The sequence below is a fragment of the Sycon ciliatum genome, chromosome 10 (assembly GCF_964019385.1).
Source record: "Sycon ciliatum chromosome 10, ocSycCili1.1, whole genome shotgun sequence".
In the NCBI taxonomy this organism is placed as follows: domain Eukaryota; kingdom Metazoa; phylum Porifera; class Calcarea; order Leucosolenida; family Sycettidae; genus Sycon; species Sycon ciliatum.
The window spans coordinates 24,985,990-25,111,898 of NC_088652.1; the positions used below are offsets into that span (position 1 = coordinate 24,985,990).

Here is a 125,909-nt window from a genome sequence, read left to right on the forward strand (position 1 = left end):
CTTCAAGAGAATGGACTTGGCATCACTTCGTATGGATATATCTTGCGCCAACCTCTGTGAACTTCGTGGGTCCTGCGATGACATGTGGCAACAGTGGCTGACTAAGGTTGTGCCCATTCTTGATGCACATGCTCCATTGCGCCACGCGTCTTCCCGACCAAGACAGCATTCACCATGGGTCAATGAACATTTGTTCCTGTTGATACGACGACGTAACCACGCTCATCGGAAATGGCTGCAATCTAAGTGCCAGACTGATTACGATGCGTTTAAAGAAGCCAGGCGTATCGTGACTCGTATGAACCGTGAATTGAAGACGAATTTTTTTCAGTCTAAGTTCACCAGTGTTCAAGGTAATCCCAGGAAAACGTGGAAGGTTTTGAACGAGTTATCCGGAAGACAACGTGTTCAATCCGTTCCACAATGCTCTGCAAGCAACATTGGGTGTGTATTTGCTGATGTTGTCAGTGATCAACAACGAGCACCTGAACTGTGTCTTCCACAGGGCCCAGTGGGACCTAAAGGTTTTACATCCTTCAGTTCGGTGTCAATAGGTTGTGTGCGTAAACTGTTGGGTTCCTTGGACACCAGCAAAGCGACAGGCAGTGATGGAATACCCGCATTTCTTCTGAAGTCCTGCGCTGATTTGCTAGCTCCCTCCTTAACATTGATATTTAATGCATCTCTTGCTGTTGGTTCTGTGCCGGACGGCATGAAGTTAGCACATGTCACGCCGGTATTCAAGGCTGGAAATCCTCAAGATCCGGGAAATTATCGCCCTGTGTCTCTCCTGCCAATTGTGTCGAAGCTGTTAGAACGAATTGTCCATAGACAACTATCCTCATTTCTGGACAAGGAGAATTTGTACCCTCCCTGTCAGTTTGGCTTTAGACGTCAACATTCAACGGAAGACGCTCTAGTTTTCGTCACGGACACGTTTGTTCGCGCTCGCGATGCCGGACAAATTACTGGTGCTGTGCTCGTGGATATGTCCAAAGCATTTGACAAGGTCAGGCACCAAGTGCTCATTAATGATTTGTTTGAGCTTGGCATATCTGGTTCAGCATTAGTTTGGTTTGCCGACTATTTGTCCAATCGTCGCCAAATAGTGCACATTGCTGAGAACTATAGCCCTCCTTTCCCCTGCATGTGTGGCGTTCCCCAGGGCTCTGTTCTTGGTCCGCTGCTTTTGTACTCTATGTTCGTTCGATCCAGTCCATTGTCTCCGAGTTTTGTGTGAAAGTTATTCAATTTGCTGACGATATTCTATTGTATGTTTGCGGTACGCAGAAGAATGCGCTTAGCAACTCCCTGTCTGCAGCTGTCTCAGCCATTAGTACCTGGCTGTCAAACCGCAATTTAATTCTAAATGCTCGGAAGACACAAGTGCTCTTCCTGTCTACGCCACATATTACTGACCACCAATTTGCAGTCTACTGCCATGGAGTGCAGCTCAAGCAAGTGACATGTGCAAAGTACCTTGGAATACATTTGGACCAGGATCTTTCTTGGAGCACTCAAGTTGATTCTATGGTCTCCAAACTAGCCAGTAAAATTGGTATTCTGTTCCGAAATCGACACAATATTCCGCTGACTTGCCGAGAAACCTTCGTAAAGTGCCTAGTGTTGCCAGATTTTCTATATGCATCAAATTGTTTTTCTGCTGGCCTTTCCTTAACCCAGTTAGGTAGGCTTGAACGAATGCTAAAGCGAGCTTTGCGTTCAGTGTACGATACTGGTTTTTGTAGCCCATCAAGCCCTTTATTTGCGAGACTTGGTCTAGATCGTTTGGCAACCATGTATTGCAAGAAATTACTGTATCTGACGTGGCGCTGTTTGGAAGGCCGCTGTAGTGTCACATTAAGTCAAATGTTCGAGCGTTTAAATAATGGTCTTGCAACGCGCAGCCTTGTATCACGCACTCTTAAGTTGCCCATGCTCAGAACTGCCTTTGCCCGTCATGGCGCTTCCTTCCAATGTGCTAAGCTGTGGAATGATTTGCACCCTCTAGCTCGCTGTGTGGATAACTCCGCCCGTTTTAAGAAACTGTTACCCCAATGCCTTGCTTTTTCACGCTAGTAATTATGACTTTCAGCTATGCAAAATGCGAACATGATCACCTATCCAATACCGGTAGTCTATTATTATATTAATTATTCATATCTTTTTGCATCTTTCCCTCGAGTGGGTCTATTGTTATTAGGCAATTGTCTGTTATAGTCACCACTATAAATAAAAATCCAATCCAATCCAATCCAATCCCGTCTAACATCTCATGAATGTGTACAGCCAGAAAAGAAAACTTTCAAATGTAAAGTGTGCGATAAAACCTTCAGTACGCGATCTCATCTTGTTAGTCATGGACGAGTTCACTCAGGAGAGAAACCCTTTATGTGTAAGTACTGCGCTAAATCATTCAGTGAGAAATCAAGCTGTACTGTTCATGAACGCATCCATACCGGGAAGAAGCCGTTTAGGTGTGATAATTGTGACCAAGGTTTTTGCGACAGTTCCAACCTTATACGTGATAAACGCACACACACTGAAGAGAAGCAATTCAAGTGTACCGAATGTAAAAAGGCATTTAGACGATCATCACATCTCGCCGATCACCAACGCGCCCATACCGGAGAGATCTAGCTTTCGCACAACGCTTATCACGAATCATCGTTGTACTAATTAACACATTGCAACACAGACTGCTATGAAGGACCAATATGGATAAATAACACTTAGGCACACACACCCATACCTACGCTCGATCCCTCGCTCAACTAAATGCGAGAATCTCATCAGTAAATGCCGTTTCCCTCACCGTCCTAATCATTGGTGGTCACGTCCAGTGTTGTCGTCACGCTGAGTCTCCTACTTCGTCTTTTTTTCCCTAAATTCTTTCTCTGTGACCTTTAATGACAGACTCGACAGGTTGATTATGAATTGGCCTCCGCACTGGAAGGATTCATAGCCTTATTTATTCATACAGAAATCTTATTGGAATAGCGCTCCACCAGATTCCGGTGTTGCTTGGTGTCGCACTCCGATACGACCTGAAAAAAAGGGGTGTAATCCAATGTGCACAATGTCATTCGTATCCTGGAACTCGTCTGGCTATACTCTCTTCTCAGCCGATCATGCTCTATCCTACACTTGGCGATCTCATCACAGACAAAGGCCTTCTGCACTCGTACCGACTGGCGTACATTCACGCGTCTAACTCTGTACTTTATACCCCTTGGTTACCCCTTGGTGCATCACCACTTTAAAAATAAATCCCCAGAACCTGGTTCATAAATTTTGGAGACATTATGGATGACGATGGTGAAGAATAACTTGAGATGTGATTTTTTCCCTGTTGCTCAAAGAACTTCACTTCTTCTATGTGCACAGCATAACAGTGCAAGGTTTCGAAACACCTCACCCATATTATTTTATCTAGCGTCAACATAACTCGATTTACTGGTTTATGAGCCACTATCGCACTTGGCACTATGTACACATCCACAGTATATTCAGTTCTAAATTCATATCTAACATGAAACTGTCCAAAGTTGCACTATCCCTAGTCTGGTGTTGAAGTGTCATACTGAAGTGCATATCAAATCTGGTGTGATCCCAAAGCAGGTGTGAAGGTGAAGGGAAAAATGTAGCGAGTGAACCTGTGGTGTATGTGTGCGTGTGTGTGAGAGAGAAAGAGAGTTCGTTTTTGTACCTGTGTGCATGTGCGCGTGATTATCAAAGTTAATAGTAGAGTGCGGAATGTAGAGTCGTGGAAATGAATATCGACTGCTATGATGTGACGTGATGAGTGAGCACCGAGTTTGCATACGTATATATTCGTTAAAAACTGGATAAAACTAATTTTAAAGCTATTGTCTTCAAGTAAGGAGAGTTCGTTTTGGCATTTGGATATTTGATATTGGCAGATACTTTGCCGTTTTAGGAAGGAAAACCAATCAGGTTGCACGAATTGCATAAGAACTTCAGTAAGTGAATCATGGCTGATTTAAACTGGACATCCAAGGGGAGTGTAGCCTCTGACACATTCTCACCATTGCCACCTTTGGTGATATGGACCAGCAAAAGGTCAGTTGTGTGTCCTCCACCGCAGAATCCACCATCTTATTCTACGCCCTGGTCCTCCCTCGTTATAACGAGTCCGGTTAGTTCATAAACCCCGTTAGTAAATAGAAATCTGAAATCCCCTGCCGAAACGTGGTGTATACAGCTGTTTACAGGTCCGGTTACAACATAATCCGTTAGTACATAAAATCCGTTTTAACGACCCTTTGCCCAGGTCCCTGGAGTGCCAAACCCTCAGTATAAGATAATATTGACCATGCAGGACCAAGGCCAAAACACGTAGGATAAAGCAGAAAGAGAAAACGTATTATGTCTATGTATTCGTGAATATGGACGATCCTTTGCAATGTTTGCATCCAAGGAAGAGTTATATTGGAGATTTTCAATTATCTTATAACGAGTTGAAGCATCGATAATTTATGTTGTATCGAGGGTAGCCCGGGTAAGTACGAAGTAGTGCCTATTTTACCTTTAGCTGCAAGTCCTGCTACAAGATAAGTCTCGTTATAAGATAACTTTTTCGATGGCCCAGAGATTATCTACTAACGAGGGAGGACCTGTACAGCATTTCACAACGCATACGCCGTAGGTGGAAATCAAGTAGCGACATCTGAAGCCTCCTTTGCCCATTCTGCAAATCAGTATACCTCATTCAGTCCTTGGAACATACCATCAGTTACCACCCATTTACAGCTAGATCATCCACCGCTGAACCTAACAGACCGCGTCAGGGACTGTCGCCCAGAGTGCCAGAGGAAGAAAGATACAAACCCTACTGGGCTTCCAGCAACAGCTGTCGAAAATACATGCTCGATTCTCATGACATCGGCAAAGGACATTGACCATAGATCGCAAAACAGCGGTAACCAAGCTGTTAACTATCCTATCTCAGTTTCAGATCATTACAGAGGACACGGGCAAGAAGATTATGACTCGGAATGTGGCGAAGACTCCAACACGTGTCCCGAATTTGACCTTCACAGTATTGGACATGTTTTAGTATCCCCCCTAGGGCCAAGCGTATCTGAGGATGACAAACATCACAGTAGTCAAACGCTTCACAATCAGCATACCTCCGAGACGTGTTCTGAGAAAGATAGTCAACTCCTAGATGACTTTCCTCCCCATCATTCGTCTCAACAATCAGCATACCTCCGAGACGTGTTCTGAGAAAGATAGTCAACTCCTAGATGACTTTCCTCCCCATCATTCGTCTCCACAATCAGCATACCTCCGAGACGTGTTCTGAGAAAGATAGTCAACTCCTAGATGACTTTCCTCCCCATCATTCGTCTCCACAATCAGCATACCTCCGAGACGTGTTCTGAGAAAGATAGTCAACTCCTAGATGACTTTCCTCCACAATCATTCGTCGCTAAGTAGGGAAACTGGGGTGTCATTTGATCGCCAGCATGATGCGTGTGATCGTGCCAATTCACATTCTGGAGAAGAGCTTCATAAATGTAAGCAATGCGATAAATCATTTTCTACTCAATCCCGTCTAACATCTCTTGAACGTATACACACAGAGGAGAAACCGTTCAGGTGTGAAGTGTGCGATAAAACCTTCAATAGGAGATATCATCTGGTCTCTCATGGACAAATTTACTCAGGAGAGAAACGCGTTACGTGCAAGTACTGCCCTAAATCATTCAGGATGAAATCCCACCTCACTGTTCATGAACGTATCCATAACGAGGAGAAGCCGTTTAAGTGTGATCATTGTGACCAAGGCTTTTCCCATATTTCCAACCTTAGAGTTCATAAACGTACACATACTGGAGAGAAGCCATTTAAGTGTAACCTATGTGGCAAGTCATACAGACAAAAGGTGCAACTCACAGATCATCAACGCATCCACACTGGCGAGAAACCATTCAAGTGTAAAATTTGTGGAAAGTCTTTCTCTCAGAAATCCAATTTAACAGTACATGAAATGTTGCATTCCTGAAAGAAACTGATCAACAAGTGTGACTAGTCTTACACTGAAAAAAAACACATATAAAACCATGGTAACACTAACCCCACACAAAAGCTTCTTTGCAACGTTTTGGAAATGTTCATTTTATAATCGTTTTGAAATGAAATTAGCCCCATCTTAACTCCATGCAAAAGTCATTGCTTATATGATGACTTCTACAGTTGTAGCATCACAAACATTATCGTTATCATTATCATTGTTTTAAAGTTGATATATTGTCCAATGTCTAACTCTGTTATTCAATGCACTTCTTACACGTATTTCCATAGCTACCACGCCTGAAAACAGCTCATTTGCGCTGAACATGCGGCTCATTTTTGATAAAATCAGTAGCTTTTCGCTCATCTTTATTGTACTGCACATGTATCTGGTATGGATCCTTTCCCTCGAAGAGACGCCTTGCTGTTTTGAAATTCGCACATTATGCTAAATATGTGATGTACTTTGCTCCTGTACGTGCTTTTGCCGCATTTGTGTCGTTATAGTCCCTGTTGAAACTCATAAAGTCTTCTTGAAATTATGATCTCAATGTTCATTTGCTTGTGGGAATGTGCAAACAACAGAACGTGACACTTACTACCAAGAATCGAAAATGTGACAATTGTTTATGCCCAGCGATGCTCTACCACTAAGCACTCTACCGCTAGTGGTGGTCTAAGCAGCGACCGTTCAACATTTTCCTTTGTCTCCTGCGAAGCCACCAAGCTGGTGGGATGCAAGGAACGTACATGACGTTTAATGCCTTAATTTTGATTTTTGTTCACAGTATGAAACTCAAGATGTTCAGTTCCCTTAAATCATTCTTTATAATAATTATAGTTCCACCAAAATTTTCAAAAGTTGTAACGTGACGAGGTAGCAAGAAATTCCTATCATTGCATAGAACTGTGTATTTTGCTTTACGAGAAACCAAGAACCTCGAACACAGAATACTGAATTAAAGAGATGGCTGCATTTACAACGGTGCTGGTGAAACAGCAGCATCTCTGCCGACATGAGGTCTGGCATTGCACCATAGATGACAGAACATTATTATACTGTTTGGTTTTTCACCCTTAAGATGGCCCATGCCCGAAAATTCGGTGCATTCCATTTATATCTAGTATTATTTATATTCTTTGGACATGATTTTTCGCTCCCTGTCGGAGCTCATCAGTAGAGGATGATAATGATGATAATGGAGGAATGATCATTCTTATACACCAGAAATGGCGCAAGTGCGCGCTTTCCACATATATCAATGGCATATGCAAGCTGCTAAAATGGTAAAGTGTGAGAACAGCGATAAATAATCATAGTACGCGCTCATTGGTGGAGAAACACACCACACAGGCGACGAAAATCTTACGCGGAATACTGATGCCAAAGGAAAGTATAATGTATGTTGTTTATTATTATGATGTTGCAATGTCCATGTATGCAGGCCAGGCGAGACTCACCGCCGAGATCCCCTAACGCGACAGGCTCGGTTGCCCTTCAGGATCCACACCGACCTGTCCGCCCGTCAACAGGATCGACAGCGGGAGGCCCCACAGCGCGTACTATGATTATTTATCGCTGTTCTCACACTTTACCATTTTAGCAGCTTGCATATGCCATTGATATATGTGGAAAGCGCGCACTTGCGCCATTTCTGGTGTATAAGAATGATCATTCCTCCATTATCATCATTATCACCCTCTACTGATGAGCTCCGACAGGGAGCGAAACAGCTGTCTAGAGGCGTGGAGCAATAATTATTATCTCTCAACGGAAGTGTCCTTGCTGGTGTCTGTATGGTTCGGCTGAAGAGCGCGTGGTTGTGATGAGTTGGGAATGCAATGAATTGAAAATATGGCCGAAAGCTCTGTCGCAATATTTAATTCTGAAGTTTTAATGCGCCGTTAGTGGCAGAGCAGAGTGGACACGAAGAGTCGGTGAAGAAAGAAGGAGAGATGACAAGACGAGTCGGTGAAGAAGGAAGGAGAAAAGCAAGACACATCTGCAATATCTTTGTTTGATCAAAATGAGCTGAGCTGCTGATACGAAGCGTCGACCAAGCATCCCTGACTGGAGTGAATGCCCCAGCTGGCCTCTAGTTTGTCAGTGGTTGCCGATGGACGTGTTAGTATCACACTCACGACTACAAGTTTCCTGGTGTGCATCGACATCGGCATCAGTGGGGCCTCCCGCTGTCGATCCTGTTGACGGGCGGACAGGTCGGTGTGAATCCTGAAGGGCAACCGAGCCTGTCGCGTTAGGGGATCTCGGCGGTGAGTCTCGCCTGGCCTGCATACATGGACATTGCAACATCATAATAATAAACAACATACATATACTTTCCTTTGGCATCAGTATTCCGCGTAAGATTTTCGTCGCCTGTGTGGTGTGTTTCTCCACCAATGAGCGCGTACTATGATTATTTATCGCTGTTCTCACACTTTACCATTTTAGCAGCTTGCATATGCCATTGATATAATTATGTGGAAAGCTCGCACTTGCGCCATTTCTGGTGTATAAGAATGATCATTCCTCCATTATCATCATTATCATCCTCTACTGATGAGCTCCGACAGGGAGCGAAACAGCTGTCTAGAGGCGTGGAGCAATAATTATTATCTCTCAACGGAAGTGTCCTTGCTGGTGTCTGTATGGTTCGGCTGAAGAGCGCGTGGTTGTGATGAGTTGGGAATGCAATGAATTGAAAATATGGCCGAAAGCTCTGTCGCAATATTTAGTTCTTTGGACATGAAGTGAAATTATGCAGCGAAGAGACCGTAGTTGGAGAGTTTGAGATGAGTTACCCTGTAATACCTCGGACTACTTATATCATATGACAATCCGCGGTTTAAATTAAGCATCTATTCATATTTGATAACCGCAATCAATAAAACTAGCTGAACCGACATTTGTGTACTTTATTCATGCAATGTAAAAACGGTGGAGACGATGTATAATAAAACAATGAAAATATGAAGAAATGGTGTAGGGAAAATAATATGGATTCAAACAAGTTTTCGTACAACACTCATCAGGAATCGTCGTTGTACTAAAGGACACTGAAACAAAAATTGAACTATTATAGAAAATCTAAGTTAGAGAAATAACACTAAGAGCAACAACAGTGAAATTTACAAGTGTGAATTTTAACAATCAAAGCGAGAAATGAACAAAGGAGAAAAGAAGGAAAGACAACGTGATAACACATAACAGCAGTACATTACACCTAGAACATTAACGGCCAAGCTTGGCCGCACTAAACACGACACGTTACTTGAACAATTTCAACCCAATTATACTATCTTTCTGTACACACAAATTAGGCTTGTACAGACGCTGATAGATAGCTTCCCACACTTTTAACTGTAGTTCATAACCATGACGACCACGGCACAATACAGTGAACGAAGAGTCGGAATATGAATTGCAACAATCAGGACTAGCTAGCAGATGATTGTCCACTGAAGACTTGCTACCACGAAACCTACGCACAACACTAACACTCTCACCGGCATTCCCACCATCACTCCCATCACTGCTCTCCGACTCACTGCTCCCTCCGCCGTCCGTTCCATCCTCCGCTTCCTCTGTACTCTCTGTCTCGTCCATCCCGCCTGACCGGGTCCATTGCACTCAACTGGGCCGTCACCCTGCTATCACGTCCCTCCTTTCGCCCTTGTCCGCTGAGTGCGTAGCTTCTGTTGTAGTTGGCTGTTGATCGTCTTGGTCTTTCAATTATGGGCTTGGATGGTGGATTAGTTGTGGTTGCTGTAGATTGCGTTGTTGGTGTTGGTGTGGGAGCTACTGATATGCAAGGTGGGTCTTTTTGAGTCGGCATTTGTAGTGTTAATGCAGCTGTCAGTGTTGCTCTCGGTCTCCCACTGGCAAGCTCCACCGCCGCAAGAGCCGATGGCGGAGGATCAGGAGGAGGCAGTGGGACCGGGACCGCAAGCGACACCGCCTCAGCCAAAGCCGCCGTGGGCACTGACGAGGGAACCACCGACGGCCGGAGCAAAGGCGGCCACACAAGCCGACCCGGCTTCAGTACAACGACGATTCCTGATGAGTGTTGTACGAAAACTTGTTTGAATCCATATTTTTCCCTACACCATTTCTTCATATTTTCATCGTTTTATTGCACATCGTCTCCACCATTTTTACATTGCATGAATAAAGTACACAAATGTCGGTTCAGCTAGTTTTATTGATTGCGGTTATCAAATTATTGTCTCCTCGCCGTGTGTTTAAATATTCATATTTGAATCTTCCTTTTGTAGGAGTCTCTCAACGAATTGTCTGAGTTTGCATCACCTCTTGTCAAGTGTTGCAGAGTCAGTATGAAGGTAATTTCTCAGCTTGGGTGATCACATACTAAGCGTTAATGTGAAGTTAAATATTGAATTTGAGACCGGGTCAATTTGTTTGTGCGTGTGTGTATGTTTGAGGGGTGAGTGATTGTGTGTGTGTGTGTGTGTATGTTTGTGTTTTCTCCCGTGAACTCATAATGTGAAAAGATCATAATATATCAGTTAAATGTAAGGGTCTAGAATAGAATGATATCAATTTAAAGACGTGGAAAATAGCAAAGTGTTCATGTACTTATTCGAGAAACACTGCTTCGGAGGGGAGTGTTGACGCTCTCCCACCACTTCCATCTTTAGTGATATGGACAAGCGGAAAGTCAACTGCGTGCGCTCCACCTTTAAATATACGAAATTATGGTACGACTTATACAGCTTGTCACCACGCATGCGCCGGTAGTGGGAATCAAGAAGCGACCTCAGAAGCCTCCTTTGCCTATGATGCACTTCAGGAGACTTTATTCAGCCTTTGCAATATACTATCAGTTATGCACATGTTTCTACCAGATCTTCCAATGCTGGACATAAAAGAACCTCAACCCGATTTCCAGAGGAAAAAAGATACAAACTGAGATTTCAGCAACAACTGTCTTATATCCATGCTCGAATGCCATGACATGGGCAATGGAAATTGAACAAAGATAGCAAGCCAGCGGTAACCAAACTGCGAACTATCCAATCTCAGTTTCAGATCACTTCACAGGACACGGACACGTTGAGTATGACTCGGAAGAAGACAATTACTCACGCACGTCTTCCGAAGTAGACCTGCAAAATATCGGACATGTTCCAGTATCTCCCCTAGCGCCTAGCGTATTTGGGGAGGCCAAACATCATGATCATCAAACGCTCAAGAAACAGCTTAATTTAACTCCGAAGCGTTTTCTAATGAAGACAATCAACTTCTAGCTGACTTCCCTCAAGACCATACGTCTCTCGGCAAGGAAACCGGGGTGTTACTTGATAGCCAGCATCATATGCTTGGTCGTGGACATTCACAATCTGTAGAAGAGCCTCGTAAATGTAAGCATTGCGATAAATCATTTTCTACTCAATCCCGTGTAACATCTCTTGAACGTGCACACCCAGTAGAGAAACCTTTCAAATGTAAAATGTGTGATAAAACCTTCAGTATGCGACATCTTCTTGTCCGCCATGAACGAGTTCACTCAGGGGAGAATCCCTTTACATGCAAAACTGCTCTCGAACATTCAGTCAAAATACCCCACTGTTTATGAACGCATCCATACCAGGGATATGCCGTTTAGGTGTGATCATTGTGACCAAGGATTTTACCAAGGTTCCACCCTTAGACGGCATAAACGTACACATACTGGAGAAAAGCCATTCAAGTTTCAACGATGCGACAAGTCATACAGACAATCAGGGCATCTTATAGATCACCAACGCGTCCACACTGGAGAAAGACCATACAAGTGTATAAGAATGTGGCAAGGCATTCCTACGACTGTGGAATTTCACAGTTCATGAATGCATTCATACTGGCGAGAAGCCATATTCAGGTAGAGAGTGCGGAAAGTCTTTCACTACGAAAACCAGCCTAACAGTTCATGAACGCATCCATTCCTGCGGAAAACTGAACAAGTGCTAGCGACGGGTCATTTAATTGAAACCAAATCGCTTGGAAGACCACACGAATACCAACACAGTAAAACAGATACGGCTTGTTTTCATGATTATGGAAAATGGTATCATTACAGGCCCGTACTGATCCGCAAATAGCGTTATTGCAGTTTACAGCTCTCACCCATATCTTTGCAAAAGTAACCGCATGTATGCTCACCATGTTCGACATCCAAAACACTATAATTCTTTTGTATTCCAGTTGATATCCACTGTTGCATTCCTTGTTTTCTATTCCATTCCTACACAGCAGGAACATGTTTCCATATTTACCATGCATTAAAAACTCCATTCGGCTGAACGTGCCTTTATGGTTCATTTTTCATCAATCTGTACTGATTTTGGTCGGCTATTCTAATTCCTTTTCTTGGACGAGGCGCTGTGCTGTTCTGAAGTTTGCACACAAAGCTAAATGTAATGTCTATATTTACCCTTGGTCCCATGTGTAATAATTGTTGTATAGTAACATTTAGTCCTTCTCAAAACTTGTCAAATATTTTACGTCCTAACATCTCACGGTTCAAAAGTTTGATGAAAATGTAAATCACAGTGAAACGAGTTATGAAGCAAATATCCGCGACTGTAACAAGATAATAAACGGTCAATAAGTGTGTTAACAGGGCACACAACTGGCATGTTACTGAGACATTAAACCACCTGAGACCTAGTTCTCACACATTTCTAGTGCGCAAACCTACAGCCTTCCAGCTTGGTAGGTTCAAGGGTATGTGATTGTGATTGTGTTATTTCTTCTATTATTTTTAACTCGAATACTGAGCCAGTAATAAATGTACAAAAGAGTTAGCTTTGTGCCCTATTATCGCACTTTATGACGGTTTATCATCTAGTTACAGTCGTGGATAGTTGCTGCGTACCTCGTTCTCATGTGTTTTCTTCTACTTTCATTATATTTTTACAGTAGATTATGACCAACAATTTCCTTTCTGAAAAGAAGCAAGACAAAATGTTACGCGTTATGGGTAACTGTCCACCAACGTAAGCAGATCTTATACAGTCAGTGAGTGCGACATAATGGCACAAAACTGACAAAGAAGTACTGAGACTTTCGGCGACCTGACACCAATCTCCAACACTTCTCCAAGGCGCAAACCAACAACCTTCCAACTTGCAAGGCTCAGGTTCGGAAAGGTCCAAGAGGTGAAGGAAAGCGCAACGAAGAAGATCACGAGTTACGCATCCCGGCAACAAAGAATGCCGAAAGTTGTTGGTTTGCGCCTTGGAGAAGTGTTGGAGTTAGGTGTCAGGTCGCCGAATGTCTCAGTACTCCTCGTCAGTTTTGTGCCGTTTTGTCGCACTCGCTGACTGGATAAGATCTGGTTACGTAAGTCGTTGGTGGACGGTTAGTCATAACTCGTAACATTTTGTCTTTCTTCTTTTCATAATAATTTAATAGGCTCACCGTCGGAGTTAAATTTCCTTTCTGATGACACATTTTGATGAACTTGAAAGAAGATTTTGTGTCAACCAATGATCTACAACTAAGCTATGGCCTATTGGTCATCAAAGCAGCTACCGCGGAACACGTTCTTTAGACTTCAAAACACTCACTTCTTGTGATTTCACACAGTCTTGCGATACGCAGTACCCCTGTAAATCCCACACGCTAGTCTTTAGCACTATGTAGTACGCGGGAAGACTCCCGACACAAAAGAAATCATATATTCGAGGAAAAGATGTAAAAGGGGAAGGGTCAGAAAAAAAACGTCGACTGTCATCACGAGGACTCTTATTCCCGGCGATGATTGATATCTCAGTATGTAAAGGATATCTTTCTCTACTGAATGAAACCGGTGCGAGGTAGAGAGGCTTTCTTCTAGAATCGCAGCAGGATGCACTGTGTGCGAGCTGAATATGCTACGCCTCTGGAGTATGCTAAATACATACATATTTTTATACCTGCAATACCGGGACAAACTCAGATCGTCGATACTCTGGGTTTCTTTATCTAGCATGAATTTCCTAAGCAATACTGTGAAATCATAAGGTAGGCATAAATGTGCATTTTAACTACCATGTGCCAAGGAACGAGACTTGTTCCATTGCTCTTTCCTCAGGTAATTAGAACCTTTAAGTCACAAGCAAGGCAGGATATGACACGATACATTTCCATGAGGAGCTGATCATCCATTCCATATGATTATGATTATCTCGTTCCCTGAACAAATACTGTTGATGACTACATTTGAAGTCATAAAGCTGTGTCTGTGCTGACGCTAAAGAAATTCACTGCAATTTACATCAAAGAAAGGTCAAAGAGAATCTCCTCTGCAGTCCTGCAATTCGATCATTTCAGGCACAGCGTGTTTGTGTTAGTGTGTGTCCGTGTATCTGAGTGTGTCTTTAAGTGGGTGTCGGGTTGTGTGGATGGGTGTGTGTTACTGTGTATGTATGTGGTTCGGTGTGGGCGCTCATGATGTGAACAGATCATAATGTGTCCGCTAAATGTAAGGGCTAAGAAATAGATATCAACTAAAAGACGTGACAAATTAGCAGATTGTTTATGTACATATTCGGGAAACATAGGTGCTACGGATCACAATACTTACCTCCTAGGACAAGTTGTTCCTGCTCTTTGGATTATTGGTATTGAAGTCGGATACTTTGACCTGCGTGGCATTAGAATTGCGTTTGGAAGGATTGTATATAAGTAAGTGAATCATGGATGATCTTGACTGGACTTTGGACGGGAGTGTCGACTCTAATGCACTCCCACCACTTCCACCCTTAGTGATATGGACCAGCAGAAGGTCAACTGTGTGTCCTCCACCGCAGAACACACCAACTTCTGGTACACCTTATTCAGCTCATCACCACGTATATGCCGTTGGTGAGAATGAAATATCGACCTCAGATGCCTCCTTTGCCTATTATGCAATTCAGCATACCTCATTCAGTCATTGGAACATACCATCAGTTACCACCAATTTACCGCTAGTTCATCCACCGGCGGACCTAACAGACCGCGTCAGGGACTGTCGAACAGAGTGTCGAAGGAAGGAAGGTACAAACCCTACTGAGCTTTAAGCAACAGTTTTCGATAATCCATGTTCGATTCCCATCACATCGGCAATGGAAATTGAAACAAGATCGCGAGACAGCGATAACCAAACTGTCAACTATCCAATCTCAGTTTCAGATCACTTCACAGGACACAGGCACGTAGAGTATGACTCGGAAGAAGACAATTACTCAAGCACGTTTTCCGAAGTAGATCTTCAAAATATCGGACATGTTCCAGTATCTCACCGACTGCCTAGCGTATCTGAATATGGCAAACATTATGATCATTACAAGCTTAAGAAACAGCATACATCGGCGACGCATTCCGCTGAAGACACTCAACTTCTAGCTGACTTTCCTCAAGATCATACGTCGCTCAGCCAGGAAACCAGGGTGTCACTTGATCGTCAGCATATAATGCGTGACCGTGCAAATTCACAGACTAGAGAACAGCCGCATAGTTGTAAGTACTGCAAAAAATCATTTCCTACTCAATCTCGTCTAACATCTCATGAATGTGTACAGCCAGAAAAGAAAACTTTCAAATGTAAAGTGTGCGATAAAACCTTCAGTAGGCGATATCATCTTGTTCGTCATGGACGAGTTCACTCAGGAGAGAAACCCTTTATGTGTAAGTACTGCGCTAAATCATTCAGTGAGAAATCAAGCTGTACTGTTCATGAACGCATCCATACCGGGAAGAAGCCGTTTGGGTGTGATCATTGTGGCCAAGGTTTTTGCGACAGTTCCAACCTTATACGTCATAAACGCACACACACTGAAGAGAAGCAATTAAAGTGTACCGAATGTAAAAAGGCATTTAGACGATCATCACATCTCGCCGATCATCAACGCGCCCATACCGGAGAGAAGCCATTCAAGTGTAAAGTATGTGGAAAGTCTTTCCGTTGGAAAACCAATTTAGCAGTACATGAAAGAATCTATCTCTGATAGAAACTGATCAAGGATTGTCACAAGTCTTTTTATGAAAAGAAACACTTAGAAGACCATGCAAACACTAACACAATCAAACAACACACTTCATTTTAAAATAATGGAAGATGTAGGTCCGTTTTGAAATGCAAGTAACCCAATCTGAACTCCATGCAAAATTCACTTCTTACACGCTGACTTCTACATTTGTGGCATCACAAACATTTTCATTATCACGGTTGCACAGGGCACAATTTCTAACCATATTACTCAATGCACTTCTTACGCGTATTTCCATATGCAATGTTCTTAAAAAAACTCAGTTTCGCTGAACATGCGGCTCATTTTTGATAAAATCAGTATCTTTTCGTGCATTTCTATTCTTTTGCACGCATGCCGGGTATAGATTCTTTCCCTAGAATGAGACGCTGTGCTGTTTTGAAGCTCGCACCTGTTGCTGAATATGTGTTGTACTTTTTTTCCTGTATGTAGCTTCAGTGCCCTTGGCATCGTATTATAGTCCTTTTCTAGTCCCTATACAAACTCTTAAAATGTGGAACTCGGATGGTCAGCCAATATAGTTATATTGAAGAAAGGAAAAGGACCAAATGTTACGAGTTATGACAAACTGTCCACCAACGTAACCAGATCTTATACAGTCAGCGAGTGCCACAAAATGGCACAAAATGGAGCTTTCCGAACCTGAGCCTTCAAAGTTGGAAGTTTGTTGGTTTGCGCCTTGGAAATGTGTTTGAACTAGGCGTCAGGTCGCCGAATGTCTCAGTACTTCTTGTCAGTTTTGTGCAATTTTGTCGCACCCGCTGACTGTATAAGATCTGGTTACGTTGGTGGACAGTTTGTTATAACTCGCAACATTTTGTCCTTTTCCTTTCTTCATCTTAAAATGTTCTAAAAAATACCTCAATAATAATTTGCTTGAGGGAAAAAATGACTTCCTGGCAGGACTCGAACCTGTGACGATCGCGTATGCCCAGCAAGCACTCTACCACTTGTGATCATCCAAGCGGCGACCGTTCAACGTTTTCCTCACACTTATAATCTCTCGCGTCCTGTGAATTCACACAAGCTGGTGGTATTCTAGGAACGTACATGACGTTTAGTGTTTTAATTGCATTTTTTTTCGCTACTGCAAAACCCATGGTTTTCAGTTGCCTGGTGTTATTCGCTATCATTTAGCTCCACCAAAATTGAGGAGGTATGAATAGCTAAACAGTTTCCTCTGAGACAAAAAATGCAATAATATTCATAAAAAGGACACACTTCAGGCTCATTTCAAACATCTTGAAAGTTTTTGTCTTCACAAGTATACTTTCAAGCCTTCTTGTCAGGTGAAATACAGGCAAAGGAAAAGGAACAGGAACAGTGGATTAAATACAGTAAGATCAAGATGTTGGTAATGAGCCTGAAGCGTGTCCTTTTTATGAGTATTATCGTATGAATAGCTCCCTATCATTGTTGAGAACTGTGCAGTGTGCAATAGATTATGTAACATATACGTCGCAATACCTATAATTATCATTACGAGAGACGATATAAATCATGCCTCTATTAATAGCAGACATTTTGTGGGTAGATTCTAACAGCAAGATGTCTCAGCTCACATCTACTCTTGTCAGGTTTGGCAGTGCCAGCTTTAGGGTGATGTATCAGCTTGGGTGATGTCAAATCAAGTTTTAAGGCGAAGAGAGCTCTGGAAATAGAGATCATGTGTGTGTGGGGGGGGGGGGAGGGGTTGTGTGGGTGAATGTGTGTGTGTGATAGTTTGTGTGTGGTAGGGGGTATGTGTGTGTTTCCGCGCGTGAGCGAATGGTGCGAAAAGATCATAATGTGTCAGCTAAATATAAGGGCCTAGAAATATATATAATGTTAAAGACTTGACCATTAAATTTAGCCGAATGTTCATGTAATTATTCCGGAAACACAGCTGCTGCTGATTACAATACTTACTTCCTAGGATGAGTTGTTCCAGTTTTTTTGGATTATTGGTATTGACGTCGGATACTTTTCCTTGCATGCCAGGTGAAGTGCCCTTGTACGGATTGTTGAATTAAGTGAATGATGGATTATCGGGACTGGATATTGGAGGGGAGTGTTGACTCTGATGCACTCTCACCGCTTCCACCCTTAGTGATATGGACCAGCAGAAGGACAACTGCTTGTCTTCCACCGTCCAGTATACCATATTATGGGACGACTTATCCAGCTCTTCAGCACGTAAATCCCGTTAGTACTAACCAAGTAGTGACCTAAGAAGGCTCCATTGCATATGTTGCGCTTCAGAATACCTCATTCAGCCCTTGCACTACACAAACACCTACCTGCAGTGTGCTTCAAGATTCTCCTTGGGTGGAAAGTGCAGAAGACAATTTCAGGCACCCTCGACCAGAGTTCCAAAGGAACAAAGATACGTGGACCAACGAGTCTCAGTCAGTTTCACTGGCTACATCACCATGCTGTGGGTAAGACCGCTTGAAATGTGCTTGGATCCATACAAAAAATGGATCCAAGTGGATCCAGTTTTTGAATTTTTGAAATTGTTGCTATGCTGTGACGTAGCACTTTCAAGCCCTATGGCATCAACGTCACTGCCTGTGTCTGGTGTCCAGGACAGTTGGGATGGCTGATCCTCTGTTTGCAGCATGGTCGAAACAGGTACTGTGCGACGGTCCACGCGAGACGCACGCTGTAGCTTCAGCTGTCCAAGCTTGGCAGCAGAGCTAGTCTTCGGCTGTTTCTGGCGCTTGCACATTCGCTGAAAATGCCCAATGCCATGACAGGGGTTGCACTTCTTGCCCTTGGCAGGACATACAGATTTCGTGTGCTCAGAGCGACCACAATTCGGACAAGTGGACTTGGTCGCACTTGATGTCTCACTTGGCTTAGAGTCAGCTGGCTTGTGACGTTTCTGCTTCTTATACGCCGACTGCTTGGCAGCACTTGACTGGAGGCCAGGACTGGGCATGTGTGCCTTGGTGTGGTATGCTGCTTCCTCCGTCCGACAGAGGGTGACAGCCTGGTCGAGCGTGAGACCATGAGTTGCGAGCAACTTGTGTCCCGTCTCATCGTTCCGCACACCAATTACGATGCGGTCACGCAGAGATTCCTCCTTGAGGGTACGGCCGAGGCCTTTGCACTGCGCACAGCAGCGAGCATCACACGTTCCACATAGGTTGTGTGACAAGAAGTCGCATGCACTTTGTAGTTCACACAGGGCTGTGTAAAACGCATCAAATGATTCTCCAGCTTGCTGGACACGCTGGTAAAACTCTATGCGGTCCAACAGTGGATTACGTTGCCGTCTGATATACGCCTGAATGCGCTCCAGCATCAGGTCGACGTCAGCTGAAGCTGGTATGCAAATAATATCCTCTCGGATAAAACGTCGCAGCTCCTCATCGAAACACTGACGGAGTGTTGCCACTCTGGCCTCACGAGCCTGGCTGGCCAAATGCTGGCTAACACTAAAATCTCTCCAGCTTTCAATGAAGGAGTGAAAATCAGCCAGCGTCGCAGACGACAATAAGTGTGGGCAGGAAACACTGTTCACTGGCCGTGGTGCTGAGGTCTGCGAGGTGGACTGAGCTGGTGCTGAGGGCTGCGGAGTGAACTGAGGCTGCGATGGTGATAGCGACCTGCTCTGAACATTCTTGAACAGATCTTGCATCGCCTTATCACGAGCCTCAGCTGCACGCATCTGCTGCTCCATAAATTTCATCAGGACACCCATTTGAGATTCCTGCTGTCACTCGGTCGCGGAGGACAGGTCAAATCCGGTATCGTCCTGTGATTGTTCCATTACGATTAGTCACTCTCGTCCATGAGTACGAACAAATACACTACTAAAATAATTCAACTGAGACAGAGTTTCGATCGCGGAAACTACTACTTCATACGGAAAAAACAACTGGGCCCGTGCAAACACTACATGGTGCGGACACAAGGCACGGACACAGGAAAGAACAAGTTCACTGCGCCATAATACGTTACTATTTATTCGTGAAGACTTGGGAACGGAAACAAAACATGTCATGAGAAAGAACAACAGGAAAAAGAAGCACACTCAACTAATCCGTGTGTGTGCGTGCATGCAGTACAACTATGACGTAATGAATATAGATACACATCAGACATAGCAGACCAGTCCAGAGACACTCGACGTGAGTGCCAAAGGAAGGACTATTATAGAAACCCCACTGTGTTTTCAGCAACAGCTGTCGAAAATCCAATCTCAAATGCCAATACCTCAACAGTAGACATTGATCAAGGATCGCAAGAAAGCGGTAACCCAACTGTGAACTATCCTATCTCAGTTTCAAATCACTGCACAGGTCACGGGAACGTAGCGTGTGGCTCGGAAGAAGACGATTGCTCAAGCACGTCTTCCGATGTGGACCTTCACAATATCAGACACGTTCCAGTGTCTCATAGAGGGCAAAGCGTATCTGAGGATGCCAAACATGACGATCGTCCAACTCTCAATAAACAGTATACCCCCGAGTCGGGTTATGAGGAAGATGGTCAACGTCTACCTGACTTTCCTCAGTATCATACTTCGCTCAGCAAGGAAACCGGAGTGTCATTTGATCGCACGCATGATACGTGTGATCATGCACATTCACATTCTGGAGAAGAGCTGCATAAATGTAAGCATTGCGATCAATCATTTTCTACTCTATCCCGTCTAACATCCCATGAACGTATTCACCCAGAAGAAAAACCTTTCAAGTGTGAAGTTTGCGATAAAACCTTCAATAGGCAATATGATCTTGTCCGTCATGGACGTGTTCACTCACGTAAAACCCCATTTACATGCAAGGACCGCGCTAAATCTTTTAGTAAGAAATTCAAACTTACTGTTCATGAACGTATCCATAACGGGGAGAAGCCGTTTAAGTGTGATCATCGTGACAATAGTTTTTGCGACAGTTCCAGCCTTAGACGTTATAAACGTACACATACTGGAGAGACGCCATTCAAGTGTAACGAATGTAAAAAGGCATTTATACAATCATCACATCTCGCAGATCATCAACGCGTCCATACTGGAGAGCAACCATTCATGTGTAAAATATGTGGAAAGTCTTTCTCTTTTGAAATCCAGTTTAGCAAGACATGAAAGAATACACCACTGAGAGAAAACGATACGCAATTGTGACAAGTCTTTCAATGAAAAAAACACTTGGAAGGCTATGCAAATACTAGCACCATTTAACCAAATGCTTCTTTCCAAGGTTATGGAAATTTTTCATTATAGAATCGTTTTGAAATGGAAGTAGCTCAAACTGAACTCCATGCAAAGGTCACTGCTTACATGCTGACTTCTACATTTGTAGCACCACAAATTTTATCACTATAATTTTTCTAGAGTTGATATATTGTACAGTTACTAGCCATGTTACTCAAGGCACTTCTTGCCCGTATTTCCATATCTGCCATTCATAAAAAAAACTCAGATGTGCTGAACATGCGCCTCATTTTTGGTAAAATCAGTAAATGTTCGCGCATCTTCATTATTCTGCACGCATGCCGAGTATAGATTCTTTCCCTCGCAGAGACGCTGTGCTGTTTTGTAATTCGCACATGACGCTAAATATATGATGTACTTTTTTCCTGTATGTGCCTTCGGTCCCATTTGTATCGTTATGTAGGCCCGCTATAGTCCCTGATAAAACTCTTACAATTTTCTAAAAAAAATATAATCTCAATGTTTACATGCTTGGGGGAATGTGCAAACAAAAGAAAGTGACACTCTCTACCAAGAAACGAACATGTGACAAGTGATTATGCCCAGCGATGCTCTACCACTGAGCGCTCTACCACTAGTGGTCGTCCAAGCAGCGACCGTTCAACATTTCCCTTTGCCTCCTGCGAATCCAGCCACCTGGTGGGATGAAAGGAACGTACATGACGTTTAATGTCTTAATTTTGGTTTTTCTACACCGCGCGAAACTCAAGATGCTCAGTTTCCTTATATTATTCTTTATCATTAAGCTCAACCGAAATTATTTAAAAAGGTTTAACGTGACGAGGTAGCAAGTGCACCCTATCACTAGCTATCAGTTCATAGAACTGGGTATTTTGTTTTAGGAGAAACCAAGAACCTTGAGAACAGAATACTGCATTATAGAGGTGACTGCAGTTACAACTGTGGTGGTGAGACTGCAGCAACTCCACCAACATGAGGTCTCGTATTGCACAATAGATGACAGAACATAATACCTTGCACTACTTATATCATATCACGATAGGCGATATAAATTGTTGAGAGAGCATGTCTGAGAATACCAAAGTATGTGTGCATGTGGATCTCTCCGATTTCGGTGAAAAGTTGCAGGTATGTTCCCTTTAGGGTGAAGGTCAATTTTGCAAAGCCCTTCTAAAAAAAATTTCCTGAAGGGAACCTTGAAACTTGCATACCCCTCAAAAATGGCCGAAATATCACACTATTTATGGGTCTACAAACGAGTCACGCCACAGCGTATACGAACAAGCTACGAACAAAACTCCATCAAGCCAACATTGCCTCACCTTAGAAGAGTCCCTGGAGCAGTACTTCTTAGCTACGCCAGGATCATAGAAGACCAGGACCATCACCCCCTGACGCCACAAATGACCGTCTTGAAAATTGGCAGTTTATAAGCGCTGGCAAAACAGCCAGCCACGTCCTCGATTGGCCAGAACTATACACCGCCAGATAGTGGAACACCTCTTCTAGCGCCGAGGACATGCCCCTCCCCCCCCCCCCCCATCTTCCTTTTGGGGTTTTCTCGAAATAAACCTTTTTGAATTTTTCCACTCGACCATGCTGACATACGGCCAAAGTCATACCTACGCAGGAAAGCTCGCCTCTCCGCGACGTCTTCTCAGCAATTTCTACTCCAACACTACTCCCAAGGCCGCAGAACAAACTGTAATGTTGACTCTGACAAGGAAAAGCAGCGGTGAGCACGTGTCACTACAAACGACAAGCTTCTCCTTGGCAAGTTCTTGCGCCACCAGTAATTTTTTGTGCGACTGTTGATGCAAAAGTGACTGACGTCCTCAGCGCAGTTTTTGAATTTTATTGCAAGATGCACGGTGAGATCGCGTGGTCTGGAGCGTAGGATCAGGTAATGCTAAATATGTGAAGTACTTTGTTCCTTTATGTACTATTGTGCCCTTGGTATCGTCGTAAAGTCCAATTCTAGTCCATTTCAAAGTGCTTTTAAAATGTTATACAAAAAACCAATAAAGATTTATCAACATTCATTTAGGGAAATGTGTGTTGCTCCCTACATTCAAGTCGGCAGGTAAACAGCGAGCTCCAAAGCAGGGAGCAACACACATTTCCCCAAATATCGTCGAAGTCGCGCTAACCCCTTCTTCACAATATTCATGTGCTTGAAGAAAATGTGCGAATGGTATAATATATAACTTTCACTAACAGGATTCGAACATTTGACGTTCGCTTATGCCCAGCGATGCCCTACCACTAAACACTCTACCACGTGTGGTCGTCCAAGCAGGACCTGTTGAACAGTTTCCACAGATTTAGACACTCTCGCTTCCTCTGAATCCACACAAGCTTGTGCGATTCAATCAACGTTCATGACGTTTAGTGATTGAATTGTGGTTTTTGCACATAGTGCGAAACTCATGATGTTCATTTCGCTTATACTTGTAAAACATTTAACTCCACCCACATTAAACGTGACGAGGTAGCAAGAGCATCCTATCAGTGCATAGAACTGAGCGTTGCGCAATCAATTATATAACATACCTGGCACTACCTATATCATAATTATCACATTTATAAACCATCCATATATTCATAGCAGACATTTTGTTGTTAGATACACCTCTTGTCACATGTTGCAGAGTCAGCATGAAGGACAAGTCTCAGCTTGGGTGATCCTGAATCAAGCGTCTAGGTGATAATATGGAAATATAGATGACGTGTGTGTGTGGTTATTTGTGTGTTCTTGTGTGTGTTTTGGCGTGTGGTTGTTTGTGTGAGTGTGTTTGTGTGGTTTCCGCGCGTGAGCTCATGACGCGAACAAATCGTTTAAGATGTGACACTTAATGTAAGGGCCTAGAAAAAGATATCAACTTAAAGACGTGAAAAATTAGCAGAGTGTTCATGTACATATTCGGGAAACACAGCTACTACTGTTTACAATACTTGCCTCCTAGGAAAAACTGTTCCTGCTCTTTGGATTACTGGTATTGAAGTCGGACACTTTGCCCTGCATGTCAGTAGAGTTGCGCTTGGAAAGATTGATAGTTAAAGTAAGAGAATCATGGATGATCGTGACTGGACTTCGGAGGGCAGTGTCGACTCTGATGGACACTCACCACTTCCACCCTTAGTTATATGGACCAGCAGAAAGTCAACTGCGTGTCCTCCACCGCCCAATATACCATATCATGGTACAACTTATCCAGCTCTTCCGCACGCATATCCCGATAGTGCTAATCACGTAGTGACCTCGGCAGCCTCCTTCGCATATGGTGCACTCAGCCCTTGGAATACACAAACATCTACCTCCAATGTGCTTCAAGATTACCTTTGGGTGGAAATTGCAGCAGACAACTTCAGGCACCCGCGACCAGAGTTCCAAAGGAACAAAGATACCCGCGCTAATGAGGCTTCAAAAGCAGCTGTCGAGAACCCATGCTCTGATCCCATGACATCAGCAATGGACATTGACCATAGATCACAAGGCAACAGCCACAGAATTGTTAACTATCCAGTTCCGTTTTCAGACCACTACACAGGCCACGGGCATGTGGATTATGCCTCGGAAGATGGCAATTATGCAAACAATCCGACCGAAGTGGACCTTCACAATATCGGACATGTTGCAGTATCTCCCATAGCGGTTAGCACATCTGAGGATGCCAAACATCATGATCGTCAAATGCTCAATTTACAGCATACTTCGGAGTCGTGTTCTGATGAAGATAGTCGACTTCTAGCAGACTTTCCTCAAGACCACACGTCTCTCAGCAAGAAAACCGGGATGTCACTTGATCGCCAGCATGACATGGGTGATCGTGCACATTCACAATCTGAAGAAGAGCCTCATAAATGTAAGCATTGCGATAAATCATTTTCTATTCTATCCCGTCTAACATCTCATGAATGTGTACATCCTGAAATGAAACTTTTCAAATGTAAAGTATGTGATAAAACCTTCAATAGGCGATTTCATCTGGTCTCTCATGGACGAATTCATTCAGGAGAGAAGCCCTTTACGTGCAAGTACTGCCCTAAATCATTCAGCAGGAAATACAACCTTACAGTTCATGAACGTATCCATAACGAGGAGAAGCCCTTTAAGTGTGATCATTGTGACCAAGGCTTTTCTGACAGTTCCAACCTTCGAGTTCATAAACGTACACATACTGGAGAGAAGCCATTTAAGTGTAACCTTTGTGACAAGTCATACAGACAATTTTCGCATCTCATAGATCACCAACGCATGCACACTGGAGAGAGACCTTACAAATGTAAAGAATGTGGTAAGGCATTCCGGGGAATATCGAATCTCACAAAACATCAACGCATCCATACAGGAGAGAAACAATTTTCGTGTAGGGAATGTGGAAAGTCTTTCACAACGAAATCTAACCTAACATGTCATGAAAGACTCCATCCCTGATAGAAATTGATCAAGTACCTGCGACGCGTTTTTCAATACTAAAACCACATAGAAGACCATACGAATGACAAGGCAGTAAATAAGGACACGGCTTCTTTTCATGATAATGGAAAATACTATCATTACAGGTCCGCCTTGATTCGCAATTAGCTTCAATGCCGATAACAGCTCAATCTCATATCCATGCAAAATTCAATGCTTACACGCTAACTTCGACATAATTATGAACATCCAAAGCATTATCATTTTCATTGTATTCCAGTTGATATTCACTTTTATATTGCCTGCTTTCCATTTCAGTTCCCACACAGCAGGAACATGTTTGCATATTTACCAAATACTCAACTGCGCTGAACATTCCTGTACTGTTGTTTTTTTGCTAACTCGGTCCTTTTTTATGTCAGATACCCTACTAAAGGAGAGCACACATGCCGGGTATGGATTATTTCGCCGGAATAGGCGCTAAGCTGAACCTTATTTCTATAATGTACCCTTGGTCCTCTGTCATAATTATGGTGTAGTAACGTTTTAGTCAAAACTCGTCAAATTTTTTAACCCTTTAAGAGCCACAGGAAATTTTCAAAAATCTGCATTTTTTCATGTTCCTCGGATCATAGCTTCAGTTCTACTCACTCAATCCTCACAATCTAGGGCTTCCTGGAAAGGTATTCGCGAGAGGAAGAGAATGAGGTCGATCATGATAGCCAGCACACCGTCTATCCAGCGCTAGATCGCAGCGACAGTACGAAAAATGCCCCAAATGCGTCCAATTGCGTCCCGCTCCAGATATTTCATTCTACTCGATCGTGGAGTTCCAATTTTTTTGCTGTGTACCCTTGATAATATCAACAGTGAAACCCGTGCAAATTCGAGTAAACCAGCGTGACGAAAAGTCTCAAAAATCTCAATACTAAAGTTGCACTGCGCGCTTTTGAAATTGCCGCGATCGCGGCTCAACTTACGAGTGATTTATCTCGGGAACCGTTGCTCGCAGCGCTTCGCGGATTATTTCTCCCGACAGGTGAGAGTTTTCTCTTCGCCCTGGATATTTCGATCGATGGATTTGAGCGAGATTAGACTGAGTTACGATCTTTTGAAGTTTTGCATTTGAATGCGTCGTTTACGACGCATTTAAGTATGGGGCGGCTCTTAAAGGGTTAAGTTCTAACATCTCAATGTTTATTTCTTTTCATGAACTTGGAAATCATATTGAAACGAGTTATGAGGCAACTATCTACGACTGTAACATCATAATAAACAGTCACAAAGAGCGATAACACTGCACAAAATGACATGTAAATGAGACATTCACCGACCTGAGACTTAGCTCTCACACACCTCCAGTGAAAAAGCCAACAGCTTTCCAGCTTGGAAAGTTCAAGACCATGTGATTGTGATAAGGTGATTTCTTTTTATGTTAACTCGGATAGTGAGCCAGTAATAAATGTAAAAAAGAGTCAGTTGTGTGAAGCAATGCTCTACCGCTAAGCTATGGCCTAGTAGTCATCAAAGCAGCTACAGCTCAACACTTTCTTTTGACTTCGAAACACTCACTTACTGTGATTTCACACAGGTTCGCTGTACGCAGTCCACTTGTAATGCACCCACTCTAGTCTCTAGCTCTATGTAGTACGCGGGGAGACCCAACACACGAAAAATTTATGTATTCGCGGAAAAGATGACGGGGAAGGGTCTGAAGAAAACGTCGACTGTCATAAAGAGGACTCTTATCGCCGGCGATGCTCTATTTGATATCTCAGTATGTAAAGCATATCTTTATCCACTGCCTGAGACCCTTGTGAGGTTGAGGATCTTACAGCAGGTGGCACTGCCTGCGAGCTGAATATGAAAAATATAAACACAAAGGCACACAATGAAAACCTTGGCAAATTAATACTGTTGTGACTCAGAGTTTCATGGCTGAACAAATCATCAGACAAGAAGTATCAATTTGCCAAGGTTTCAATTGTGTGCCTTTGGGTACACCGCACTGCCTGAATCAGGCATTGAGCACTCTTGCAGAACCAAAGCATACTGCCTCTGTGAAAAATATATACATATTTTTATGGCTACAATAGCGGGACAAACCTAGATCGTCAAAACTTTGGGTTTCTTTCTCTAGCATGAATTTCATAAGCAATACTGTGAAATCATAAGGTGGGCAAAATGGGCCTTATAAGGCCCACGTGCCAAGGAACGAGACTTGTTTGTTTTCCCTTTTCTCAAATAATTAGAACTCTTTAGTCACAAGAAAGACTGGACATGAAATGATACATTTCCATGAGGACCTGATCATCCGTTCATATGATTGGGGTTATCTTATTCCCTTGACAAACACAGTTAGCTCCATCACTTACACAAACAAGTCAACAAAAAGGCATCTATGGATTGAGGAGTGCTGGTTTCGAAACAACTGGTTTGAAGCTCAAAGTAGAGCTGGTGCTAGCTCAGAGCAGAGCTGCAGCTAGCTCAAAGTAGAGCTGCGGTTAGCTCAAAGTAGAGCTGCTGTTAGCTCAAAGTAGAGCTGCGGGCAGCTCAAAGTAGAGCTGCTGTTAGCTCAAAGTAGAGCTGCGATTAGCTCAAAGTAGAGCTGCTGTTAGCTCAAAATAGAGCTGCTGTTAGCTCAAGGTAGAGCTGTTGTTAGCTCAAAGTAGAGCTACTGGTAGCTCAAAGTAGAGCTGCGGTTAGCTCAAAGTAGAGCTGCGGTTAGCTCAAAGTAGAGCTGCTGTTAGCTTAAAGTAGAGCTGCGGTTATCTCAACGTAGAGCTGCTGTTAGCTCAAAGTAGAGCTCAACGGCGAGTTGCAATGCTAAATGGATGTAAAATTGCACAAGGCAGAGCCGCAGCAAATAGCTAGATAACACCAGTTGTGAAAGTGGACCCGATTAGTGAGTACGATAATTATAATGATGGTGTGAATAAGTTGGATAGGGAGGGATGGTGGGAAAAGAAACACTGCTGAAGCAGGATCCGTTGTCTGGAAGAGCACAAGAGGGCAAGCTATATTTGTTTTCTTTTCAGCAAAATGGGCTGGTGCCATTTGTGATTATGCAGCAAAACAAAGCGCATGACGTCAGTCTTGAATGCAGTACAAAGCAATGCAGTACAATGTGTGCGCTAGTTCGGATTGTTGCTAACAAGTACTCGTTCCGCTAGTACACCATTATCGCCTATATTTGGAGTCATAATGCTGCGTCTGTGCTGAAGATAAAGAAATTCAGCTATCTTCCCTGCAAAGTACTTCGAAGTACGGTAAAATAGAATCTCCTCTGCAGTCCTCAACTTCGATCATTTGAGTCACAGTGTGTGTGTGTGTGTGTGTGTGTGTGTGTGTGTGTGTGTGTGTGTGTGTGTGTGTGAGTGCGTGTATCTGGGTGGGTGTTTGTGTGGGTGGGTGTCTAGGTGTGTCTGTGTGTGTTCAGGTGAGTATGTGGGTGTTTCCGCGCGTGAGCTCATGATGTGAAAAAAATCATAATGTGTCAGTTAAATGTAAGGGCTTAGAAATAGATATCAACTTCAAGACATGACAAATTAGCACAGTGTTCGTGTACTTATTCGGGAAACACAGCTGCTACTGATTACAATACTTAACTACTAGGACAAGTTGTTCCTTGTCTTTGGATAATTGGTATTGAAGTCGGTAGAATTGCGGTAGAATTGCGCTTGGAAGGATTGTTCAAGTCATTGAATCATGAATGATCGGGACGGGACTTCGGAGGGGAGTGTCGACTCTGATGCACTCTCACCACTTCCACCCTTAGTGATATGGACCAGCAGAAGGTCAACTGCGTGTCTTCGACCGCCGAACACACCAACTTCTGGTACACCGTATACAGCTCATCACCATATATACGCCGTTGGTGGTAATCAAGTAGCGACCTCAGAAGCCTCTCTTGCCTATTATGCAAATCAGCCTACCTCATTCAGTCCTTGGAACATACCATCAGTTACCACCAATTTACCGCTAAATTATCCACCGCCGGACCTGACAGACCGCGTCAGGGACCATCGACCAGAGTGCCGAAGGAAGGAAGATACAAACCCTACTGAGCCTTCAGCAACAGCTGTCGATAATCCATGCTCGATTCCCATGACATCGGCAATGGACATTGAACAAAGATCGCAAGCCAGCGGTAACCAAACTGTGAACTATCCAATCTCAGTTTTAGATCACTACACTGGATATGGGCACGTAGAGTATGACTCGGAAGAAGACAATTACTCAAGCACGTCTTCTAAAGTAGACCTTCAAAATATCGGACATGTTCAAGTGTGTCACCAAGCGCCTAGCGTGTCTGAGGGTGGAGAACATCATGATCATCAAAAGCTCAAGAAACAGCATTCATCCGAGTCGTGTTCTGATGAAGACAGTCCAGTTCTAACTGACTTTCCTCAAGATATAACGTCGCTCGGCAAGGAAACCGGTGTGTCACTTGATCGCCAGCATGATATGCGTGATCGTGCACATTCAGAATCTGGAGAAGAGCCTCATAAATGTAAGCATTGCGCTAAATCATGTTCTACACAATCCCGCTTAACATCTCATGAACGTGCACACCCAGAAGAGAAACCTTTTAAGTGTGCCGTGTGCGATACAGCAATCAATAGGCGTGATGTTCATGTCCGTCATGGAGGAACTCACTTAGGGAAGAAACACTTTACTTGCAAGTACTGCTCACGATCTTTCAGTGTGAAATACAGCCTTACTGTTCATGAACGTATCCATAACGGAGAGAAGCCGTTTAAGTGTGATCATTGTGACCAAGGCTTTTCCGACAGTTCCAATCTGAGAGTTCATAAACGCACACATACAGGAGAGAAACCATTCAAATGTGAATTATGTGGCAAGGCATTTAGGCATACTTCATCCCTCGCAAAACATCAACGCATCCATACTGGAGAGAAACCATTCAAGTGTAGCGTTTGTGACAAGGCGTTCAGGAGTACATCACTCCTTACAGATCATCAACGCATGCATACCGGAGAGAAACCATTCAAGTGTAAAATATGTGGAAAGTCATTCTCTCGGAAATCCAATCTAAATGCACATCAAAGAATCCATATTTGAGAGAAATCGTTCAGCGATTGTGACACGTCTTTCAATGGTAAAAAATTTGAAGGCCATGCAAAAACTAACAGCATTAAACAAAAGACTTCTTTTCAAGATAAAGGAAAATGTTCTTTATAGGTCCGTTTCAAAATGCAAGTATCCCAATCTGAACTCCATGCAAAAGTCACTGCTTACATGCTGACTTCTACATTAAATTTTGTAGCATCATAAACAACATCATTGTCATTGTTTTAGAGTTGATATATTGTACAGTTTCTAACCATGTTTCTCGATGCAATTACTACACGTATGTCCTTGTCTATCATTCGTAAAGAAACTTAGTTGCGCAAAACATGCGGCTCGTTTTTGACAAAATCAGAATTTTCTTCGCGCATCTTTATTCTTCTGCACGCATGCCGGGTATGCATCTATTTCCTACAACTTGAAAAGACGCTGTGCTGTTTTGAAGTTCTCATATGATGCTAAATAGGTGAGGGACTTTGTTCCTGAATGGAACATAATGTTCCTTAGTCCCATTTTATTGTTGTATAGTCCCGGTTTAGACCCTGTCAAAAATAAAAAATGGCTCTAACAAAATTAACTCCATTTTCTATTGCTCGATGGAAAGTTGCAAAAGGGAAATAATTACTCCTAAAGGGGGAAGCATACCCTAAAATCAAAATTTCACCAGTTGTAGTATTCTGGGTGCTTAGAGCGAGTTTGATTGGTACGACCTAGAACAGGATTCACCAGAACAATGCGTTTGGTCGGGACCGACAGAACATGTTCTGCTTGCTCCAGCCTCAAGGCCGGAGCAGACTGAGCAGTTTCACTTTTTCACAGTGAAACCCTGCGTGAGTATCGATTTTGGTCCCAAATGATCACGTTCATACCCTTTTGGGTTGTACTCGTTGTACCGTACAGAGTGACCATGGTGACCGGTACACACGTTCAAGCATGCACCAAGTTTGGCCCGTTTTTTTTCACAAAAATGTGCTGTGTTTCCGGAGTTTGGATGGCATGAGGCTGCTCCAAGTGCACCAGCTGTTCGATCCTGTTCTCGATCGTACCACCCAAACACGCCCTGAGTCGAATGGGCTTGGTCCGAGGAAGCTGAGACGCATCATTCCTCTTTTATTCCCAATTGAACTCTCGAACTTCCACCGAAACTGTGTGACTGCGCCCTACTAGATGGGGATTTGTATGCTAAAGTCACTAAAAGCGCCGTTTCATGCTTATAAAAGCACGGTTGTCCGCGATTTGTCTATATGGTGTAGTCTGGCATGTCTCAGCTTAGGTGATCTCAAAATCAAGTGTGAAGAGAAATATGGAAATGGGGATAGTGTGTGTGTCCGTGTGCGTGTTTTTTGCCCGCAAAAAATAGTTTATTTGCACACAAAAATATTTTATTTCAGTGATGGCGTGACTCCAATGGCACGACTCTGTACTCTACGAGTCGTAGTGTCGTAGTTTAGAGGTCTACCACTGATGATCGAGACCAGGATTGTTATTATTATTATTACACCTTCCAGTGGCTAAAGATGAAACAGTGCCAGTATACATGTAGATGAGGAGGAGGTGTTTGCCAGGCATGGCATAGAAAGAAGGTATAAGAAGTGTGGTGGTGCACCAATACCATGGTAAGTAACAGAGGAAAGGGAGCAGTACAGCCGACGTGAGACGACCAAGACTAAACAGGTATACTGACTATGGAATTCTGTTTGGAGATGGACGTTCCGGCAATGGATATGGCCTCCAACTATGGCCGTGTTGTGGGTGCAGGGATCATTTGTTCAGTCATGTTGGCAGCTTAACCGTCTGTAAGCTTGTGGATAGGATGTAGTTCTGCTCGATGCGACACTATGATCACAAACAAGTATTTCAATTTGCACAAATTCTACTCAGCATGGTGCGTATGGTATTGAACTCAGATCCACGCAAAGTTACTGTATATGGTTTCCTGTGTCACGCGAAACTTTAACCAGGTGCATTTTGTCCTCTGCCTTCACCTTTACTCGAAGAAAAAACACAACAATTCTGGAAGGTTTTGCAATGAATAATACAGCTATCTGGAGCTGAATAAAAGAGGAAACTTGTGCTCAGATTTACACCCCAGGGCCAGGGAGTCGTCAAATCTTTGCAGTACTGTATCTGACGACTTCCTAGTACCCATGTACACATGAAGAAACTCGTAATTTGTAGCATTGTTAATTTTTCAACTGAATTGATGATTCTGCTGTGTTTTATTTCATGTTGCCATATCTATTGCTTTGACGAAGGCATTCAGGTATAATTCATCCCTCGCAGTTCATCAACACAGATAGTTGTAGAACGTCAGTGCCGTCAATCAGTGACGTGCAATGTTATCGCACGCGCTTATTGTTATGGGCCCCCTTCAAGAAGACCATAGATCTGTGGGAACTGCCCTAGTAAAATATGAATAATAATAATAATGTAACTGGCTGTGTTAGTGGACATTATAGCATTACTAGTAGTTGTAGTGCCTTGGTCCTCTTTTTTTTCAATCAATTTAAACTTATCCTTGGCTCACTATCTGAGCCAATGCTTATTTTTATCTTTAAATTAGTTCTGCCGTCCGCTCTTGCAGTATTCTTTTGTACGCCGATGGCCGCACTGCATGTGCCGCTTGCTACTTGGTCGTCGTCTGCTCCTGCAGCACCGTCGTCCTCACTGCGTGCACGGGTTGCGATTCCGTTCCATTACACAGGCGGATGTCACGATGGCCACCCTGCCCGCTGCTATCCAGACAGTTGGAGGTGGCCCAGTCAAAATTCGACGTGTATCCCTTTGCGGCCTGTACACTTCGCATAATATGCGAACGTCCCCATGCCGTATTCATGGCGCCAGGGCCGCTACTTGTCCGTATGCGCGTAGCCTGGAAGCCCGTATCCTGCAACGCTCATGCTGTATTTTTCTTCTTCGGTTTTTGTCGGGCGCCACCGCTCAGTAGAGTTCGTGAATTGTTCGCTCTTTCTGCGTCGGCGAGCTTCCAATACTAGTAACGCGCGGTCCACTGCATGCTGTTAAGGCCCAGGCCTGAACACATTTGGTGGGTCTTTTGTAATTTCGTGTGCGCTGTATACATTGTGCACGGGCGAGTAGCACGGAAGCCTGATTTGACATGGACATGTACGTGTTCATGTGGTCGTGTGCCTTTTCGTGCGTGGGAAGCAATGATCCTAGACGCGTGGTCGACCATGGTCGACGTGTAGTTCGTGTGAGCTGGTACCAGCTCACACGAACTACGCGTAGATCTACTCAGCCAAGCTGCAAGTAAACTAACCTGGCGCACCACTTCCGACCGCACTGCCACTAGTGCCCGTGTGAAACCTCAAGTGCACTCCACATAAGACCTTCAGCATGCTTTGTGCATTCACACAGACAGTGGAAGGGCCGGGCTCGCATACTGATTCATATCGCTAACATCTACAAAAATGACCGACATCCATAGTCATACTGCAAGTACTGTCATGGACCGGGAAATCCGGGCTCGCGTCTAGCGGCCCCAGTCCAGGGCGCCGGCCATGCAGGCGTGGCCCCTGGCCTAAGTCGTGAGGTAAGCGGTACATACATGCATTTATTCGATGCAGTGCGCTGGTCGCATCGGATCAGTATGATTGTGCCCTGCATGCAACGATCCGTAGATCTACGCGCTGAGGGCGCCGGCCCGGTCATTCGACTGGATTTAGAGAATCTATGCTGATAATAGTAACCTGCTCTGGTGATCACCTCCCACAGCATGCTAGCACTACACAACGTATAGCGGCAGTGAGACTGCGCTCTTGACCTTGGTCTAAGTCGCACTACAACACAATGCTCACACGCAAGTACACTGTATTGCATCGAAGGGAAGGAAAAAGTGATTTTGACGTTACGCCTGACGCCAAACGTTGCGTTTCGAGCGTGCAACCCAAGAGAGTTTGTGGGCGAGAGCTGCGTTGTCGAGAATGATGCACGGAAACGTACATCATTGCTACTGGCCGGCAAGGAGAAAATCCAAGAGAAAAAAGTCTTGACAAAGAGCTTGCTGTTGCACTGCAACGTGAGAGAGGTGGTCTTCAGTACAGTTCAAATGTTGCAGGTGTGTCATCTCCTGGGAAAAGATAACGATTTTAGGGGCGACAATTGGCTGTGACACCACCACAATTTATGCGCCTTCGCAAGTATGTCTCTACAAAGTGGTTTCGGTGTTACGGCGCTGCTAGTCGCTCTGATCTGTTTGAGCGCACTCGCCGTGGAAAGTAAGTTAGTGTTCGTTGGTAATGTGAATTTGCACTGTCGTACATATTATGTTTCTGACTACGCTGCACATAAAAACATTATGCATTGTGAGCGTGTTACCTGTCAAGCATAATGATCGTACCTCGACGCAGGGTTGGACAATTAAACGCGCGTTCAAGCTATGTACCCAGCCCCATTTGGGAACTGATACCATTCTTGGTATAAATATGACCGAAAGCAAGCCAAAATTAAGTGTGTATACGAGTAAGAGTCATGACCAACTGTCCACCAATGACTATGTAACGGGATAATAATACCGTCAGCAAGTGCGACAGCAGGGCACAAACCTGGCAAGTAGTAATGAGACATTCAACAACCTGACACCTAGCTCCAACACAACATTGATTATTATTATCTGGTGACGTTGGTGGACAGTTGGTCATAACTCGTACCATTTTTGCAATTTGCTTAATTCCTCCAGGACTACATTGTCTCAACATCCGAGTAAAAATATTTACATGTACATGTAATTGACTAGAGAAAATTATGTCTCTTTACGAGGTAACCTAGATGATTACGAACATGTAATATGCTAATAAATGTTGCAAAGGAAGCTGTTATATCGGGCATAGGCATTGCGCGGTGTTTTCGTACATCGAATAATATGCCCACGACCAATTGAGCATATGCTTAAGAGATGAATCGATATTTGTTGCAATGCTGTCAGGTCCTTAACCCTTTCCATGCCATGGACGCGTATACGCGTTTTTTTAGTATGAGCCGATTGGCCACGGACGCGTTTACGCGTTCTGCCTACACTGTACAATGTACACTGTACAGTACATGTGTATCGCGCGCTATAGACGAGTGTACAAACTATCATAACTCCGTCCAAATATCTCGGACTGCTAAGGTTGAGACACCGCTGGAAAGGTATTGAGCTCAGCTTTCCAGTGATATAAAGTTCTTCGCGATACGACAAGGTATGACCGAGCGGCGATAAATTGAACGGCCAGAATGCGCAAATTTCATTTTTTGGCGATCGATTCAAATTTTTGTTCGCGACTTCGTGCGGGCTAGGGGATTTCCCCTAAACACAGCGCGTGCGCAGTCAGCTGCAACAAACGCGCTTGAATCTCAGCTTTCCAACGCAGTTTGAATCGTGAAAATCATTTCACAATGAGCAAGAAGACGAAAGAAAACATGAGAGGCAGTCGTTTTGTTACTTTCAGGCATGGTAGGGGGACTTTGAGAGGAGATGGAAGTGGCCCTGGTATGCCTGTCGCGCTGTGAGTCCCTGTAATGGCTTCCTGTTGTCCAGATCTTTCCAACAAGCCATGGATCGTGAAAATCCATCAAGGTATAGTGAAATAGCAACAAATTTCGTTCTGAGGTGCGCGTGCAGCTTTGAACAGTTGAGCTCAGAGCCTGAACAATGCGTGGCCAACACAGGAAAACATGCTGGCATGGAAAGGGTTAACGGATTAATGGGGTGGCTTGTATGCGCGCAAGACTTAGCAATACTGATCATAAGGTGATTACAATCTAAACTGCCCAGGTTCAAATGACAGCTGCATGGCCAGGATGATCATGAAGGCGGGTATTGCACGCGGCAAGGCACTGGACTACGAACAACGGGCACTGAGGGTACCCATGAACCTGGATAACATCTCTCAAATATTCTGGCCCGCGCTAGCTGTGTTCCTGAACAACACGAGGACTTTTGACGCTCGCACCATTCAGAAATGTATAAGTAAGTGAATCTCTCCTAGATACTGTATTTGCATGATATTGTTTGTAAAGTTGCGATCAATTCTGTACTGTTGAGCTACCCAAATTCAAATAAACATTTAAAAAAATAATCAAAAGATACAGCGCGACTCACACAATCAATGTCACGTCACATATTTCAAATCACCACTGTCTCCTTTCAATCTCAGTATCCCACGTGATCGCACTGTATTGTACACTAGGATCCGAGAGTAGTTCAAAACACGTACGTTGATCTACGTATACATGCATGCATGCAGGTAGAATGAGGACACTTTTCTGGTGCCGCTGTACTTCAAGATCAGCGCTGCAACTCGCCATGGTGATAATGCGGCTGACGTCATGTTACCAAGGAAAACATGGGGTTTGGCCGTGTTCGCCGCACTCAAGTGTTCAGCTTTTTTTCAAAATCTTGTTTTGAAAAATACTTCCAGTCTTTTGGCAGCACTTGGATTGGAGACCAGTCACATCGCAATCTGTACGAATATCATTATCATGGCCATTGTTTTGTGTCGTTTTGAGCCCGAATAGGTTTCTCTGACGAAGGATAAAGCTGCTCACTCGCAGAGCGCGGGGATGACAACGGACGGAATAAAAGTGTTGAGTCGTGTACGGAATTTCTGCTGACAAAACTTACAGTGATGAGCTCGGCGCGATCTGGGGTTTGTGAGGACTCCAGTTCTAGTTGGGCAATACCCCACGAACACATCTAGCTCGAAGCGCAGAGTCGATTGAGAAAAATGACCTAGATCATAAAGATGGCTTGTTTGTTTCCACAAAATGTTTTAGTAGCGGAGTCCATGCACTGAAAACTGCACTTGCCTTGTTTCTGTACATACATGTACACTGATAATGATACAGTACATCAGTACAGTCTGTATTTGCTTGATGTGTTACTCAACACGTCAGGTGATGCGGCCGCGAATCCAGCTAACTGTTATTTTCAGGGCCCACCACGACCATTCAAAGCGTCAATAACGGTCATTTGGATTTGACCAATCAGCGCACGGCAAAACGGGCCGTTCCTTGCACTTGTGGGGTGTTTTCTGAGCCGAACTTGGCTGTACTCGTTGGTTTTAGACATTAGGCCATTGGGAATTCCTGTTCAGAAGGTTTATCTTTGGCGGGTTACCGTCTCGAAATTTTCGATTCGGCTTTCGTTTGGCTGAGATCGGATGGTGAAATCACTCAAACTCGAAGACGTGGAAACACGTGAATGAGGACAAAATATAAAATCGAAGACGGGAAACCGATAGAGAATTCCAAGACCTTGAAAATAAGATATCGACGGTGAGAAACGGCCAAGTAGATCCGCTGAAGTATCTTTTCGAAGACATCAAGGTCGCCGCGCGTTCCCGCGTGCACGAACAAAACCTGGCAGCCATGCGCATATCTGCAAGTGCAGCAAGAAAGGACGGAGGAGACAGCAAAGGCTATCCAATTCACCAGAATTCGTGGTCTTGCTATTTTTCGTTTTCTCCGCATTTTGGGTTGAAATCTGAACATAAAAAGTAACACTGATGGCGTCATTCTGCTCATAATAATATTAGTACAAGTTGATGTCGGAAATCGATGACAACTAAGTAGGGTCCGGCGGATTCTGCCGCCAGAAAAATTGGCAGAATTCGGTACTTTTTCTGGTAAGTTTCATGCATGTTTGGTATGTGGATAAAGAAATGGAGCAGAACTCGAGGAATTTCCCGCCATAAGGTTTGTATGGTTCTGCCAATTTCACTGCTTTTCGAGCGGGATCTGCCACCTTTTCGAGCATTATTCGTCAATGCCTACCTACCGACTGTATCCTAAGTACATGTACAATGTACATGCATATTCTGGGATATCCTCATAATTATAACATTCAACTCTTCTTTGTCTTTTTCTATACAGTACATCCCCTTAACAAGTTCAACTTGTCTTTGCACCGTCAATAATAATTGATATTGGTATTAGACATTCGTCAGGCAGGCATAGTGGGATGGTCTAAGACCATGATTGAGAAACAGAGGGTACCAGGTTCAAGTCCTGCTTGGAAGCGGAAGGAATTTTTCCAGCCGTGCTGCGACCCACAGTTAATTGGGAACTCGTGGCCTGGCACGAGGGTAACATGGATGCAGCTAATGGGATTTCGGTCTTTGACCACTTGGTGGTGGGTCTGATCTACTCACCTCCCACCGTTTAGGCGCTGCATCTGCGCCTTTGATCCTAGAGGGTGGTGGCGTTCCCACGGCGGATGCGGAAAACTCGGCTTCCAGCCGAGTCTCACGCGAACCGTGAATAATAAATTTTATTATTCGTCAATACGTGGTGTTATGCCATGTCCTGGATTTGATCCGAAGAAGTGTGCAGCATCCTCTGAATACAGATTACGTACTGTCGTAAACAAATGTTGGAGCTTAGAGAGCTTCTCAGCCCATATGATCAATAGCACTAGTGCGACTTCATGAATAATAGCAGTCTAGGTTTATTTGGTTTGGCACGAAGGTAGTAAAGAAGTAGTTCAATACATCCATATATTTGCATAAGTTGTGATTTGGGGAACTGTACGCTATGCCTTAGGTTATCACTAGTGTAGGGTTTCATTTTATCAACTACATTTCACGCTTGTTAGGTTTCTCAAACTCAGTGCACCTCATACTTGCACCTTTCTCAAGTAGTTGCTGTCCTTCTTTCTACAGGTACATTATGACTCCGTGTACAGGTCGCCGCACTCGCGCATTTTTCGTTTTGTTGTTTCTAGCTACGTATCTTCTTTGCGCTGTTTTTAGCACATCTACACCGTGAACGTCTTGTTCCTTTTCTTTACTTGCGAAACCTTTCAGATGTTGTAGAATAAGAGTGTGTGTAGCAGTGAGCTTTCCTCTCTCGCTGTAGCATTTTAGATTCTTGGCGAAGAAGTGAAGAATTGTGCTTACTATTACTACGAGACTTGTTGCGTGCCGGTTGAGATCACCGAGGGTTCTAACCACCATAATTATATTGCTACCACTAGATGACACAAGTAAGATTTTCTATCCAGGGTAACATGATTACTGGTTCTAGTTGAACAATCCGTTGGATTTTCCCTGTGCTTCCGCTGTAGGACGAAAATTGCGGAAATGCAGAGGATTTTCACCCTGCGCCAACGGTGGGCAGTGCGAGCTGTCACCAGGGTCACCCTACGACGTATCATATGAATATGTATGCAAGTGCCAGGAAGGCTATCACGGAGCCCACTGCGAGACACGTAAGAGAATTGAACTCACGCATAGCCACTCTTTTCTGCAAATAGTATCAGTCACGCCAAGACCACTGGTTGGTCGAGTTGCTCCCTGTACACTGGCACGTCGTCCCTACGTCCGTGTGTCTTGTTTTGTGTTTTGTCTCCGCATGTCTCTCAGTCGTACGTATACAATAAATTATAATCTGTTCGCGTGTACCAACAAACACACCCATAGTATCCTTACGAAATGGAGGTTGCGACTTCGGCGATGATTTTTGTTTAGGAATGGGTTTGCTCCCACACTGGAGCTAGCGCTATTCCGCCGACGACTTGACAATTGACTGACTCACGACTGCCATCCAGAGAACACGAGAAGTCCATCAAACCTTCGACTCGGCAAACCTGCAAGAAAGCTCCACTCCCTGCTCAATGCACAGTGTTTCGTGGAATTCACCCCTCATCAGTTGAGCTTGAGTAGGCTGAGGAAGATGGTGCCTGAAGAGCACCACTTATATAGTGCTGTCCAGGCACAAACATCACCAGGGATACAAACTTACAGAGACACTCCGTTTCCAGCGCGACAAACACCTCGTGAACACCAGATAGCAGCGTGAGTCAGTTATCGCTCTTGGACGGTGAGAACAGACATAGAGGACCCTCGGTCATTCACAACGCTGTCACCTCCAAACAAGCTAGTCGCACGCCAGCGCTGGGCACAACAGTGCGAAATAGAGGTTGCGATTTCGGCGATGATTTTGTTTAGGAATGGGTTTGTTCCCACACTGGAGCTCGTGCTATTCCGCCGACGACTTGACACTTGACTGACTCACGACTGCCATCCAGAGAACACGAGAAGTCCATCGAACCTTCGACTCAAACCTGCAAGAAAGCACCACTCCCTGCTCAATACAGTCATACTGTTTCGGGGAATTCACCCCTCATCAGTTCTCGCTGAAAACGGAGTGTCTCTGTAAGTTTGTATCCCTGGTGATGCTTGTGCCTGGACAGCACTATATAAGTGGTGCTCTTCAGGCACAGTCTTCCTCTTCAAGCTCAACTGATGAGGGGTGAATTCCCCGAAACACCGTGTATTGAGCAGGGAGTAGTGCTTTCTTGCAGGTTTGCCGAGTCGAAGGTTCGATGGACTTCTCGTGTTCTCTGGATGGCAGTCGTGAGTCAGTCAAGTGTCAAGTCGTCGGCGGAATAGCGCGAGCTCCAGTGTGGGAGCAAACCCATTCCTACTATTATCCTTACTTGAATATATCTTTATAAATTGGTACAATCATGTAGAATAAGTCCTAAAGAGGAGGTTTTCCCGCCTGCTTCACTCTAAATCCCCTGTGTGTTGTTATGCTCTGTAAATTACGTAGTCAGTGTTCAAGTAGAGTCCCCGGAGACTTATTCTGATTCGTCAAATTGTTACATTACAAGCCACCGGAGCCGTAGTCGTATTGGTCCTTAGCGTCGGATACAAAGGAAGGGCTTTCCAGGCTGGCTTATGTTTCATTTCTCCGCTGAACGCCAGTGAGATATTAATCTTGGGATATTTTACCAGTAAACAGAACAGTTCACGATCAATTCTCCCTAAACCCATTCCATTTATTGTCCTGGTCTCCTCAGCATTGCCCACCCCCACCGACGATTCCCGGAGCTTGGAAGTCAAAGTTGCTCAGCTAGAGAAGCAGGTTCACGACTTGGAGGATAAGACCAAGGTTTGTTACAAATCATTATCACTCCCTTAGTATTGACTCCCATTGATTTTCGCTATACCTAAGCAGTCAAATATTCCTGCATATCTCACTCCTTAGGGCTATATTGACTGCTTATATTTGACTGCTTAGGGGTTGCGCAGCTGAACGGCGCCTAGTGCAGCATTGTCACTGCATGAGTAGGAGGTGGTGCAACGGTTATGCAATCATAAAACCTGGATTCGTGAGGTTATTGTTGTGGAATTTGAAATACGGACTGTTTGTCGTGATAAATCTAATATTGACTTCGTGCTTGGTCAATAGGAAATAAAAACCTCGTAAAAGACCGAGGCGAATTTTACTCGGCTTTTATTTCCTATATTGACTTCGTACTCAGTCAATATTAGTTACATATAAGACAAGCATACATAGTGCATATAGTCAAATCTATACAAACGTAAACCTGTTTTCTCTGTGAACATGCTTTTTAGGTTTGACATGAGGCCTAGATCCCTGGAGCAAGTCCTTGTGGTGACTGTCAATGTTTTTGTGGGCCTGTTTCACTGTTCAATCCCTCCAACTTACTCGATTACAAAAATAAGCTGTGCATACTTGGGTGAAGTATGATGATATGAATTGATCGACAGCAACGTAGTGACCAGTCATGAAACAGCAAGTATTTCAATACCAGAATTATCAAAATTGTTTCCATTCTCCTCGGAGAAAGCGGATAGTACATTCGGGTCTTATCTACTCCAATCCCACCACTGTAGGAGCTGCATATGCGAATCTATCCTTGTGGTTGCCGATAGCTCAGTCTAACTGAATCTCATGTGAGCCTGATCTGTTTGCAAGAATACGAATAATACAAATTGCTAAATTCAAACTGTAACTTCTCCTTTTTCTCTGTGTTCATTTGTTACAGTATCTAGGTAGCGGCTGCAACCTCCGGACGCTGGGTTACAAGTATCTGAGCACCTACAGCATCATCACGGAGAGGCAAGATGGACGTATTGCGACGATTGCGTTCACCAAGACGTTCTCGCACACCGTACTTAAGCTTTCGTATTCCACTAGCATCAATTCTCAGCTTCAATTCCCCAACGCCCGATGGTACTTCAAAATAGACGGGAAGGAGTGCGCACAGCCCACCACGATCGACATCATGAAAATCCAGGATAACGGAATGAGTTTGAGTACTCCAGGCACCCTGACTGGAATATGCGAATCAATCAGCTATACTGGTGGAAAGATCGCAACTGGAAAACACGAAATAGCCGTTCATTTTGAGAATTTGGACTCTGACGTCAACACTTACCACGGCTTGCTGTCAACGTCCTTACTGGAAGTACAGGAAATGTGCCCGCAGTTTTAAACATGGGCAAGGAGACGGGCAAAGTATGCAGCTAGCCTTTTGGTGATATCTCAGTACTTGTTCGTCATAATCTACAGATACTCGACGTTGAAAAAACTGGAAGGTTCCAGGCTGTCCAAGAGAGTGTTCAATACCGATTAGTGCGTGAAACTCGGAGTTAAAACATTTTCTCTGTCGTCTTACTGTTTTAGACTCGACGTTGATCTTGATATCCAGCTCACCTATGTTAGTGCAAGGTTTGCTTTCTATTGATCACGCCTTACACGATATTGTTCGGCTCCATTCTGCCGTAGTAGCATAGAGTATAATGCAGACGGTATTTTCTCCTCGTTTGCATAATGAGAGGGATGCGAAGTGGCCGTCAAATCACATTATAGGGACACTTATAGAAGTAAATACCGAATCTGCACGGGAATCTGGTCGGCTATGAGTATATAGATGAAGAACTGCATTCATTCAGTGAGAAATTCATCACTCTGCGTAGAAGCAGACAGCGTGCTCTCTGGTTGTCAGAATGCCAGTACACAGAGCGCTGGAAGCGTTTACACCTGTGTCCGCCGATGTTGTCTGAAACACGGCATTATATGATTTGCTAGTATCTATTTGTATTTGTGTGTATATACACTTTGCTATTGTGATCCTAGCTCATTTGCAAAGAAAATGAGACCTTCTTGCGTGATGAGTTGTGAGAGATTGTCAGGTTTATCAGCGTACACCAAACCGAAATTACCAGGTCCGTAGAGGGCTCAATGTACCGAAAGCAACGAGCGGAATACACAAACAGAAAAACGAGCAGTTGTTGTATCGTAACTCTGAGTTTCATGACTTGAATCGATCATCAGGTGAAAAATGTATCTGACCCTGCCTTCAGAGTACTGCTATGTTTACAATGTACTGAAGTACGTGGGACGCCCAGGGTAAAATCCACATGTAATTGGTAGCTCGATATGGAGATTGTAGAAATTTATCTAAACACCTGTGGCAGTTGAAGTGGGCAGGCAAGCTGCATCCAGTTGCAAAGTCGACCGCCCAGTCTGCAAAGTCAAAGGCATACAAAGAAGCTACTCATTGCCAGTGCAGATAAGGTCAGTTGCCTCAATAACGATCCCAGTACTAATGGAGCACAAGAGAACAAAACTTTATACTTCTTTTTTAGTGGACTGGGATGGAGAGCCAAGGATTTATTTATACAAAATAAAACGGACCTAGGAGCTACAAGTTACTATATAATGTCCACTAACACCACCAGGCACTAAACAATCGGCTCATGCGATAACATTGCAAGACACTGACCGACGGTACTGATGTTCTACAACTAACTGGCTAACAACTCTAGCACAACTTGGTTGCGCACTCCCACAGTCTTTCAACTCGTAAGGTTCTAAATTATAGAAATAATGTTTTTCATGATGTCTTGTTCGCAGAGCTTCTCCTTCTATAGACCTTCGCACCTTTTGAGCCACAGAAGTTGTCTGGAATGTTTCTTTGCGTCCTTGGATCGTGGTTTGACCGTATTGTCCAATGGTCTTGTCAGTATCGTCATCGATATGCATGAACATCCGCCAACGTCCTTCACAGCTGAGACTTTCAGCTCGTGCTTATCTTGGTTGCGCTCACCTTCCTCTCCTTATGGTATTTCATGTAACCTTTTGGCCAAAAGTTCCAAAAGTTACATGTTATCCCTAGTTTGTGTCCAACACTAACAGCTATAAGCAAAATGTTGTTTTTCGTTACTTGTCACGCCAATGATGTCATGTTTTGTGACTGCCGGTATTTAGTATCATAATTTATTAACACAATTTGAAGGATTAGTCAGGGTTGTGACTGCCTGGAATAGGAACAAAATGCCAACCCGATGATCACTCGAACTCGAACTTGTACCTGGGAGGTTGCTTGTTATGAGTTTTCCTCTAACAATCTGAGCTTTGAGAAAAGGCTGAACCTAGAATTTGCTGACAAGTGTTTCCCTCCAAAGGCAGTCAGTATGTGTGGCACGCATTGTGCGCCCTTGTTCATCATCTTATCACAACCTTCATACCTGGTTCCCTGTGATATAATTATTTTTACTTGTTTTCGACTTGAGTGTGCTGACCTTCCCCTTTCTTACGTCATGTCGTAACGTATGACCTTTCAAGGTGGAGAGAAGTTGGTTTGCTCATTCTAGACGAGATGCCGCTAGGTATCAGCTTCAAAACTGTGTCGGCGCGTTTCTTGGTGAATGTGATCGACGCTATCTGCCCTACGTTCTTTTTTGTGAACAAATTGTGATGACTTTGATATTTGTATCCCACAGTCCTTTGGTTGCAACCGTTTCCCAAGAGCTGAAGGTCAAAACAAACAAAAGTACACCTGGGCTGGTCTCTACATAGAACACACAGCTGAGCAACTTGTACGTGTAGTTGCCTCCTCTTGGGATTAAAATGTGCGACATCACTTTCTCAAGGCACAAACAGTAAGCATATCAATTACATTAATTTTACTCTTTTTTTAAAGACAGGCGTAACATGTGACATTGCCCAACTATTGCAGTGGCACTATCTAGAATCCAGCATACTGTATTTGCCGGAGTATTGCCCTTTTTAGATGCGGCATTTCAGGCCCCGAATCGTAAGTGCGCACCATGCTCCGAATATGACAATGCATGCACGTCGAAAAGTAGTGCGCATTATAAACCGGATATACCTTGAATTGACAGAACGCTGGCCAAAAAGGGGCGCGCATCATGCTCAGGCGCGCATTATATAAAAGTATTCACTGCAATACTTACCGCTTTTTGCCATATTATGTAAAATGCTGTAATCATTGCAGTAAATTTCATAGCGCGACACTACAATTTCGTATTGATGGAATGTAGTCGATTACTCCTACATGACAATGACAAAGGACAAAGTTCGTTTCCGCTGTTTGTCATTGTCTGTTCTTCAAAGTTCTGTTGCTGGAGGTCGTGGCCGAGGCAGGCCCAGAATGTCATGGCTTGATAATATTATTTCATGGGCTGCACATGACGTGCACTCCCTGCTCGCTGCTGCACGCGATCGATTTTTATGTCGCTAGCTTGTTCATACTTGCTCTGTGACGCCCCGACGGCCTTAGGGTTATGGGTTTGTGATCATGATGATGATGTTGACTTCTACATGAACGTGAAACACACCCTTCCTGACCAACTTGCCCTGGACTAGCGACTTCTAACTCTAACTCACGACTTCCCTCTAGAGCACATTAGGAGTCCATCGCAAATTCCTTATAGTGATGCAATGCAATACAGAATAAATTCACCGACCACTGTACCTGGGTGCTAGCGCTCAGTAACTTTCGGAGGTCAGCCACTTCAGTTTGCATACTTTTAAGTTCGATGATTGAGGCTGGACGGACTGTAATTGACAAATCAAAGAAAGAGATTTTGTGGATATGTGAAATGTTGTAACGTGATGAGTTGTACTTGTACCCAACGTGCATACCTGCATATTATTATTCAGAAAAGTGCCGATTCAGCAAACTGCTTGGCACGGGTAATAGAGAGGTTCTGCACAACGAAAATTCGAACGAAGTTTCGAGACAGGCCTTGCGAAAATGTGTACGAATTTTCGCACGAACTTTGTGTTCTGCACATTTTCGTAGTTTGCACGCGCCAAATGCACGTACGACATGACCCAATCTCACGAAATTTCCTGCGAAAGTTCATTTCGCGTTCCCTGCAAGTTTCGCGTCCAAAGTTGCGAAAGTTCATGCGAAGTTTCTCACTTCGTGACGTAGAGCGAAAGTTCGTACACATTTTCGTTTTGCAGAACCTCTCTAATGTTTGCCAGTACATGATGACATTTTTAATTTCTCTAACTTGTTATTGTGTGAGTTGCGATTTCTTATACGTACCCATTAAAAGTTACAAGTGACAATAATAATTATTGTCACTTGTCAAAATAAAAGCTTCTGTGAAGTCTGCGCATATTGGGGATTATTCATTGGTTTGAGGTAAAGATTCAAACTGGAAAAGTCTCAAGAAACAATTGACTGTGACCACCTGGTACCGAGCTAGGGACATTAGCTTGAGGCATATAACGAGAACGGTAATCACAAGTATCGAGGATGAACAACCTAAGACGCTTGGGAAGCTGTTTTCCTTCTGCTTTTCTATAGCACCCTCATTAGAGCGCAATTGCAGGATGGAAGTTTTGAAATAGAGCAATTTAGTTCGTACAAGTACAACTCCTCCAGAGCTAAATAAAAATCAACTAGCGACTTCAAACAAGATATTAACTCTGTTAATCTCCATATGCTCACTATGCTCACATTGGCTCAACTAAGCTTCAGGCAGAAGTCCCCGGTGAAATCAGTGTGGCACTTGCATACATATGACTTTTTAGTGGGCGACAGCTGACACACTCCACCGTTCGCGCATGGAGAGTATGTCTTGCAGGCCTTCGATGATTTCCCTGAATCCATTCACACACATGTACATGCGCATGCACGTCGCAGGTTATAATCAACAAAAGGGCTCAAATAAATTAACACCAGAAAAACATGTGCACCGCCCCCCCCCCCCACACAAACAATATAAACACACACACGCACACACACACACACACACCCACACATACATACTTCAAAGTAAACATACCCATCAACACACATAAACACACGCACACGCACACATAAACACAAGCACACAAAAACCTACATGAACACACACAAATTAACAAACAGATACACACACACACATAAACACATAATACACACATATATACACATAAACACAAAGGTTGCGCTGATGAGTTCAAAAAGAACGAAACAGCATGCTGTCCGCAGATTGAGTATTTCGCTCCTGCTCTTGTAGCAGTTGAGCACTCTTGCGTGGGGTAGTGCCTTTGCTGTTTGCGTTATGCAGAGCTCACTGACTTGTCAGTTTGAGCACTCTGGCAAGGTACGTTCGGGCCTGATTGGAAATTTTTATTTCCATTGCTATCAGGTTCGACCCCATTTCCTCTGTGCTGCGCTGATGAGTTCAAAAAGAACGAAACAGCATGCTGTCCGCAGATTGAGTATTTCGCTCCTGCTCTTGTAGCAGTTGAGCACTCTTGCGTGGGGTAGTGCCTTTGCTGTTTGCGTTATGCAGAGCTCACTGACTTGTCAGTTTGAGCACTCTGGCAAGGTACGTTCGGGCCTGATTGGAAATTTTTATTTCCATTGCTATCAGGTTCGACCCCATTTCCTCTGTGCTGCGCTGATGAGTTCAAAAAGAACGAAACAGCATGCTGTCCGCAGATTGAGTATTTCGCTCCTGCTCTTGTAGCAGTTGAGCACTCTTGCGTGGGGTAGTGCCTTTGCTGTTTGCGTTATGCAGAGCTCACTGACTTGTCAGTTTGAGCACTCTGGCAAGGTACGTTCGGGCCTGATTGGAAATTTTTATTTCCATTGCTATCAGGTTCGACCCCATTTCCTCTGTGCTGCGCTGATGAGTTCAAAAAGAACGAAACAGCATGCTGTCCGCAGATTGAGTAAACACAAAGGTCAAAAAGAATGGTTTCACCAATTATAGAAACATACGTTGTAACGCTGCGTTTCATGCACGTAGCTAAATGCTAAGGCAATCATCAGACAACTAATGCTTTTGTCGCGGGATAGCTTGTTCTTATTGTGGGGGATACGCATGGGCATGTAGAGGAGGTGTGAGCTATCAATGCAGGGCATGCATGGGAAGAGCGAGTGATAATAATTACATCACTGGATGGGCATGCGCAGTAGGCGCGAGCTATGCATGAAGCGTGCAGAGGCGGAGAAACCACCAGGCAGGACAAGGGTAAGCCATGGGGGCACTGGGCAGGGGGTGTGATGTGTGGCGGTGGAAGCACACTGTGGTGTCCACATTCAACAGCCGCGGGTATTCAGAGGATGTGGCGGTGACAGTGGTAGCACGCGGTGGCTATGTCACGGCAGAGTAGGTGGAGAGGTAGAACTTGTTTTGGTGTCTGCACTTTGATACCAACTCCGACCTCTTGTTGAGCAGAGTGTGAGGCGTCTTGAAGGTGATGATGCGCAACTTTTCTGCTAAACACAAGCAGCACCTTTTGGATATGTTGCTGTAGGACTTGGCCCGATCTATGACTGCCCATTTGATGCTGTATCCCTCACCTTGGTCAGCCAGCGCCCATGTGTGCTTGGATAGCTCGGTCTTGGTACGGTACTTTTCATGCCGCATGCTGGTTAGATGGTTGCCATGGCGCACCTTGAAGGGCGTCTCGCACAGGCCGATGTATTGCCTTTCCTCGCCGGTGCTTGGGGTTGTGACGGAGGCCCGGTACACCACTTCCCCCTCCAAGCATCCGCCGCCCAAAGGGCATGATGGCTTGGCTCGGCAGTTGCACCCTGCCGCAGATCTCTCTTCACCAGGCGTTAGTACCTTTTGGTTATGTCCCTTCATCAGGTAGGACATGTTGGGCATGCAGGAGTAGCTCAGCTTCAATGTGTTTCTGTTGAAGATCTTGTGTAGTGGCGACGCGGCAGGGAAATGTTTGCTGACTAGTTTGAATAACCTCTGGCCGTCACCACAGTGTGCTTACACCGCCACACATCACACCCCCTGCCCAGTGCCCCCATGGCTTACCCTTGTCCTGCCTGGTGGTTTCTCCACCTCTGCACGCTTCATGCATAGCTCGCGCCTACTGCGCATGCCCATCCAGTGATGTAATTATTATCACTCGCTCTTCCCATGCATGCCCTGCATTGATAGCTCACACCTCCTCTACATGCCCATGCGTATCCCCCACAATAAGAACAAGCTATCCCGCGACAAAAGCATTAGTTGTCTGATGATTGCCTTAGCATTTAGCTACGTGCATGAAACGCAGCGTTACAACGTATGTTTCTATAATTGGTGAAACCATTCTTTTTGACCTTTGTGGTTACGCTCCGCCCCTGTGGTGTTGAGCACTGTTGAAACCTGGGTATACCCACTTATGTACACATAAACACATATACACGCACACGCACACAAACAAACAAACACTCGCATACAAACACACACATACCCACACATAAACACATTCACACACACACAAAAACGTACGCACACACATTCACGCGAAAATACACACGCAACACGCAAACTTACAAGTACCAACACACACACACACACAGACGCACGCACCACACAAGAACCAAAGACTCGCAACATCAACAACTATCAAAACGATGTGGACAGATCAACGATTCCTGTTGCTAATACCGGTGTATATTGGTAGGGGACGGGACGGGTTTTGCAAAGGGAAAGCAAATTCGGATGTAGAACGAGACTTACGGATGCAACCTTGAACAGCGTTCGCTTCAGCAAGAGAGCCTCTCAGTACGTATCCGAGGACGGCCAGATTCATGCTGGACATGATACGCTCCGGTACTGGTACCTGTAAGGCGTTCTTCTCGAATTTCTGAGCTTTTGAGTGCGTGATGCCGGCTTTCACCATACGTCTCACCATACAACTTTCACCCTTGCCTGCAATAAACACATACAAGTACGAGCGTCGAACTGTAACCCGAAATCTATACGCAGTCGCTTCCTCCCACGCTGATTCTTTCCTCGATTAATTTCCAAACAAATTTCTTTTTTGTCTTACCTTGTACAAGGTGAGCACGGGCCATGGTGACTGCTAAACACACTAGCACGATCGTGTTGATAGCCTGCATGACGGCAAAATGATATTGCAGAGCGTAAACCGATCAGATCTGAAGCAGGGCAAGTTGGGGACCTTCGCTTGCACGATGGGACTCGGACTGTACTCCTTCTTCGCAGAATGTCGCTGATTGGGCCTGAACTGTTCAGTTTTCGATTGATTCTCCAGTTTTATAGTGTGATCGTAGACAGCGGCCATGCATCAGTTTCATTGGTAATAGTCATGTTGTAGGAAAATGAGGTACTTCACGTCTATAGTGGATCTCGTGATGTGAGTATTCGTGATCACATTAAGATGACAGAGGCTGCGTTTCAATGATGATGATGGAAGGAAAATGGTGTCCAGTGCGCTGGGAAGGAGTGGGTAAACCCCAGCTCTCTAGCTATATGTCTCACCACTTGTATTCAGTGTTACATGGACAACTGTGTGTCTGTGACTGTGGGTCTTCTTAGAAATAAGAAAACAATGCCGCTATAGTTCACCTCATGCAATGCGAGAAATTGTGCTGTGTTCTGGTCGCTACATCCTGGTCTTGTGAATTTCTTAGTTCATTCAAACGAAACGTCCCCGTTTCTCACGAACTGCCGTTATGCATAGAAAAGTACATTTACCTAGTATACTCATAATAACTAAAGTGTGGCACAACTCCAGTCCACGGTTTCCTGGTTGCTTGCTCACAATGCAGCCAGGACTCGTGCATCTGTCAACGACAGCTCCAATGAACTGACAATTTGTGACAGGTCCGTCTGTCAGCTATGGGAGTTTGACAGCTGAACCCAGACACCACACGAATCTCTAGTGAAAAGCGGAAAATATTTCTCCAATGACAAATTCGCACGTGCATTATTATAATTATACTATACGACGCAGCCACTATCTAGGCCATGGAGAGTGTAGGACAGTGATAGGGAAACCAAAGTATGAAAACAGTAGAATAATGAGTACAGGGTGAGAGAAAAGGCAGTAACCGCGACGGGTTTTATCCTGGTAGGGCGATATAGTATGCAGAGAATATTGGGAGAGGCAACATATTTTACTAGTGTAAGAAGGAAGCTCTTTTTTCTTCTCATTTCGTACAGGTTGCCAACAGCAATACAGAGCTGGCCCGCACACTCCATGGACATGCAAGGGGAATGTCGCAGCTACCTAGAAATCAGAACTGAGGACACATTTCTTGAACTTCTAGGATAGACGTGGTGTGCCACTGTGAATGGCCATCCGCAATGGGACGCGTAGACAATTGGCCAACGTGAACCGTAATGTTGTGGTGTCCAGCTGATAGAGATGCGCCGTTTTTAGCAATGGATTCGCAGATTCCTGTCAGGACGGCGGGAACGTGAGTGTTGTCGTTCGTATCCTGCCGCATGCCAATATCAATAGGCGTTGGCTGACGGCACTCCTTCCCATCGATCTTGAAGAACCAGCGCAAGTACTTTCTGGCACCTCGTGTACGGATGTTACTAGAGTAGGACAGCTTCAAAACGGTGTCGGTGCGTTTCTTGATGAACGTGATCGACGCCAATTGGCCACGGTCCTTGTGATCAAACAAATTGTGACGGCTTTGATATTTGTATCCCAAGGTTCTCAGGTTGCAGCCACTTCCCAAGAGCTACATTATCAAACAATATCAAACACATACACAAGTGAACTCAGATGGGGCGCCAAGTTAGAAGGCTGTTGGAGAGCGCATCCAAGATGTGCTAGAGCTGTAAGCCAGTTAGTTGTAGATCGTCAGTACCGTCGAGGTCAGTGTCGTGCAATGTTATCACATGAGCTGATTGTTTAGTAACCGGTGGTGTTAGTGGACAGTATAGCGTAACTTGTAGTTCCTTGGTTTTTCTCTTTTGTATCCATACACAACTAACTGTAAATAAGCATCAAGGTGAAAACACTTTTAGAATTGGGATCAACAGAACGAGCTGACCCGACATTTCACAATGGCTTCCCTGTTCTTCACCGCCTGCGAATCCACTCGTGTTTTGAAAACAATAATTATAGCCTTTGTGAAATGTCGGTCAAGCTCGTTCTGCTGATCGCAATTCTAAAACAAGTAACTGATCAAGTTTCCACATGTTTGCCTCCAATCGGGATTAGCCAATGTGACAGCACAGGTAAGTACAGGCATGCAGTTCAACCACATGTACCCATTTGAAATTTTTTATGTCATAGAACTAAAAATCAGCCACACCTAGAAACCAACACAATTCTACTAGTGATTTTTTATCCGAACAACTGGCATTTTCGAAGCGATTTCTTCATCTTCTCAATCCTTGGTTTCCATTGCGGTAGCATAAATGCTTCGTATAATATCTAGTATACGAAACGCAATGCCAAATTTCGATTTCCTAGCTCAAAACTTTGATAACCGCTATTTCAGAAATGATTATCAAAGAACGAAAATATCCGTGTCCGTTCTGGAGGAATTGCACCACTCACTACCACCGAATAAACCATAACTAGAAATATGAGTAAATAAGACTCAGCTAACTTACCGCCGTCTTGTTTGCTTGCTTGTCCAGGCTTTTCTCCAATGATTTGATCTTTCTCTGCATTTCCGCGACATCGTGGACGATTGATGCATCAACTAATGCAGTGCATAAAATGAATAACGAACGAAGAGTAAGGAAAGTCGCTTTATCAACCTCATGCACGCTAATATTCTCACAAGTGAAGTGAAGTGGGAAGTATTCCACAGTTTGGCACCAAGCAGGCTGGTGAGATATTGTACTGGCAGCGCGGCAACATCTTTACAGAGCCGAAGCAATGTAACTGGGGTAGTGTAGGTATGAGCACACAAATAATAGTACTTCGAAGTATTATGGAAAAGAAAAGGGACCAAGGAGGTACAAGTTACGCTATAATGTCCACTAATACCACCACCACCATCTAAACAATCAGTGTCGTGCAATGTTATCGCATGAGCTCATTGGTTAGTAGCTGCTGGTGGTGTTAGTGGACATTGTACCGTAACTTGTAGTTCCTTGATCCTTTTTCCTTTCTAATAATATGCCCTTGGCTCTCCATCCGAACAGTTTTATGAAATGTGTCTTCTTACAAATCACTTGTGTACTCGTACTTGAAGTTCGTTTCAACTCCTCACCTTCCCTAAAACACAATTTGCCTACGACTATAGGTTATACTATACTCTAGAGTGTGAGGTGTCTGGACTAAGTTGATGCAACCAATATGGCTGTGGACCAATATGACTGTGGATCAACCCCGCGGAATAATGACAGTACTTGACAATCTATGTCAAGACGCACACTAAAGAATTCGGAAACTATACCAAAGAAGAGGAGATAAACTTCGAAATGCCAAGATGGTTATCGGCAGTCATAATTATTCAATTTGAAAGATTTCGTCAATCACAGTTCTGACATTCAAGTGCTATGACGTTGTACAGGTACTGTACCGACTACGCATACAGGGCTATGTGTATGATTGGAGATAAAACAAAGAGCACGTACAGACTTACCATCCTGACAATATTGACCGCTGTAACTCGTCGGACACCGGCATACATATGCGTTGACATCCAGTCCGGTGGTGAAAAGGCACTGTCCACTATTGAAACAAGGCCCTGGATATGAACTGCAAGCTGTTGAACGGCCCGCTGTAGAAGAGTTCACGAAGCAGATTATATCCATGTACACTTTACACAGCCTGAGTGCAGACAGCAACCGTTGGAAATCTATAGAAAGGTGGCCCAAATTCGGTTTACCCTTATTGGGGTCCTGCATAATTGGTATTGCTTTATGAAGCCTTCGAATCACCTGATGAAAAGGTGACTGAATCCTCACAGTTATTGCGATGCGGTTATGGATGTAGCTGAAAAACAGACAGCTAGAGGGATTCTTTCCCACCCTTTCCACTCCACATACAATGTATAGGCAAAAACGCGCGATTCAACTTGGAGTTGCATAAAGGACCAACCGGCATTATCGATAATTTTCACGAAACGAAAAAGTTTAGATTGGACTCTCCCCCACCCTGAACGAAATATAGATTGACTTGAAAAATTGAAAGCATTGATGTCTCACATAAAAAAATTTTCGAAACGAAACTCTACTTAAACCACGGACCCGTAAAAGAAACTTTTTCTTATTGTGTAAAACATCGGAAATTATGGAGGGCCCTAAGTCCGTTAAATCCGTAACGCTTTTGACTTCTTCATTTTGACCTCTGTTTATAAAGATAGTGGGTACCTATTATATTATCAACCATAGGGATTAGAGATTCTACCGGTGGCAAAGGTAGAAACTGGTCAGTGTGCTAGAATGCCAATGCCAAATGTTATTCGGAAATCATTCTCGTCCACCGCCAGGCCTGGGGGAATCAATTTCAGATGTTGAATCAGAGAGTAATGTTAGGCCAAAGCCACTGAAGTTACTGAACCATGAAAAAAAGGTTAATCCGACAGACCAACAGGCATATTTGAAAAGCAGTCTCACCAATGCAGTCCTGTATGGCCACAACATGATCAGTTGGACAATTCAGCAGCCATGCTAGCGTCGCCGCCCGCCATGTTTCAATCTGAGCCAGGCTCAATGGAATATCGAGCGCAACTCCTTCGTAGGCCAGGGCGTCGCTGAGGTCGATGCCCGCATGAAGCATCAATTGCACGAAGCAGCTATTCGGGGGAGTGCCAGATCCACCTGGAATGAAAAAAAAATCATTTTGCTCATTTCCGAGCTCATTGATAGCACACGGCCAGGACTCTACAGTCTCTCATATATTGGTGCTGGCCGCTTTAATTCATGCACTACCCGATGTCATACGGTCTAGCATACCTTGCCTGCTTTTCGCGTTAGCTGCCTAAGATTTCTCCATGGGTACCCTGTAAAGAAGACCATAGGCCTGTTTGGTATACCCAAGTAACATAATACAAAACGCAGTGAGTCAGTTCAATTATTTTTTTTATTCTGAAGTGACGTATGCAGCCACGAGGCTGTACATGTACTTGGAAAGTTCGAGTTGAGGTGCCCTAGTAACTTTGGCAAGAGTTGTCGAAACTGTTGAAAGAAAATGGCTGCCTACTGATAAACAAGCAGGCATTCACTGTCCACAGCTCCCGAATAAAGCCGTCTGTTGTACATACCTTGCACTTCCTCTGAGTCACTGGCGGCGAGGATGGTAGTAGCAAAGGCGATTGCAAACCCGATCACGATGATCTTGGAGCAAGGAGACGCCATTGTTCTCCAAGAAGTTGCCAAGCCTCGTGTCGAGAATCCGGCTAGAAGGAGATCTTGTCTGCTGGGTACTATAATGGTGAACGGCGGCAGAAACACAAATGACTCTGATTGAAACTTATGAGAGCTCCTCCTTTTATATCATGTCTCCTCCCGGGGGAACTAATTGCAAGCGATTGGTAATCGCCTTTTGATTCCAAATTCTCAACGTTAGTGTTCCGACTACCGGTAGTCCTTATGCGATGTTTCAAGCTCATTTTCAGGCTACTACGGGTAAATCATTCATGCCTAATATCCTCACTTCCACGCGTCTATGAATAATTCTATTTTTATCAGTTCAACATTTCCTGGCTCGTCAAACGACTGCGAATGGAAAATGAATGTGAAATGACGGGGGGGGGGGGTTATAGTCAACCCCTGATGATATGGCTCCCTCGAGATCGCAACCTTTACCAGAGTCCGAGAGTCCTATCACTTACAACATGTACGTTGGTGAGGTCAACGTCAGAGGCCATTCAGAGGGAACCCGTACCAGTTACAGCGCAGTTGGAAATTAGGACGGAGAAGGTGATGGAGAAGGTGATGAGAGTCCTTTCACCAAGTTGTCAGAGTTCAGCCACTTGACGGCTAACTGACAGGTTACAGACTTCTAAATGGTCCCCAGCAACCTACGGATCCTACTGTCAAGGAATCTCTAGCCGCTGAGCACATCTCTACTTGATGTATATGAATCGGCCCGCAGTGGACGATCCCTGCAAGCATGTACATGTACATAATCATTTACCGTTAATGTTCACGACACTGACGTCAACTTCCTAAATAACATTTCGCTGACTGCACTAATCTGTCACCTAGTGCGTGTCCATGGTTGTTATTTAATAATCATAGTATTGCAGACTTGACGGTTACTAATCTGCTGGAACGACTCTGAAACGGCAAGGAAGCAGAACGTTTCAGATATTTGCTATGGACCTTGGTACTCGCTGCATTCATCGGTTGCGACAATGCGTGTTTTCATTCATTCCAGAACGAGCATGGGCTATTTCTTTCTTACTCAATAGTGGCCACTACCCAAATCACCCGGCAAAATATGAGCGGAATCGTAGAGTCAACCTTTTGAACGTCATGCATAAAAATAATGATGAAAGTCAGTAACAGGTCTTGCTACTATGCTGTGTATGGTGCTATGAGTGTAAGTGGATGATGAACGTTGTCACTGCTCGACCAATGCTACAATGCTTTGGTGCGCTATCTCTTTGCTCAACCCTTTTACCGCTACAAGGGTGTGCCGTTCAGCCACTGGACAAAAACGCTAAAAGTAAGGCAACAAGCCCACTCAAAAACTTTTAATGGTTCTGGCAACTGGGCCTTTGAACGTTTGGGAAATGGAGGCCTAGACTACTACCAGCACATTGACTAACTTCACCTGTTCTGTCCGCAGTACCACAGGATCCATCCTTAGGCCTCTCCTTTTCCAAGTGTATATTAAAAATGATCTTCCCAGTTATGTGGAAGGTGTGTAATTATTTATCGACAATACTGCGCTGCTCTGGCTCAATGACAGTCCAGATAGGCTGCGTGACAGTCTTCCGCGCAGTGTCCACGAAGTCCATCAGGGGATAACTACCTAGAGACTAGGTGGAGACTATCACAAAGCTGGCACAAGGCTGTGAAGCATTCATTCACATCACTGTATATACCGACTAATCCCAACCCTGCAGGCACGATGAATCGGTATATAGTACAATTTTCTGGATAAGATAAACACACAGAATCACAAGGGCAATCGAGTCTTGTAAGTCGCTACTCTTTTAAAACTAGCGACTAACAAGCCTCGATTGCCCTTGTGAACATTTTTAAATACTTTTAATTTTTAATTTTGAAATGTTCCCCAAGAGCAAAATATGTCACCAAAATAGTTATAACATTGAAAGCCAATGTGGTAGACAGCAATCTGTAGACGGTTAAATTACTACTCCCTGCTGACAAACGCGTACCGAGAAAAGAGAAAGTTACTTGCAAATCACTGCAACTTCGCGTCCAAGTTTTTGAAGTTTCGGGCTTTGTTTCTGTACTTATTCCCAGACTCGAATTTTCTTTCGAACTCTCGCGTTGCTAAACGTCCTTATCAATTAACTCTATATCCCGATGTGCTAACTATGCAAACATTTGCTAAACTCAGCTCATACTCGCGCGTCTGGCAGAACTCCCCGGTGAAATCAGTGTGGCACTTGCATACATAATTATGACGTTTTAGTGAGCGACAGCTGACACACTCCATCATTCGCGCATGGAGAGTATGTCTTGCAGACCTTCGATGATTTCCCTGTATCCAGTCACACACGTGTACACACGCATGCACATCGCAGGATATACAACAAAAGGGGTAAATTAACACCTGAAAACATGTGCACAGTCACCCCCCCCCCCCTCCCCCCATCAACACGCACACACACACACACACACACACACACACACACACACACACACACATCTATAAACACACCCACATACACACACGCATAAACACACACACACACACACATAAAACACACACATACACACACACGTAAACACACCCACACATAAACACACACACATAAACACACATAACACACACACACAAACACACACACATACGCACACATCCACATAACACATAATAGAAAAGCTGACAGGATCGCTTTTCTAAATTAAACAGAAACGTATGCACACACATTCACGCGAAAGTACACACGCAACACGGAAACTAACAAGTACATACACCCACACACACTGACGTACGCACGCACTACACAAAAAACCCAAGACACACAACATCAACGAATACCAAAACGAGGCGGAAGGATCTACGATTTCCGTTGCTAATACCTGTGTATACTGGTAAGGTACGGGAAGGGTTGGACTTTGTTGGTATTGCAAAGAGAAAGCAAATTCGAATGTAGAAATGCTTCATTTCTTGTTGGATGAGAGCAACGAAGTAAACAAGAAATGCTGTTCTTTTCGAAACGCGAGTGGGCAGTCCAGAGTTCACGGACTGTGCTGCTAGTGCGGTACGCACTGGCTGCACAGTGCGGAGTTGCATCATGCACATGAAGGTGCATGGTGGTCTGAAGACAGTGTTCTTTTTGATCTTGCACTGCTGCTGTACAGTTGCGAATTTTCTCTTTGTTTCTTTAGTGTAATCTGTCTGATCATGCCTGGACGTGGACGATCTTCCACCCCAAGAGGCCGGAGCAGATCCTCCAGGGGAGGTAGTTTGCCTGCCTCAGCAAGCAGACCTGAAGTAAGCAGCTCCGACAGTGGAGCCGAACCGAACGCCCAACTGCAGGAGCAGCAGTTGAGGATCGGCGCCCCAGAATCGGCGCTGGCCAAGGAACGGTCAAGCCGTCGTCGTCGTCGTCGGTCCCCATCATCGTCGGCATCATCCTCATCATCATCCTCATCTTCCCCCTGTTCGTCTCCGTCGTCATACCCGTCTTCATCGTCATCTCCCGAGTCTCGCCGTCGTCGCAAAAAATCAAAAAAGGCCAAAAACTCGAGAAGTCGTTCAGTGTGTCCCCGGTCAACCTCGTCGAGGCGGTGGAAGAACCCCTCGTACGAGAGACAGTACGAGACAAACGCTGCTGTGCTGGAAGAGCTTCGCGAAGTGCGTGCTGCTCTACGGAAGAGGAAGGTGAACAGGGCAAGGCGAGCCACCAAGCAAGGTGAGAGCTTGTTGCGGGATAGGCAAGAGTGGCTGGTTATTGCACACGGGCAGGAGGCAGCCAAAAAGTTTGCAGAGGGTAGCGAGATGCTGGGGATTGTCGGGTGCCCGCAGAAAAGGAAAAGGCTAATGGCAGCCATCCAATCCCCCCCCCCCCTGCGCCAAAAGCCAAGCAGCCCTTTCTCCCCCGCACTCCGTCCCAGTCGGCCAAGGGGTGGGGTGCCCACAATGCAAACTTGCATGCCACCATTGCGGCGAAACAGGCCACTACATTCGCGTGTGTCCCCGCCGGCACTCAGCTAGCCAGCCGCGAAATGCCTGAACCCTGTGCAGCTGACGACTATGATATGTCATTTCATAGCAATGAATTAGGTGCTGAAACCTATTCTATGTTGCATAGCATGGATGGGGAGTTCGGAGGGGACCGGGACAGGGTGGTCATTGGCAGTCTAAAGAAAAACGTGCAGTTCTGGGAAGAAATCGGAGCACCAAACTTGAAGTAATCAATAATGGATACACGCTGCCGTTTGTTAGATTGCCACGGCCCAGGTGGTCAGACAACCACAAAAGTACACATGAGTTTCCAGATTTTGTCGGGGAGGCCATTTCAGATATGCGTTCTCGCGGTTGTATTAAAGAGGTTAACAGAGACCAAGTGTCAGTGTGTAGCCCGTTGGGAGTGGTGGATAATGGGAAGAAGCTGAGGCTTGTTCTAGACCTAAGGTACCTCAACAAACACCTGGCTATATTCAAGTTCAAACTGGAAGATTTGAAGGAGGTGGCAGATGTATATGAGAAGAACGATTTCTTGGTTACATTTGACTTGAAGAGTGGCTACCACCACATTGCTATAGCAGAAAGCCACTGGAGATATCTTGGTTTCAGTTGGGTAACCCCCCAGGGAAAAGCAGCATACTATACGTTTTGCGTCTTGCCGTTAGGTTTGTCAACCGCCCCTTACATTTTTACAAAGGTAACCAGGGTGCTAGTGCGTCGTTGGAGGGCAATGGGTATACGTTGCCAACTGTACATGGGCTTAGGGCTGTTAAGCTTGTTCTGGAGTCATTGGCACCGAAGATTGCTGGGAAGGCTTGCATACATCGCACAGACAACCAGGCAGCGGCACACATTATTGAAAACGGTAGCCGCAAAGAGCATTTGCAAGAGGAAGCTATGGCAATACACAACTTGTGCAGGCGTTTTAGCGTAAGGATTAGGGCAGAATGGGTACCTCGGGAAGAGAACGAGCTGGCTGATTATTATTTGAAGGTTGTTGACCAAGACGATTGGCAAATGAACTCTGCATTATTCCGGGAAATGGAAGGGAGATGAGGCCCCTACACCCTAGATTGTTTTGCCAGTTTTAAGACTAAGCAGCTCAGTAAGTACTGCTCCAGGTGGTGGAACCCAGAGTGCTTTGCGATTGATGCGTTCACAGTGGATTGGTCCATTGAAAGGGTGTGGATGGTTCTCCCAATCTACCTTATTTCACGTACAATCGATATGCTGCTAGCATGCAGAACCCATGGCACTCTTGTTGTACCAGAGTGGCGGTCAGCCCCATGGTGGCCAAAATTGCATGACAGATCTGGCGGTCAGCCCCATGGTGGCCAAAATTGCATGACGGAGCTGGCGGTCAGCCCCATGGTGGCCAAAATTGCATGACGGAGCTGCGTGGTACGGATTTGTGAAAGAGTGCGTGTGGTTGCCAAAGGATGAGAATACATTCTTGCAGGGGTCATGCCCATGGAATTTGTTTGGTTACGGCATGCCGAAGTCCGAGATCTTTGCTTTGAAATTGTGCGCAATTAGTGGCTGTGATTGCTGACAGCATACCTGGCGCGTGTTTGTATGCGGGAGAGCCTGAGTATGTCTGACGGTGCATGAAATGAGAGCTTGCGGAAGTTTGCCTCCATGCTACAGGTGCGGTAGGGCAAGTGCTATAGGCACACGTACAGCTATAAGCTGCCCGGTTAACACGTACAGATGTATCAACTCGAAGTTGCACCCAGAGCACTAGCTTCGCAAAGAGGTGAGTCCATGAGTTAAGTGTGCTAGCCAGAATTTAGAGAAAACCACAGGTACGCACGTAATGTTGCACGGGCGAGCGGCCTTCAGGCGCTTTGTAATCGTTGTTATGAGAGAGGTGTAGAAGAGCAATTGGAGCACTTGCCGAGGATGTCACTACAGCTATGATGACAGTCAATGTTGAAGTATCGTTGTATTCGTTTTCATGTTCGTCACCGTGGTCTGGGTGGCCACACATTGAATTTAATATTCTGTCGATAGTTACATGCGACATTAAGCGTCCGTTTGCATTGTGTCTGTATGTTATGTATGTTGCGAGTGGTGCATACGGTCATGCACGGAGTTGTGCTACAGGCATACATGGACACTACAGGTGTTAACCCGAGCAGCAGGCATGATAAGGGTGAAAGCTACAGGCTTACAATTATGACTCAAGGTGCTGCGGCAGAGCCAACCGAGCGCGGACGCTACAAGCAATCAAGCTAAGGGGGAGGAGGCAGTCAGTGGCGCAGAAGTGATCATGCCATTCTCCCACTGTGTGCTCCAGGCAAGTCAAGTCAACAGCCAGAACGCATGTCTCGCTGCTTGGCAGTCTATATGCCGCCAGCTATGCTTTGTGCTTCTTGGAGCAGCTGTTGCTGTGACCCTGCAGTTCTATTGTTTCAACTCTTTATTCTCACGATAGCCAGTGGCCAATAAGAGATAATAGTGTAAGAAAGGAGAAAGAGTGAGGAAGCATTGGGTGGACAGGGCCTAGGGGTTAATGACTACTTAAGTGTACGGGCAGGGGTGGTCGCCACACGAGCATACAGAGTTGTGCAACAGCAGGGATATCTCGGATTTGAAGGGAGTACGAGAAGGGATTTCGCGAAGCTGGGTGGGCAGGCAATTAAAGTAATGAAGGGCCTTGTACAGGGGAGAATGGAGACAGCGGTCAGTCCGCGGAGTTGGCAAGTTGTTGTTGTTGTTGTGGTGTGTACGAGAGAGTCGAAAAGAAATGCCTCATTTCTTGTTGGATAAGAGCAACAAAGTAAACAAGAAATGCTGTTCTTTTCGAAACGCGAGTGCACAGTCCAGAGTTCACGGACTGTGCTGGGAGTGCGGTACGCACTGGCTGCACAGTGCGGAGTTGCAGCATGCACATGAACGTGCATGCTTGTCTGAAGACAATGTTCTTTTTGTTCTTGCAATACTGCTGTAGAGTTGCGAATCCCACCCGCCCACCCAATTGGATAGTCATTGCTAGATATGTATGTGCATATGGATTTATTGGCTGAGTAAGCAGTAGTGCGTGTATGTGGCGAGCATGTTTCCGTGTGTAGGTCAATTTTCAGATAATTCTGTATTAAGGTAGCACATTGGCTTTAGACTGGCCCATTTGGGGTTATTCAGCATCTCCACCATTGTCGCTGGCGGCAATTCCCATTAATCAGTGCACTAGGCCGTGGTGAACGCATTTCGACCGGAAGTTCATGTATCCATTGCACCATGGCTTGGATCGCTTACTGTCTTGCGTTGTTTTCCTTTTGTTATGCTAAAGCGATGTGTACCAGGCTACTGCCATAATTATGTTTAAATGCTGTGTACCTGTGGCATAGTTATATTAATACACATGCGGTGCAAGAATTGGAGCAGCTGTTGCTGCGACCCTGCAGTTCTATTGTTGTTGTTGTTGTTATGGTGTGTACGAGAGAGTCGAAAAGAACGAGACTTACGGATGCAGCCTTGAACAGTGTTCGCTTCAGTGAGAGAGCCTTTCAGGACGTATCCGAGGACGGCAAGATTCATTTTTGACATGATACGCTCTGTTACAGGTACCTGTAATGCGTTCTTCTCGAACTTCTGAGCTTTTGAGTGCGTGATGCCGGCTTTCAGCATTCGTCTCACCGTACAACTGTCACCCTTACCTGCAATAAACATTTACAAGTACGAGAGTCGTACTGTAGCCCGAAATCTATACGCAGTCGCTTCCTTCCACGCCGATTCTTTCCTCTAGTTTCCAAACAAATGTCTTTGTTGTCTTACCTTGTACAAGGTGAGCACGGGCCATGGTGACTGCTAAACACACTAGCACGATCGTGTTGATAGCCTGCATGACGGCAAAATTATGTTACAGAGCGTAAACTGATGGAATCTGAAGCAGGGCAAGTTGGCGACCTTCGCTTGCACGATGGGACACGGACTGTACTCTTTCTTCGCAGAATGTCGCTGATTGCGCCTGAACTGTTCAGTTTTCGATTGATTCTCCAGTTTTATAGTGTGATCGTAGACTGCGGACATGCATCAGTTTCATTGGTATTAGTCATGTTGTAGCAAAACCAGGTACTTCATGTCTATAGTGGATCTCGTGATGTGAGTATTCGTGACCACATTAAGATGACAGAGGCTGCGTTTCAATGATGATGATGGAAGGAAAATGGTGTCCAGTGCACTGGGAAGGAGAGGGTAAACCCCAGTTCTCTAGCTATTATGGCTCAGCACTTGTATTCAGTGTTACATGGACAACTGTGTGTCTTCTTAGAAATAAGAATACAATGCCGCTATAGGTCACCTCATGCAATGCGAGAAATTGTGCTGTGTTTTGGTCGCTACATCCTGGTCTTGTGCATTTTTCAGTTCATTCAAACGAAGCGTCCCCGTTTCTCACGAACTGCCGTTATGCATAGAAAAGTACATTTACCTAGTTTTCTCATAATAACTAAAGTGTGGCACAACTCCAGTCCACGGTTTCCTGGTTGCTTGCTCACAATGCAGCCAGGACTCGTGCATCTGTCAACGACAGCTCCAATGAACTGACAATTTGTGACATGCCCGTCTGGCAGCTATGGGAATTTGACAGCTGAACCCAGACACCACACGAATCTCTAGTGAAAAGCGGAAAATATTTCTCCACTGACAAATTCGCACGTGCATTATTATAATTATACTATACGACGCAGCCACTATCTAGGCCATGGAGAGTGTAGGACAGTGATAGCGAAACCAAAGTATGAAAACAGTAGAATAATGAGTACAGGGGGAGAGAAAAGGCAGTAACCGCGACGGGTTTTATCCTGGTAGGGTGATATAGTATGCAGAGAATATTGGGAGAGGCAACATATTTTACTAGTGTAAGAAGGAAGCTCTTTTTTCTTCTCATTTCGTACAGGTTGCCAACAGCAATACAGAGCTGGCCCGCACACTCCATGGACATGCGAGGGGAATGTCGCAGCTACCTAGAAATCAGAACTGAGGACACATTTCTTGAACTTCTAGGATAGACGTGGTGTGCCACTGTGAATGGCCATCCGCAATGGGACGCGTAGACAATTGGCCAACGTGAACCGTAATGTTGTGGTGTCCAGCTGATAGAGATGCGCCGTTTTTAGCAATGGATTCGCAGATTCCTGTCAGGACGGCGGGAACGTGAGTGTTGTCGTTCGTATCCTGCCACATGCCAATATCAATAGGCGTGGGCTGGCGGCACTCCTTCCCATCGATCTTGAAGAACCAGCGCAAGTACTTTCTGGCACCACGAGTACGGATGTTACTAGAGTAGGACAGCTTCAAAACTGTGTCCGCTCGCTTCTTTATGAACGTGATCGACGCCAATTGCCCACGGTCCTTGTGATCAAACAAATTGTGACGGCTTTGATATTTGTATCCCAAGGTTCTCAGGTTGCAGCCACTTCCCAAGAGCTAGAATATCAAACAATATCAAACACATACACATACACATTGTGGACTCAGATGGAGAGGCAAGTTGGAAGGCTGTTGGAGAGCGCATCCAAGATATGCTAGAGCTGTAAGCCAGTTAGTTGTAGAACGTCAGTACCGTCGAGGTCAGTGTCGTGCAATGTTACCGCATGAGCTGATTGTTTAGTAACTGGTGGTGTTAGTGGACAGTATAGCGTAACTTGTAGGTCCTTGGTCTTTCTCTTTTGTATCCATACACAACTAACTGTGAACAAGCATCGAGGCGAGAACAGTTCTAGAATTTAGGTCAACAGAACGAGCTGACCCGACATTTCACAAAGGCTTCCCTGTTCTTCACCGGCTGCATATCCACTCGTTTTTGGAATACAATAATAGCCTTTGTGAAATTTCGGTCAAGCTCGTTTTGTTGATGGCAATTCTAAAACAAGGAACTGTGATCGCGATTCCACATGTTTGCCTCCTATCGGGATTATTCAATGTGACACGATAGGGAAGTACAGGCATGCAGTTCAGCCACATGTACACATTTCAAAATGTTTAGGTCAAAGAACTAAAAATCAGCGACACCTAGAAACCAACACAATTCTACTAGTGATTTTTTATCCGAACAACTGGCATTTTCGAAGCGATTTCTTCATCTTCTCAATCCTTGGTTTCCATTGCAGTAGCCTAAATACTTCGTATAATATCTGGTATACGAAACGCGATGACAGATTTTGATTTCCTAGCTCAAATATTTGATAACTGCTATTTCAAAAATGGAGATCAAAGAACGGAAATATTCGTGTCCGTTCGTGAAGGAAATGCACCACTCACTATCACCCGATAAACCATACCTAAAAATATGAGTAAATAAGACTCAGCTAACTTACCGCCGTCTTGTTTGCCTGCTTGTCCAGGCTTTTCACCAGTGATTTGATCTCCCTCTGCATTTCCGCGACATCATCGAGGATTGATGCATCAACTAATGCAGTGCATAAAATGGATAACGAAGAGGTAGGAAGAGCGCTTTATCCACCTTATGCACGCCAATATTCCCACAAGTGAAGTGAAGTGGGAAGTATTCCACAGTTTGGCACCAAGCAAGCTGGTGATATATTGTAGCGGCAGCACGGCAACATCTTTACAGAGCCGAAGCGATGAAACTGGGTTAGTGTTGTTATGAGCACACAAATAATAGTATTATGGAAAAGAAAAAGGACCAAGGAGCTACAAGTTACGCTATAATGTCCACTAACACTAACGGACTATATACACAATTGGATATAAAACAAAAAGCAGGTACAACCTTACCATTCTGACAATATTGACCGCTGTAACTCGTCGGACACCGGCATACGTATGCGTTGACATCCAGTCCAGTGGTGAGAAGGCACTGTCCACTATTGAAACAAGGCCCTGGATATGAACTACAGGCTGTTGAACGGCCCGCTGTAGAAGAGTTCACGAGGCAGATTATATACATGTACACCTTACACCGCCTCAGTACAGACAGCAACCGTTGGAAATCTATTGAAAGGTGGGCCAAATTCAGTTTACCCTTATTGGAGTCCTGCATAATTGGTATTGCTTTATGAAGCCTTCGAATCACCTGATGTATTGCTGATAGAATTTCCACAGTCATTGCGATGCGGTGATGGTTGTAGGTGAAAAACGGACAGCTGTATTGATGCTTTCCTACCCTCTCCACCCCTCATATAGGCACAAACGCGCGATTCAACTTGGAGTTGCATAAGGGACCAACCGCCATTATCGATAATTTTCACGAAACGAAAAAGTTTAAATAGGACCCTCCCCCACCTACCCCTGAACGAAAAACAGATTGACTTGAGAACTGGAATGCATTGATGTCGCACATAACAATAATTTTCGAAACGAAACTCTACATGAACCACGGACCCGTAAAAGAAACTTTTTCTTTTCGTGTAAAACATCGGTAATAATATTATGGATGGCACCTACGGCTCTTAAATCCGTGACGTTTTTGACTTCTTCGTTTTGACCTCTGTTTATAAAGATAGTGGGTATAATTATATTCTATTATGAATTATAGAGATTAGAAATTCCACCGATGGCCAAGGTAGTAACTGGTCGGTGTGTTTAAATGCGAATGCCAAATGATATTCGGAAATCATTTTCTTCTACCACCAGACCTGGAGAAATCTTTTTTAATTTTAATAATTTTGATGTTTAATCCGAGAAAAATGTGAGGCCAAAGCCACTGAAGTTACTGAACCATGAAAAACAGTTAATCCGACAAACCAACCGGCATGTTTGAAAAGCAGTCTCACCAATGCAGTCCTGTATGGCCACAACATGATCAGTTGCCCCATTCAGCAGCCTTGCTAGCGCCGCTGCCTGTCCTGTTTCAATCTGAGCCACGCTCAATGGAATATTGAGCGCAACTTCTTCGTAGGCCAGGGCGTCGCTGAGGTTGATGCCCGCGTGAAGCATCCATTCCACGAAGCAGCTATTCGGGGGAGTGCTAGCTCCACCTGGAATCAAAAACAATGATCATTATTTTGCTCATTTGCGAGTTCATTGTTAGCACACGGCCAGGCCACTACAGTCTCTCAATTCTTGGTGCTGACCGCTTTAATTAATGTACTACCCGATGTCAACCGGTCTAGCATACCGTGCCTGCATTTCGCGTTAGCTGCTTAAATGTCTCCATGGGCACCCTGTAAAGAAGACCATAGGCCTGTTTGGTATACCAAAGTAAGATAATACAATACGTTGAGTGAGTGATTTCAATTATTTATTTATTTTGAAGTGACGTATGCAGCGCAGAGTCTGTATTGTGAAAGCTCGAGTTGAGGTGCCCTCATAACTTTGGCAGAATTGTCGCAACTGTTTAACGTATATGGCTCCCTACTGATAAACAAGCAGGCATTCACTGTCCACAGCTCCTGAATAGAGCCGTCTGTTGTACATACCTTGCACTTCCTCTGAGTCACTGGCGGCGAGGATGGTAGTAGCAAAGGCGAATGCAAACCCGATCAAGGTGATCTTGGAGCAAGGAGACGCCATTGTTCTCCGGCTATAGCCAAGCCTCGTGTCGAGAATCCGGCTAGAAGGAGATCTTGTCTGCTGGGTACTATTAATGGTGAACGCCGGCAGAAACACAAATAACTCTGATTAGAACTTACGAGAGCTCCTCCTTTTATATCATTTTCTCCTCCTGGGGGAACTAATTGCAAGCGATTGGTAATCGCCTTTTGATTTCAAATTCTCAACGTTAGTGTTCCGACTACCGGTAGTCCTTGCGCGATGTTTCAAGCTCATTTTCAGGCTACCACGGGTAAATCATTCATGCCTAATATCCTCACTTCCAAGCGTCTATGAATAATTCTATTGTTATCAGTTCAACATTTCCTGGCTCGTCAAAAGACTGCCAATGGAAAATGAATGTGAAATGACGGGGGGTTAATAGTCAACCCCGGACGATATGGCACCCTCGGGATCACAGCCTTCACCAGAGTCCCAGAGTTCTATCACTTACAACATGTACGTTGGTGAGGTCAACGTCAGAGGTCATTCAGAGGGAACTGTACCAGTTACAGCGCAGTTGAAAATTAGGACGGAGAAGGTGATGGAGAAGGTGATGAGAGTCCTTTCACCAAGTTGTCAGAGTTCAGCCACTTGACGGCTAACTGACAGGTTACAGACTTCTAAATGCTCCCCAGCAACCTACGGATCCTACTGTCAAGGAATCTCTAGCCGCTGAGCACATCTCTACTTGAAGTATATGAATCGGCCCGCACAGTCAAAAGCAGTGGACGATCCCTGCAAGCATGATTGTACATGTACATAATCATTTATCGTTAATGTTCACGACGCTGACGTCAACTTCCTAAATAACATTTCGCTGGTTGTACTAATCTGTCACCTATTGCGTGGGCATCGTTGTTATTGAATAATCATAGTATTACAGACTTCCCGGTAACTCATCTGCTGGGACGACTCTGAAACGGCAAGGAAGCACAACGTTTCAGATATTTGCTATGGACCTTGGTACTCGCTGCATTTACTGGTTGCGACAATGCGTGTTTTCATTCATTCCAGAACGAGCATGGGCTATTTCTTACTTACTCAATAGTGGCCACTACCCAAATCACCCGGTAAAATATGAGTGGAATCGTAGAGTCAACCTTTCGAACGTCATGCATAAAAATAATGATCAAAGTAAGTAACAGGTCTTGCTACTATGCTATGTATGGTGCTATGAGTGTAAGTGGATGATGAACGTTGTCACTGCTCGACCAATGCTACAATGCATTGGTGCACTATCTCTGTGCCCAACCCTTTTACCGCTACAAGGGTGTGCCATTCAGCCACTGGACAAAAACTGCTAAAAGTGAGGCAAATAGCCCACTCCACAACTTTATGGTCCTAGCAACTGGGCCTTTGAACGTTTGGGAAATGGAGGCCAAGACTGCTACCAGCACATTGACTGCCTTCACCTGTTCTGTCCGTAGTACCACCGGATCCATCCTTAGGCCTCTACTTTTCCAACTGTATATTATTGCTCTTCCCTGTCATGTTGAAGGTTTGTCATTATTTGCCGACAGTACCGCACTGCTCCGGCTCTATAAAAGTCCAGACAGGCTGCGCGACAGTCTTCGGCGCGGTATCAACGAAGTTCATCAGTGGGTGACTGACTACCTTGAGACTACCTGGAGACTAGCACAAGGGCTGGCGGAAGGCTGTGAAGCATTCATTCACATCACTGTATATACCGACTAAGCCCAACCCAGCAGGCACGATAAATCGGTCTGTAGTACAATTTTGTGGATAGGATAAACGCACAGAACCTCAAGGGCAATCGGGGCTTGTTAGTCGCTACTTTTAGAAGTATTTACAAAAAGTTTCATACGTTAGCAATCATCAGGCAACATGGATAAGATACGATTAATGTATTCTTTTCAAGATGATATTCATACAGGGAATGGATTCCGTCAAATGTATTTGAAAGAAGCAATACCTTTGTGACACCACTTTCATAAAAGGAATTCCACGATCAGACTTGTCAGATTGAATAGCAGTCAGAAGTAATACAAATGCAATGCTCGAAGGAACCTTTTGTCGCTGTTGTGGGGCAAGTGAGTGTATTTACAAAATTATATGCTGTTGGCCACAGGGCGCAATGGTGTCATTGGTGATGGAGCATTTCAACGCAGATTGGTAGAAGGGTTAATTAGTCGCACTCACTGTCCTAAACATCTAGTTTTGAAAATGTTCTCGACGAGCAAAATATGCCAACAAAATACTTATAACATTGACAGCCAATGTGGTAGACAGCAAGCTGTAGACGGCAAACATTGAAACCAAAAATCTTGCGTTAAAACTAGGAATCGAGAGTAACAACATAATCAAATACAATTAGAATTGAGGGCACAGTTCCTGAACTTCTAGAATGGAAGTGGTATACCAACCGGAGTTGGCGTTAGCAATGGCAAAGTTTCTCATCGGGCCAACTTGTACAGAGATGGTGTGCTGTCCATATCGCAAACCTGCTCCTGTTGGGTCAATAGACTCGCAGATTCCTGTTAGAACGGCGGGCACGTGCATGTTGTCGGCCGTATTCTGCCACATACCTATATCAATAGTTGTGGGCTTGCGGCACTCCTGTCCATCGATTCGAAAGAACCAGCGCGTTGCAGCCAGAGCACCGTGTGTTCTGATGTTACTGGAATAGGACAGCTTCAGTACTGTGTCGTTTCGTTTCTTGGTGAATGTCATCGACGCCACTTGTCCAAAATCTTTCTCTTGAAACAGATTGTGATGACTTTGATACTTGTAGCCGACATCCCGCAAGTTGCAACCGGTGCCTAGCAACTGTAGGCAGGCAACACAATCACACAGATAGGCCGAACATCAAGCCAATGTATGTGCTGTCGAAAAAATAATTCTACGTGGGTAAAAAGTAGGGTTCAAGAAGGGCTGAGGCAAGTTATGTCACCGCAATGCCTCGCAACAATTTTTTGCTACACTTCTCGTATAGATACACCTTCTGTGCAGCCTCCATTGTATTCATTGTTCCTATTTTCTGATGATGGGCAAGTGCCGGAACATTCGAAGTGACGGAACTAGATCAGATGTGCATCGCCACGGGAGACATGAGCGAAAGATAGAAGGAAGGTAACCTACCTTGGTCTTGTTCTGCTGCAGGACCAACGCAGTCTTCAATGATGCCACCTCCGTTTGTAGATCCTCCAATTCCTCGCTATCAATCACAGGGGTACCTGTTACAAGTCAGCACAATCATGGATGAACGAAATTAAGGTAATGTTCAACTGCCTTCAGGATCACTGATCGTTACAATATCCACAACAACTTTGCTCGTACTCCGAAGTGTTCAGGTAAATTTTAAGGTAAATGTGTTTAATTTTATACTCTATCCGATGTACACCATGGTTGGCCAGTGGGAGTTGGTTAACTAACATTAGCAAACCTGTGCGAAAAGGATACATTGCACGCATGATTGAACATTATTTCGCAAGCAATTCACACATGGGCCCGAGTTGCCAGGGCAACGCATTTGAACTTACGAATTTGGCAGTACTCTCCACTGTACCCTTCCGTACATTGGCATGTAAACCCACTTCCAGCGATCAGGCGACAGTTTCCGCTGTTGAAGCAGGGACCCGTGTACGAATTACAGGATGCAGAATAGCGGTCTGCAGAGACACCACACAAAGCAATCAATGTTTGCACCTAAGTCACATATCACACTGATGCAACATTATTCACCTTCGATGACCAAATCTTTGCATAACGTGAGGGCAAATGACCACAAGGTAGCATAACAATTGGTTTGAAACACTTCAAATGTTTCCTTGAAGTAAAATGTACGGTACTGTGCATTCTAATAAAGGTGTGTAAAATGATATGGCCAGCAAGAGATAATGGGCTGATGTTTTAAAATTTCACTGGCCATGTAAACGTGAGCCACGGTGAATTCCCTGCATGCATATAATTCTTGTAAATGCGAGTGTAAATTACTGACGGGTAAGGAGTGATTGTGCATACGATTTCTTAATTAAATCCGGCTAATTGTTTGCCTCAACAAGCGCTATCTGAATGTCTACAGCGAAGTCCGGAATACTGCAGGTGTACTTAGATCTTCAAATAACAAAATAATTCTATAGAAGGACAGGCTTACTGGCGCAATCGTGGATAGCTTGAGAATCTGCGTCTGAAGCTAGCAGCGTGTTATTGTACAGTTGATATCCCCCAGCGACAATTCCCGTAAATGTCTTCGAGTGCTGAATGGCGTTTTGTTCGAAGGCAAAAGCATTACTCCGAGAAACACCAGCGTGAATCAACCATTCCACCAAACAGCTATTTGGAGGAGGGCGAACGGCATAAACTGTAGAAAAAACATCAGATAGAAAGGGGGTCGTTCTACTTCGAACAAGAAAGTAGCTTTGACAAGTCAACAAAATATCAACCACAAAGAGGTTACGTGGATCTCTGCCCCTGTACCTGGTCAGTTTCATTGGGTAGTCCAGAAATATTTAGAAAACATTAATTGCTTTTTTCAGATGGGTGAATACGATTTGACGTCTCCAATAATTTGCCTGATTACATTACGCAATAAATCATCAATAACAAGGACCAGATAAAAGAACAAAAGGTGCTTTGTTCCTGAAAGGAGATTAGAGGGGCTGGAAAACATAGTATCATTACGATATAAAAGAGGTATTTTGGAGTGTGCGATGGAGCGCATGGTAAGAAAGGCGGAGCTGGAGGGTCGTCAACCTCAAATGAGGTAATTAGATCATAAATATGAAGTAAATCCAAGTATATTGCTCTGATCTACCCTAGGTGAAAGCGGGGGAGTGGTGGGGGGGGGGGCATGGGCGATGACAGCAATGATCAATGGGGGGAGGCGGGACCACGAAGCCCATGGTGAGGGCGGGTTGGAGTGAGGGATGCCGGCATCAGATATCAGTTTTACACATGCACAATTCCATCTATGGCCAAATGGATGCGTATCTATCCCACACCCATGTACATGTACATACACAAGACAGAACAACAGAGACCAGTAACGTTCTCGTGACTCCGAGTGTCGTGTTCAAAAACACTCATCCGACGATGTTAGGGAATCGAGCACTTTTTAGATCAAGGAGCAAAGACACTTTGTGCGCAATGTACATATGTACGCATAGGTAGAAACGAGAGACAGTTGTCTTAGGTCCTCAGGCTATGCATAGTGCTCTATGTCCAGTGGACAGAGCCAGTTATACAATGACCACACAGCAACGAAGCAAGCAGCTCTTGTTCCGTATTTACTCGGAGTTTCGTGTGAAACACTCTGCAGACAGTCTATGACCAAGACTAGCAATCTGGATAATATCAACGCAGGAGGAATTATCCAGGAGCAACTTAGAGACTTACCATTGGCTCCCCAAACACCTGTGACTGCTAAAAGCAATACCAAAGCCATGGAGATACAGGTCGCGGAATTGGAAGAAGCCATTGTTGCGTCGATTTCCTCAGTGGTCTTCGCCAAGATTACGCAAAGGCGCAAGTTACCGAGTCGTCTTCACTGGTATTGGGAGACATTGAGCAAGTAGTTATCAAATATATACCAAGGGCAGTGTACAGTGAAAGACAGTGTTTGAATCTGAACGGAGCTTGATTGAGTGGTCGCTTTATATACACTGGTATAACAGTGCGCTGTACTGCTGCCGGGCGATGTCATTAGAAATGTGATTAATGTCACAATAGACACAGCGACAGATATACTTTGTACATGTCGGTGTGACGATAAAGCTAAACTAGTCAGGTCGCTAGATAGCTAAACACATGGAAAGTACTGATACTAGAGTGATGAAATTGTTTGTTGATGCTTGGAGTCAACATCTTCGCTGTTGAGTGTAACGATGAGTTCACATTTACACGGTGGTTTGCAAGCACAGAAAAGGGCTGATGCAATGACGCATTGGCTGAATTGTGGCCAGCTGTCCTTGCCTGCATTGGACGCGACTTTACTGACTGGCCTGAACTATGACAGGCGCAAATGTCAAGTGTAGTATGAGACGTGACATTTGTCAGCTGCTGTTACTCTGTGTCGTTACACAGAGAAACGGAATAGTCCAAGCAATCTGAGACGGTGTACATGTAATGCAGCGTCCGCGCATGTCAGACCAATCTGATTACTAGTAATAGTACCCCGACAACTAGACATAGGAAAACTTGTAAAGATGGGCCCCCGTCCCGCACACCACGCATACCCCACACCACGCAGTCACGCTGTTGTTACTCACGTAGGTGCACAGCCACAGCATGTGTTTGCTCCAATCCTCCTTCCCCAGAATTGACAATCATGACAGGGAACAGATGGCCCATGGCGGTTAGGCGTAATGACAGTATTACTAGTTTGCCAATATCTGCCATTAGGTCGTTGTCCAGCTCTAGGGTGCGTTTGTTTCTTCCTGACGAATATCTTCGTCACAGAATGCATTTTTTTCTACAAAATCCACATATCTCCAAACAGTGGGGTGAATGATGGAGTGTGGTGGTGAGGCCCATTAAGCTACGCCGACTAGATGTCTCGGCTTCATAGCTCCATGGACGCACCAAAGGGAGATTGGGTAGGGAGGATTAAATTGAAAAAGAAAACAGAAGAAAGAAAATGGAAAGATTGTATTGCTCAGCGAGGAAAAGAATAAGTTGAGTATTGATGTGAACGCTGTTAGACTTTCAAATTCAAGAGGAGACTGTCTGTGAGGAGAGATTACATGTATGTCCAAGCAGGGTAGGACACTGTACCCTCTTACTCGCGTATGCTATGAGTGGCCCAGTGCCAGTTCGTTCTGAGGAGGTGATGATAAGCTGCTGTCTTGTTTGGATGGTCTTTGTGTGAAATGGGTGTGGAATGATAGAGGAAGGCAGCTGGTTCCAAATTGGGATGACGGAGCGGGGAAAAGCTCGGCTCACATTGTTCCGTGAATTGGCAGGAAGAACATTCTGTATGTCCCACATCGAAGCACAGTATTCAATGCTTCGTGAATTTGGCAGAAGCAGGGAAGGAGTTCGTGGGGATTAAAGGCGAGGGAAATAAAAAAACCCACAGGGAATATGTATTCCATACTGTGCCTTTGCTTGCCTTGGGTATAATTATATTGCCGGTAACTGAATACACTTTTTTGAATGTCAACATCGTAACGAAATTCCTCAATGCACAGCACAACTACGCCTTTCTGTGAATCGTTTATTAATAATTATTTGTATTTTGAACACTGGAGTTAGGGTTCCTTCTTGTACATAATCATGCATGTATGTGCACAACAAACCTCCCTTGTCAGATTTCACAATCCTCATTACAGGCTAGCAGAGACGGCGAGACATCATCCAGTTCTTTCTCCCCTTTAGTAACCGTCACCCATCAACAGCTGACAGCGTGGGGTGTAACAGAGCAGACGCCACGGGGCACTGTTGGGTTTAGTATGCAGTGTACCAGTACCGAAGAAAGTGTGGCAGAAACGTGTGTGGACTACTGTGAGCTGGTCGCTATGTACTATTTCTGGTTTGGATAGACCCAGACATTCTTGTGAATAACAACGTCGGTTATAACGCCTACTCGCTTATTTGACTGTAACACAGGCGCGCCAATTAGAAATCGAGATGTCAAATGCAATCGTCCGAGCAATCCACAAAACTGACCATGAACAGCTGCTAGCTCTGCAAAATTACAATAATCATACCTGTATAGAAGTTCCTAAGGGTGTGCAGAATCCAGTGTAGCCACTTCATGTCTCACACATTTATACACCACTACTCAAAAACGGTCTCTTGGCTACAAATTCTTCCAAAAATAATAAAATCCAAATTTTCGGACCAGGCCAGTCTTCAGGACTAAAGCGCAGCATCTTCAGGAATTATTCATCTTCAGGAATTATTCCTGAAGATGGGCCTGGCCAGAAAATTTGGATTATATTACTTTTGGAAGAATGTGTAGCCGAGAGACCGTTTTTGAGTAGTGGTGTATAACTGTGTGGACTGGTATGTCTCTGCATGAGAATTGCCAGTTGGCATCTGACAGAGATGCCTGGCAGTCGCACTGTGCATCTACTGCTTACGCAGCTGCATAATGCCGTTTATTATTATTATTTTTTAAATTTTACTATTATTATTTTTTCGGCAACGCTGATGATGATGATGATGATGATGTATAACTGTGTGAAACCTGAAGTGGCTACAGTGGAGTCTGCACACACTTAGGAACTTCTATACAGGTATGATTATTATCGAGCTCAATTTCACTCCATAGCACATGGAAAGGTCCTCTCAGTCATCTCACTGGCACATCCCCACAACCACCGATTCCATACCTGCAGGCTGTCCACCATACCAATTTGGTCGGGTCTGTCCCCACATCGAGGGTGGTAATACGCACCCGAAATTGCATGTCGCATGCCTCAAAACTTAATTACATTTTGTATAATTTTTCATACGTGCGTTTTCGTACTCTAGTCTTCCTGCTGAAATCTATTTCACGATGAAACAGTTGACAAACATGTGAAACCCATTATTTGGGAAGCATGGGACTGGTATCATTTATATTCATACCTACATTCCCAGTTCATTAGCCGCACACCCGTAAACATTTGAACGATAATGCTACACCCTCTAACATTGATCACCTGGGCAAAAACGCATAGCGATATTATCATTTTTTCTCATTTTGAAAGAAAATGTGTCAGCACCGACGCGATCCACACAGTCAAATAAGTCAATTTTTGTAACCGAACGTTTTCGGTCACTTCTCATCATGGGTAAGTACAAGGAATAATGGAAAAATGTCAGAATACAGCAACTTATAGAGCTACAGCAAAAGCAGGAAAATATATTTTTATTTTTTTCCCACGCGTGAGGTCCTCCATCTATGCTTTCGCTGTAAGTCTATTAGCTGCTGTATTTTGACATTTTTCCATTATTCTCTGTACTTACCCATGATGAGAAGGGAACGAAAACGTTCGGTTACAAAATTGGCTTACTTGACTGTGTGGATTGCGTCGGTGCTGTCACCTTTTCTTTCGAAATTGGATACGCCTCCAATTGTTTTCCTTTTTACGTTGTCCTATTTTTTAAAGACATAACATGGGATTCGAACCCGCAGTATCGCCTTGCATTCATTCCTTCGATACGCGTCGCACACATACACATTCTTCCAAGGTGCTTCACGTTATGATCTTGCAATTGAAAGCCCTATTTGAATAAGGTGGCCAGCTGTCTTTGATGGTTCGGCACGAGACATGCCAGGCGTTATTAAAATGATGTCTTTTGCATAGCTACGGGAAAAAAAATAGTTCATGGAAATAAAATACCGTAAAAAAGCAACAACAAAATGCAATGAGAGAGTAAACCACTGCACACTTGATGACTTCTGCCACTTCATGCAATGCCCGCCCTCTTCAATAAAGCTACCTTTCTCAATAGTCGGGTGAAAAAAGTAACTTAATATCGTGAAAGGAAAAGTGGTGAGAACAAATATCGGTGAATGAGGAACTTGGCTAGAGCCTAGTTTAATATGGAAACTTGCATCGCTGAGGTTTTCATTACCACTAACAAGCCAAAATGCACCCAACCACGGAAGAAGAACAACATTGCACACCAAAGGTGCGTTAAAAGAAAGAATGATGAGGCCACCATCCATCTCAACCAACATGGTACTGAATCAAAACAAAATCAGTACTGAGGACACATTTCCTGAACTTCTAGAATGGACGCAGTATGCCAGCCAGAGATTGCGTCGGCAACGTGAATACTCAGCATTTGGCCAATTCGTACAGTGACCGTATGCTGCCCAGCAGCCAGAGCTGCACCACTCTCAGCAATCGACTCGCAGATTCCTGTCAGGACGGCGGGCACGTGAGTGTTGTCAGCCGTCTCCTGCCACATGCCAATATCAATGGGCGTTGGTTTTCGGCACTCCTGTCCGTCGATTTGAAAGTACCAGCGAGTTGCAGCCAGAGCACCTTGAGTTCTGATGCTACTGGAGTAGGACAGCTTCAGCACTGTGTCGCTTCGTTTCTTGGTGATCGTAATAGAGGCCAACTGTCCGACGTCGTTCTCTTGAAACAGGTTGTGCTGGCTTTGATACTTGTATCCTATGGTCCGCAGGTTACAGCTTGTGCCTAGCAACTGTATCCAAGCAACAAGAACACATCGACAAAGTGCTATTGAGTATAACTATGATTAATTTAGATCATCCCTGAGGAATGCTGTAGACTAGGCTCGAATATTCCAGCCATCAATTTACATTTATGGATGGATCATTTAAAATTCCTCAACAACAGAGAAGGAAACTGGGGAGGAGATGAAGAAAACAAATGTATTTCTCTAGTATAGTTGCATTTCTGGTCTGTCGTTGCCTTTCATGAAAAAATGATTTTTGATTGGGACATGTACTTCTTCCGAAAATTCATCAAACAAACACGCGACTGACTTAGTTAAGCAAGGAGTCTGGACCACTGAACACAGTGTGTTGGGAAGCTAGAAGGATCAATTACCCAAGGATCCCCCGCCCCATATTGGTAGACGTTGCATGTGGACAAGGACATGAGCAAGCAATCTCTCAGGATAATGAAATCACGAACGCCAGCAATACACATCCAGTAAGCAGACCCAAATCTTTCCCTCATAAACCCGGCCAAACGTATACACGTGTGGAGTCTCCACGGTACGATATTTGTGGGAGAGAATGACTTGTCTATTGTTCGGCACTAAAATGATTTCCTTGATATACGAAAACTGATCAGAATGATAGTAATGGTGTACTTATCAGCACATCAGTAATACCTTGGTCTTTCCGTTCTGGATTTCCATGTCGTTCGCAATGGCCGCCACTTGCGTTCGCAGATTCTCCACGATAACTTCTGCAACGTATCATTAATCAAAACGCGGGACAAAATACAACTCTAGAGAGGAAATAGACTCGTTAAGTCCATGAATGAAAACTTAAATGCCACCACCGTGAAATCGGTGCTCGGATGCAGCACACGGGGTCGAAAGTAGATTTCAGTTCGCTTGTTACACTTACGGTCTTGTGGGGTCCGACAGAAGTGGCCTGTGTAGCCTACGGCACACTGGCATTGGCATACGCACTGCCATTGGTAAGTTGGCACGTGCCTCCGTTGAAGCAGGGATCGTTGTACTGAGCGCAGGCTGATGACAGTTGCACTGTGAGAAAAGAAGACATACATGAAAACCCGTTTGAACACAAGAGCTGTAATCGTCAGGGTGACGCTCTGAAAGACATAATCTCTTTCTCGCCACTACAAACTATTACTTCAACTCGCACGGTGTTCACAGGACGAGGTTAACGATCGTGGTGTTAACTAAGGGTCCGCTGAAATAGACGACATTGTGATGTGTAGGTTTGAGACAGGACTAGGCTACCTAGCATTATGTCTCTATAATAGAGGTGATCTTCTATTAGCGCTACCGGGCTCTTCTCCAGCAACAGATAAGAGTTTTCTCTTCTTCCTACATATCTCGTTCTCTCCAAACGCCTGAGAATTAACCATAGTTACGATAGTTTGAATTTTTGGAAATGTTGATTTTATCGCTCGATAAATATCGATAAAATTATGGTTATGTCCTCCGTTAATTTAAGGGTTTTAAGCAAACGGGAATCAGGGCATTCAAAAATCAGTGAAGGCACCGATTAGTCTCATTTAACCACTATACTGCAACGTTCCTCACAAATTAAATCACTGCCTAGTGATTTGACTGCCATGTACTTACGCAAACAAAGTATAATAGGTGGGGTGTCATCACGCGAAGCTTCAAGTCCGGGGTGGATACCACGTTTCATACTGTAAATGTCGATTTGCGATCTGATTGCGTTTTCCTCGTAGATCAGGGATTGGTTGTAGCTAATACCCGCGTGAACAAACCACTCGACAAAACAGCTGTTTAGTTCACCTGTGCAGCCTGTGAGGAGAGATCAAGGATGGGAAATGTGCATTGGACAAAGATCACAATACCAGATAGCGGGTACTATGATGAATAGTAAGGTAGAGGACTAGAGTATGACCAGGCAGCATACAATGGTCGACGAGTAGACCAGTAGATATACAGTGAACCATTGCATCAAATCCAGGTTTGGAGGAAAGGTCTAAGAACCAATATATTACTCTCAATGTTCCGTGTTCCATTACATGTAGCATCACGGCGAACGCTACTAACACTTACCTTTAACAGTTATGAGTAGCGCCAAGCCAAAGAAAGAGAGCTTTAATTCGGTGTAGGCCATTGCTGCAACAGCGTGTCCAGACGTCTCTACAAGGGTTGGGCGAATGTGGTAATGTCTCGGGTGTGTATTGTATGAGATGAGACAATTTCAAAGGAGGGAACTCGGATATCTCTGCTCTGCAAGTGAATAAACAGCTTTCTTTTATACACTCCAGGTGCCTGTTAGATTCTACCATCGCAGTGAACTGCAGTAGCAGTTAATTGCCAGAACATACATAATGCGTGGGAGTCCGACTGGTCGCCTTGATTTTCATGAGAACGTTCACCTCAGTCTGATTATTCGTCCGGAACCTGTGTTGTGAGCCCATTGCGAATCAAATTCTACGTGAAACTGTTGTATTCGTGTTTCACCCGTTACGCATTGGGATCCGTGAGGTTAGGCACATGATTGTACGCATAAGACCACGTGTATTGTAACGAGAGACATGATTGTTTTGCGGGGGAGTGCAGTCAGCTGCGCTTGCGGAGTGAACTCGCTGTTCTGACTTGTTGACGGTACAGCAATGCGTTACAGCAATGCGTTACAATACAGGATCTGTATATGCTGCACGATTTTGTAGAAGAAAATTCTGGCAGATGTCACCATCAGTTGGCCTTTGCCACATAATTTACGTGTAGTTGGCCCTGGGTACTTTCCCTGCTGCATAATTATTGTTCATAGGGTCCTCAAGGGGCATTGACAACTGCCGTGCATCAGGTCTTGACAGATGTCACCGCCTTCTGTGAATCCAGAAATTTGTTTTGGCTACTGTGGACGACAGGCCCAGCCACTCGCTGATACCAGTGCGTAAGATAACAAAAAGGAAAACAAACCTTGCTGACGGTGCAATCGGTGCAGACAACGTTCGTCAATACACGTGTTACGCGTTACCTTGTCCACATTTGATGTCATTTTCGGGTTTAGCCTTGTATACAACTTTAAGAGTATACAGGGTACTGAAATGATGCAGAGTAAGCAGCTGTTCATTGTCACGTGTTGTGCACTGCTTGGACACTTGCACTCGATCTCGATCTCCACTCCGACGGCCAGTTTTACAGTCAACTAAGAGAGGTGGTGTTGAAACCAAGGTTGATGTACTCACCAGCCCGGCCGTACCTATCCCTGCCAGGACTAGCACATGCTGGGAAGCTGCACACACCATTCCGCCACACTTGCCTCGGTCTACGTGACAGACAATCTACGAGGCAATACACTGTATGCCAAGTACAACACTAACGGACACATAGCACCCCACACCGTCAGCTGTTGGTGGTGGGTGTTGGCTAAAAGGGGTAAGAACGTGCTGATGTCTCGTCCGTCTGCAAAGCCGCTAGCGAACGCGAGCGAGGGTAGCAGCTGGTGCCTCTACAGCAGTGGATAAGTTAAAATAAGGCATCAGCACTCCTCCAGGACACAAACACGGCACATCGCCCCTACTCCCCTTTGTTTTGTTGTCCAGTGTCGTTTCAGTTGTCCTCTTCCCCTGATTATTAGTAGCGCTGTGTTTGCTAGAAGAAGAAAAAAAGGAAAAATACGCAATAATACACGGTATACTGATCACGTAGTTCCATAATAAGTAGTTGTGTTGAACATTGAGAAACGTCGTGACAAGGGTGACCTTTGGAAGCGTTGATTCGACGTGCATCTTAATTATCATTATGCTGAAACAGTGTAAGGCGCTGCCTGGAGTAGCCACATTCAAGTATTCCCTGGGTCAATTATTGGTTGTGAATCGTATGCCAGTTGATGGGATTTGCTTTCAAGATGATTGTCACACAATCCCTCTATGTTCATATGTAATCCCCTGCGGATATTCATGTAAACTCCATGCACTACTTCACTGATGAAGACCAAGTTGTGAAGCGTTCAGCAATGTGGAGCGTGAATGTTGTGACGAACACATTGGCCAGGAAATATCACATTCGAAGCAGCACCGTACCACCTTACGCCTACACATGCCATATGTCCACTGTCACAAAGAGAGGTCTGAGAAACGAGGACAGGAGTACATGAGCTAAGAGTACTGGTATGTGCACAACCACAGCATGACTACCTGCCCTGGTGTGGCGTATAAGTGAGCGTGGTGCGCAGTAGTGGGCTGTATTTTGACAACATTATGTACAATCATCTTACTATTACTCGTTGGCTGTCCACTATATCAGATTGTCCTGGCAAGAGTGGAGATTTTAGTACTTCTACACTGTCAAAGTCGCCCTAGCCTGGTTAACAATGTTTTCCGTCACTCTGTGTAATGAACCAGAGTGACAGAAGCTGACAAGTGTAACGTATCATATTGCACTTGACATTTTCGCCTGTCATACTCACAATTCAGGTAAGTCTGTAAAGTCGCGCAATTCGCAAGCAAGGACAGCTGGCGAGTGGCCACATCTTCGTAAGTGCGTGCGTCATTTCACCAGCTCTCTTCTGTTGGTGCCAAGCATGGTGCGAACGTGAACTCATCATCCCACTCAACAGCGAAGATGTTGATTCCACATCGGTACGAAACAGAGCACAACTGTGTCGCACGGATATAATGAAGCGACCCTGACACCAATAGACACCAAGTATAACTCTGTCACTGTGTCTGTTACATTATAAAATTACCCCGGCATGGCACAGCGCACTGGTTTGCCATGGTATATAAAGCGACGAATCACTCAATATCCGCTCAGATTCAAATACTGCCTCGAGTACACATTTATCGCGAAAGTGACCTGATTTTGGTTCCTTATCCCCCAGTGCTAGTGAAGGCGACTCTGAAACTTGCTCCTTTGCCTAATTGCAGCGTTTAAGGTCTGGAGAAATCGATACAACAATGGCGTCGGCTTATTCCCCGAAGCTTGTATGCAGGGCCTTGGTGTTGCTTTTAGCAAGCACCTGTACTCTTGGACAGGAGGGTAAGACTCGTAGGCTGTCCCGGGACAGGTCTAATTAAAAAGTATGCATGATAGACTCGTAGCAGACTCATGTCGACTTGGTTTAATTTGACATTATTGCACCATATCGGTGAAAACCCTTGTCAGGTGCACATTGTCTATCGTCGCCTCCCCCAGCCCCCTTGTCCGGGGTACTTAAAAAAGAATTTACTTGAATGCACATGTATTCCATGTTTTAGGTCACATGACCTCCTTTTTATCGATTTCGCTAGTCAGTCTTTAATCTTCATTCAGGAGAAAAGGCGTTGATTAATCTGTATTACGCGCCCTGTGCATGATGATTATTCTGTAATGCGATCAGGCAAAATGTTGGATAGATCAAATCGTATCGACATGCCTGATCCAATATATTCCATACTTATTGTTCATACTCCTTGAACTATTCATAGGTTGCCTACATTAAGGTCTGTTCAAATCCCCTTGACTGCCCATGATGCTGTAAATCTGCGGATATCGAGATCCGTGGGACTGCTTCTTGGACGATAATTATAATGGATGACCAATCAAAATATGGAACGAACCGCTCTCTATCTGATTTCTGTTTGTGCTTGTGCAGGTGTGTACCCGAATAGCTGCTTGGTTGAATGGTTGATTCACGCTGGGGTTTCTCCCACCAATGCTGTGACCTTCGAGCAAAATGCTCTTCTGCACCACAAGAATTTCGCTGAGATTCTCGACGGGGGGTATTCACTGTACAATACCACGCTACTAGCTTCAGAGGCAGATTCTCAAGCTATTCACGATTGCGCCCGTAAGCCTGCCTTAGTTTAGAGTTTGTTTATCTTTCGGACCTCAAATTGCAGCTGCAATGGTCTGGAGTGCGTAGAGACCATGCTGAATACGTATGTTGAGGCAAAATCTTAGCCGAGTTAAGAAAGTGAATGTCGGGTAATACCTTTCCCGAGAACCCATTTTATAAATTTGTAACTGTACGAAATGGTGGTTACGACTGGAGCTCGCACTATTCTGCCGACTTTCCTTGACACTTGACTGACTCATGAGTGCCATCTAGAGCACACGTGAAGTCCCTAGGACCTTCACAAATCTTCAAGAAAGCACCACTCCCTGCTCAATACACAGTGTTTCGGGGCATTCACCCCTCATCAGTTGAGCTTGAGTAGGCTGAGAAAGATCGTGCCTGACTCTCTTGATTAGGGGCAATACAGTGTTTACTGGTCAGACGATTAACCCTTTTTCCGCTACGACCACCCTTGCACATCAGACAAGGTCCTTGACGAAGATTGCTGGTGTGGCCCAAATATGCAAATTACTGTGGTATTTGGCATTGTGATTCCGATCATTTTTTTGTTCCTTTTATTAAGTTATGCGCAAACCTTTGTTTCGCCGTGCGGGTTTTCTGCAGAGGGCAATTCAGCATCCTGTAATTCGTACCCGGGTCCCTGCTTCAACGGAGGAGACTGCGGTCGGGTCTATATTGGCGGGAGAGAAGAGTATATCTGCAAATGCCGCAATATTTTTTACGAAGGAGACTACTGTGAAACTGGTAAGTCGGATTTTTATTTATTTACTTATTTATTTATTCCCGTAGCTATGCAGAAGACGTTACTTCAGTAACGTCTGGCGCTAGCCAGGGTCCACACGGCTTTAATTTGGTGTTTGTTTGTTTGTTTGTTTGTTAGTTTGTGTTACGCCTGGCGCTATCCCGTATCTGTCCCGTACTGTACCGTACCAGCAAAGGCAGCTGGCCACAAAATTTTTGTTTGTTTGTGCCATCGACATGCCTGGCGCTATCCCGTACCTGTCCCGTACCATCAAGAGTACGGTACCATCAAGGGAATGAGGCTGCGTTTACACGGAGACGAAACGAAACGAAACGAAAACGGGCTGGCCTCGAATCGTTTTCAAACCGTTTACTACTCCAGGGTAATGGCATGGATCCGCTGCCGGGTAAGCTTTGCGCTTCTTCGTGCCTGCATTGCCTGCCTACGTGGAGCTCGTCGTCCGATCTTCACTCCCTCCGTCACAGCTGCTTCGGTAGATCTCGTGGTTGCCGAGGCTAGGCTCCGATAACTGAATGATCCTCCTTGAACAGACTCCTGCAATCGATGTTATGAGAGTTCTCCCATTAATATTATTACTCTTTTTTCGTATTATTAGTTTGTTTCTTTTGTTATGATTTCTTGTGTTTTTCACTCGGCTTTATTATCATTTAACTTATTATTTGGTGCACATTAGCGCTACATGGTTTATAATTTCCCTTTTTCTTGATTTTGTATTTAGCGCTTTCGGGTGTTATTATTTATTTTTCTTATTTTCGCACTAAATTATTATTTTTGGCTACCGTTCTGCTTTCGTTTCGCGTGGATATTTGTAAAATTGTTTTATGCACTTTACAGGAGTACGGCAAATCGTTTTGAACCGTTTACACGAAAACGGAGAACGGGCGATCAGGCTGGAGTTGGCACGTGCTGGCTTGGCGCAAGGGCGGGAAGTAACACGTTAGTTGGAGTTGGTACGTGCTGGTGGTCGCAAAGGTCAGGTATTTCCCGCGAAATATAGTCCCGCGCGAAATGGTTTCCATGACCGCGCTCCGTTTCCAATCGTTTTCACTGTTTTCACCGTTTACACGAGAACGAAAACGTTTTGAAAACGTTTTGAAAACGTTTCAAAACACTTTGAAGTGCGTTTCCATTTCGTTCCGTTTAGGTATCGTTTTCGGGCGTTGTCGTGTCAACGATAGTCAGTAAACGCAACGATTTCGTTCCGTTTAGGTCCTACTTCGTTGTCGTGTAAACGGAAATCGTTTTCAATCGTTGTCGTGTAAACGCAGCCTGAGTATATATGCGAAGTGTATCGGGGGAATGCATTCAGTGCAGCAACATTTTGTGTGGATTTGTGTGCGAGGCCGAGATCCCACTAGCAAGCTGGCTGGGCCGCCTGTCGACCAGCCCGGGAATGTAGGCGGATAGCATATTAATTATAACGTTTATACAGTCATGTAGATGTATAGCAGGGAGGCATATTATGTAAACGACTCCCTGCTGTATGGGGAGCTTTTCTGGAAAGAAATACGAAGTAGGGAGACGAGTAAATGCAATCAGAATGGATGTTAGTTGCCGTCAGTAAAATAATAAGAAGAAGATAAACGCCCGTGATCGGCAGAGTCAGCGCCGGTCCCAGGAAACGTCAGGACAGACATCCCGTCGACTCCAGAACGCCCGTGATCGGCAGAGTCAGCGCCGGTGCCATAGCTATGCAGAAGCCGTTACTTCAGTATCTCATTGAAACGTTTTTGCAATACAATTATGTAGCTAATCAAAGGAAAAAGCAAAAAAAAGCCCGTGATCGGCAGAGTCAGCGTCGGTCCCATAGCTATGCAGAAGACGTTACTTCAGTACATTGAAACGTTTTTGCAATACAATGATGTAGCTAATCAAAGGAAAAAAGGATTTCCATCAGTTCTAACAACATGCACGATGAGCTAGGCAACAAAGCATAGCGCAGGGCCCTGAGCTTCCAAGCTCTCTCGTTTATTTATTTGAACTTAGGCAAGAAGCGGCAAGAAGCGTGTGTTCCTAGTTGGAACAATCAACTTCATATTTTTTTCCCCGTTTGTCTCTTTCCCTCAAACTAGTGAAGATTTATTTATTTTCTTGCCCCGAGTGTGACTTGCATGTGTCCTCATCCAACCAAAGGTTTCAGCATGCCCGCTTAAATAGACCAATCCAATCCAAGGGGGTTGTCTATATTAATAATAATGATAATTCCGCACACAGAACGCCTCACATGTACGGTAGGGAAATAGAAGCAGAAGCAGAGATAAACGGAGAACGAGAGAAGAAAAATGTCTGTAGGCTGAAGAAGGATAGTTTTAAAGGCATGTCCAGTAAAACCTGTAACTAAAGACCACTGTGACTAGCACCCAGCCTGGTACGACAGACCACTTCGCCGGGCACGGACGGTCTCACATGGTGGTTTGGTGCAAAGCTCTAACTAAGGACCACCTGTTACTACTGAAGACCGTTTTCTCTGGTCCCAAGGCGTGGTCGTTAGAACACATTTTACCGCACACTTATACGGCCAGTACAGAGTTTACGCTTCAAATTTCTTTTTCACTTTCGAACGTGAGATCTCACGGCCAAAATGCCACTCCTCGAGTTGCCACATGGGATTTCAACGCGACAGAGGGCCAACTCATGGTGAAAACAGCGATTCCACGCAAGTTGTTTTTCTCTCAATTTCGAGACAGAAAAAGATGAAGCGTGAACTCTCTAGCAACCCTGGTAACGGTGGAACACAGTCTCTATAATTATTACTGTGAATCTTTTGTTTTAGGAACATTTCCTGCCTATAGCCTGGAGTTGGAGGATCTTCAAACGAAGGTGGCATCATTGAAGACTGCCTTGGACCTGCAGAAAGACAAGACAAAGGTAGGTTACCATGATTCCAATCTTTCGTTCGTCTCTCTGAACTTTGAGTGAAAATCTAAAGTGTAAATCAGATACTGGTGGGTGTCCCAATTAGATAGTAGAGAGGTTAAAATGCACGGCATTTCTGACGTGACGCAAAAGTTCAGCGCGCCTTATTTGGCTCGCGTGTCGAAACACAACCCAAGTGACCTGAAGTTCACGTCGAAATTTGGAGATTTACGCCAAACGTGACGTGGAATTGCGCATCACGTGGGAAATAACGCGCATCTTAACCTCTCTAATGAGTGTTGTGTAAGGTATGCACTAACCAATACAATTATTTTACATCCAAGTACCAACAGGGATGTAGAATACCTGGCGTCGGTTTGCAAATGGTAGTCCATGTGATAATAGAGCTCTACGCCTGACTTGCTTTTAACAATGCATAGTTTTATGTTATTGACAACACATTCATAAGCGTTCTATTCAACTTACTTGTATGTTGTCTTTGGTGTGGTCCCTTTGCTTGCATACAGTTGCTAGGCACAGGCTGTAACCTGCGGACCGTAGGATACAAGTATCAAAGTCAACACAACCTGTTTCAGGAGAAAGACGTCGGACAAGTGGCGTCGATGACCTTCACTAAGAAACGAAACGACACAGTACTGAAGCTGTCCTATTCCAGCAGCATCCGAACACTAGGAGCTCTAGCTGCAACTCGCTGGCACTTCGCAATCGACGGACATGAGTGCCGCAAGCCCACACCTATTGATATTGGTATGTGGCAGGATACCGCCGACAACACACACGTGCCCGCCGTTCTGACAGGAATCTGCGAGTCTATCCTCGGAAACGGAACGAACCTGCCGGCTGGAGATCACACCATATCTGTTCAAGCCGGTCAAATGAGAAACTTTGCTATCGCTGATGCCATCTCCGGCTGGCACACAACATCCTTCTTGGAAGTTGAAGAAATGTGTCCAAGTTCTGCCTTTTACCCTGGGATGGAGACGGCCTGAGTTTTTAAAAGCTGTGAAAAAGTGCCTCTCTGTCTGCTGAGCTGGTTGTTGCCAGGCCTAGGTTGCTGGCACTTGAGAACTCAATTGCCGTAGATCACTCTTACAGTAAAGAATGCAGAACACGAAAAAAGGACCAAAGAACTACAAGTTACGCTACAATATAAACTAACACCACCAGTTACGTAAAGACTGTACGTTAGATAATGGATGGCTGTGCTAGGTTTATTAATTACTAGGCTTTCCTATTGTCTCTCGTTGCTGTCGTTTTTCATAATATTGTGTTGCATTTGTATTACCGGCGAAATAAAAAGAGAAAGGTGTCCTACTCAACTAATCCAGCGCTATTTGCAAAGTTTAAGTGCCCGGGAAGATGGCCGCGTTCTCAGTTGTATTCAGTTAAATACCATCTGATGACTCGCTGACTGAATATGATCTGATGACTCGCTGACTGAATATGATCTGGTTACGTTGGTGGACACGTATTCATGACTCGTAACATGTTTGCCCTTCTCCTTTTATCAATGATTCTGCCTTTTATCATGTTATTCTTTTCAATTCTGCAAATTCGCCGTCATGTGTCCCATTCCGTGCGGATATCAAAATTCAACTCGGACGGTCAGCCAATTTAATTATGGTGAAAATAGGATACGAAAATGATAATAATAACATGATTTTATGCATATCCCCAGTCTTTCTCTACCCATTATTGCGACAATCTCCAAGTCTTATATCAAAGTACCCAGCACAAAAAAAAAGTAAATTATCGTATCCGTTCCCGAAGGGAACTCACGACGGACGGTAAAACCCGATAAACCCTAGCGGCAGATGCAGCGCCTAACGGCACAAGTAACAACATTATCTGAACAAATGTTTCTCGAACACTCCACCACTCCACTGCAGCCTTTTCATTCCGCTTGCAAACACCCCCATTCCCCGAACAGGCTTTTGGCTACACGAGACGAATAACGTACCGCCAATATTTAGCCAATTGGGAATCATCAGGGCCACCGAGAGCATGTAAGAATACTGGAGGTGTTTGCAAGTATCTGATCACCAATTTGCCCATGACCATGCTGTCGTGATCAGATCTTACTTCATCACTACTATTGACCTGATACTGACTACAGAGGATAAGGATTTGCATGATTGCCGAGTCCTGCCGCTTACACTCAGTGACCACTTTGGAGTTGAAGCAACCTTCAATGCAAGACATGCCCGGCCAGACATCCCCAAGCAGCGTGTGCGTCGCCGTTTAGATAACATTGACTTGGTTGCCTTCCGACTTGACCTAGCTGCTGCTGAACTTCATGTGTACCCACCAGACTCTGATGTGCAAGCCATGTGGGACCACTGGCATCAACGATTCCTTTCTGTCCTCGACAGGCATGCGCCATTGCAGCAATGCAAGATAAAGACAGGCAAGCTTCATCCTCCATGGTCTGACAGAGAGCTATACAAGATAAACCAGCTGAAGCGTCGCCTGCATCGAAAGTGGCTTGCTGACAAAGCCAACTCTGAAGCTCACGCAGCATATAGACGTGCCCGCTCGGTTGCTGCGAATACAAACAGGTGCAAACGCAACCAGTACTTCCAAAGTCAGTGCCAAGATAATTGCCAGAACCCACGCAAGTTATGGTCAATCCTAAATACTGTGACTGGACGCAAGAGACAATCAATCCAGCCGACATGCGACATCGAACATGTTGCGTCCACGTTTGGCAAGGTAGTCTCTGATGATGCTCGACCTTCAGTTCTCTCTATGCCTCAGGGACCACAGCCTCGGTCTGCCCTGACCTCATTCCAACATGTGCGTGCCTGCGATGCTGAACAGCTTTTGAAGCGCATCGACCCGCGCAAAGCAACTGGGAGCGACGGCATCCCAGGCTTACTTCTAAAGTACTGTGCCGACCTGCTAGCACCATCAGTTGCAGCACTTTTCAATGCGTCCCTGACCTCCGGCACTGTACCCGCTGGCTTTAAGCGTGCGTATGTGACCCCATTGCACAAGGCTGGCGATCCATCTGTCGCCAACAATTTCCGTCCTGTGTCCCTGCTCCCAATTCTCTCGAAGCTGCTAGAGAAGGTGGTGCAGAAGGCACTTGTCACCTTTCTCGATATGGCTGGTTCTCTGCCCAGCACACAGTTTGCATTCCGGACAGGACATTCCACGGAGGATGCCCTTGTGCTGATGGTAAACAGGATCCTCGCCTCAAGAGACCGCCGCATGTTCACGGGTGTGGTCCTCCTGGATATGTCGAAGGCGTTCGACAAGGTTCGCCACCAGCAACTAGTCGAAGATCTCTTCTGTGTGGGCGTCACTGGAACAGCGCTCCAGTGGCTCATGTCATACTTGTCTGATCGCTGCCAGATTGTCCAGCTGGGATCCCAGCTTAGCACAGTGGCAGCCTGCTCCTGTGGAGTACCACAGGGGTCGGTATTAGGTCCACTGCTGTTCAGCCTTTACACCCGGGACATACCATCTGTTGCCCAGCAAGCTGAGTCCATCCAGTTCGCAGATGACATCGCACTGACCTGCAGTCGCCCAACACAACAGGAACTGACCGCCACTCTCTCCAGAGCAGTGACATGCATTGCTGACTGGCTGAAGCAGCGAGGTTTGATCCTTAATGCATCAAAAAGTCAGGCATTGGTAGTACCGGCTGGGAAGCTAGAAGCGCAACCTGAACTGGACGTATGGTGTCATGCGACTAAGCTGCCATCTGTCTCTTCTGCTCGCTACCTCGGAGTTCACATTGACAGCGCCATGTCTTGGAACACCCAGATGGATAGGTGCGTTGCCCGCCTCACCAAGAAAGTCGGTGTGCTGTGGCGGATGCGCCGCTGCCTCAGCATGCAAAGCCGCATCCAGTACTTCAAGTCGGTGATCATGCCTGATTTCTCATATGGCTCCAATGCCTTCTCAGCATCGCTGGCGGGTAAGCACCTGGACCGTCTCCAAGTTCTGCAGAATCGTGCGGCTCGAGCTGTGTACGGATGCTCGCCGCGCACCTCTGCCAGAAACCTGCTAGTCCAACTCGGCGCCTACCGTGTCCGGGAGATCTTCATCCAGAAGCTCATCTTCCTGGTTTGGCGCTGCCGCTACTCCCGTGCTAGCCCCACACTGCAAGTGCTGTTGCTACCAACCAGTGGCGCTCCTACTCGGCTGCAATCATCGATGGGTCTAAGACCACCGCCAACCCGCACTGAGCTGGGTAAGGGTTGTCTCGCGTTCCAAGGAGCTAGGCTCTGGAATGCGTTGCCCAGCGAGGTGCGGGCCATACCGCACCCGGCCCAATTTCGCACTGCTGCTGTTCCACACAGCATGAACCCTTGAGGTCAGACGGATCACTATCGCCATATTTTCATTATATGCCTGCCTGTTGGCCTGCCTGCCCGTCTCTCTCCCTGTTCTCTGACAACTTGCTTGTTAATTCGTGCGGTTGTTTCAGACGTAAAGCCCTGCTGTAGAGGTCTCAGCCCTCCTTTGTTAGTCTCTCTCTCTCTGTCTCTCTCTCGCTCTCGGATCTCTCTCTCTCTCTCTCTCTCTCTCTCTCTGTTTTTGGTGGACAAAAATATCTCTGGCGTTGATTGCTTTCTTGCTTCGACCTCTGCCGCGCCTTTGTTCTCGTACTCCCCTTTATGTACAAGTGTTGTGCAGACCCTCCCTTAATATAGTCTGTCTCCGGCATTTTGTCCTGAGATGTTTTTGATGCATAGTGATTATGACGCTCATCATTCGCTCCCTTGTCACTGGACAGTTCTGTCCGTTTGGTTTTAGCGAATTCAAATAAAGAAAACAAACAAACAAACAACAAACATTCGAAGTCCTTTTGAACTGGCAAATGAAAAAAAGGTTGAAGCTAGTCGCCAGCCACGACAACATTATAGGGGAAACGGGAAAGTAAGTGGTACTAGTGTAACGAAATGTACGGAAAGGGCAAAGGAGCTATGGCAGAACTGCATCTCTGCCACCTTGTTGCATTCGCGATAAACCTCTGCCTCGTAACATTGCTAGGCAGTTAAGGCTATCTGGAAGGAGATGAGCGTGATTGAAAGCAGGAAAAGTGGTGTTGCTTGTATAGATACACTGCACAAAGAGGGAAACTATGAGAATGTTCTCACTCGACCTAACAACACATCCCGCCGTGACACACCACAGTTCATTCATTGGAAACCGGCACCCTCACTTTTTGGATAGCTACAACATGTAAACGCTGTGAGGGACAACAATACGAACTAAAGTTGCGACTTCGGCGGTAATAGTCATAATGTTGGGTGTTTCATCGTGGAACACACGCTTATTGCCGAACTTGATACTTGACTGACTTACGACTGCCATCCGGAACACACGAGGAGCCTACTCAAGTTCAACTGATGAGGGGTGAATTCCCTGAAACACTGTGCATGGAGTACGGAGTGGTGCTTTCTTGCAGGTTTGCCGAGTGGAAGGCCCGACGTACTCCTCCTGTGCTGCGGATGGCAGTCGGGAGTCTGTCAAGTGTCAAGTTCGGCAAGAAGCGTGTGTTCCTCGTTGGAACAACCAACTTCGCGTGACTTGTTTGTTGCCTAAAGAGAAATGCCCTTACGAATTATGAATGACAGTACACACATAGGTCAAGAGAAAAGGACCAACAAGTTAGGAGTTATGACTAACACTTCACTAAGGTAACGAGATCTTATACAGTCCGATAGTGCCGCAAGGCACAAACTGACAAGGGTAGTAGACATTCGACATTCACTTATAATTCCGTTCCCTTTACGCAATGCTATTGGCTCAACATCCGAGTTTTATTACACTTGTTGTTGAAATTTTTATTTCTTTTAGTTATTTGTCTCAGCAGTACAATGTACAACTTCAAGAGGGTTGAACAAAAATAACAAACAAAATCAGCAAGTCATCGGGAATACGCGTGCTTCAGGTCGATTACAAGGACAACAACACCAACAAAAGACGATGACGACAATAGCCGGATTACACGTACACTGTAATTGCTGGAAGGATTGTCAAAATTGGCCATCGCTTATGTACATGTACAACACCATAGAAAACGATCGTCGACTTTGAAGGTGACTTCATTTCAGAACAGTTGTATTTGCAAGGACTGAGATCGACCTGGGTGTTTTACAAAAGTGAAATAGATTCTTTGAAAGCGCAGCTATTTATGAACACTGTTGTTCCGGCTTGGTGCATTCGCAAAGCCAAAGTGGTTTTTTTATTTGACTGCATGAACTTTGATGGTGTGATCATGGGTTTGGAAAGTGGACTAGTTCTAACCGTGCTGTACTGGTACCTCCATCGTGAGTGGCGAGATTCGGGAAGGCAGTGCACAGATATCGTCTCACCTGCTACGCAACCACGACAAGGAACATGGCTGGAGTGTGCTTCTGCAGAGGTGGCAAGAACAAGTTCCATGTCCGGGTTGGTCTCGTCATAATCCCACGTAAACCCTATATCTAGACTACCGGGTGTACATTTTGCAATATGTATATCTACTTTTAACGGTTGCTTACCAACGGCCTTAAGAGCACGGATGAAAGCACTTCCGCCCTTAACCTGCCGCACAACGATATACGGATGCAATCGCAAATTTAGATTCAGATCAAAGCTTGGAGGTTGTTTTTTTTTTTTTTTTTTTTTTTACTATTGACACAGCAGTACAGCCCTACTGGAAAACAGGTGGAGAACAAAATAAACGAGGAAAAGGACAAAGCATAGGGGATGTAGGGACGACGTGCTGATGTGCTGGGAGCAACTCAACCGACCAGAGGTCTCGGCGTCAGCGTTGCAACTAGGCATCGAAAAATGTGTGTGTGTGGGGGGGGGGGAGGGGGTTGCACAAGAACAACTGCGAAACAAACAGAAGCTAGAGAATACCACAAAATAATAACTTGGTGCGAAATAATGAGAAGAAAATAATGACGCCCAAAAGCGCTAAATACGAAATTAAGAAAAAGGAAAATAATAAACCTCATAGCGCTAAAGCTGCACCAAATAATAATTTAAATTATAACTAAGCCGGGTGGAAAACCAAGAAATCATAACAAACAAGACAAACTAAATAATAAATTAATAATAATAAATTAAATAAAAGGTAAATGAAGCCCAATATCATCAGCAGAGCCGAACCAAGGAACATGACCCGTGCCACAGTCAAGAGTTCATCCGTAGAAGTCGGTAGCCATCAGCCAGTGTTGGTGCGTGAGGTACTTATGGACATCTACTTTGAACGTGTGGAGCCGCTTCAAGCTGAGTGGAGTTCTTACAATTTCGCTTGGCAAGCTGTTCCATACTGAGACTACAGAAAACGGGAAGGAGCGAGAAGCATAGGCAGGTGCTCTCCTGTCCAGGACTTGCTGCAGCTGCACATGGTGCTGCTGGCCAGGAGGGGGTTGACTCCGGGTGCGCCGAGCTTCTACATGGTTGGCTGGAGGGGGGATCATGGCGGTGAGCTGGGGTGGTCCTAGGATGCACTGGAGCTTGTACAGGTATACCAGCCCAGATACAATCCGGCGGTGGCACAGGCTTTGGAGAAGGGCACCAGGGCCAATAATGGCCATTGTACGTTTCTGTACACGGTCGAGTCGGGCGAGGTGGCTGGATGCAGCTCCCATCCACACAAGGGGAGCATACTCGAGGATGGGTCGCACAAATCCTTTGTACGCACAAAGCCGGCCCTGGTAATCTAACACCCGGCAAGCCCGACGGAGAACACCCAGTCTCTGGCAGCCACGTGTCGCAATTGAGTGCAAGTGATCCCGGAATGACAGCTTGGCGTCAAATGTCACTCCAAGAAGCTTGATGGTGTTGGCTTCCGGAACCGCGATACCTCCAAACTTCATGTCAGGGACAGCAGGGTGTGTGGCGTTCGTAGTCATCAGCAGCTGTTGCGATTTAGAGGGCTCGAATCTGATGCGCCAGCGTTCTCCCCACTCTTCAAGACGCTTGAGGCTGGATTGCAAGGCGGCAGTCATGTCATTCATATTGTCCTGCGTGCGGATGAGGCTGTAGAGGGTTGTGTCGTCTGCAAAGGAACTTAGTCGCGTCTCGGAAGACAGGCACTGATCCAGGTCAGACACATACAAGAGGAAAAGTGTCGGGCCAAGGATACTGCCTTGGGGCACACCTGCTGTTATGGGCGCCGGGGAGGATGAGTCGCCGTGGACCAGGACTGATAGTTTGCGGTTCAGGAGGTAATCCTGCAGCCAGTGCAGCAGGCAGCCACCAATGCCAACGTTCTTGGCTTTGAAAATCAGTCCAGAGTGTGATACCCGATCAAATGCTCCTGCTATGTCCACCGCCACCATGTGAGCATACCCTCCATCGCTGATAGTCTTGACCCACTCAGTGTGCAAAGCAGTGAGGATGTCGCACGTGCCTCTTCCTTGCCGAAAGCCATATTGACTGTCGGGCAGAATATTGAAACGCTCCAGATAATTCACGAGCTGCTTGTTTACTATACTCTCCATTACTTTTGAGAGGATGGATAGTAGTGAGACTGGCCGGTAATTCTTGGGATCCGAGCGGGGGCTCTTCTTGAAGACTGGAACCACATGGGCCAGCTTCCATTTGGTAGGTTGAACACCGTGGCGAAAGCAGAGTGAGAACAGTTTGGTGACTGGTTCTGCAAGCTCACTGGAACACTGAGCTAGGACTCTTGCTGGAATATTGTCCGGTCCTGTTGCCTTCGATGTATTCAGCTTGGCTAGACGGCGGCGTACATCAGCAAGCCGGAAATGGATGCGGTCAAGACCATGGCGGTCCAAATGCTGCATTTCTGGCAGATCGTCTGGAGAGATGTCATCATCTGCAAGGCTACACTTCTGGGAGTAGTACCTGGCAAGGCAATTGGCCTTGGCTTGGCGAGTTGGATACTCTGTGCCGTCGGTGTCCTTCAGCAGAGGTATCTCAGAGGCACGTTCCATCCCAGCAGCTCTCTTCATGTTGGACCACCATTGCTTGTCGTTAAGTGAGCCTGAGCTGAGCTTAGCTTTGACACGAGCATCATGTGATGATTGGGCGCGCAGCAAAATAGCAGCTGTTCGGGCCACTAGGTCGATGAATGAAGCTCGCAAATCTCCATCATCGGGGTGCTGACGCCACCGTTTCCATGCACGAGTCTTTGCTTGAACTACAGTGCTGCACTCAGGTGTCCACCAACAAGGGTCTGTCGTCCGTACTGTCAGGGTCTTAGATGGTATAAACGTGTCCATTCCATCCAGAATTACAGTTGTGAGTTGTTCACATGCAAGTTCGGGGACATCGCAGACGACAGCAGCCCAGTCAAAGCTGCGGAAATGTGCCCTCAGTCTGCCCCAGTCTGCTTGGCCATAACGCCATACTTTCCTACTTGTTGGCCGCTCCAGTACAGGAGTGATTTCCCGAAAGTTGGACAATACTACACAGTGGTCAGAGCGCCCGATGGGAGATGATACTGCTGTGTGGACAGTGCCAGGAAAGTCGGACAAGACGAGATCCAATGTGTTTGGCCCACGGGTTGGCTGGGTCACGTGCTGGACAAGACAGTGTGTTGCACTGTTTTCTTCCAAGAACTCCCCTGCGATTGTCGTTCGAGAGCTGCCAAGCCAGGACGTGCTGTGAACATTAAAATCTCCAGCCAGAATCATGTGCTTACCATGCTGCCGCATGGTATCTATGTTTTGGTCTAAGTGCTCGAGTAGAGCCAGATCATTGTCAGCGCAGGAACCAGGGCGATAGGCTGCACCTATGACAGTTTTGCTGTTGCACTGGCCAACGGTGAGCCAGGCTGTTTCGAATTCAGCAGACTGGCACTGATCCAGATGCTGGTACGCGATGCCGGCTTTGATCCAGACTCCAATGCCACCTCCGTGTTCTGTTCGGTCTCGGCGAATCGGGCCACAGTATCCCGGGATCATAGATGCACTGTGAGAGCATTTATCCACTGTTAGTTTCGTCTCAGTCACTATGGCAACATCCGCACCTGAGAGCAACAGGGTGTGCTGAAACTCTCCGAATTTGGACAGCAGCCCGCCTGCATTGGTCAGGAGGAGCTTCATAATTGCTGGCTGTCTGCATTCAGTTGTTCTTGCTCGGCAGACTCTTGCTGCTGGTGTCTTCGTCCAGTTTCTTGAGCAGTGGGCTGCCGGAGTCAGGTGAATCCCCATGCCGCCGCTTGCGGTCGGGAGGCAATGGTGCCAGGTCGGAGCTGTGAGTGGCTGAGTCCTTGCCTGACTTCTTCGACAGCACGGACTGTCCATTTCCCTTTCCTGGCACTGGCCCATGACGTTTTTCATGGAATGTCCACTCCCTCGCATACAGTGGTCTAGGCCAAAAGTTTACAGAGGTGACTGTGGGGAGGGCATCAGCATCAACAGTTACTCTTCCTGTCATCATTCCCTTCTTGTTTTCACGGACACTGCAATCATGAACTGCAACTGTCTGGTGTACTGCGGTGGAGCGTGTTGTGATGAACTCGCTTAGCCGTTGGTCATTGCATTGGGAACTAAGATTGCCAATAAAGACAACTACTCGCTTCTTGCGGTGAGGCTCTTGAGCCACCAACTGCCAAGAATCATCCTGGATGGCCTCCAAGTCCAATGCAGGGGTTGCGTTGGTCACAGGCTTGGTTGGCATGTGTCCGGATCGACATCCTCCATGCTGCTGAAAGTCATCTGCGTCCGAGCACTCCGTGCCTGAGGGCCCGGTGTCCTCGATCACTTTTTCGAAAGTGCCGCTACGGGATACGGCCTCCACGTGCGCTCCAGTTGTTTCCTGATCCTGCTGCTGCTGCTTGCTTGCATGGTTGCCTTTGCCTTTGGTACGGGTACGGCGTGTACGCTGGCTGTTGAGAGTATGGGTCTTTGTGGTCCACTTCACAACAATAACACACACAGAAGTCTCTGCTGTGAGCACGGTGGCTCGGCAATGGCTGTGAGCACGGTGGCTCGGCAATGGCTGTATTGATATTATTATATCTCCTTCCTGATATTTTTTCCTTTTTTTTCTTTTTTCTTTTTTGAATAATTGTACGCATAGGGCCTGATATCATAAGAAAAATTAGCACAAGACACTGCTGGTGTAACAGGTTTAATCAAACTTGAAAAGTAAGATGCCTGGTTGAGCGTGCCTCGACCAGTTATATGCAAAATGTGATAGTATACATGTGGCAATGGCGCCAATGAAGGTGCTAATAGACAGGCGTAAGACGCACGAGGTGCGAGGGAGTGTAAAGTTATAGAGAACAGGGGAAAACTGTTACATCATCCCCCTCCTATGGAGAGGAAGGAGCTTATAACCCAAATGCTCAAGTGGAATAGAGTACAATAAGCGCAAACACGTGCGAGACGAAAAAAGGCTTCGCACTGAAGTAACACAATAAGACGACTGAAACTCCATGCAAATAAAGTGTAATAAGCTCAACAAATGTGTAAGGTGAAACTAGAAGTTCAACTGCAAAACTCAGCGGGCAGAAGCCAAGGTTTTGTACTTCTGAAGTGGAACAATGTCATTACCAGATTCATCCAACAAATAATGTTCAGGCTCCCAAGTGGCATCAGAGTAGCCTTGCCACTTGACTAGGTACTGAAGCTGATTCTGCCGACGGCGGTGACTGAGAATGTTCTCCACCACATAGCGGGCATGACCATCAAGGTCCGTGATAGGCGGAGGCGTAGGCTGTCTCCTATTAGGAATAGCGTTCTTCTCGTAGGCACGGAGTGCCGACACATTAAATACCGGGTGACAGCGGCTGGTATGAGGCAACTTGAGCTTGTAGGCATTCGGGCCGACCACATGGGTTATAGGAAAGGGGCCAAACCACTTGGGGCGTAATTTATGGGATGGTCGGTCCCGAGCTTCAGGAGTCAGGAGGAAATCCCGGTAGACCATTACCAAATCTCCCACCTTCAGCTTTCCCTCGACCCTTGTCCGATCTGCATAGAAGGCCTGACGAGCTTGAGCTGCCACTAGCGCATCTTGTGAGATCTTGACCGCGTCTTGTCTTGCTTGCAACCAATCAGCTGAATCTCTGCCTCCCTGAATAGGGTTGAGGAAGTCGGGTGGCGCTCTGGGATTTAGACCGTAATTTAAGAAGAACGGTGTGTTTCCTGTAGATGATTGAGTAGCGCTGTTGATAGAAAACTCACAGAGAGGTAGGAGCATATCCCAGTTATCTTGTTTATGATTTACAAAAGCCCTCAGCACATCCTCTACTATTCTGTTTACTCGTTCAGTTAGGCCATCTGTCTGAGGGTGATTGGCAGTACTAAATGCTAGTTTCGTTCCTAAGCGATCAAACAATTCCTGAAAAAATGCTGCCGTAAATCTTGGATCACGATCACATACAATACTAGAACTCAAACCATGAAGTCGAAATACATGTTGAATATACAGATCAGCACTTCCTTTAGCGTCAATAGTAGAGGAAGTAGGTGCTAAATGTACACACTTTGTCAAGCGGTCTACAAATACATATATAGCATCATGACCTGTATCGGTCCTAGGCAAACCCATGATAAAATCCATCGAGATATCTGCCCACGGCTGACTGGGCACTGGTAAATTCTGCAAGAGACCAGTTTTTAGCTGGCCGCCTTTAACTCGTTGGCAGACGTCACATGACTTGACAAACGCCTTTACATCCAGTCCCATTCTGGGCCAATAGAAATATCTAGAGAGTCTGAAATAGGTGCGATCTCGACCGGGATGCCCCGCAGTCACACAGTCATGGTATTCTTGAAGCAGGGCGAGTCGGAGTTTGCTACTCTTTGGAATGCATAACCTGTTCTGTGGTGAAGATCTGAGATAAAGATAACCGGGTGTTTCATTTAGAAGGTAACGGTCGTGCAGATTGTCATGGCTTGAATTTTTCAGTCTCCTGATAATGGGAGCAAGATCCTTGTCGCACTTGTAACCGTTGACAATTAACTGCGCTAAGTCTGGATTAATCTCTAGGGTATGCTCTATGGCATTCAACTGAATGTTAGGAGGATAGGATGACCCGCCTATTTCAGAATCACTGAACAGATCTGGACGGCGTGAAAGCGGGTCGGCAATGTTTTTCTTTCCTGGTTTGTGAAAGACCGTAAAGTCATAGTCAGCTAAAAACTCTACCCATCTTGCCTCACGCTTGGTGAGAGTCGGTTTGGTTCGTAAATAGACAACACCCATATTATCAGTCATCAGGTCAAAGTGGCGGAATAGATAGATTCTCCAGCACTTTAATGCAAATACCACAGCCAACGTTTCCCTCTCGGCCGCAGTATAGTTGCGTTCTGCAGCTGACAGTTTCCGACTACAATAGGCTACGGGATGCAAATCCATATCTTCTCCCTGCTGCAGGAGCACACCCGCCACGGCAAAGTCACTTGCGTCAGTTTCTACCATGAAGCTTTTCTCAACATCGGCCAGTTGCAACACTGGCGCCTCGAGTAATGCTGATTTTAGAGACTCGAATGCCTTCTGTCTAGCAGCGCTCCATTCAAAGCGTGAATTTTTTCCGGTGATTTCTTCTAATGGACGAGAGATGGTCGAGTGTCGATCTATGAACCTTCGGAAATAGTTTGCAAAGCCAAGAAACTTCCTCACATCAGTTACTGACGACGGAGTTGGCCATGTTTCCACAGCACTTATCTTCTTGGGATCAGGGGAAATTGATGTGCCGTTGATTTTATGCCCCAAGAAGAGAACTTCTCTCACGCCGAATTCGCATTTAGACTGTTTGCAATACAGCTCACTATTTCTAAGTGTTTCTAGAACTGTTTGAAGATGATGCTGATGATCTTCCCAGGTCTTGCTGAAAACTAGAATGTCATCCAAGAATACTACAACGAATTTTCGGAGATGCGGTTGCAGAATAGAGTTCATGAGAGACTGAAAGGTGGCCGGGGCATTAGTCAGCCCGAATCCCATGACTCTAAATTGGAAGTGGCCGAACGGCGTATTAATGGCCGTCTTAGAAACATCCGAGTCTTGAATTCTGATTTGATTGTAGCCTGACCGCAAGTCCAACTTGGAGAAATATGCACTGCCCTGGATCGTGTCGAATAAGTCATCAATATTAGGAAGACAAGCTTTGTTTTTGATCGTAATTCTATTCAATTCTCGCCAATCGCACACCATTCTCAGAGTACCATCCGACTTTTTCACAAAAAACACAGGTGCACCGTATGGCGACTTACTTGGCTCAATGAATCCCTTCTCAAGTAATTCTGATAGCTGTGACTGGAGCTCGTCCATCTCTGGTTTCGGCAGGCGGTAGGCGGGTCGAGACGGTGGTCTGGCTCCATCTTCTATCTGGATTTCATGGTCGACTGGTCTCTTCGGTGGAAGCTCATTCGGCAGCTCGTCTGGAAATAAATCCTGGTACCTCTTGAGCAGGTTCTGGATGTCTTGTTGCTCTGATTCCTGGAGTTGTGGCCCGGAACGATTCTCCTCGTTTGCAGCAGTGACCCATGCAAGAAACCCCTCGGCTCCACTCCTCAGGGCATGACGAGCTTGTCGGCCACTGATAAACATGCTTTCCACAGATGGCCGGTCGGCTGTCGGCGGGTTAGCTGAAGGCAATTTGGCAACAAAGGGCTCACCGTCCAACTGAACTTCGTTCGTACGGAAGTTGATGCTGGGGTTGTTCCTTGTAAGCCACGGCTTGCCAAGAATAGCGTCGTAGCGAGTCAGGGGATACACAGTAAAGTGCTGTTCCTCACTGAAGCCCCCGACTGTCACCCTTAGCGTGCGTGTGGAAATCTGCGGGACCTCGCTGGTCGAGCCGTCCGCCAATGTTACGCTCAGCACTGCTGAGCTTGCATCCGTGTCAAGATGATGCTTTCGAACAAAACTGTCTGCAATGAAGTCATGCGTCGAACCGGAATCTATCAGCATCACTGCACGGCGACCGCCGATCTTTCCCTGTATGCGCAGTAGGTCATGTTCAGGTTCATTGCCGACGCTGACGTTGCTGACATGACACCTTTCTGCAACGGGACAATTTCCTACAGCTATGGGTGTCTCCGGCTCCGTAGGTTCCTGGAGAGCAACGTCTTCAACCTCCAGAGCTCCGAACCGGTTAGCGACTGGTACCGGCGTGGGCGCTTGGGTCGTCGCCAGTAAGCGCACCCCCTTTCTTACTGGCGACCAGCGTTTGGGTAGCGCTGTCCACCCTCAGTACAGTCTTTAGCGAGGTGGCCTGGCTTCCTGCAAGCAAAGCAGTGTCCCATTGCTCGCAGTTGGACACGCTCTTGGTCCGTCAGCTTGCGGAGGCCCTGACCACGGAAGCTGGGCACGGAACGCGACTCTCTACTGGCTGGTGGCCCCGACGCCGGTGGCCCTGACGACTGCTCCACGGTGTTTGCTGCCATGACAGCTTGCTCCAGGGTACGTGGATGCTCACGCATGACCTGTCGCTGGATGTGCGGCACTAGACCCCTGACGAACAGCAGCGCTCTGGTGTGGTGGTCGATTTCCGGCACTTGCAGGCTGAGGCGAGTGAAAGCAGCAATGTATGCGTCCAGCGACCCGCGCTGCGCTGCGGAAATTAGTCCCATACGCGATGTTTCCTCGTTGTGCCGTGGTCCGTACACATCGCCAAGTGCCGCTTTCAGAGCAGGCCAGTCGGAAAACACTTGGTTAGCTTCCAATGCCGCTATCAACCAAAGACGAGCGTTTCCAGTCAAAAATCCTGCCGCGTAGTCGACCCTCTGTGCCGCATTTGGGAGTGCCAACGACCGTAGGGCCATGTCCATTGCAAACGTCCATTCTTTGAATGTAGCGGAATCTCCTCCAAACACAGGCGGCTCTTTCGTAAGGCGGGGTGTTGGCTCCCACGGTTCCGAGTTCGGATGTATCGTTCGGTGTCCTTGGCTAACGCGCTGAGCGGTCTTGATATCGTTTATCAGCCGAACGACGAGTACGAGGAGCGTAAGCAGAGCGACCAGAACACCTGCCAAAAGCAGAGTAGTAACCATCCTCTGCTACCAGTGTAACAGGTTTAATCAAACTTGAAAAGTAAGATGCCTGGTTGAGCGTGCCTCGACCAGTTATATGCAAAATGTGATAGTATACATGTGGCAATGGCGCCAATGAAGGTGCTAATAGACAGGCGTAAGACGCACGAGGTGCGAGGGAGTGTAAAGTTATAGAGAACAGGGGAAAACTGTTACAGCTGCTACTATAGTCGCACAGCAAAACACACAGAAAACGACAAAATGTTACAATGAATGTAACAACACCCGTCCAAGCTAAAGGACCGACATCCCTGCCCCAGGACGGCATCTCGAACCCCCCACACACTCACCACACGGTCATCATCCAGCTTCAGTTCAATCACTGTATTCTTCCCCTGCAGACTCAACCCCCCTGTCACTAGCCATACAATCTGAAGCTGTATGTAACCATACAATGGCCCACGACGCAGACACCACCCCTACGTTTTTTAACTAAAAAAGAAAAGCAGTCGTAACTGCAACAGCCACATGGCCAATAAGAAAAACCAATACGATAATATATCGATAAACACACACCCAGAAGTCAGGGGTGGGAGGGTGGGATACAAACTGCACCAACGAAAAGCCACTGCGAAGTGACAGGAATGCGGTCCAGCACAACATTTTTGCGGACGCAAAAAGTTGTGGGGAAATCCCAAAATCGGTGCGATTTTGCATGAGCCCAAATGTTCAGGTTACCCACAAAGACACAAGCTTTCCAACTCTCTTTGGCCGTTGGAAAGCGTACCGTCTTTGTGGTCCACTTCACAACAATAACACACACAGAAGTCTCTGCTGTGAGCACGGTGGCTCGGCAATGGCGACAGAAAAGGATAGCCCTGGGTACATGCCTTGCCATATACTCTGTGTTACCTGTCAAATTGTGTCATCCGATTCGGCTGCATAGCGCTTGCATAGATTCCCAATATTTGCCAATACGAGGTTTGGATTCGTCCAGTAAGGCAGACTGCACTATCCATGTTCCTGAACAACACTCTCATTAACATCCTACTCGCGCAGCATCTATAGAAAACAGCTCTCGGCCCTGGTATACGTCATAGAGATGTAAAGGCCATGGTAAGTGCCAAGCATGTGTCTCGCCATACAATGGCTGGCCCAGCTGCTGATGTGATCATGCCAAAACGTCTGTATATAGGCCACAGTCCATACTGTACGGTCAGGGCATTGACTCGGTAGGTACCAAATGGCCCCCCTGAACCCAGGCATCTTAGTGCTCTTCAGACCACTGCGATAGCCACACAATTGAGCGCAAGATTAAGACAAGATATGTCACTTCCGTGCCCAACACCTCCACCTGTGGAAACATACAAGTCACAGAAGCGAAGCACAAACACAACACACAACTGCAGGCCAAAGAGGTACTGTACTGTATTTCTCACTAATTCCCAGACGGTACTCACACCCATCAAACTGTGCCACTTTGGCAATATTTCTCTCACTCGTTTCCCGAAGGCATTCACACCCATGAAACTGCGGCATCAGCTCTCTCTTCCTCTCTTTCTCTCTCTCTCTCTCTCTCTCTCTCTCTCTCTCTCTCTCCTTCTCTCTCTCATTACCCGAAGGCATTCACACAGACCAAACTGTGCCACTGCAGCATTAGCTCTCTCTCTCTCTCTCTCTCTCATTACCCGAAGGCATTCACACAGACCAAACTGTGCCACTGCAGCATTAGCTCTCTCTCTCTCTCTCATTGCCCGAAGGCATTCACACCCACCAAACTGTGCCACTGCGGCGTTAGTTCTCTCTCTCTCTCATTGCCCGAAGGCATTCACACCCACCAAACTGTGCCACTTCGGCAATATCTCGGTGCCACTGCGGCATTAGCTCTCTCTCTCTCTCTCATTGCCCGAAGGCATTCACACCCACCAAACCGTGCCACTGCGGCATTAGTTCTCTCTCTCTCTCATTGCCCGAAGGCATTCACACCCACCAAACTGTGCCACTTCGGCAATATCTCGGTGCCACCGCGGCATTAGTTCTCTCTCTCTCATTGCCCGAAAGCATTCACACCCACCAAAACTGTGCCACTTCGGCAATATCTCCGTGCCACGGCGGCATTAGCTCTCTCTCACTCATAGCCCGAAGGCATTTACACCCACCAAACTGTGCCAATTCGGCAATATCTCGGTGCCACCGCGGCATTAGTTCTCTCTCTCTCATTGCCCGAAAGCATTCACACCCACCAAAACTGTGCCACTTCGGCAATATCTCTGTGCCACCGCGGCATTAGCTCTCTCTCTCTCTCACTCATTGCCCGAAGGCATTCACACCCACCAAACCGTGCCACTGCGGCATTAGTTCTCTCTCACTCATAGCCCGAAGGCATTCACACCCACCAAACTGTGCCACTTCGGCAATATCTCCGTGCCACCGCGGCATTAGCTCTCTCTCTCACTCATCGCCCGAAGGCATTCACACCCACCAAACTGTGCCACCGCGGCATTAGTTCTCTCTCTCTCTCTCATTGCCCGAAGGCATTCACACCCACCAAACTGTGCCACTGCGGCATTAGCTCTCTCTCTCTCTCTCATTGCCCGAAGGCATTCACACCCACCAAACTGTGCCACTGCGGCATTAGCTCTCTCTCTCTCTCTCATTGCCCGAAGACATTCACACCCACGAAATTGTGCCAGTGTGGCATTAGCTCTCTCTCTCTCTCTCTCTCTCTCTCTCTCTCTCTCTCTCTCTCTCTCTCTTCATTGCCCGAAGGCATTCGCACCCTTCACACTTCTGAGCCGCACTGGGGCTCTCTTACACTTCACTGACAAGGGCAAAGTAAGAATAGGATACCAGATATACGGTAATCGGCTACACAACTATTTCACACTTTTCGGTGTTTGTCTCCTTCATGCTCGTTACTCCTTATTCATGCTTCCGCAGGTACCCTTGTCTCATTTATGCTCGTTATTCATTATTCATGTTTCCGCAGGTACCCTTGTCTCATTCATGCTCGTTATTCCATATTCATGCTTTCGTAGGTACCCAACTATTTCACACTTTTCGGTGTTTGTCTCATTCATGCTCGTTATTCATTATTCATGCTTCCGCAGGTACCCTTGTCTCATTCATGCTCGTTATTCCTTATTCATGCTTTCGTAGGTACCCATATACCTTGTAATGGATTCTGTTTTTCATGTCCATGGATCATGGTGATGTTTCATCACTGGTTTAGCGGCAAAGCACCGAGAATTATGAGTAAATACATCCCTTGCACACAAATTGCATGACCCACCAGGCCCCTACATTATACTCATCCGCTTGTAAGAAGCTCGTTGCATGGCCTGACCACTCATTCAATGCAAAATGAATACCTTAAGCCCAAAACAGACATTGTTTATCATCATGTACACTTGCCTGATGGATAATTCAGCCCAGGTGGTATCTGAGGGGATTTATATGCCCTCGGCACAGGTGTGGCTGTAAAGCATCTCACTTGTCAGATTGCCGCTGTGGGCGATTCCAGCTTTTTCTTGGTGGCTGCCAAGAACTCGGCTAGCCTCCTCTGCTGCAATACCGCTACTGAGAATAGGAGGCGGCCACATCAAATCCATCCACTTCCGCACCACTCAAATATTGCAGCATCTCTGCCGTCATGGTTTGATCATTCTCCACGGCCTCCAGACTTAGATTGACGCCGGCTCTCACACTACGCCCGAACATCTTGCTGCTTGTGCAGAAGTTGCTTGCTGAGCGGTCGGGGTGTTGCCGCTACTTACTGGAACCCCGGAATTTTTTGTGAAAATCTCTCCACTCATTCACGCGGCCAAAGAGCCCATGCAGGGGCAGCACTGTGAGGTACGTCCATTATTACCGTGATGTGAGATAACTCGCTGGCTAGTTGCAGCTGGCAACATGCGCAACTGAATGCAGTACGCGACATACGGGTACCGACCGACCGACAAAGCTGGCATATACGGATGACCACCAGCAGGAAAATTAGTGGCTGACTGGCTGTGAAGGGCGAATATGGGTGCCCAGCAACATACTGCATTGTGAACAATGTACGAGTGATTACTTATACATGGTCGATGGTTTTACATGTTGACTGACAAACAGCAACATTCACCAGGCCTGCAGCAGATGCCACAATGATTGGCTGACCAGCTGCACTGGACGAATCATTTGGCAGATTCTCCGCAGATAATACTGTATGTGACGGACTAGAAGTAGTAGCAATGGCCAAATTTGGCATATTCGCAGCAGATGACACTCGATTTGGCTGATACGACGCAGCAACAAAGTTGGCTGGACAGCATCAATGGACGAACTTGGCAGCCCCGCTGTAGATCACACTATTATTTGGATGAACACTCGCAGCAGGCCGGCCGTACGTAACAATGACATGCTTGGCCGGCAGTTGACGTCCAGGGATCTAGCTGTTCAGCAGCAGAGGTAAAAACGGCCGAAGCTGAAGAAAAACTAACCTGCCTACGCCCCGGCAGGGTGAATATTTGACTTGCCAACATAAAACAGCCAAGAAATCGTTCAATCACGTCTTCCCTCTGACCACCAGCATCGATTTTCTTTCCTGCTGTAAAGCTACAGTTGAAGCCCTGTTCTCGTCGAAAGAGCACTCTTCCATGATCATGTTAGACCCAAAATGTCATAGAACTCCAAAATACAAACTGCACCAACGAAAAGCCACTGCGAAGTGACAGGAATGCGGTCCAGCACAACATTTTTGCGGACGCAAAAAGTTGTGGGGAAATCCCAAAATCGGTGCGATTTTGCATGAGCCCAAATGTTCAGGTTACCCACAAAGACACAAGCTTTCCAACTCTCTTTGGCCGTTGGAAAGCGTACCGTACTGCCGGGCAGCTCCGAGGAGGAATCCACGGCTGTAATGGCGGAATTCTTTTCAAGGGAGACACGAACCTCCGCCTTCAACTCCACGATTTGTGCAGAGAGCTCATCTAAGCGTCGTAGGAGGCACCTCTCCCGGTCTCTAGACTCGCTGACAAAAGTTGTCAAAGTTTGCAGCAAGCTAACCACATTTTGCTCAATACCAGGCAGAGAGCAGAGCAGTTTTGTCGGCTCGCCTGTCAGCTCGCCCAGGTAACATCATTCTTATATACCCGCTGGGTGAACTATGGCATGAGTCAAAGAAGCTCGCCCTGGTTTTGAACGCAAAGAGTCGGGTCCGTGAAGGGCAAGACTTGAGCTCAGCCGGCAACAATGATGACTGTTTAATGACTGGTGATGGACCATGAGTCTCCAAACGTATTTCCAGCAAGAAGACAGCTTCATCTTCTGATTCAAGAAAGCATCCATTTCACCTTCACCATAGCCTGATGTCGGCAATCGCACTGGCGCTGCCATCGAGCCATCATGCTCTATTTTAGATGCGAAGATTTTGATATTGGAGTCTTTCAAAGTGGCTTCAGGCACAGGCTGGCCCCGCCTAGTTCTTACTAGCGCAGCAACTATCAGCTGCTCACCTTTGAACATCACGTAAGTGCCGGCCCTTTTAAACGACATATCGATATCATTGTCGTCTAGGAATACGCCCATGGTGCTCATACGGCCTTCCAGATCGGTAAGGTTCAGGCACGCGAACTTCCAAATAGACGTTAGCGAAAAGTATTTCTCCGGGAAACCTTGCAAAATACTTGTACCAGTACTTGCAAGGAACTTGTTAAGGTACGGATGAATTTTAAGAAGATCTTGATTTGTTGAAACTGCTTTGATGAGGCACTTTTCATGCTTTGCTTTCTCACACGCCTCACCGTACTCGGTCGAACACTTTGCATGGAGATCGGCTAGCTGCTTCCTCCACTGCTCCACGCCGCAAATTAGTTCCTGTTTTCGCTTCTTAATCACTTGATGTTGATGGTTACATACTGCATCTATCAACCTCTTGTTTAACGTCACTTGACTAGTCCGCTCCGACTCAATTGCTTTGAGGAGATCGCCAGCGAATTCAAGGCTTTTGTCCACTTCCTTTGTTTTGCCTTCAGGTACGAATTTTTCCATGCGCACCTTCAGTCTCTGTCGCAACGCCACGGCTTCTTCAGTAATATCGCCAATCTGGTCAATATGAGAATCGTGCTTCTGGTGGTGTTTGCAGCTTTCACACAAAACCTCTCGACATATATTGCAGTACAAGCGTAATTCCATCTTGCTGTGGAAAGGGCAGAAGTGCACTCGCCCGACTTGGGGTACGTCTTTCTGACACCCCCGGATGTCTATGGAATAATTGCAGTCGGTATGTGTACTCTTTGGTTCTGGCTGGAGCATAGAAGTGCAGACATCATTATCAGAAACTCTTGGATCATCTTGACCGCTCACTTGTGCCTTTGCTGATTCTTCACCATAGCATGGAGCATTGTCGAACATAGAGTCATCAACCAGCAACTGTTCGTGATTGCGGCCAGGCGGCGGACGGGGCGTAAACCGCCGACATTCGGCGCAGTGTATTCTCCCGTCGGGCTGGACACTTGCTGTAAGACACTCATCACAGATCTTGTGAAGACAGTTGAGAAGTTTTCCTGCTTTCTGGGACTCATCCAAGCAGAATACACACGTTGGCCGCATCCTTCTTTTAAACAAACCTTATATCGATAAATGAATATGTATTATGCCAAGCTCAAGACCTGTATTGATGAACACAGTAAGTAACGTTAACGCTACATACACGACAACGGCCAACTGAACAGCTTATCAGAACGGAACCACTGATTGTCTGACTCCAGCCTTTGACGACATCATAGTTTAATGGACATGAGGCGTGGAATTCCACACGTGATAAACATTCCACACGCGAAGCAAACTTCTACAAAGGTGAAACCGTAGGTGGAGAGTTTGAATGCTGAATCAGTCATATGTAAATATAATTATCTTATAGCGAAGTGAGAGTTACTTCCTGCCGGCCACACCTGCGTTAGTTTTACAATGTTACGTGTGATTTGAAAATATAGGTGTATTATAAAACTATACCAAGAAGTACGAGACGCTTCAGGCTCTTGAACATTTTGAACGTGTTCACTAGTATACCTTCATGCCTTATCATCAGGTGACATACAGTCAAAATCAATAAACATGGACAATGGTTTAAATACAGCAGAGAGGTGATAGAAACAGCGCAAGGAAGAAGAGCCAAAACAACAGTGTCAAATGCGTAACCCATATTCATTGAAAGTAATGGAGAAAAGATGCAATTGTGAGTAAACCCAAAAAGCGTGAAGTGAGGTGCAACAAAAACAGACAGCAAATGGACCAAAAACTAACACGTTGTTCACGACGTCCCTAACAGCCTAAGCTTGAATAAAATCTGTTTCTGTGTACCTAATGTTGCTTTCTTCGTGTGAATATAAACAGCTTCTGAAACACTCAACAACTTCGCACCGCGTGTACGCGACAAATAGGAAAAAAACAATCCTCTGAGTACACTGCGCGACGGTAATTCCCGTCCTTTCTTTTCTAAATTATGCTTATCCATTCGCCTTTATATCATTGGGCCTAGTTCCCGTTTATTGTGCGAATTAAAATACACCAACCAAGTTTAGGTACAACAACATAATCAATGGTGCTAAGAAAATGCGATGGCTAGCAATGGGGGCTGACAATCTTACATGACAAAGTTTAGAAGAACCTAGTCAGAAATGTGACGTCACGAGTATAACTGTGATGCAAAAATTACTTATTTTTGTTTGAAAAAGTCAGGCTTGTGCATGCATACGAATACAAAACGCTTCAAGGACTTTCAACTGGTGAACATAGCGGGTAACAGTTAGGACAAAGTAGAGAGAAATGGAAGTCAACATGCCCATTACGACAGTCAGGAGGGGACACCTAATGCAAGTATGCAGCGGACTACTACCTTTCAATGCATTCATCTGCTTCAACTGGTTGCTAGCGGACACGGTAATTGATGTATGTTCTGTTAATGAGACGAGCCTGTTTGTTAGTCCACGTCATTTCTATCCTTTCTGTTTTATCATGCACGTTCATAAAAGGTTCACAAAAGATTTTTGGCTTCCAACAAGGTATCTGAACGCACTTGGCTATAGGCTTTCCCCAAATCGGCCGGCCGAAAATTTCGCCAAAACGAGATTTCTCAAAAAATCAGTTATCTTTTTGCCGATTTTGGAGGGTTCCTTTGAGAAAAAATCTACCAAATGTTGTTGCAAAGTGCGTTTATGAACGTGCTGCAAGCATGACTACTTCAGTACTTGTAGTATTAGTGTGTTGAGGTCGTGTGACTCGTGTCCTTTGCCCTCTTCTCAAACGAACACCAGCCAATAGGAAGATGGCTAATGGTAAAATCCGCAAATCGGCCCGCCAAAAAATTCGACTTGTCAAACAATCGGTAAGCTTTTCGCCTATTTTGGAGGGTTTCTTTGAGAATCGCCGAAAATCTACCAAATCTTCTAATATCTCACCAATTTTGAAGCCAATAATATGCCAACAATTGCTTAAGCCGATTTTGCAATATATTCCAACTGTGCAGCCGATTCTCAAACAACCAGCTGATTTTGCAGCCGAATCTGATAGGAGCCTCTAGATCCAAAAAGGGGGCTTATGTCATTTTTGAGCATTTCGAGTTATCTTTACCATGGCATTGCTGCATCCCAGCAGATTACTCTGTAAAAAACCTAGGTCCTAAATCTTCATCTTTCACAGAGTTATAGGTGTTTCAATAAGTGAATTATACATCGCTTTATGCGGAAAACTAAACTTTCAAATGCATTTTTCTCAGTACTGCGTGAAACGACATAATCCCTCATTTTCGCATCTAGAGGCTCATAATTTTTGAAACGAGGGAATTTATAAATGAACCACAATACAAACAGAAGCTGATGATATCAGTGACAAGACGACACAAACGCAATACGTTTTGAAACGTATGTGAAATTAGTAATGGCGAGGTCATGTAAGGATAGCATGGCAACGCGATATGCGCCACGATTATCCTTCATGCCATCGGTTATACGCTTACACATGCACTGGTATTACATGTATAGTGGGTTTTACCATACTTGACTTGCAACAGAGTATCTTGTCGGTCAGATGACCGACAATATCCTATCAATTCAATTAGAAGGACGACCATAAGAACAATACCATTACTACTAAGCAGAAGACGATACCCACCGGGAGAAGGAGTATAATGGGAGTATTAGCAATGATAAGGTAAAGAGTGCTGTTCCTGTCTTTAATTATTCGACAATCCGACAGCAGCGACAGATTGGTGCGATTGACATCAACGAATTCCCCCATGGCGCTGATCTGGCCTGTCAAATTGGAAAGGTTCGGGCATGCTAACATCGAGATCCGGTTATGCGAAAATGTCTTCTCGTCAATGTCTTTTAACGCTTTAATCAAGTTCGGCTGAAGTTTAAGGAGATCTTCATTGCTTCGGGCAGTTCCGATCATGATCCGTAAGTCTTTCGCTTTCTGCAGCGCTTCCCGGTACTTGATCAAGACTCTGGTAACACCTTGTTGCTTGCTCCAACGTTCCACCTCGCTAATCAATTCCTGTTTCCGTTTCTCCACCGCTTGAACTTGCTTGTTGCAGTCTTGCTGTATTAACGTTCGGTTTTCAGCCACTACCTGTACCAATGCACGTTTCCGTTTCCTTAAGGAAATACCAGCTATAACGAGGAATTTATCAACTTCCTTGGCTTCCCCGGCAGGCCCGAGCTGTTTTATGCGCTCCTCCAGTCTCTGTAGTAATGCTGCGGCTTTGTCAGGTATACCGCCAATCTGGTCTTTATGAGGAGCGTGCTTTCTTAGCTTTTTACACGTTTCGCACAATCCCTCTCGACATGCTGAGCAGTGATAAAGTATCCGCATCCCGTCGTGCAAAGGGCAAACGTGGAGTAGCCTGCGTTCTTCCATAGAGCCGTCGACCAGGAACTGTAGATGATTGTGACCAGGTGGCGGACATGGCGTATAAACTCGACATTCTGCACAGCGTATTCTCCCGTCGGGCTGTAGACAGGCTGCAAGACAGTCAAGGCAGATCTTGTGAAGACACTTGAGAAGTATTCCTGATTTCCGATGGCTATGTTTGCAGGATGCACACACAAGTGGCATCTTACAACTGAACAGAGTTTGAATTGATACGACTCATACACTCGACACGCTAAGCAAAGGAGAGCTTACGCTAAGTACGAGCACAAACTGATAGCTGATCTGAATGTGACCAATTGTTTTTAACGCTGCTTCGACAAGAACATTCCCTAGCTGAGTTGAGGTGAGGGGTTCCACACGTATCAGACATTCGAAACCTGCCAAACATCCCCACACGTCACACAAACATTCCAGTGCCATGTGTTGTGCTGAATTTACTATCTACGGTACTGACTAAGGCAAACATGTCAAACATCGCAAGTGATGAGAGTATTTTCAATGAATGCGGGATTGTAGAAGGAGGATTTGGCCGCCTGGTTGTCCAGTCATTCACGCTTATCATGCACACGACGTGCACTAAAGTCACACACCTTTAGTAGTAAAATGGCAATAAATAAGATAAATTGTGCACTCATAACAACAGCAAAAAATGAAGAAAGTCAAGTTCCATAACGTTTTCTTGTGACTGTCATCAGTGGAACGCCGTCACATAAAAATGTAATAACTAAAACACACACTTACACACTCACACTCTTCAAGTAACACACACGCACCATTACATTCATTCACACAGTATCACATTCATCTGCCACTACCTTTCTCACATACACTATATTCACACATTGCAAAGATGCAAACTTCGCTTTTTGTACCTGTTAGCTGCTGTATTTCTACCTGAAACCATATTAGCTACATGTATATAAGTGTGTGTTTTAGTTATTACATTTTTATGTGACGGCGTTCCACTGATGACAGTCACAAGAAAACGTTATGGAACTTGACTTTCTTCATTTTTTGCTGTTGTTATGAGTGCACAATTTATCTTATTTATTGCCATTTTACGACTATTGTCTCCTCGTCGATTGTTTAAACCTTTAGTAGTGTCACTCATTGGCTTACTGTGGGCCACCTGTGCACCAACGGGTGGGACCCTGCTAGATAGCTGCGCTTTCCGTGCAAATCCATGTCAGCACTTCCTGACTGCAAAGTAGCCATTGAAGGATAATGGTCGTAAAATTGGCAGAATTGATCTTGAAGCAGTGAAATTAGCAGAACTTTTCGAACTTTACTGCTGTACTTTGCTCGAGTTCTGCTCCATTTCTCCATCCATGTACCTCCCATAATAGGAAACAGACCTCAGTTGTGTCGCGTGTTCGTGTTCGTATTTTGCCCATTTGAAGCTATTTTTATATTAACACTACCCAGCCACATTTGTGTAAACAAAGGAAAGGAATGCAGTATCTCTAGAGTTGTTTACTGACACCCCTTATGACACTAGTTTTAACGTAGTCTACAATTTTGGTGTTTATCCTTACACGGTGTGTGTTAAGTTCCTCTTGTTTCACTTCTCATCTTGTCTTTCTCTCTTTCCCTTTTCTTATCTCCCATGGTGCATAATTCGTCGCTAAATTTATCACCTAGTTGAACACCCTGGTGATTCCACATAATTATTATCCTTATGTTTCATTCGTTATGGTTGCTAGGGAATAGCCCTTTCCCAAAGGTGCTCGCCCTTTTTTCGCCCTTTTTGGCCCTTTTTGGAAAAGCCCGTTTCTTTCGCCCTTTTTGGCCCCTTTTTGGAAAAGCCCGTTTCTTTCGCCCTTTATTGCGTTTTTTGGTGAATATCGCCCTTTTTGTGCTTTTTTAGCTGAAAAAGTGCTAAAATCTGTTTGTTCATGCATGCGATCACAGTTTTCGAGTGCTCGATGGGCGTTGGCACGCCGCTTTTTGGGCGGCAACAAGTTGGTGAAGCTTGTACCCGGTGTACACAATGCTGTAAAAAGTGGGTTTTTTAAACTTTGATTTACTTCCTGTTTTGCCTTTCGTGGACCCAAATGGAAGAGTGCGTATTCATTTTTCAGCTTACATGTAGGTTCATATCTGAACATGTATCATGGCTATGCTTCACTGAAAAAAGCACTTTTGCCTGTTTTCACTGAAAAAGAGCACTTTTTCAGCATATTTTGAGGGACGCGAAAAGCACTAAGTGCGAATTAAAGGGGAAGTATACCCTAAAATCAAATTTTCACCAGTTGTAGTCTTCTGGGTGCTGAGTCGAATGGTCTTGGTCCGAGGAAGCTGCGACGCTCCCTTCCTACTTGAATCCCAATCGAACTCGCGCACTTCCACCGAAACTGGGTGACTGCGCCCTACGAGATGGGGATTTGTATGCAAAATGTCACTAAAAGCGCCATTTCGTTCTTATAAAAGCACGGATCACCGCGATTGGCCCATATGTTGTAGTCTTTTGGACGCTGAGTCGACTGGTTTTGGTCCGAAAAGGCTGCGATGCAGCGTTCCTCCTTTATTCCCAATCGAACATGGTTGAACAAGCGGTCACGTGCTCCTGGGTGCCCAAATCACCTGGTCACCGCGCCAGCAGGCGACAACTTTCACACCAAGGTTCAACTCGGGTTCAACTCGAGTGACAGGACTGTACCCAAAAAAGGTCAAACAGGCTAGTAAGTTGTACCCTGCAGGCACGGTGACCAGCTGACTGGTGTACGCAGGAGCACGTGACCGCTTGTTCAACCATGTTCGATTGGGAATAAAGGAGGAACGCTGCATCGCAGCCTTTTCGGACCAAAACCAGTCGACTCAGCGTCCAAAAGACTACAACATATGGGCCAATCGCGGTGATCCGTGCTTTTATAAGAACGAAATGGCGCTTTTAGTGACATTTTGCATACAAATCCCCATCTAGTAGGGCGCAGTCACCCAGTTTTGGTGGAAGTGCGCGAGTTCGATTGGGATTCAAGTAGGAAGGGAGCGTCGCAGCTTCCTCGGACCAAGACCATTCGACTCAGCACCCAGAAGACTACAACTGGTGAAAATTTGATTTTTGGGTATACTTCCCCTTTAAAAGAGCCGTTCAGGCGCTGCATCTGCGCCTTTGATCCTAGAGGGCGGTGGCGTTCCCACGACGGATGCGGAAAACTGGGCTTCCAGCCGAGTCTCACGCGAAATGTTGGGTTAGCTTTTGGGCTAACCCTAGTTAGCGATAAGACCGATGCGCTGCTCTCTATCTCATGCTAGCTGCGATCGAGCTGGCTTTACACGTGCACTCAACTGCTGCGCATGCGCGCCCAAATCGCCTTGGGTAGCTCTTGCTGCGCTGATTTTGGCTTGCGCTTTCCTTTGCAGTGTCACTGAGCAGCAACCGGAATTTGTTTGTTGAGAATAGAATTAATTATTCAGACTCCTTGTAGATTCCTCGCAGCCGCTTACTGCACGACAAACATGTTGTCTACCTCTGAAGCACGCCGTATGAACGTGTCGGACTTGCGGGTCGAGCTGGAAGGCCGTGGGCTGAATTCGAGCGGAACAAAGCCCCAGCTTCTTGCCCGTTTGCTGCTCAGTATCCAGGACACGTCGAGCTCGGCGGCACGGGAACCTCGATCTCCGTCGGTCACGCCATCCTCGCGGCAGGAGCACGAGCAGGAGCAAGAGCAGGATCTGGAGAGTGCTGCAGCAGCTTCTCCGACTCCCCAGATCCCGGACCGGAGCAGTAATGACGATTTGCGCCAGTTTGTGCGGCAGGAAGTACATTCCGCCGTCACCGTTGCCTTGTCGGAGGCGATCGCTCCAATGCTGGCCACCATCACTGCCCCTGGATCCGCTGGAACTCAACCTTCGGCGGAGTCTTCCAACGCTGGTAATCTCTCCGTTCCCCAGACTATACGAGAGAAAATATTGAAGGGTGACTTTGTAGATTTCACCCAGCTGCTGCCCGATACTATCGCCACCTCGTATTCTGCCCCACGCCAGCTTCAGCTGCAGTTCAGCAGTGGCGGCCAGTCTCTGGAGGTGGTGGAAGGTGGAGCGGCGCAGCCCGTTCGTCGACGCGTCCACGACTTGCCGACATGGCTGGAGGCATGGACTCTCTTCATGAACGTCGTGTGTTCTGCCAACCCGTCCCGCCTGCAGGAGATGCTCTCCTACCAAGCCACCATAGTTGCAGCCAACAGGCAATACTATCCGGAGGCTTGGCTGTCGTACGACACCCAGTTTCGCTCTGCCATTTCTGCTCAGCCAGGCAAGCGCTTTGACGTCATCGACATAAATCTGTGGCAAATGTCCGTGACTAGCCGATCAAGGCCCACATGTGAGTCCTGCCGCCTCATCCATCCCGGAGGCGGCCAGTGTCCCTTTCGTCCGCAACGTAACAACCAGCAAGCCTTCAATGGAGTCCGTACGGTGTCTAATGGCCAACCGATCTGCCGGAACTTCAACGCTGGGCGTTGCAGTCTCAGCACGTGCAAGTACGCCCATGTCTGCAACCGCTGCGGGTCCAAGGACCACAACGGATCTAAGTGCGGTAGGCGCCAGTAACTCTGCTGCTTTGGCTGCAGCTCCCGCGATTGTACATATTTCTCCCTGCACTTCACGTTCTACTGATTTCACAAGCGCATGTCCTGCTGTCCACACACCCCTCTCTGTTTCTCGCTTCGAATCACTGCTCCGTAACCACCCTGACAGTTCATTGGCTTCGTATGTTATTAACGGCCTCCGCTGCGGCTTTGACATTGGCTTTACCGGCAACCGCATAACTAACCAGCACTCGTCCAACCTCTCATCAGCATTCCAGCACTCTGCATTTGTGCCTGCACAGCTCACCGCTTCCTGCAACGCCGGCTACACGGCTGGCCCATTTGACTCGCCCCCATTCCCATTTATGTACTGCTCTGGCATTGGCGCTGTTCTACGCTTGATACACCACCTGTCCAGCCCTGCCGGCTCCAGCGTTAACAACGGGATCCCTGCCGAGCCTTTCTCTTTGCAGTACATCAGCATTGATGAAGCCATTAACATCATTATGTCCTCCCCGTCTCCTGTCTATCTCTCTAAACTCGATGTGAAGAGTGCTTTTCGTCAAATACCTGTCCGCCCACAGGATTGGCATCTCCTCGGCATCCTGTGGCAGGGGAAGTACTACTACGACCGTGTCTTGCCATTTGGGCTCCGCTCTAGCCCGGCGGAATTTGATGCAGTGGCAGCGACCATCGAATGGATAATGCACCACGAATTCTCCATCCCTAATTTGCTGCATTTTCTGGACGACTACTTGTGCGTGAGCGTGGGCCAGGCAGTGGCGAATCGGCAGCTGGCCATTCTTCTCCGTGCATTCTCATACCTCGGAGTCCCGCTCGCGCCTGCAAAGGTGGAAGGCCCGTCTCGTACCCTGACATTCCTGGGCATTATCCTGGATTGTGAGAAGATGGAAGCCCGGCTCCCTGACGACAAATTGGCCGACATCAAGCGCCTGTTGACTGCAGCGAGCATCAACCCCACCATGTCTCAGCGCGAACTCGAATCTCTTCTGGGGAAACTCTCCTTCGCTGCAAGAGTCATCGTACCCGGCCGGACATTTATGCGGCACCTGTGGTCTATTTGCAGTCGCTACCAGCAGCCTCACTACCGCATCAGTCTGACTACCGAGTGCCAGGAGGATATCCAATGGTGGCTACGGCTCCTGGAACAATGGAACGGAAAATCATTCTTCCTGTTCCCAGATTGGACACCATCTCCAGACTTGGAGCTGTTCACCGATGCCAGTGGCACCCTGGGCTGGGGCGCATTCAACAGCGGCCGCTGGCTTCAAGGGACCTGGTCGCCTGAGCAACTCACTCACAGCATTGAGTGGAAGGAGCTCTACGCGTTGGTCACAGCGTGCTGCACGTGGGCCAAGGAATGGCGCCAGCTTCGTATCACAATGCACTGCGACAACAAGGCTGTGGTAGATTGCATCCGCTCCGGCACATCCAAGTCACCGCCAGTGATGACCCTGATCAGGGAGCTGTTCTTTGTGTGCGCCCGCTTCAATTTCACCGTCACTGCTGCTCACATTGCTGGCCAGTCTAACTGCATTGCCGATTCGCTGTCTCGTTTCCGCATGGAGGAATTCCGACGTCTCGCCCCAGCTGCTCAAGCACAACCAGACCGAGCAGTGCTGCCATTCCAGTCGATGTAATATAGCCTTGACATACAGGTACCGATTGTCATTGCTAAATTGCCGTATTGAGAACCTGCGTTGGATTTCATCCATCTGCATGCCTACCTTTATCCATCTCGTGCCTTAATCACTTGTTCTTAGCTCTCGTGCATTGGTGGTGAACGCTTGCTGGGGTGCCGTGTGCTGGTTTTCTGGGAACAGCTTCCTTCAACTGGTTGCTTTGCTGCTACTATCTCTGCTTAAAATTGCATACTATTGGTCGGCTGTTTGCGACGCCAATCAGTAGTCATTGCACCCGGTCGCGGGTACTATTGCCGCTCAAGCATGAGCGATTGCTTTGGCCGTTTGCAACGCCAACTGCTTCACCCTGGTTGGCTGTTTGCAACGTCGATCAGGGAACTTTGCACCCGGTCGCGGGTACTGCTGCAGCTCAGTCGTGAGCGATCACTTTGGCTGTTTGCAACGCCAATCGCTTCACCAGTTGATCGAAACCAGCACACTGGTGTACCCCAATCATCCTTGTGCGGTGTTGTGAGAATACGTGGGTATGCATGCAGCTTTGCTCTGTGACTTTCCATTGCATGTAGTCACTTGGCTCTCCCATTTCCTATACACTGCTCTGATGCATTCGGGTGCAAGCGCTAACCGTGAAATTTATTTTTTTATTTTTGGGAAAGGGCTACTAGGGAATCATTTAACGGGAATGCCCGAAAACTGGTTCATGAATTTCGGGCTCCTTATTGAGGATGACGGTGATGAAAAGCTTGAGATTTGTAGTTTTTATTTCCCAGTATGGAGAAAGGGAAGCAAATACAAAACGTCGTTTGTACGGCTGATGAAGAAGTGCCCGCCTGTTATTTTACGAAAATTGATGAAACATTTTCAGAAACCAAGCTCATCAGCACCGCACCCACGATGGTCTTGCAACGCAATGCAGTCACAGAGGGTGATATCGGCCCTGGTCATATCGATTTAAAAGTTGATTGATCAGCTGCAGGGAATCTTCCGAATGCTGAACAAGGTCTCATGAAACTGCAAGGAGAACCTGAGACTGTCTACTCAGTTCTTGCGGTGATGAGCTATGCATGAACTGCGGTGCATCCAGACTCAAGAAGAGGTGCAAGCAGTAGTACATGTAGTTCAAAGTACGAGCTATGTGTAAAGAGAAAAGGACATACAAGCTACTGGTTATGAGTAACAGTTCACCAAATTGGAAGGTCGTTGGTGGGTTGGAACTAGGTGTCAGGTCATCGAATGTCTCAATATCCTTGTCAGTTTTGGTCCTTGTTGTCGCACTATCTGACTGCATATCATTATCTCGTTACCTTGGTGGACTGTTAGTCATAACTAGTACTTCAAACTGATACGTATAGGTCCTTTTCTCTTTCCGAACTACTACATGTATTGGCTCAATATCCGAGTTTTTGAGCTATGTTAAAATAATTTTTTAAACAGTATGCACTGTAACATAAAAGATAAAAATAATAATAATCATAAAAAACTGAGTGTGTATAACAACAATACACAAACTGGTCGGAGTATGCAGTCGGAAATGATGATTATGACAAATCGCAGCACGCACGCAGGCGACTTGGTAGAGTATGGCCAAAACAACCCGCCCACATGGTTAGGAATTCGTATGAATGGAGGGCAGGCCTTCCAATTATTCTATGCCAGGAAGGCAGGGTGAGCTGATCGATGCTGGAAAAAGCGTAGTATTTTAAGGGTAAGTTCGGCACTGGAGAATGTTTACTTATTACTATGCAAGACCGCAGAATGCAGTCACACAGTGCTAAAGGTAAGTTGGGTGCTGGAAAAAGCGTTCTGTACGAAACCATAGTCTCAGAATGTTGAAGGTGCGTCCAGTCCTAGAAAAAGCGTGCTATACAAAGCCGTGGGATGCAGTTGCAGAGTTGTTCAGGTACTAGTTGCAGATAGCAATCTATACAATAGCTAGGGCACAGCAAAGCACACAAAGGCATAGCAACGGCCAGAGACATTCTGCTGTTTATGTTATGTTGGTCGTCGTTGCATTTTTGCAATTGGGAAAAGTGCATTTCCCGGTGAGAAACTAATTGCTGGCAGATTTTCTTGACCGTAACTAAATTTACATGCACTGCGCACCAGGAATGCGCAGTAATTATGGAAACACATTGAAGGACATGATGTGGAATCAAATGAGAGTCATGGGGTCCTCGGCTTCGGTTTCCTCAAGCTCAATGGTGGCCTCGAGCAGCTGCGCATCGCTACCCATCTGATCCAGGTCCTCGACAGACGGCTCGTTGAACTCGTTTCTTCCGTACGGGGGATGATTGTCGTCGTCATCCTCACTCTCGCTTGTGTAGAACATGTCCATCTTGATTTCCTGCAAGTCACGTGCAACATTAAGGGGCAAACAAAAGAATGCCTCAGTAAAGTGGGGAACAGTGTCGCCTTATATAATCAAAGACCAGTGTCAAATCGGATCGGCAGTGAAACTGCAAGATCCTGAATGGGAGCAAACAACTTCCTTGTATCATCAAAACATTCAAAAAGCAAAGCAGTGGACTCCCAGCTAGATGTGTGTTAAGGCATGTTGCACATAATTGCGGACGTGTACTGTTAATCCTGCCTATTCTTACCTGAGATTCATAGAGTGGGTTGTCTCGCATGTCCATCGATACGGCGCTCGGTCCAGTCTCCTCGTACTCCTCGATGGTTGTGACCGGATTGCTGAACCTGTGCATGTGTGGGTGTGTATATGTGTGAGTATGTGTGTGTGCGTGCAGGTGCATGTACAGGTGTGTACGTGTGTATGTGTGTGTGTGTAGGCAGGAAATAGACAACAGAGAACAATGGCCATCAGATGCATGGCAGCATCTTGAAATCCCTAAGACCGTCTAACGAAATACGTTAAAGGGGAAGTTAAGGCAAAAATTAAAATTTCACCAGTTGTAGTCTTCGGGGTGCTGAGTCGAATGGTCTTGGTCCGAGGAAGCTGAGGCGCTCCCTTCCTACTTGAATCCCAATCGAACTCGCGCACTTCCACCGACACTGGGTGACTGCGCCCTACTAGATGGGGATTTGTATGCAAAATGTCACTAAAAGCGCCATTTCGTTCTTATAAAAGAACGGATGACCGCGATTGGCCCATATGTTGTAGTCTTTTGGACGCTGAGTCGACTGGTTTTGGTCCGAAAAGGCTGCGATGCAGCTTTCCTCCTTTATTCCCAATCGAACATGGTTGAACAAGCGGTCACGTGCTCCTGCGTACACCAGTCACCTGGTCACCGTGCCTGCAGGGTACAACTTACTAGCGTGTTTGACCTTTTTTGGGTGCAGTCCTGTCACTCGAGTTGAACTCGAGTTGAACCTTGGTGTGAAAGTTGTCGCCTGCTGGCGTGGTGACCAGGTGATTTGGGCACCCAGGAGCACGTGACCACTTGTTCAACCATGTTCGATTGGGAATAAAGGAGGAACGCTGCATCGCAGCCTTTTCGGACCAAAACCAGTCGACTCAGCGTCCAAAAGACTACAACATATGGGCCAATGGCGGTCATCCGTGCTTTTATAAGAACGAAATGGCGCTTTTAGTGACATTTTGCATACAAATCCCCATCTAGTAGGGCGCAGTCAACCAGTTTCGGTGGAAGTGCGCGAGTTCGATTGGGATTCAAGTAGGAAGGGAGCGTCTCAGCTTTCTCGGACCAAGACCATTCGACTCAGCACCCCAAAGACTACAACTGGTGAAATTTTAATTTTTGCCTTAACTTCCCCTTTAATGCTGAAGAATGTTTTTTTTAAAGATATAATATGAATCCATCCGCTTCCGTTGAAAGATGAGCTCTGTAAGTGCTAGGAATGGGATGCTGTTAGTCATACAAGCGGACGGATGTATATGTACACCCAAGCACTAAGCACAACTGCTCATAGGCTCCACAATTGACAATTTGCAGACATATGCACCTCTCTCAGCCAAATTCCTAAGTTCAGAAACATCAAATGGTGCATGCAATCAGAGTTATTCAAAAGATCTGTTAAATATATTCATCAGTTGTATGATGTAGTAGGTTACAATAGGCTTGCTTGCATGGCTTGTGTAGAATGCAAACTCGATATCACAGTGCTGCTCCAAACAATCCAGTTGAGTCACTCAAGTTTGCACCTTCCATCATTTTGCAGCCCAGTGTTAGCAGGTCTGGGGCTGGGAAACGCTCAGCGCGTACTTGATTGACGCGACTGGATTCCATTGAGCACTGCTGTACTTAGCTCAGAAGCCGCACAGAACTCGGCTATTTGAAAATAATTGGAAACTGTCCACCTCTCGACTCTGCGCTCTTGGCCCGCAGTCAAGAACAAACTTCTTTGCCATAGTGTGGTGAATGTGGGCCAGGAGCGCGGTCCGCAGAGGTGGACAGTTTCAGTAGTGTACTTGACTGCTCACGATTGTGAGGTGAATCAGCACTTACGCGTATCTTCCACCGCCGCGCTGCTCTCCCTCGGATTCATAGGTAGTCCTGACGGTGACCTCTTCCTCCTCGTCGTCCATGCCGTGTTGGCCGCGGTGTGCGTTTCCACGTGCCTCTCCACCATCCTCCCACAATGCATTGGGCTGTACCCAGATCGGGTTCATCTGGAAGTCAGATCTAGAAACAGGGAACGAGGAGAAAAGCAGATTGAAACAAATACTCACACGCACACCTTACCATACACCATACTCATGCCCGTCGCTGAACCAATGATAGTGAGCAAGTTATGGTGGACATACCAACTTGTGCACACACACACACACACGCTCGCGCGCACATTCACACACGCACCTACACACTCACACATATGAAAAGATACATTTCCACAGACTAAGAGGCAAGTAGATGCAGAGTTACACATACACAGACATGCAACTATGAAGCAGGAGCTCAATTCTCCAATTGGTAACACATCGGGAAAGGTCCAGCTCGACCATCCATAAGGTACAACAGTAGGCAACCGAACAACACTGAAGAACAATATGGTAAAAACGTGAAGATTGGGCAGTATCAAGTCTGGCGTCTACTGTGTGGTTCGGCTACCTAATGTGGTACAAGACAGACGGACAGACAGACGGACAGACAGACAGACGGACAGACAGACAATTCGGACATCTTGATATCTGAACGATGACGCACCAGCACAGGTCCAACAAAGCGATAGCCGGACCTCGCAGTAACAACAACAGAATGCAAACATGCCAGTCTTTGGCTTGCACGAGCGCTTTAGAGTTGCTTCTTCCTACTTACGAAGTCTTCTTCTTCTTCTTCTTTTTCGCCTGTGCCATGTCGATGAGTTCTCTCTGATCGCCCATGGATACATCATCGTTCTGGTACTGCTCTGTTAGTACAATGGAAAGTAAACACATAAGAGAGGTTAATATGCACGTTATTTATGATGTTACGTGAAAGTTCAGCTCTCGTTTTTGGTTCCCTAGTCACAGTGCATATTGAATGTGAGATCGTCCGCGCCTGGCAATGTGGTCTGTAGTACCAGGCTAATCGCTAGTCACGGTGGTCTTTATTTAGTGCAGGGTTTACTGTACATGCATGGCATTTGTACATGCCACTCTGCAGTTCTTACCAACGCTGGTCATCGATGCGGGCGGTGTGGCAAAGAAGTTGCTCTCCCACAGAAGTTGCTGGTGGCGCTGGCGAATCTTTCTCCTGAAAACAGAAGAAAATGAATTCGTGATAAATGAAGCAGTCTTATTCCTTGCAAGCATTCTTCCTGCCAGGAAATGATCCTACATCAATACACATAAAGAGCGATGTCAGATATCGCCATAATATCACCACTGCTAGCAGAATACGAAATTTGTAGTAATCGTCGTTTTTTTTTTCAATCCTTGACTATGCATCCTATGCTTTCCAATATACTCAGAAAGGAAAAGTTACCTCTTTCTCAGACAGCAGATGGCGATCAGAATAAGCAGAAGTACAATGAAGAGAATGCAGGCGATAGTGATCAGGGCCACAAAGTAGCTCTTTTGCAGGATAGACGCTTCGGCTTCGTCCCCTGGCGGACTGTCACCTCCAGAGCCATGACC

At 45.7% G+C, this 125,909-nt stretch overlaps 12 protein-coding genes across 14 annotated transcripts in view; 6 read left to right on the plus strand and 6 right to left on the minus strand.

Moving 5' to 3' along the window:
- The first annotated feature begins 2,265 nt into the window (after positions 1–2,265).
- On the plus strand, positions 2,266–6,375 carry LOC135826761 (zinc finger protein 271-like). Its single transcript, XM_065339367.1, has 2 exons — positions 2,266–2,619; positions 5,429–6,375. Exons 1-2 carry the CDS (start codon positions 2,392–2,394, stop codon positions 6,029–6,031), a joined length of 831 nt encoding a protein of 276 aa, XP_065195439.1. The 5' UTR covers positions 2,266–2,391; the 3' UTR covers positions 6,032–6,375.
- Positions 6,376–11,658: 5,283 nt separating this feature from the next.
- Positions 11,659–16,516, plus strand: LOC135826762 (zinc finger protein 493-like). Its single transcript, XM_065339368.1, has 3 exons — positions 11,659–11,839; positions 14,490–14,510; positions 15,092–16,516. The coding sequence occupies exons 1-3, from the start codon at positions 11,659–11,661 to the stop codon at positions 16,015–16,017; spliced, it is 1,128 nt and encodes a 375-aa protein (XP_065195440.1). The 3' UTR covers positions 16,018–16,516.
- Positions 16,517–24,194: 7,678 nt separating this feature from the next.
- On the plus strand, positions 24,195–26,219 carry LOC135825578 (zinc finger protein 43-like). The gene has a single exon (XM_065338187.1). It carries the CDS (start codon positions 24,300–24,302, stop codon positions 25,662–25,664), a length of 1,365 nt encoding a protein of 454 aa, XP_065194259.1. The 5' UTR covers positions 24,195–24,299; the 3' UTR covers positions 25,665–26,219.
- A 3,056-nt stretch (positions 26,220–29,275) lies between these two features.
- Positions 29,276–30,919, plus strand: LOC135825577 (zinc finger protein 391-like). Its single transcript, XM_065338186.1, has one exon. It carries the CDS (start codon positions 29,355–29,357, stop codon positions 30,729–30,731), a length of 1,377 nt encoding a protein of 458 aa, XP_065194258.1. The 5' UTR covers positions 29,276–29,354; the 3' UTR covers positions 30,732–30,919.
- A 3,740-nt stretch (positions 30,920–34,659) lies between these two features.
- LOC135826325 (uncharacterized) lies at positions 34,660–43,653 on the plus strand. Its single transcript, XM_065338944.1, has 5 exons — positions 34,660–34,975; positions 36,514–36,708; positions 39,805–39,948; positions 41,545–41,636; positions 42,538–43,653. The coding sequence occupies exons 1-5, from the start codon at positions 34,900–34,902 to the stop codon at positions 42,985–42,987; spliced, it is 957 nt and encodes a 318-aa protein (XP_065195016.1). The 5' UTR covers positions 34,660–34,899; the 3' UTR covers positions 42,988–43,653.
- Positions 43,654–45,201: 1,548 nt separating this feature from the next.
- LOC135825663 (uncharacterized) lies at positions 45,202–50,771 on the minus strand. Its single transcript, XM_065338282.1, has 5 exons — positions 50,592–50,771; positions 50,279–50,470; positions 47,275–47,417; positions 46,276–46,358; positions 45,202–45,308 (listed from the first exon to the last, which is right to left on the minus strand). The coding sequence occupies exons 1-3, from the start codon at positions 50,659–50,661 to the stop codon at positions 47,281–47,283; spliced, it is 399 nt and encodes a 132-aa protein (XP_065194354.1). The 5' UTR covers positions 50,662–50,771; the 3' UTR covers positions 45,202–45,308; positions 46,276–46,358; positions 47,275–47,280.
- A 671-nt stretch (positions 50,772–51,442) lies between these two features.
- LOC135825953 (uncharacterized) lies at positions 51,443–55,955 on the minus strand. Its single transcript, XM_065338595.1, has 5 exons — positions 55,747–55,955; positions 55,100–55,303; positions 54,124–54,261; positions 53,141–53,232; positions 51,443–52,257 (listed from the first exon to the last, which is right to left on the minus strand). The coding sequence occupies exons 1-5, from the start codon at positions 55,838–55,840 to the stop codon at positions 51,802–51,804; spliced, it is 984 nt and encodes a 327-aa protein (XP_065194667.1). The 5' UTR covers positions 55,841–55,955; the 3' UTR covers positions 51,443–51,801.
- An 8,479-nt stretch (positions 55,956–64,434) lies between these two features.
- LOC135825631 (uncharacterized) lies at positions 64,435–68,432 on the minus strand. Its single transcript, XM_065338244.1, has 5 exons — positions 68,204–68,432; positions 67,559–67,762; positions 66,561–66,698; positions 66,140–66,231; positions 64,435–65,249 (listed from the first exon to the last, which is right to left on the minus strand). The coding sequence occupies exons 1-5, from the start codon at positions 68,295–68,297 to the stop codon at positions 64,794–64,796; spliced, it is 984 nt and encodes a 327-aa protein (XP_065194316.1). The 5' UTR covers positions 68,298–68,432; the 3' UTR covers positions 64,435–64,793.
- A 1,736-nt stretch (positions 68,433–70,168) lies between these two features.
- Positions 70,169–73,924, minus strand: LOC135825664 (uncharacterized). Of its 2 annotated transcripts, XM_065338283.1 has the most exons (5): positions 73,674–73,922; positions 72,433–72,639; positions 71,819–71,947; positions 71,418–71,512; positions 70,169–71,105 (listed from the first exon to the last, which is right to left on the minus strand). In XM_065338283.1, exons 1-5 carry the CDS (start codon positions 73,753–73,755, stop codon positions 70,650–70,652), a joined length of 969 nt encoding a protein of 322 aa, XP_065194355.1. In that variant the 5' UTR covers positions 73,756–73,922; the 3' UTR covers positions 70,169–70,649. The 2 variants fall into 2 exon arrangements, with proteins under 2 accessions (XP_065194355.1, XP_065194356.1); XM_065338284.1 differs by lacking the exon at positions 72,433–72,639 and having other exon boundaries at positions 73,674–73,924.
- Positions 73,925–77,460: 3,536 nt separating this feature from the next.
- On the minus strand, positions 77,461–80,665 carry LOC135825843 (collagen triple helix repeat-containing protein 1-like). The gene is made up of 5 exons (XM_065338475.1): positions 80,481–80,665; positions 80,031–80,219; positions 79,324–79,463; positions 79,083–79,159; positions 77,461–78,425 (listed from the first exon to the last, which is right to left on the minus strand). Exons 4-5 carry the CDS (start codon positions 79,107–79,109, stop codon positions 77,970–77,972), a joined length of 483 nt encoding a protein of 160 aa, XP_065194547.1. The 5' UTR covers positions 79,110–79,159; positions 79,324–79,463; positions 80,031–80,219; positions 80,481–80,665; the 3' UTR covers positions 77,461–77,969.
- Positions 80,666–83,175: 2,510 nt separating this feature from the next.
- Positions 83,176–89,141, plus strand: LOC135826870 (uncharacterized). Its single transcript, XM_065339476.1, has 5 exons — positions 83,176–83,417; positions 84,013–84,207; positions 84,820–84,960; positions 87,753–87,847; positions 88,363–89,141. The coding sequence occupies exons 1-5, from the start codon at positions 83,336–83,338 to the stop codon at positions 88,843–88,845; spliced, it is 996 nt and encodes a 331-aa protein (XP_065195548.1). The 5' UTR covers positions 83,176–83,335; the 3' UTR covers positions 88,846–89,141.
- Positions 89,142–121,281: 32,140 nt separating this feature from the next.
- LOC135826871 (protocadherin Fat 4-like) overlaps positions 121,282–125,909 on the minus strand; it is an 81,730-nt gene continuing 77,102 nt past the window's right edge. For both annotated transcript variants that reach the window (XM_065339478.1, XM_065339477.1), the window contains exons 82-87: positions 125,758–125,909; positions 125,444–125,526; positions 125,110–125,200; positions 124,300–124,476; positions 122,473–122,569; positions 121,282–122,216 (exon numbers count right to left, since the gene is read on the minus strand). The exon at positions 125,758–125,909 is cut by the window's right edge and continues 6 nt beyond it. In XM_065339478.1, coding sequence (XP_065195550.1) covers positions 122,025–122,216; positions 122,473–122,569; positions 124,300–124,476; positions 125,110–125,200; positions 125,444–125,526; positions 125,758–125,909 — 792 coding nt within the window. In that variant the 3' untranslated portion in view covers positions 121,282–122,024. The remainder of the gene's footprint in view (positions 122,217–122,472; positions 122,570–124,299; positions 124,477–125,109; positions 125,201–125,443; positions 125,527–125,757) is intronic.

Bases quoted from the DNA above. Each gene is read 5' to 3' on its own strand.
- LOC135826761 (XM_065339367.1), top strand. From the start codon at position 2,392: ATGTGTAAGTACTGCGCTAAATCATTCAGTGAGAAATCAAGCTGTACT. The intron at 2,620-5,428 runs GCCCATACCGGA...GTCAACTCCTAG, and splicing joins ATCTCGCCGATCACCAACGC to ATGACTTTCCTCCACAATCA.
- LOC135826762 (XM_065339368.1), top strand. From the start codon at position 11,659: ATGCCGTTTAGGTGTGATCATTGTGACCAAGGATTTTACCAAGGTTCC. The intron at 11,840-14,489 runs GTATAAGAATGT...TGATGTGAACAG, and splicing joins TGGAGAAAGACCATACAAGT to ATCATAATGTGTCCGCTAAA. The intron at 14,511-15,091 runs GTAAGGGCTAAG...CTGAGCTTTAAG, and splicing joins TCATAATGTGTCCGCTAAAT to CAACAGTTTTCGATAATCCA.
- LOC135825578 (XM_065338187.1), top strand. From the start codon at position 24,300: ATGGATGATCGTGACTGGACTTCGGAGGGCAGTGTCGACTCTGATGGA.
- LOC135825577 (XM_065338186.1), top strand. From the start codon at position 29,355: ATGAATGATCGGGACGGGACTTCGGAGGGGAGTGTCGACTCTGATGCA.
- LOC135826325 (XM_065338944.1), top strand. From the start codon at position 34,900: ATGTCTCTACAAAGTGGTTTCGGTGTTACGGCGCTGCTAGTCGCTCTG. The intron at 36,709-39,804 runs GTAAGTGAATCT...CTTCCGCTGTAG, and splicing joins CACCATTCAGAAATGTATAA to GACGAAAATTGCGGAAATGC. The intron at 41,637-42,537 runs GTTTGTTACAAA...CATTTGTTACAG, and splicing joins ACTTGGAGGATAAGACCAAG to TATCTAGGTAGCGGCTGCAA.
- LOC135825663 (XM_065338282.1), bottom strand. From the start codon at position 50,661: ATGCAGGCTATCAACACGATCGTGCTAGTGTGTTTAGCAGTCACCATG. The intron at 50,471-50,591 runs GTAAGACAAAAA...TGTTTATTGCAG, and splicing joins CCGTGCTCACCTTGTACAAG to GCAAGGGTGAAAGTTGTATG. The intron at 47,418-50,278 runs GTAAGTCTCGTT...GAATGGATTCAG, and splicing joins CGCTGTTCAAGGTTGCATCC to GGAAATCATCGAAGGCCTGC.
- LOC135825953 (XM_065338595.1), bottom strand. From the start codon at position 55,840: ATGGCGTCTCCTTGCTCCAAGATCATCGTGATCGGGTTTGCAATCGCC. The intron at 53,233-54,123 runs GTAAGTCTGTAC...GCACTGCATTAG, and splicing joins CGGTCAATATTGTCAGGATG to TTGATGCATCAATCGTCCAC. The intron at 52,258-53,140 runs GTAAGTTAGCTG...TTGATAATGTAG, and splicing joins AGCAAGCAAACAAGACGGCG to CTCTTGGGAAGTGGCTGCAA.
- LOC135825631 (XM_065338244.1), bottom strand. From the start codon at position 68,297: ATGGCGTCTCCTTGCTCCAAGATCACCTTGATCGGGTTTGCATTCGCC. The intron at 67,763-68,203 runs GTATGTACAACA...TTTTGATTCCAG, and splicing joins TGACTCAGAGGAAGTGCAAG to GTGGAGCTAGCACTCCCCCG. The intron at 66,699-67,558 runs GTGAGACTGCTT...ACTCTTCTACAG, and splicing joins GGCCATACAGGACTGCATTG to CGGGCCGTTCAACAGCCTGT.
- LOC135825664 (XM_065338283.1), bottom strand. From the start codon at position 73,755: ATGGCTTCTTCCAATTCCGCGACCTGTATCTCCATGGCTTTGGTATTG. The intron at 71,948-72,432 runs GTAAGCCTGTCC...GTGTCTCTGCAG, and splicing joins AGCTATCCACGATTGCGCCA to ACCGCTATTCTGCATCCTGT. The intron at 71,513-71,818 runs GTAAGTTCAAAT...GACTTGTAACAG, and splicing joins TGGAGAGTACTGCCAAATTC to GTACCCCTGTGATTGATAGC.
- LOC135825843 (XM_065338475.1), bottom strand. From the start codon at position 79,109: ATGGAAATCCAGAACGGAAAGACCAAG. The intron at 78,426-79,082 runs GTATTACTGATG...GCTTGGATACAG, and splicing joins TCCAGAACGGAAAGACCAAG to TTGCTAGGCACAAGCTGTAA.
- LOC135826870 (XM_065339476.1), top strand. From the start codon at position 83,336: ATGGCGTCGGCTTATTCCCCGAAGCTTGTATGCAGGGCCTTGGTGTTG. The intron at 84,961-87,752 runs GTAAGTCGGATT...CTTTTGTTTTAG, and splicing joins AGGAGACTACTGTGAAACTG to GAACATTTCCTGCCTATAGC. The intron at 87,848-88,362 runs GTAGGTTACCAT...GCTTGCATACAG, and splicing joins TGCAGAAAGACAAGACAAAG to TTGCTAGGCACAGGCTGTAA.